Here is a 144,179-nt window from a genome sequence, read left to right on the forward strand (position 1 = left end):
AAAAAGTAAGTTACAGAAGCAGAGGACAAGGTTAGATGCTGGAGGTTACTTGTTGCTGCAGGATAATTCAACCTCTGACAAGGTGTTGGCATGTGTTTTTACTACAAGCAGAAGAGATTTCTGAAAGGAGCTAATATATCTGCCAATGGAAGGCAAGTGAGTCATTGGCGGTTGAGTCAGACAAAGTGATCACGCTGTCCTAGCTTACTTGATCATCTTTAGGAGTTAGGAAGAAATTCACCCATAACCTTGTGCCTGCTGTCCTGAAATTGAATCACGTCAGGATGGACTAGGCATGAGGGACAAACTCATCCTTATCTGAGAAAGGATGTCTTTCCTATAGAGGGAGTTCAGCAAAGGTTTATCAGGCTGACTCCTGGGATGGCAGGTCTGTCATATGAGGAGAGACTAAGTCGGTTAGGATTATATTCACTGGAGTTTAGAAGAGTGAGAGGGGATCTCATAGAAACTTATAACATTCTGACAGGGTTAGACAGCGTAGTTTCAGAAAGAATGTTCTTAATGGTGGGGGAGTCCAGAACTAGGGGGTCATAGTTTGAGGATAAGGGGTAAACCAAAGATGTGCGGGTTAGGTTGATTGGCCATGTTAAAATTGCCCCTTAGTGTCCTGGGATGCATAGATTAGAGGGATTGGTGGGTAAAATATGGAGGGATAGGGGGGTAGAGCCTGGGTGGGATTGTGGTCGGTGCAGACTCGATGGGCCGAATGGCCTCTTTCTGTACTGTAGGGTTTCTATGATAACTGAGGTGAGGAGAATTTCTTCATCCAGAGAGTCATGAATCTGTGGAATTCACTAACACAGAAAGTAGTTGAGGCTAAAACGTTGTCTATTTCAAGAAGAAATTAGATATAGGTCTTAGGGCTAAAGGGACCAAGGGATATGGGAGGAAGGGGAAATCAGGATATTGGATTCGATGATCAGCCATGACCAAGATGAATGGCAGACCAAGCTCGAAGGGCCGAATGGCCTACTCCTGCTTCTAGTTTCTATATTTCTATCTTTACAGGGGAGGCGGTGGTGTAGTGGTATTGTCACTGGACTAGTAATCCAGAGACCCAGGGTATTGCTCTGGGCACCTGGACTCGAATCCCACCCTGGCAGATGGTGAAATTTGAATTCCATAAATATCTGGAATTGAAAGTCTAATGATGACCATGAAACAATTGTCGATTGTCATTAAAAAAAAACCTACCTGGTTCACTAACATCTTTTAGGGAGGGAAATCTGTGTCTTTATCTGGTCTGGCCTACATGTGACTCCAGACCCACAGCAATGTGGTTGACTCTTAAATGCCTTCAGGGATGGGCAATAAATGGTGGCCCAGCCAACGATGCCCATGTCCCATGAATGAATAAATAAAAAAAACTTGTCTTTTTTTTATGCTCACAGACTATCAGAGAAAAGGATTATAATACTGACAGCAGATGGTGATTAAAAACCACTCAAAGATAATCCAATGTGAATGAATATGTGAATGTATTCAAGAGCACTTGGGGCGAATGGGATCAAATGTTATGGGAAAAAGCAGGATTAGGCTATTGAGTTGGATGATCAGCCATGATCGTAATGAATGGCGGAGCAGGCTCAAAGGGCCAAATGGTCTCCTCCTGCTCCTATCTTTTATGTTTCTGTGTAATACAGATTCTAGGTAAAATAATGGAAGAAACTGGGGATACACTTCACTGCAGAAAGGGTTGCCCTTGGTAAACCATTTAAATTTCAACAGAGTAATGTAGAGAAATAACCAATTAGTATTTCACAACATCACATTATTTATGGATCTTCAGGCCTTTTCTTGCTTAAACTTGTACATTTTTTATTATTATTAGTCCCAGAATTGGAGTTGTATTTCTGTTAATTTCCTTGGAGACTTTTGTCCTTTTTTTCCTGTGTGCAGTTGCTTTTTTTAAACAGAGGGAAGCCAAACACTTAACTTGCATTTCATTTTGTAGGAATCTTATTTCCTCTCCAGCAGAACTGTTTTTGTACTCTGGACACAGCGGTGAAATGACAGTGCATGTTTCTGACTTCAAAGGTAACTGCCCAAGTTTGGTGGCATAGATTTTACCTTTCTCCACATTAATTTGATTCTGACACCAGTCATAAGAATCTCTTGTGTCCAGCAACAGTAATGTTATCAAGCAGACCAAAGAGCAAGTCATACTGAAGCATTCTCACAGACAGCAAATCAGGAAATAAAAAGCATTGATTATCTTTCGCTTTTTAATCATTTTAAAGAGTGGAATGAAGGTTAGAACATTGACATGGGATTAAGGTAGAAGCTTAGAAACATCAGGCTGGAATTTCTGGCCTCTCTCGCCAGTGGGATCTTGTGGTCTTGCCAAGGTCAACTGAGATTTGAATGGCTTGCCACATCCGCCATGGGAAAACTGCGGTGGTGGGGCCAGAAAATTCCAGCCATAGTTTTTTGTTATAATGGAGATCTTTAATATTTCACAATCAATTTTTCAGAGCCAGAGAGATTGTCCATCGATTAATATGACTTTAGTACACCACTGACTGTCCGTGTGGAGCTTGTATATTCTCCCTGTGTCTGTGTGGGTTTCCTCCGGGTGCTCCGGTTTCCTCCCACAGTCCAAAGATGTGCAGATTAGGTGGATTGGCCATGCTAAATGCATGGGGTTACAGGAATAGTGTGAAGGGGAGGGCTTGGGTAGGGTGCTCTTTCGGAGAGCTGGTGCAGAATCTAAGGACAAGAATCTCAGTACAAGAATCTCTGTACAAGAATCTCAGTAACTCCCACAGCTTGCCTCCTGGACTTGCAGAATCTCACTGGCTGTCCTGCCTGGAGACAATTTGGGCGGCACGGTAGCACAGTGGTTAACACTGCTGCTTCACAGCTGCAGGGACCTGGGTTCGATTCTTGGCTTGGGTCACTGTCTGTGTGGAGTTTGCACATTCTCCTCGTGTCTGCGTGGGTTTCCTCCGGGTGCTCCGGTTTCCTCTCACAGCCCAAAGATGTGCAGGTTAGGTTGATTGGCTATGCTAAAAAATTGCCCCTTAGTGTCCTGAGATGCGTAGGTTAGAAGGATTGGTGGGTAAAATATGTAGGGATAGGGCCTGGGTGGGATTGTGGTCGATGGGATGAATGGCCTCTTTCTGTACTGTAGGATTTCTATGATAAATTTCTATGAATACACATCTCTTTAACCTGTGCTTAATGCTCCCTCCACTCACATTGTCTGTATCTTTGGGACCTGGTTGGCTGTAGAGATTCGCATTCTAATCAGTATTCTGTAACTTGATTTTGTGTCTCTGTGCCCTGTTTGAGAGCAGATTTCCACTCCATCTGACGAAGGAACAGCGCTCCGAAAGCTAATGGCATTTGCTACCAAATAAACCTGTTGGACTTTAACCTGGTGTTGTTAAAACTCTTACTGTGTTTACCCCAGTCCAACTCCGGCATCTCCACAGCAGAATCTAAGGGCCAAATGGCTTCTTTCTGCACTGTGGGCATTTTGTGGGTCTATGGTTTAAAAGTCCAATTGAGCTTCATTCATAAAGTTCTAACTTTATGAAATAGAATAGTTGTCTTTTACTTCAATCTGGCCCCCAATTTCTTTTTTGAGAAAGATCAACTTAAGATGGCATGTGTTGAGTGCAGTTGATAGCAATTGAGTGCATGATATTCATATGGCTATTATGTTGAATAACCTAGGATTTAGAGGTTTAAGTGAAAGTCCAGTCAATTAAGTCAGACTTAAAATGGTGGATTAGGGAATTAGCTAAAGTTCTGCCAATCAATGATGGATGCGCAATTGGCTGCAAACTGGCTTCAATGAAGTTTACTTCCTCTTTCATTTCCAAAGGTTGAGCTTGTGCCTCCTGGTTCTCCTGTATTCTAATTATTCCTTGCTGAATGTTGAAATTGTGCAGTCTCTGGCAAACACAATTGATTTGAGAAGCTGAGTAGAGGCTGCAGTGCACAAACCTACCTCTTTCAGTCCCTCTAAGTAACTAAATCATTGCTTCTATATGCTGACGGTGTACTCCACCGGACTTTGATTGGAAGAGGGAGTTTTACTGCATCTGTGCTCTTTCCCACCTGGGTTCTTCATAAGGTTCTAAAGGAATTTGATAGCAAGGGTTGTACTCGGCATTCGGCATGCTTGGTTTCATTGGTCAGAACACTGAACACCTGAGTTGGGACATCTTGTTGAAGTTGTACAAGACATTGGTAAGGCCACACTTGGAATACTGTGCACAGTTCTGGTCACCCTATTATAGAAAGGATATTATTAAACTAGAAAGAGTGCAGAAAAGATTTACTAGGATGCTACCGGGACTTGATGGTTTGAGTTATAAGGAGAGGCTGGATAGACTGGGACTTTTTTCTCTGGAGCGTAGGAGACTTAGGGGTGATCTTATAGAGGCCTATAAAATAATGAGGGGCATAGATCAACTAGATAGTCAATATCTTTTCCCAAAGATAGGGGAGTTTAAAACTAGAGGGCATAGGTTTAAGGTGAGAGGCAAGAGATACAAAAGGGTCCAGAGGGGCAATTTTTTCACACAGAGGGTGGTGAGTGTCTGGAACAAGCTGCCAGATGTAGTAGTAGAGGCAGATACAATTTTGTCTTTTAAAAAGCATTTAGACAGTTACATGGGTAAGAGGGGTATAGAGGGATATGGACCAAACACGGGCAATTGGGGCTAGCTTAGTGGTTTGAAGAAAAAGGCGGCATGAACAAGTTGGGCTGAAGGGCCTGTTTTCATACTGTAAACCTCTATGACTCTATGACTTCAGATGCCCCAGCCACTATTCATCTAGTTTGTCTGTTCCTTCAAATCATATTGGTGAAGTGGATGGACACAAAATTAAGACATTCAGATGCAAGATTAAGTTCTAAGAACCTGCACATTAACAGAATGAATGAAAAAAAACAGAAAATGCAGGAAAATCTCAGCAGGTCTGACTGCATCTGTGGAGAGAGAGCAGAGCCAACGTTTCGAGTCAGGATAGCTTGACTCCAAATGTTGGCTCTATTCTCTCTCAATAGATGCTGTCCGACTTGCTGAGATTTTCCAGCATGTTCTGTTTTTGTTTCAGATTCCAGCATCTGCAGTATTTTGCCTTTAACAGAATGAAAGACTTTCCTATGCATATGAACTGTGTGATCTGAAGCAATCTGTGTGCCTTTAGTGATCTCCTGATCTTTTGCTAAACCTGCCACCCGATAAAGAATACTCTCTCCTCTCAGCTGGTGCCATCTTCTCATAGACAAAGTGGTGAAAATGTTTCCTGTGACAAATAAGGCTTAATTGTGGCACTAGTGGTTGTTAAGAAAAGATTGCTTGTCAGACTTAGTGAGGTACAGTCACTAAATTGGCCATTAGGTGCTTCAGTGCCTTTTGATTGACTGAAATTCAGCAGGAACTGATTAGAGTGCCTTGTACCCTGCAGATCTATTGAAAAGCAACCATATCTTCCTTAAAGCAAAATACTGTGGATACTGGAAATCTGAATTATGGTGGAAAAACTCTGCAGGTCTGGCAGCATATGTGCAGAGGGAAAAACATAGTTAACATTTTGATTCCAATATGATTTCATCTGAAACTAAACACATTTTTTAGCGCAGTGGGCCGGGAGAATCCTGCGGCGGCCGATTCGTGGGGTTCACGCGAGTGTTCGCACTCTGCTTGCATCTCCCAGCCCTGGATTTCTGGCGACGTCTGCTCTGCACTGGAAACCAGCGGGAAGATGCACAGACCATTTAAATGGTCATTTCAATTTAATTTCAATGTGATGAGTGGGCCCGGGACGGAAGTGTCTGGGCCCGCTGGCGTCTCCCACCCCACCTGAGTATTTCACTCCAGCGGGGATTACACTAGCTCCCCACTCTGCTGGAGTGAAGGGGGGCAGTTGGGCACTCCCCCGCCCCCCGCCAGAGTGTCGGACAGGGTGGCACCCTGGCAGTGTCAGCTTGTGCCCCCTGGCACTGCCCAAGGAGCAAAGTGCCAATGCCCAGAGAGCACCTTGGCACTGCCCATCAGGCATGGAGCTGTACCAAGGGAGCAGGGCATATGAGGGCGCAGCATTGGGGGGGGCCTGATGGGGCAAGGCCTAAGGGTGGCCGGTGCGGATGGGGGGTCCTGCTGCCACTCTACAGTGGGGGAAGGAGGGAGGCCAGCGATCGAGGCGGGCTGGGGGGGACGGGGTAAGCCGGGTGGGAAGCGGTCAGTCTACTGGGGGGTCAGCACTGTGGGGGGGGGGGGGGGGTGGCACTGCTGTGGGGATAACTGTCGGGGGTGGATTGGTGAGGGGGGGCTGGAGATTGGGGCTGGTCTGGAGAGGGGGGGGGGGGGGGGGGCTTTGGGGCCGGGTCCGGGAACGTTTGGGGGGCCAGCGATCAGGCCATGGGGGGACAGAGAGCCAGCCGTGTAGGGGCCAGCAATCGGGAGGCTGGCAGTGCGGGGCCACTGCGCATGCACCAATCTCGGCGCTGACAGATTGGCACACGTGCAGTGGCCCGCTCAGTGCGCTGAATTTAGCCTCTTGAATGCAAATAGGCCCCACCCCCTGAAATTTAATGATATTCATCGTGGTGGCCTTTGCAATGCACAGAGTGGGAGATTCTAGTCTGAACAGCCGCTGAAAAAATAGTTGAGTTACTCCAGTTTTCATGTTAATTCGACACTTAGGGCCGGATTTTGCCATTGCGTTGCGCCCATTTGCGGGCACGAAAACTTGGTAAAGTCGGGCGTGAGGCGAGTAGCGCGATCCGCACCTGTTTCTGCCCCGGTTCCTCCTTTACCAAGGCCCAAAAATGGCCACAATCAGGACCGCGCCCAAAACTGGCGCGACGGCCATTTAAATGCATGTGCATTTGCATACATTTAAATTGACTTAATGGGCTGCATGCCCAACTTTACCAGCACTTCCCCCTTTATCCCTGCGTTCACCCATCCAGAATCGGCGCGAAACGGCATGCTGCATAGAAGTCTGATTCGAGCGCTTCAGTTATTGAGGAGGTAGGTGCTTAGCGTCCGATGGCCATCTGCTTGAGATCGGTGTGTCCACTGCCAGTCTGCCTGAGATCAGTGGGAGGGAAGGGGGGTCCACTGCCAGTCTGCCTGAGATCAGTGAGGGGAAGGGGAAAGAGGGGCCCGGGATTGGTCTGGGTGGCGGGGGTGGGGGGATAAGGGAGTTAGTAATGTTGTGGCGATGGGGCAATGTCTGTGGGGGCCAGGGGGAGGCATTATTCAGCCCAGGAGGGATGTGGCAGGGGAGCAACATTCTATAATATTTTTTTTCTGCACATACAGGAGCTACAGGGTTTTGGGCGCGTTAAGCCCCACCCACAGGCTTCTGTAGCGCAATTCAAAGCCACTGATATTTTTGCAGGCAGAATGTGTATGGGAGTGCCTGAGAATGGGTCTAAAAGTCAGATCTGAAACAATCCCAGATTCAAGTCCGCCCAGCACTTAGAATGAAAATAGTAACATAGGGCCCTTAGAATTTTTTTGAGAGAATTCCGCCCCATATCTACAATATATTTCTTACTCTTTTTCCCCTATAGACACCCACAACAGATAACAAATAAATGTTGCTTGGCACCAACATGTAATAATGACAATTTCACTAACTCAGGGGTTATTAAGAATAACATTGAAGAGATGAAAGTGTGTTGAACTTAATAAAATTAATAAATAACTTCTTTTTAAGACACTATGTGAAACTAGGTGCAGACATTAAATTAGAGCACACAGCTTACAGAAAATGATTAGTATCCTGGACATAGGTCAACGTTTTAATTCTGGGAACTACTGAACAATTTGATTTGACTTAATGATTAAAGTTTGGATTCCTGTTTTTGCCAATTCCAAAATTGAATTGGGGAGCGACTGATATAAAATGGGATGGGGTAGGGATGAGAACTCACGGCATAAGTTCTAAGATTTGTATTGCCTATAAAGGAGATTTATCAAAAACATTAACCTCAGCATCATGAGGCACAAAGATAAATGGCCAAAAATATTTTTATTTTTAAAAATAGTTTTTTGTGGTGTCCAGGCACTTGATTGAAGTTTTCCACAGGCCATCTGATAAGTCATTCTGTGCTCTTTGGGCCTGGAATGTGTTATTAACCCTTTTAATCACCTTATGATATTTTAAGTTTCATTTGTGCTTTGTTTTTCGTTTCAGGCAGTTCCCCTTTAAGGGCAGCCCTTCTTGCTTTGTCCCTCAGTTTATTTAATTTAGTTTAATTTGTTTAGCCAAAAAGAATGGCTCCGATAAAATTGGACTGATTGGTTCAAAATTGTTTAATTTGTAATTCCAATTAATGCGAAAAGTTTACTTGGCTCAGCAGGGTTGGTGTGACTTCCACTGGTTAAGGGTTTGATGTGAGACTGCATCACATTCTGGAGAAGTGATGGTGCCATGCGTTCCAGCCAGAAACTGTAATAAGTCAGAGCTGATTGTCAGCTTAATACTGAGAATGGAATGGAATCCGTCTCCAACGCACTTGATCATAAATCAGACTGGTTAAACTTGTAAATTATTCTTTTCTACATTACATTCTACATTCTTTACTTTTCTACAATTCAAAAGTATACCATTGGTTGTGAGTCTTTAAGACATCCTGAGGTCTTGAAAGGTACAATATAAATGGAAAATTCTCCCTTTCTTCCCTTCCATATAACTTCAATTGAGATATAAGAACAAAAGGGCCTGAATATAAATATAAGGTTTCACGTCAGGCCCAGAAATGAGAAAGTTCTTTTTCCCAGAGGATGATGGATGTGTGGAATAAATGGCCATCGAAAGCAGTTAATGTGATGCCAATTAATTCCATTAGTATTGCACTAATTAACTCCTTTAAAAAAGAATTCTGGGCACGTATGTGAATTGAGGTATGATTGAATTTTGAAGTCATTATTCAGAGAGTCAGAGAGGTTTACAGCATGGAAACAGACCCTTTGGCCCAACTTGTCCATGGCGTCCTTTTTTTTAACCACTAATCTAATCCCAATTGCCCGCGTTTGGCCCATATCTCTCTATGGCTATCTTACCCATGTAACTGTCTAAATGCTTTTTAAAAGACAAAATTGTACCCGCTTCGACTACTACATCTGGCAGCTTGTTCCAGACATTCACCACTCTCTGTGTGAAAAAATAGCCCCTCTGGACCTTTTTGTATCTCTCCTCTCTCACCTTAAACCTATGTCCTCTTGTTTTAGACTCCCCTACCATTGGGAAAAGATGTTGACTATCTAGCTGATCTATGCTCTTCATTATTTTATAGGCCTCTATAAGATCACCCTTAAACCTCCTACGCTCCAGAGAAAAAAGTCTCAATCTATCTAGCTTCTCTTTATAACTCAAACCATCAAGTCCCCGTAGCATCCTAGTAAATCTTTTCTGCACTCTTTCTAGTTTAATAATATCCTTTCTATAATAGGGTGACCAGAACTGCACACAGCTCTCTCATTGAAATCAATGGAGATTAGAATTGGATGGGCATGTAGAAGAGCGGCCAATCCAATCCTGCCTGTCACCTGCTGAGAGATAAGGTTAGACTGACCCTCTTGTTGAGGCCAGGAAACTGTAATTTGTGGACTGAAAGCAGGCTGGGCAACATTGTGCAGGTTATAATTTTAAACTGAGAGCTCAGAGGTTTTGAGTAATTACATTAGGAGGAGAAATGTCACACTTCCGTTGTTGTATCTTTTATTGTTGGGCATTCACCTTCCTGGAACAATGGCATCACCGAGGAAGAATCCATAGTGGTGTAAGGCAGGTGTTTACCAGTTTAAAATAAATAGCATCAACCTCAAATTAATACCGGTGCCAAAAACATCAGTCATTGGAAAATCTTCCACTTAATGTGCTTGGGAAGGTTTCACTTGCTTGTGCTTCTGCCAGAAATATGGACAAGAATCATAGAATCCTACAGTGCAGAAGGAAACCATTCAGCCCATCGAGCCTGCACTGACCACAATCCCACCCAGACCCTATCCCCATAACCCCATGGGTTTACCCTAGCTAGTCCCCCTGACACCAAGGGGCAATTTAGCATGGCCAATCGACCTGATCAGCACGTCTTTCGGACTATGGGAGGAAACCGGAGCACCCGGAGTAAACCCACGCAGACACGGGGAGAATGTGCAAACTTCACACAGTCACCCAAGCCGGGAATTGAATCCGGGTCCTGGGTGCTGTGAGGCAGCAGTGCCAACCACTGTGCCACCCCATGGTGGTTTCTCAAAGAAACCTTCAAGAACATGTTTACAATGTGACCACCTCTAAGAAGCAGATGAGGCATTTTTTTGCCTGGCCGGAATCCTCTGGTCTTGCACGGCCCACTACTGCTTCCAGCAAGAATGGAGAATTTGTCGCTCAGCCAAATCTCCGTTCACTGCAGGGAGACCAGAGAGTCTCAGCTGCGGGCGAGATCAGAGAATCCGGCCCAAGAAGGTAAGAGAGAGGAGCAGGAGGAAGTCATTTGACTCCCGAGTCTTGCTGCACAATTCCATAAGATTGTAAGGGGGGATTTTCCAGCACAGTTTGAGAATAAAGGGTGGTCCATTTAGGACTTGGATGAAGAGGAATTCTTTCACTCAAAAGGTTTTGTTTAAAGTTTATTTATTTATTAATCACAAGTAGGCTTACATTAACGCTGCAGTGAAGTTACTGTGAAAATCCTCTAGTTGTCACACTCCAGCACCCGTTCGGGTACACTGAGGGAGAATTTAGCATGGCCAATGCTCCTAACCAGCACGTCTTTCAGACTGTGGGAGGAAACTGGAGCACCTGAAGGAAACCCACACAGACACAGGGAGAACGTGCAAACTCCACACAGACAGTGACCCAAGCCGGGACTCGATCCCAGGTCCCAGGCGCTGTGAGGTAGCAGTGTTGACCACTGTGCAACCGTGCCGCCGTTTTGAATTCTTTACTGCAGAGAGCTGTGAATGCTCAGTAGATTAACAGTTTTTGGATATTAGGGCTCGCGGGGAATTTGGAGTATAATGTGAGCTGAGGTCAGAGATCAGCCATGACCTTGTGGCATTGTGCAGCACGATGGACCGGTCCTGTCAAAAGTTGATGAACTTACGGCTAGGCTGCCAAATCCTCTGTGGTGGGCCTCGCCATGACGGGGTTGGAAAATCCGAATCCTAGTTCTAGATTCCCCAGCCGGGGAATGCCAAACATTCAGGTACCTCACCCTCACATCCTTCCAGTGATGCTAACATTGCAACTACATCCCACTGCCTCCATATACCTCCAGATATTCAGCGGTGTCAGACACTTAAGCACAGTGCAACGCAATAACAACATTCTGCTCTCTCTCTCACAGGACAAGATTATTCACAATTGAAGTGTAGGCTGGGTTGAACTGGCAAGAGCCAAATTTTCAGCCCCTGAACCCAATGAATGATGATGTTCAGCCTCATGTAGCCAGCTGCAATGGAGTCCATAGTATCAGCATTAGTGAGAGCATTCAGGATGACGCCATGTTCCTGCCTTACGCTGCTTCCCAACGCCCACCTAATCATTACTCTGCTTCCTGACATGATGCATGATCATGGACCTCATGGCCTTACAACCTATCTTCTTCCCTCCCCTTCTGATTTTCAGCTTTTAAATCACCAACTGCCATCTGCACAGAAACAGCAGGAGGAAGAAAGAGAGCAACACCATAGCACTTATTAAGAAGTAAGAAAATAAGGGCAGTGCACAAACTTTAAGGGTTGTGTTTTGTATGTTGGGGCATGCCCCTTTAAGTGATTTTTATACTCATTCGTGGGACATGGGCTGGCTGCTCAGCACTAATTGCCCATCCCTAGTTGACTTTGGAGGGCAGTTGAGAGTCAACCATGTTGCTGTGGCTCTGGAGGCCAGACCAGGTAAGGACAGCAGATTTCCTTCCCTAAATGACATTAGTGAACCGGATAGATTTTTCTGACAATCAAATTTCACCATCTGCTGTGTCGGGATTCGAACCCAGGTCCCCAGAACATTAGCTGAGTTGCTGGATTAATAGTCTAGCGATAATACCACTAGGCCATCACTTCCCCCTAAAATGTAATTATAATATAAAAATATAAATGCAAGCATTTATTTCTTTATAAACTACAAGGTCTTTAGCACATTTAAAAAAAAAATTTTCCCATCATAAATACAATCCATGTAGCATTATTCCCTTCTCATGATGTAGTAGATGCAGTATTATTTACTTCAATTATTTTGAAACAGAAAAGCATTATTCATAATATAACGTGGAATTAAATTTGCACTCTCAAAGGGACTGCATAAATGATGATTTACTATGTTTTAATAAATTGGTCTCAAAATATTCCAAACAAATCAATTTGGAGATGATGGGCCATGAATAACAAGCATCTGACCTGACGAATTACAACATTAAGGATTGAGCTATCAATAGGTCTGCAATGCTACTTTCTTTTTTAATTGTTTTATTTTTTTCTTCATTATTGTCGAAAAAAGAAATATGCTGTCAAAGCTTTTCAATCTGTACTCATCAGGACAGACACAAGCATGTCAAATTTCAAAGGCAGCAACGGTTTATGCATGCATGAGAAAAGATGCTGATTGGTTGGCAAGTCAACTCTGATCGATTCAGATTTTACCATGGAGAATGTGCTGGGGATCTATTGCCCCGGATGGTGAAAGGATGCAAATGATATGTATATGTATTTTGGCTGGAATTTTACCACTCGTCCGCCACAGGAATTGGGGTGGGCAAGGGGCGAATAATGGGAAGGTCTGTTGTCCTTGGGCAGGATTTTACGGTTTTGGGACGAGCATGGCCATAAAATCCCACCCATTGTGTTTTTTAATGCTTCGTGAGAATGTTTTAAAGTTCAACTTTGTTCCACAGGTAGTCAGTATGTCTGGAAGGAAAACATCTCAGATGCTGGGAGGGCAGAATAATTACTCATTTCAACTTTGCAAGTAGTTATGCTAAGTAGAGTTAGTGGAATTTTATTTACTTAAGTTCCTTGGGATTTCAGATTAGAGTAGTTGACAGGGTCGTGTGATGTTGTGGTTTGTGTATAGTCCTGGATCTGTAGAAGAGAGAAATGGGATTTTTGTAGAAAGGTGTTGGAGTTTGGCTGTTCTGGTTGAAGTTAAAATTTTGCAGGCTGCTGAAAGTACTATATCTCTCTAAAAACTCCAAGGCTGTCTACACTCTTTATAGCAAGTATATTTGTGATTGCTAACTATATTTAAAATTGGTTTTAGGTCTGTAAGAAGAATGTGCTTATTTGGAATTCAAATAATGATAAACTAGAAATTAGAGTTGTTTATTTTCACATTGGGTGGCACAGTGGTTAGCACTGCTGCCTCACTGCACCAGAGACCAGCTTCGATTCCAGCCTTGGGTGACTGTCGATGTGGAGTTTGTACATTCTCCCTGTGTCTGTCTAGGTTTCCTCCGAGTGCTCCGTTTTCCTCCCACAGATATACAGGTTAGGTGGATTGGCCATGCTAAATTTCACCTGAGTGTCCAAAGATGTGTAGATTAGAGGGATTAACAGGATAAATACTTGGGGATAGGGCAAAAGGGTGGGCCTGCGTAAGATGCTCTGTCAGAGAATGGGTACAAACCCAATGGGCCGAATGGCCTCCTTATGGACTGTAGGGATTCTATGATTCTATGTTTAAAGATTCTTCAACTGTTATGAGTTAAACTACTTCATTCTGTTAGAGTTATGCTTAGATTGTGTTTTGAATAAAACTTGTTTTGATAAAAGATCCCTAATTTGTTAGTGGAATTACTCATGGAGTGAAGTATTCTATCCTCACATTTATGCCAAAATAGAAAAATTGTTGGGATTAAATCTGGTTTCATAATATATGTTGGGGTTCTTGTCCGAGAACCTAACAACCCCTCCCCCCAGACATTTTTTAAAAGCTATCTAATGCTATCCCAATTAGACCATTGCTTGCCGTGTATTGCACATATGCACAAATGGACTTAAGGCTGCCATATTTGGACCTGTAAAATGCCCAGTCCACCTCAAATTGACCTCAAAGGGTAAAGTATCTTAAAAAATTGAGCGACAGATGAAGCTAGTTGTCTCACGCTGCTACAATGTAATAGCAACACAAGTGGTATTTTCCATGAACAGGATGCTGCTGTCAAGCCTACAAGATGTTCTGCCAACCAAACAAATTATTAATGTGGTATATTACTTTCATTGTTAATGTGATGCCAGCTACATACGCTATATGTCTCAGTAACTGGTGGATCAAATCAAACAGCATGTTCCTTCAGCTGATTACAATGGGCAGAATATTGACTGTACACAATCAGCCCATGCTTGCAAAACTCAGAAGGCTGGATGTGATTCCGCAATTGAACAGCACTTGCTGAACATTCTGAAGCGTGCCAAAAATGACACTAACAACCAAATTAAGATTATCAGTCAAGCTTGCATCTGGCTCACTTCCACTTGCTAGAAGCTACATCTGTTCATATGCAGGCACCTGTCCATTTCAGGCAAAAGGAACGTGTCCAGTCTTAGCATCTCTTCTTTGAATTCAACAAAAACCCAGGGGGGTGGGGGAGGCGATTGCCAATCAATCAGCACCCTTTACCTATGCAGTATGAATTTGTGTTCCCTTTGAAATTTGACATTCTAATATTTGTCCTGATGAGTGCAAACTAAAACGTTTTGACAGCATGTCGCGTTTTTCAGCAATATTCAAGTCCGTACCACCAGGCAACTATGGCTGGTATTTTACTACTTCCCTCGGGCAAGGCTTGTAAAATCCCGCTTGTGGCCAATGGAGAATTTCATTCTGTGCGCCATGCCCACTCCGATTCCGGGACAGGCGTAGCGGTAAATTTTGAGCATATTTTTTCATGATTTGAATAATCCATTAAAAGTACATCATTTGCAATGGACCCAAGTCTTGAGAATTTCAGCAGCAACTTGCATTTAAATAACACCTTTAACACTGGAAAATATCCAAGACATTTTACCAGAGTACAATAAAGTAAACATTGACATCTAGAACAAGAACAATCTATATAGGGCAGGTGACTAAAAGCTTGGTGAATGAAGTATGTTTTGAGGAAGAGAGGTGAAAAACAGAAACTTAGAGAGGGAATTCCAGAGTTTAGGAACTAGATGGCTGAAGGAATGGCCTTCATAAGTATAGTAAAGGGAGGGATTACATAAGACTCTAATGTTCTTTGAAGGATTCTGAGGTATTCGTAGGGGGCAATAAGAGAAGCCATTTCAGGTGATTCCCTAACTAATACTGGATAACTGAGGGTAGGACTAGACAAGGGAAACCTCCCTCAGTTGGACAATGGAAGAGAAGTGTCGGAGGACATGGCCAACCATGTCAAAGACTACAGAGAGATTGAGAAGGATGAAGAGAGTTAGTGCACACTGATCACTGTCACATGACACAGGATGTAATTCATGTCTTTGATTAGGGCCATTGTCAGGCTGGAAGAGTCACCAAACCAAGGTGAGGTTCAAACAATGAGTTGCAAGAAAGATGGGTAAGAACTTTGGAGGGGACAATTCATTTAAGGACTTTGAAGAGAGAAAGGGGATTGGAAATATGGTGGGTGGAAGAACCAAGGCATCAAGTGCATGATGATGGCAGATTTTGAAGAGAGGGATATCATACTTAAGAAGAAATGGAAAAAAAACTGCATAAAGGGGACTTCATGGTACTTTGCACGAAACACTGAAAGCTAGCACACAAGTACAGCAGTAATCAGGATGGCTAATGGAATATTGGCCATTAATTCAAGGGGGTTGGAAGAGTAGGGAAGCTTTGCTGCAAATGTACGAGATACTGGTGAGACCACATCTGGAATACTTTAAGCGTTTTAGTCCCCTTATTTAATGAAAGATATTATTTCATTGGAGGCAATTCAGAGAAGGTTCATTAGGATGATTCCTGGTATGTCTTATGAGGAAAGGTTAAACAGGTTGGGACTCTACTCATTGGAATTTAGAAGAATAAGAGGTGATCTCATTGAAACATATAGAATTCTTAAGAGGGTTAACAGGGTAAATGTTGAGAGGACAATTCCCCTCATGGGAGAGTCCAGGACCAGAGGAAATAGTCTCAGAATAAAGGGGTGCCAATTTAAAACTGAGTTGAGGAGGAATTTCTTTTCTCAGAGGGTTGTGAGTCTTTGGAACTCCTTGCTACAGAGAGCTGTAAAGGCAGAGTCCTTTTATCATCTTTCACGTGGTAGGGTTCTCTGGTGCAATGAACGGAGATATGGCTGAGTGCCAAATTCTCCGCTCTTGCTTCCAGGGGCTTGAAAGGCTGGAAAATTCCAGCCCTTGTGTATATTAAAGGCTGAGATAGATGGATTTTTGATCAGTAAGGGAATCAAGGGTTATAGGAAAAGAGCAGGAAAGTGGGCATGAGGAATGTTGGATCAGCCATGATCCTATTGAATGGCAGAGCAGCCTTGAGGAGCTGAACGGCCTACTCCTGTCCCTATTCCTCATGGCCTTATGGAAACCATTGCAATATCAATTAACAAGACTTTTAAGGGTTACAAAACTATGCTGGATAGATGGGGTTTGAGATACATGTGATTATCGTTTTGATTGGTGATGCAGGCTTGTGGGGCTGAATGACCTCCTCCTGTCACTTTGGGCGGGATTTTCCCACCGCATTCGCCCCTAAACTGGAAAATCCCACCTTTTGTATGGTCTGCACCCCCGCCCTCTATGATTCCCATGTCAGGCGAGATGGGATAATTCCCTCCTTTGTTCTTTCCCACATTGCTATGGAGGCCAGTATGGGAAGGTGGATATTCAGCTGTTTAATGAGAATTGCTTGTATCATTTCTGATGATATTGAAAATATTCACTGTTGAACTTTTATTTCTCGCTCTCATTATGCCTCCATTAACAGCAGGGATGTAATCATGTATAAAAATGAAGCTGATTGAATTCAGGGAATATCCTAAAGTTAATTATGAAATTCTGAAACACAATGATCATTTGTTAGTAACTTGCAACTTCAGTTAATGATGAGAATTGAAATGACAGGAGTTGTATTCTAATCATATTTCTCAATATGCTTCTCCTGTGGCAAATATCACTTTTAGTTAGATGAACTGAAAATGATTAAAGAAAATGGTCCTTCCAATCCATATTACAATGTGTGATGCAGTAATGACAGTAGAGAAAGGCTTCAGCCACTGGTCAATTTGGCACTGAACCTAGCAGAGTAGTCCGTTCAACTAAATATTGAATGACAAGCTGGAAGTACTTGTTGCTGGGGGTGTGACTGAATGGCTGGATTGGATTCTTGTTGCTGCAGGATATACAATTCAGTGACACACAAGGATGGTCTCTGGCACATGATGGCAGAAGGCGAGCTGAGAATTTCTCAGATGTTGACCGACAAAATTCTTGCTATGATCCCAACTGATGATAATACAAGACAAGTCAAGATTCCAGAGTGAAAGCTGGCTTGATAAGTCCTAATTTTGTTTTTTTTCCCCTAGAAATTGTGGAGGTCAGTTATTGAACATATTCACAAGAGTCTGCCAGTGTACTTTTAACACAAAGAGTAAAATGCTTATTAAACAAGAAAAATTATCCATATTACACTGGACAAAAAGGTTGGAAAAATTCCAATCGAATCTCCAGAAAAAATGATTCACACTCACGCTGTTCCTATCTTACCAGTGATACCCTCACAGATACAAAATCCCAGGGAAGATTTACCTCTATTGCAACACCAAGGCTTCTTACTTGGGCTGACTCAGTTGTAAATGGTTTTCTTCCATCTGACCTCTATACATTCACTAGATGGCTTTCCCCAATTGGTATCTCTCCCTGAGACACGCAAAAGAATACAATCTGAACTCTCAATTACTTCAACTTCTAAGCAAACATAAGGTCCCCAGAATTCTTGAAGGATTTCTTATCAGAGAGTTTAGAACTTCTGCCTTCACTCTCTGACATATGCATACTGACTGAACTATCCTTCTGTCTTTCCCTGTGTGCTTGTGTATCCCTGGACCCCTGTCACTCGGCAACAGCAGTTTCTTCCTACTTTATAATTTTTCCTAAATTTACTAAACTACTAATCCCTTTGTAACCCATCTCTTCACTTCAAGTGTTATAAAACCCCACTAAAAATTCATGTTTACAAAAGTACCTCCAGACTTCCTGGCACCAAGCTCACAAAAAAAATCTCTAAATGAAACTAGAACCATGTTCCATCCTTTCCAACCCACAAATACAAATATAACTCAAAGTTAAAGATGCAGATTGGTCCTAACACTCTTAGATTAGGTATGCCAGAGTAGAGGGCACCTGCTGGGATCACGAAGATGCCAGGAAAACCAATCATTGGTGTTATATGGAGGGAGGTAGCAGTGTCTCAGAATGCTACCTGTCACTCCCATGTCAGTGGAACAATGCTGCCAAAGATTTAATGATCTCACATGAGCAGCTAAGGTAAAGTATGAGTATTGTTCCATTGTGGCGAGTCAGTGGTGGAGGATAGAACTGGAGCCAATCTTTACATACTTTTATATTTACTTACAGATTTACACATCACAAGCATACACCTCCGAACCCAAGGCTGTCTATTTATAGGGGGCTCAAATGAATGGTCACCACCTCTCTATATTTGAACACAATTAATATATAATAAGCAACCATTGGGACCCCACCCCATTCTCCCATCAAACATCCTCACCATTTAAATGGAATGACATTTTTCTTCACAATGCGCAATGTTCAGTGTCATTGCAAATCTTCCACATGAATCAAATGTTTGGAATTCACCTCACAAGCCCTTCTTTCAACCTCAGCCAGTATTGTATGCAGTTTTGATGTCCTTATTTGAGGAAGGATGTCCTTGCTCGAGAGGGAGTACAGCGAAGGTTTACCAGGCTGATTCCTGGGATGGCAAGTCTGTCATATGAGGAAAGACTAAGTCGGTTAGGATTATATTCATTGGAGTTTAGAAGAGTGAGAGGGGAATCTCATAGAAACTTATAAATTCTAACAGGGTTTGACAGGGTAGATTCAGAAAGAATGTTCCCAATGGTGGGTGGAGTCCAGAACTAGGGGTCATAGTTTGAGGATAAGGGGTAAACCTTTTAAAACTGAGATGAGGAGAAATTTCTTCACCCAGAGAGTGGTAAATGTGTGGAATTCATTATGATGGAAACTAATTGAGGCCAAAACGTTGATTGATTTCAAGAAGAAATTAGATATAGCACGAGGGGCTAAAGGGATCAGGGGATATGGGAGGAAGGGAGGAATCAGGGTATTGAATTTGATGATCAGCCATGATCAAAATGAATGGCGGAGCAGACTTAAAAGGGCCGAATGGCCTACTCCTGCTTCTAGTTTTTCTATGTTTCATTCATGGGTCCCTCTTATAGAGGTTCATAAAATAATGAGGAGCATAGATCAGCTAGATAGTCAACATCTTTTCCCAATGGTAGGGGAGTCTAAAACTAGAGAGCATAGGTTTAAGGTAAGAGGGGAGAGATACAAAAAGGTCCAGAGGGGCAATTTTTTCACACACAGGATGGTGAGTGTCTGGAACAAGCTGCCAGAGGTAGTAGTAGAGGCGGATACAATTTTGTCTTTTAAAGAGCATTTAGACAGTTACATTGGTAGGATGGGTATAGAGGGCCAAACGCAGGCAACTGGGACTAGCTTAGTCGTTAACAAAAAAGGTGGCATGGACAAGTTGGGCGAAAGGCCTGTTTCCATGCTGTAAACCTCTATGACTGTACCAATTCGCTATCTGGTTACATTAGCTGTCCACTGCCACCTGGAAAATTCCCTTCAGTTCCTTCCTTCACCTATTTCTGTCAATACTGGTGCAGCAGAAACTCAGATATAGAGAACTGACACATTATGAACAACAGACCAGTAATTTGAGAAAGCCCTGGATAACAACCGCAAAAGTAGATAATGGCGATGGCAGTAGGCCAGTGACAGCAGCAGGTGAGAGCATTTATTTCCTCCATTTCTTTATTTCCTTAACATCACTCTTCACTCTCACCACCACATTTCCATAATTTCCATATCTAGTCTGTATTCAGTATTTCACTGTAAGCAAATCCTAAATCCCTCCTGCCAGTTGGTAACAGAATGTTCTGCATGAATATCAGAGACGCTGTGCAATGTGTATGTATAACTCCACGAGGATAATTTATTTGCAGCAGTTCATACTGAAGATTTCCTTCAAGTGATTTCAATTATACATCTTGTAGTTCCCACATGGACATGAGTGATACGTTCATTTATAAAATGGAACATTATTCTTTCAGTTTAATAGAATTACCAGTTACAAAAAATGCATTTTGAAGAATGGATCAGTCTTTGGTACAATGCGCAAATTCTCACACCGTCCAAACTCTATTTTCCCCGGCCTTGTAGAGAGGGGAGTGCAGGCAGGGTACCTGGGAAATAGGGAGGAGGGCATCAGGCTGGCTCCTGGACACATTCCCATTGCTGGGGAAATCTTCCCAGGCTCAGGCAGGTAACAGGTAGTAGCCAATTAGGGTGTTAATGCTTCAATTAGGGGCAATTAGGGGCAGTTGCTAGCACCAATGCACCCCTCCCCGATGAGCTCAATGCATTCTAAGCCCATTTTGAGCCAGGGGTCAGCGAGAGCATGCCCTCCAACCCAAAGGCCTTGGACGAACCTATATCCGAGGTCACCATTGCAAATGTCAGAGCAGCCTTCTCGAAGGTCAACCCACGGAAAGCGACTGGCCCAGATAGGGGACCCAGACATGCGTCACTGGCCTACTGCCATCGCCATTATCTACTTTTGCGGTTGTTATCCAGGGCTTTCTGCACGGAGCAGCTGGCGGGGTTATTTGTGACATATTTAACCTCTCTTTATATCAGGTCTTTATCTGCTTCAAGAAGGTGATCATCATCCCGGTACCAAAGTAAAGCCAGGCAGCGTGCCTTAGTGACTATTGTCCGGTGGCTCTGACATCCATCATTATGAAGTGCTTCAAAAGATTAGTCATGGCACAAATCAATTCCGGCCTTCCAGATTGCCTAGATCCACTACAGTTCACCAACCACCGCAACAGGTCCACAGCAGATGCTATCTCCATGGCCCTGCACTCAACCCTGGAACACCTAGATTACAAAAACATCTATGTCAAACTCCTATTTATTGACTACAGTTCAGCCTTCAACAGCATTATTCTTAAGAAGCTCACCTCCAAACTCCGTGGTCTGGGGCTCGGTTCCTCCCTTTGCGACTGGATCCTGAACTTCCTAACCTGCAGACCACAATCAGTAAGGATAGGCAACAACATCTCCTCCATAATCATCCTCAGCACTGGTGCCCCACAAGGCTGTGTCCTCAGCCCCATACTATATTCCTTATACATCTATGACTGTGTGGCCAAATTCCCTTCCAACTCGATTTTTAAATTTGCTGACGACACCATCGTAGTCGGTTGGATCTCAAACAATGACAAGATGGAATACAGGAAAGAGATAGAGAATCTGGTGAACTGGTGTGGTGACAATAATCTCTCCCTCAATGTCAATAAAACAAAGGAGATAGTCATCGACTTCAGGAAGCGTAGAGGAGAACATGCCCCTGTCTACATCAATGGGGATGAAGTAGAAATGTTCAAGAGTTGCAGGCTTTTAGATGTCTAGATCACCAACAACCTGTCCTGGGCCTTCCATGTTGACGCTATAGTTAAGAAAGCCCACCAACGCCTCTACTTTCTCAGAAGACTAAGGAAATTTGGCATGTCCGCTATGACTCTCACTAATTTTTACAGATGCACCTTGGAAAGCATTCTTTCTGGTTGTATCACAGCTTGGTATGGCTCCTGCTCTGCCCCAAACCACAAGAAACGACAAAGGGATGTGGGTTCTTGTGGTTTTGGGCAGAGCAGGAGCCAGTCCATCACGCAAACCAGCCTCCCATCCATTGACTCTGTCTACACTTCCCACTGCCTCGGAAAAGCAGCCAGCATAATCAAGGACCCCATGCACCCCAGACATTCTCTATTCCAGCTTCTTTCGTCAGGAAAAAGATACAAAAGTCTGAGGACACGTACCGACCGACTCAAGAACAGCTTCTTCCCTGCTGCTGTCAGACTTTTGAACAGACCTACCTTGCATTAAATTGATCTTTCTCTACATCCTAGCTGTGACTGTAACATTATATTCTGCACTCTCTCCTTTCCTTCTCTACACATGGTATGCTTTGTGTATAGAACGCGTAAGAAACAATACTTTTCATTGTATACTAACACATGTGACAATAATAAATCAAATCAAATCAAAAATCAATTCTGCAACATCATCTGAACTTTCTCACTGGTAGACTGGTAGCCTGCAGCAGTTGTCAGCTTATTGGAGGAAGCCTCCCTCTATGGAAGGCCAAGGGAGGGAAGGAGGGGGCGGGCGATGTTCTTGTTGAGTCTAATTGGAACGACAGCGTTGGGTGCCTGCACCCTTCCCAGAAGATTGAACCACCAATCTTGCTACTTGAGACTCTTATTTGATCCTGACATTGGAGTCCTGAAACCCCGAGGGAACCCCAGTCCATGCTCTCAATAAACACATACTGAATACTAGGACCAGTTTCAATGTAGTTTTGCTGTTAGTTTTTTTCCCCAGATCAGGACAGGAAATTCATAACCATAGCGTGAATGGAGGTGGCTGATTCCCCATCCCAGCATTCTCGCTGTGCCACCAGCCACCATGGCCCACATGGTGCACCATCTTGAGAAGGACACTCACACGGAGGCATCCCCTGCAAGCACTGAAAGTGATTAAACTATACTTACCATGATGTTACTCAGTGCCAACAGCTGGTGGGATGCTCATTCTCCAAATGTTAAGCCAAGTAGGTCCATTCGACTAATTCTACATACCCCAACTAAAGGTCGAGTATTCAGCTTGTGAGAAGGGCCCAGCACTAATGGCATGTTAAGAGCTAGGCACTTAATTTGCAAGTAAAAGTTTATTTATTAGTCACAAGTAAGGCTTACATTAACACTGCAATGAAGTTACTGTGAAATTCAGCACACTTCGGCACCTGTTCGGGTCAATGCACCTAACCAGCACGTCTTTCAGACTGTGGGAGGTAACCAGAGCATCTGGAGGAAACTCACGCAGACAGGGAGAGAACATACAAACTCCACACAGACAGTGACCCAAGCTGGGAATCGAACCCGGGTCCCTGGTGCTGTGAAGCAGCAGGGCTAATCATTGTGCCACCGTGTCGCCCCACGTCCCTCCCCCCCTCATCACTGAGATCATTTTGAAGAACTTCTGCTACTGCAGGGTGTCTGAAAGTGCTCTGGAGACTTTTTTGGGAGATGTTGTGGTGAGTTGCTGAATTTCTCAGGGAATGTTGCTTCATCCTCAGAGGGAAGCTCAAGGTTTGGTGGAGTTATCCACATAAAAGCTGCAAAAACGTCTGAACTAAGGTTGCAGTACCTTGGGGCCCACAACACAGCAGGGAGATGCACCAAGAGGTCACAGAGAGGGCAAACCCTGTACCATCCAATCTCTCAAATTGGTGGTGGACTCCTCCAATTTATAAAATGATAAATTTTATAAAAATGAAAACACTCAGCAGTTCTGACAGCATCTGTAGAGAATGTAGAAATTCCCAAATCCCTGAACTGAAACCGCCCTCCGCTCGAAATCTTGCAGCGTTGGTGCAGCAGCGAAGGAAGATTCCTGGTAGGCCAGGAAAACTTCTCTAAACTGCTTCTAATGCACTTACATCCTTCCTTATATTGCAATCCCAGCTGATGTGACTGCTGAACAGGAAGGTCCCAGAGGAGATTCACTCGGTTGATTCCGGAGTTGAGAGGGTTGGCTTATGAGGAGAGACTGAGTAGACTGGGGCTTTACTCATTGGAATTCAAAAGAATGAGGGGAGATCTTATAGAAACATATAAGATTATGAAGGGAATAGATAAGATAGAAGCAGGGAAGTTGTTTCCACTGGCGGGTGAAACTAGAATTAGGGGGCACAGCCTCAAAATAAGGGGAAGCAGATTTAGGACTGAGTTGAGGAGAAACTTCTTCACACAAAGGGTTGTGAATCTGTGGAATTCCCTGCCCAGTGAAGCAGTTGAGGCTACCTCATTGAATGTTTTTAAGGCAAGGATAGATAAATTTTTGAACAGTAAAGGAATTAAGGGTTATGGTGAGCGGGCGGGTAAGTGGAGCTGAGTCCACAAAAAGATCAGCCATGATCTTATTGAATGGCGGAGCAGGCTCGAGGGGCCAGATGGCCTACTCCTGCTCCTAGTTCTTATGTTTCCTGGTGGTGAAAGTTCCATGCAATGGAAAAATCTATGGAAAACAGTGGGACCAGAAGATTCCACTGCCAGCCAATGGCAGGCCACTGCCGCCGCTGCAAAACACATTCCCCCCCTTATTTCTAGTATCCAAAAATAAAAATAAAGATTAATTAAAATTACCACTGTTACCTGACACATAACTGAGGAGACCAATACTGTACACAATACTCCAGATGGGGTCTCACCAGTGTCCAGTATAACTGAAGCATAACCTACCTTCACATACACTAGGATTAAACCATTTAAAAAATATATAATATTAATGTAATTAATATGAAATAAGCGAGAAAATACATTTTCATTCAATACTTTAATACAACACTCCAATAATTCTCTTCCTTATCAGCAATGAAATATCAAACAGGACATCAAAATGAAACATTCTTAAGTAATTTAGCAGAATAACAAACATTGTAGAATGCAAGTTTTTTTTTCCTTACAAAACAAGTTAAGTAAACAGGATAATTCATAGATACATTCTTAAAAGTTATATTTGACCTGGAAGGTTAAAAAAGACACAAAGGCAGTTCCTTGCACAGATCAATATAAACTCGTCTACAGTGTGTGTGGACGTATCAGGGGAAATTTTGAGGAGTTTCCAGCTTGGTGCTTGATCAGATAAGGAGTGTGGATCAATTGCACGATCCATTCATCTAGCAAGGCATTGGAACTCTTTCTTCACAAGATCACCCCCTGCGCTATACTGGGCACCATTCAGTGAACTATGAGGCAGAGCCCTGGTAAAAAATTCTGCTGTGTAGAACAAGTGGCATAACAGAATTCAACTGGAGGCAACTGGAAATAAAAAAAGACATCTCACAGATTTAACACCAGTGCTGTTGGCAGCACACAAAACAAAACTGGAAATCATCAAACAAGTAGCAGATTTCTCATTCCCAAGTACATATTCTGGCAATCTTGTGTTGGCCACTAAGTACTGTATCTGAAATTCTCCACTCAAGTTCCAAGTAATGGGGGAATCATAGAATCCTACAGTGCAGAAGGAGGCCAATCGACCCATCGAGTCTGCATCGACCTCAATCCCACCCAGGCCCTATCCCCATAACCTCATGCAGTCCCCCTGACACTAAGGGACAATTTAGCATGGCCAACCCACCTAACCATGGAGAAGCTTTAGCAGACAGAAGTTACATGTGAAGCTTCACCATTGTTGCTTATTTTTTATTCATCTGTGGGGCCTGGGTGTCACTGGCTGGCCGGCGTTTAATGCCCATCCTTAGTTGTCCATAGGGGGCAGTTGCGAGTCAACCACATTGCTGTGGCTCTGAAGTCACATGTAGGCCAGGCAAGGACAGCAGATTTCCTTCCCTAAACGGCATTAGTGGGTTTTTCCCACAATGGTTTCATGATCATCAGCAGATTCTTAATTCCAAATATCTTTTATTGAATTCAAATTCCACCATCAGCCATCACAGGATTCGAACCTGGGTCCCCAGAACATTAGCTGAGTTCCTGGATTAATAGTCTAGCGATAATACCACTAGGCCATCGCCTCCCCTCTTTGCATCATACAAAGAGCTGTGGTTGAGATTCAGTGGTGTAGCATTTTGACTCTTGGCATAAATACGGGGGTTTGGCTTAAACTCTTCTGCTGCTGCTTCTGTCAGTCTCGCCTAAAGTCTGAGAGTGGTTCTACCTCAAATTCACTCAGAGGTACCCAGCATTAATATGTACATAAAGTCACAATTTAAAACAGAAATCAGATTGAGTACAGTCTTGTTCAATCACCCTGGACTGTATATTGTATCACAAATGACTTCAAAGAATACTTGTTCTGTATTAAAGCCTCGTAAATATTACCAAGCTGCTGAAACTAAAGCTGTGTCATGCATATATGAATGAATAGCTGAACTAAACTGAACTGCAGTTTTACCACATAATATATATCAAATCGGGTCATTTGGCATGATTTTTTTTGAAGCGACTGACTACAATCTCAGAATGTGTAATGGAATCAATACTGTAGTGACAGTAGACAATGGTTTATGCCAAAATTTAAAAGAATAAAACTAAAATACTGATAAAAATGACCGAAAACCTATTTCTGCACAGTGGGAGAAATGTGTACTACTTCCAAAGATATTTTGTTAATTCAGAGGATCAACATGTTTAAATTATTGAAAGGCTCTGACGAAGGAAGTGATGGATGAATGTCAAACTATGGACTGCACATGAACATGCAACGTTTCTTCAGTAGTTACCTTAATATCATCCTCACCGTTTGGAAGCACCTATTGGACAAGAGTTCAAAAGCAATAGACAATAATTGGCACTGATGTCTCAGGTAAATTCACTGCCAGTGTGTGACCCATGTACAAAAATACATGATTAATAATGTAATATAAAGTCGCCCAGCCCTGCTGGGTCTCAGTAACGCTGAACCTGAGAATTACAGCGGCAGAACATTCTGTAACAGCACAGGCTAAAAAATAAAACCTTTCAGAAAGGTGACGAAGAGCTTTGCCACCTATAATTGCGAGTGCACAAACCATGTGATTTTATTTTGCATTGCACTAGTCTGCTTTATTTATGTAACTTAAATACATTTTGGAAGACCAAGCTGAAGCTTTTGTGCAAATATTCATAGAGAAAAAGGAAGAGAAAATCATATGCAAAAGTTTCAAAATGCGCAAGTTGCAATCTCACTAATTGCTTGGCTATTCACTGTTGGTGTAATGTAGCACTGACCGTGCCACGGTTGCGGTGGTGAGTAAGAGGATAATCATTTCTGTAAAATTAGCACTAACACCACAATGGCCTTTCCCATGCTGTAGGAAGTTCAATTGTCTGGCTTCCATCTAGGAGGTAGGGAGGAGGAATAATTGGGCACTTGCCTGAACTTAATTAGCAAATGGTGGCCCATAGCCTCTGGATATCCTATGTATTTAGGGGACTCAGGTTGTCTCTTGGAGCCAGTTGCCCAGTGGGTTCATCTCTGCCCCTCTGAGAGCTAGTGTGCCTCATGTAATTGGGCCACAGATATCCAGATTTGCACCAGCTTCTATCTGGGATGAGGAACTCCGGAGACAACACAACCCCATGTCTGCCCGCTCGGAAATTGCTGGGATAAGTAAAGTGCAGAGGGATGCGCCATCTTTACAAAGATGAATGGGATTTCCCGACCAAGGTTGACCTTTATCCAAACTGATCCATCAGACTCTTCCCGGAGGCACAATAAAAGCCTGGTGAAACAGCTTAGAAAATCCAGCATAGTAGCTGCTGAAATAAAGGTATGAATCAGTCATGGGAGGAAGACAAAAAGGCCAGAATCTTCCGACCATTCATGCCAGCGGGAGTTTCCCATCCCACTGCAGTGAATGGAGATTTCTGGGTGCCAAATTCTCCGACCTCGCTGCAGTAGGAACATGATGTGAACAGCTGGTAAGATTGCGCCCAAAATGTTGGATGGGATTTTCTGACCCCTGGCAGTGGCGGGCACCGTTGCCGGTGGGACTGGAAAATTTGGAGCCGTTGACTTTTAATGGCCCCCAAATTTTCCCATCTCGCCTGAGATGATGCCCATTGGTGTTGGGGCTGGAAAATCTCGTTCATCTTCTTTCAGACTGATACTAAATGATATTAATGAGTAAATAGTCAATGAGCAAGGTCGAGGTAGATTCCACAAACGTAAAATCCTGCAGTTACAATTTTAGGAATCAGAATGAGAATGCTGAATGAAATTCCTATTAATGTGTTGGTTGGATGATAGATCTCAACATTGTACATTTTGTTTGGTTAAAATAACACAAAACAAAATGTGCCGATGCTGATAACTAAAAGTAATAACAGTCTTATCTTTAATACCAGAACAAAATACATTGGGAGTTGAGTTCTGATGAAAGGTCATTGATCTGAAAGTTTAACTCGCCCCACAACTGCTGCCTGACCGATGGGGTGTTTCTAATATTTTATGCATTATTTCATTCCAATTTTTGCTCACAACCTAATATGGGTGTAAGGAACAAAGTAGAGGAACAACTCTAGCTAATAGCTCTGAAAATCCTTGTGATGGAAGAATGGGGGTGATTGTCAACTGCTTGTGATCCTTTAGTCACTCGAAAAAGAGATGGGCAACAATTGTAAATCGCTCTGCGAGGTGTGCATGGAAGATGGACGCAGAAGATCATCCTGATGGAGCTTCCAGATGAGCCTACAAATATGCAAGTATCCTGCTCACCTGAAACCGGGGCAGAATGCATAAAAATATAAGTCAGTGCTCTTGCTGGCTGTGGGAGTCAATTGCCATTTTTAGGTCCACACTGCATCCAGTTACAGAGGACATTATGCAACATAATCAACAACTCTTAAGGGACTGCTGCAGACGGCTCCCAAAAAATTCTATTTTGTTTTCCTGGGCAGAAGAAGCAGAGGTATTGTTCGGGTACACTGAGGGAGAATTTAGCATGGCCAATGCACCTAATCAGGATGTCTCTCAGACTGTAGGAGAAAACCCACACAGACACGGGGAGAATATGCAAACTCCACACAGACAGTGCCCCAAGCTGGGAATCAAACCCAGGTCCCTGGTGCTGTGAGGCAGCAGTGCTAACCACTGTGCCACTGTGTCATCTGTATTGCTTTTGTATCCTGAAAAAAGAGCCGCAGTCTGCTGCCACCCTACTCCCACCTGGGAATCGGGAACCCACCTCGTTTCACCAAATCGACCGGAGTTGCTTGGGAGCTGGCCAATCTCTTGCCCTCCTGAGCCTCACAAGCTGCAGCTCACCAACAGCCTGGAAGTGAGGTCCGGGCTTCGAGTGGCCTGTGTCTCACACTGGCAAGTGCGGGCAGGCAGCCCGGTCACTCTGGCTCCTTTCTGCCCATTGGCAGTGGATGGTGAGGGTCAATTGTGTGCAGTTTTGGTGTCTTTATCTGAGGAAGGATGTCCTTGCTATAGAGGGAGTGCAGCGAAGGTTTACTAGGCTGATTCCTGGGATGAGAGGTCTGTCATATGAGGAGAGACTAAATCAGTTAGGATTATATTCACTGGAGTTCAGAAGAGCGAGAGGAGAACTCATAGAAACTTATAAAATTCTAACAGAATTAGGCAGGGTAAATTCAGAAAAAATGTTCCCGATGGTGGGGGAGTCCGGAACTAGGGGTCATAGTTTGTGGATAAGGGGTAAACCTTTTAGAACTGAGGTGAGGAGACATTTCTTCACCCAGAGTGGAGGGGGGGTGGGGGAGGGGGGGGGGGAATGTGTGGAATTCACTACCACAGAATATAGTTGAGGCCAAAACATTGTTTGATTTCAAGAAGAAATTAGATATAGCTCTTACGGCTAAAGGGATCAAAGGAGGAGGATATTGAATTTGATGATCCACCATGATCAAAATGAATAGCGCAGCAGGCTCGAAGGGCCGAATGGCCTACTCCTGCTTCTAGTTTCTATGTTTCTATGTTTCTAATTCCGAGTAAAAAAGAAAAAAGATGTTTCCCTAAACTCCCCAGAAGGGCAGGTAATGTTGCAACAGAAAACCAAGTTTTAGATTTAATCAGCACTGCATCGCTGCAAGTGTAACATGCATACAATCTTTCAGCTGCAGAGAATGTGGGACAATGAATGCATCGATATCGGACTGTTACCTTCTTATCGAAACAAAAAGTGCACTGTGTAGGTATTAAGAACTAACTTCCTTAACCTTATCTTAAATAATCGTTTGGCACGTGCAAACTTAATTTCCTTTTAAGATAGTTAAAAAATCCTACTAAGCTGGAAATATTTTTTGAAACACTTTTCCAGTAATAATCTATAAATATTCTAGACTCTGTTGTATTTTCAGCAATAAAAGACATCTTTATCACATTCATTATCCAAGGTTACTTTTCCTCTAATTATCCACTCACATTCATTCAGTGCACATTACAACAAATTCAATTTGTGTGTATGTTTGGTTTGGAAATTAGAAAATGACTAATCACTAAACAAGTTAATGCCGGGGGATAGGGGGCAGGCGGGGAACAGGCCAAGAATAAAGCCACATGGTTGTTGCATTAAAAAGACAATCTGGCTGGATTTTCTGGCCCCAGTTGCCACCACCAAGATTGTCCTGTTCCTCCAAAAGTCAACAGACATCCTGCAGGGCTGTTAAATCTCCCCGTGGCCTGTCCCACCACGGCGGGACTGGAAACTCCCGGCCAATGTGAAACACAAAGCACAGCAAGTAGAAATGCTGTAAAACAATAGAAGCAACGTCAATAAGGCATTTTCACTGTTTCCAATGGACAGTGTCATGCAATAAAATGCTGGAACTGATCCTTTAATAGATTCCATTGAAAAATAAGTTCTCACTGGTTTAGAGTCTAAATCTGCTGCAGTTTCCCAGGATTTCCAATGATTTTAAATGAAATTCTTCTCTATATAAAGGCAAAATTCTTCGGATGCTGGAATCTGAAACAAAAACAGAAAACGCTGGAGAAACTCAGCACGTCTGACAGCATCTCCGACGAAGGGTCATCCAGATTCAAAATGTTGGCTCTATTCTCTCTCCACAGATGCTGTCAGACCTGCTGAGTTTCCCCAGCATTATCTGTTTTTGTTACTTCTCTATATAGTTTGGTTTATAGTGGTGAGCCTGCGGAATTCATTACCACAGAAAGTATGTATGTGTTTTCAACAATGAGTTGGATATAGCTCTTGGGGTGAAAGGGATCAAAGGATATGGGGGAAGGCGGGATCAGGATATTTAATCTGATGATCAGCCATGATCAAAATGAATGACGGAGCAGGCTCAAATGGGCCGAATGGCCTACTCCTGCTCCTATTTTCTATGTTTCTATGTTTTAAAATGTTGTCATTAAATATGACACACAGAATGCTATAAAGTCTATAAAGACAGTATCAATTGTATTTAGATTTTAAACATTCGCCTAAAAGTTTTAAAAGATTAAAAAAGGAGTGATTTTCTGAATATGTGCTGACAATGGGGAACTAAGCCCATCACCTGTGCATAATAGAAAGTGACAGGCAAGGCATTGGCAGTGGGTAAAGTTCCCGCCACCAACCAGTACACAGAAAGTTTAGACTATAATACAAAATTAATTTTATATTAAGGCTTGAGGAGATTTTTAGAACTGTTCCGTTCATCCTGTCAGACCTGACTGTCTGCTTTGAACAAAGCTGTGTGCTTTCTCTGTTCTTGTTGCTGGTGTCCTTCTTTGTCTCTCCCTGCTGATAGCTAAAGCACAAAAGACATTAAAAGCTACCTCTTCCCATTGCATGTTGGAGGCATGGTTTGGTTGTTGATTTGGACACTTTAGACAGAATGCATCCTGTAAGGAAGAAATTATGACAGGAAATGCTTTCTTTGGTTAAGGCACTTTAGACACTATAAATAATGTCACAGAACAGCATCTTCTTCCATAGAAATGGGAAGAAAAAATATTCTAGCCACACTGTGCACAGAATTGTACACCCCAGGCAGCCATTCTCTGCCACTATGCAATCTTGTTAGATGTATTTTTCATGTTCTCCTTGTCCATAGATGAACACCTGAAAGAAAATTGCAATGTCAATGCAAATTTGAATAGTCCCACAGACCCAAAATTGTACTGGAGTTGCATTAATAATGAAGTACGTAGTCTTAAAGATATCACCCAGGGTCCACAACAGCACCATCTTCACACTGGAAAAAGGATTTAAAAAAAACAAAAATGATTATGCTGCATTCAGGTAATGTGATTTGTCCGATGCAAATTTATTTTCACTATATTAAGCAGCAATTAGCAACTTGCATTCTATATAGCACTTTTAACATAGGAACAGATTGCAAGGCACTTCACAGAGATGTAAGGAGATACGAATTGGGTAAAAATTAGAATCATAGAATCTATAGTACAGAAGAAGGCCATTTGGCCCATCAAGCCTGCACCAACAACAATCCCACCCAGGTCCTATCCCCGCAACCCCATGTATTTACCCTCTGATGCACCATTGATTATGCAAAGACTCGTTGCGAAATAACAGGCTTTTATTAACGAAAGAACTGGAGCACACCCGAACTGATAGATAATCCGAACTGAGGCAAAAGGGGCAGAGAGCAGTCACCTTTATACCCAGAGAAGGGCGGAGCCCCGAATTGAGGCAGCAGGGGCGTGTCCAGGCATATCACACAAACAGACAATACTACAGTGGTTCACCACACCCTCCTAATCCCCCTGATATTAAGGGACAATTTAACATGGCCAATCAACCTAACCCACACATCTTTGGACTGTGGGAGGAAAACGGAGCACCCGGAGGAAACCCATGCAGACACGGGAAGAATGTGCAAACTCCACACAGACAGTGACCCAAGTCGGGAATCAAACCCGGATCCCTGGCGCTGTGAGGCAGCAGTGCTAGCCACTGTGCCACCATGCCACCTCTTAGCTTGAGACTTAAAAAAATTAACATCCCACATCACCGTAACCCACCCATCTTCTTTGGGTTAACAGTACAGAAAGAGGTCGCTCTGCCTGTGGTGTCCTTGTCTGCCCTTTGAAAGAACAATCTAATTAGCCCCGTTTTCTTTCCCCACAGTCCTGCAAACCAGGGTTCAGGAATACACCTAATTATTTCTTTCTAAATCTTACTATTGAACCTGCTCCCACCCATCCTGCATTCTGGATCACAGCAACTCGACAAATTCTCCTCACCTCTTAACTCCCCTTTTGTTCTTTCGCCAATTATCTTCAACTCCCACTGTTCATGCAATTCACATGTCGTCCCTGTATTTCTGCATCGTACCAGAGTACTGACCTACATATCACCATTTTCACAAACTTTTCTAACTCCCTGACTATTTTCATTTCCTTGCTCTTTCACCTTATTATAAAACTGCACACCTTAGTCTCCACTTGTCTCTGTCATTTTCTTTTTATCTAGAGGTGAAATCTAACTCAACATTCTGTGCAAAGGGAAATGAACATTCAAGCAAGGTGGAGAACAGTTGCTTGTTTGCTACAACTCGTTTTGCTCCGCCAACCCCCTCCTGCTGAGGGTAAGTTTGTTCCCCACATCTTTTAATTGTAAGTATTAAAATGCAAAGTATGTGATTCAAATCAAGAAACAAGTCAGCAGCAAGAGCTTAAATAAATGGAAACTGTGCGAATAACAGATTGCGCAAGTGTTCATACATTAAACTCTCGTTTTTAGTACATCATCACTTGAAGCCTTTGTTAGATTTTTACCAGATTTAAGAAAACCCTCATTTTATAGTTCGTTTTAAAGGTTAAAGTTTATTTATTAGTGTCACAAGTCGGCTTACATTAACACTGCAATGAAGTTACTGTGAAAATCCCCGAGTCGCCACACTCCGGCACCTGTTTGGGAACACTGAGGGAGAATCTAGCATGGCCAATGCACCTAACCAGCACTTCTCTCGGACTGTGGGAGGAAACCAGAGCACCCGGAGGAAACCCACGCAAACGCAGGGAGAACGTGCAGACTCCGCACAGACAGTGACCCAAGCCGGGAGTCAAACTCAGGTCCCTGGCGCTGTGAGGCAGCAGTGCTAACCACTGTGCTACCGTGCAACCTCTTAGCTTGAGACTTTAAAAAATTAACATCCCACATCACCCTAACCTGCCATCTTCTTGGGCTTAATGGTACAGAAAGAGGTCGCTCTGCCTGTGGTGCTCCTGTCTGCCCTTTGACAGAACAATTGAATTAATCCCATTCTCTTTCCTCACAGTCCTGCAAACCGGGGTTCAGGAATACAGCTAATTATTTCCTTCTCAACCTTACGATTGAACCTACTTCCACCAGTCCTGCATTCTGGATCACAGCAACTCGACGTGTAAAACAAATTCTCCTCATCTCTTAATTCCCCTCTGGTTCTTTCGACAATTATCTTCAACTCCCACTGATCATGCAATTCACATGTCGTCCCTGTATTTCTGCATCATACCTGAGTACTGACCTACTTATCACCATTTTCACAAACTTTTCTAACTCCCTGACTATTTTCACTCATTTCCTTGCTCCTTAACCTTATTATTATACTGCACACCTTAGTCTCCACTTGTCTCTGTCATTTTCTTTTTTACTCTTGCGATTCGGCCAACGTTGTCTACCTGATACGCTGCAGGAAAGGATGTCCCGAGGCATGGTACATTGGGGAGACAATGCAGACGCTACAACAACGAATGAATGAACACCGCTCGACAATCACCAGGCAGGAGTGTTCCCTTCCAGTCGGGGAACACTTCAGCAGTCACGGGCATTCAGCCTCTGATCTTCGGGTAAGCGTTCTCCAAGGCGGCCTTCACGACACATGACAACGCAGAATCGCTGAGCAGAAACTGATAGCCAAGTTCCGCACACATGAGGACGGCCTCAACCCGGGATCTTGGGTTGATGTCACACTATCTGTAACCCCCACGACTTGCCTGGGCTTGCAAAATCTCACTAACTGTCCTGGCTGGAGACAATACACATCTCTTTAACCTGTGCTTGGCCCTCTCTCCACTCACATTGTCTGTACCTTTAAGACTTGATTACCTGTAAAGACTCGCATTCCAACCATTATCTTGTAAATTGAGTTTGTGTCTTTATATGCCCTGTTTGTGAACACAATTTCTCACTCACCTGATGAAGGAGCTTGAGACTCCGAAAGCTAGTGCTGCCAAATAAACCTGTTGAACTTTAACCTAGTGTTGTGAGACTTCTTACTGAATTTTCTTTTTATCTAGAGGTGAAATCTAACTCCAACATTCTGTGCAACAGGCAGTAACAAAGAGAAATGAACATTCAAGCGAGAACAGTTGCTTATTTGCTACAACTCGTTTTGCTCCCCCAACCCCCCCCCCCCCCCCCCCCCCCCACCACTGCTGAGGGTAAGTTTGTTCCCCACATCTTTTAATTATAAGTATTAAAATGCAAAGTATGTGATTCAAGTTAAGAAACAGGTCAGCAGCAGGAGCTTAAATAAATGGAAACAGGGCAAATAGCAGATTGCACAAGTGTTCACACATTAAACTCTCCTTTTTAGTACATCATCACTTGAAGCCTTTGTCAGAGTTTTACCAGATTAAAGACAAACCTCATTTTAAAGGTTAAAGTTTAGTTATTAATGTCACAAGTGGGCTTACATTAACACTGCAATGAAGTTACTGTGAAAATCCCCGAGTCGCCACACTCCAGCACCTGTTCGGGTACACTGAGGGAGAATTTAGCATGGCCAATGCACCTAACCAGCACGTCTTTCGGACTGTGGGAGGAAACCAGAGCACCCGAAGGAAACCCACGTAGCCATGGGGAGAACGTGCAGACTCCACACAGACAGTGACCCAAGCTGGGAATTGAACCTGCATCCCTTAGCAGCAGTGCTAACCACTGTGTCACCATGCTGCCCCCATTATGGCTATAATTAAATACAACTATATAATAAAAAAAACTTCCATCTCTGCTCACTATGTCGATCTCTAGTAATCAGGAAGGTGGCAGATAGCTACATCTCATGCAGCTCTGCTTATTACTCAGTCACAATGATCAATCACTCTTGCTGCATAAGAAACATTACTGTCTCTAGATCAAATAAGTTCACTTTTCAAATTAAGCTAAAACTAAAATGGCTATCACGTATTTAATGTAATGAAAGGTCCCAGAGCATTTCACAGGACCATTGTCAAACAATATTTGACATGAGCTGCTTAAGGAAGTACTGGGGTAGATACGAAAAGCATGGTCAAAGGAGTAGGTTTTCAGCATCATCTTAAAGAGAGGTTTAAAAGTTTATTTATTATTAGTCATAAGTAGGCTTACATTAACACTGCAATGAAGTTACTGTGAAAATACCCTAGTCGCCACACTCCAGCGCCTGTTCGGGTGCACTGAGGGAGAATTCAGCATGGCCAATGCGCCTAACCAGCACATCTTTTGGATTGTTGGAGGAAACTGGAGCACCTGGAGGTGCAGACACGGGGAGAAACTCCACACAGACAGTGACCCAAGCCAGGAATTGAACCCGGGTCCCTGGCACCATGAGGCAGCAATGCTAACCACTGTGCAAGGTAGAGAGATTTAGAGAAGGAATTCTGGAGCAACTGAAGGCATGATCACCACCGATGGAGCCATTGCAATCAGAAATGCTGAAGAGACCAAAATTGGAGGAGTACAGATATTCTGGAGGGTTGTGGGGCTCAAGGGGATCACAGAGATAAGGATGGGTGAGGCCATGTAGGGATTTGAAAATAAGGATGGGAATTTTAAAATCAAGATGTTGGGAACCAAGAGTAACAACGGCAAAGAAACAAACCCAGTTTTAAATTGAAAATTGCACAGGTCACTCTTTGCTACCTGCCCAAGCAATTTAATAGCACAGGCTCCTATATAGATTTCAATTGCTATATAAAAAAGACTACTTGCTGATGGCCTTGCAATGAAATACTGTTAAACTAATTTATCTGGCTCTGGTGGTTTACTGAATTCGAATCTGCAACTTTAAAGACCTTCAGAACAAAGTTCCACATGAGTTCTTCCATCTATGCACTGTACCTGTGGTGGAAATCCCAGGAAAATAAAGTTATGGCAAATGAGTGGGAGAATCTCATGGAAATCAATGCCCCTGACAGTCAGTGCTTAACATTAACGCTTCCTTAAACTGCCCAGAGCTGTGTGTCTTTCTTGTCTGTACCTTCCACATGATCTGTTTCCTTGTAAAGAGGAGCCTTTGACCTTCATAAACATGTAACCAAGCCACGCTTTGGTAACTTTGATTAATAATATACTTAAAATCCTTGGAGTGGATGCATTTTTTAACTGGGATAAACAAAAGCCCGCTTGACAAGGATCATGGTTTATTCCCCAATTGGTATTAAATGTCAACAACATTACTCCAGTGGATAAAACATTTCAAACTATAGGTAATTACTTTTGCGAATACAGCAGCAATCTACGAGATGAAGTGGGTAATTATAAAGGTGATATAAAGCTTACTGAAGTATATCTCATTGTATGCCATCCTGAGTAACACACACCCTGGACAATTTTTCTCCACAAAGTTTCATTTCTTTTCTCTGCTCCTGAAGGCACTGACTCCTTGCTAGGGTATAATGTCTGGCCAAAACAGTCAGTGGATTTTGGAAGAATACTTTACCATGACGGACATTACTACCAAGACAAATGTTCATCCTCACACATGGACACACTTTTACAAAGGTCACTGAATGCCTAACATATTTTCCTTCTGTAAACAGGGCATGCTGAAAGTAACTGAAGTGTCCCAACACCATCTAGTTAAAGTTAAAGTTTATTTATTAGTCACAAGTAAGGCATACATGAACACTGCAATGAAGTTACTGTGAAATTCCTCCAGTCGCCACAGTCCGGTGCCTGTTCGGGTCAGTGCACCTAACCAGCACGTCTTTCAGAATGTGGGATCAAATAATTCAACTCATAGCAGGGGTAAATCCGGGACTTTCCATGTCTTTTGACTCAGCTAGTTACTAAATGAACTGATTGAGTCACCAAAGAAGCTATGTGAAGACTGGGTTTCAAATGAACTATTGAAGGGGATGATGCTTTGGCTGAAAAATGCAAAAAGGCAAAATTGATTATTTAAGTTGTCTCCCTCTTGTTCATTTGTGGCATTTCAAAGGTGCCCGCAGGCACTGAAAAGCACCGTGATAAGTTCATTCTTTCCTATTTGAGAAGTGCATTTTTATGTAAGACTAATAACTGAAAGTACTAAAATATCGATAAATTGTGAAGGGATTGTATTTCCATTCTGTAATATTGATGAGGGTGAAAAATTAACTTGCAATTTATTTCGCAGCTGGACTCCCTGACTTCGCCTGTGGTTAGGATTCTCCGGTCCCACTGCTGTGAATGGAGGTTAGGCTGAGTGTCAGTTTCTCCGTTCTCCTGGCAGCGGTATTCCGGCCATGTCTTCCATGACTTTGGGATGTTCGAAAGGCTAAACAATCAATTAAGTACTTTTGGAGTGTAGACCCTGTTATAATGCAGGTAAATCCAGCAGCCGATTTGCACCCAGCAAGGTCCTAGGTGATAATGACCAGAAAATCTGCTTTGCTGTTAAGTGGGGCACATGAAGAACTCCCTGTTCTTATTTGAAGGGCACCATTGGCATCTTTTAGATTCATTTGAGCAGATAAATTTGGTTTAATGTCTCATCCAGTCGGCAATAAATGTAGCAGTGCATTTATATGAATGACATTGTTTGACTGTAATTTATACAAAGGTGGTAACAGAATGCAACTTCATTTTACTGTATCCAGCTTAAGACTTTCATCTTGATTTACCATCAAACTCAAACAGTGAAACAAAGTCTTCAAATATATCTTTCACCCGCGGAAATACGTGAAATGAAAATGTGATAGCAACTTAGATGAGGTGTGAAAGAGTTGAGAAACACAGAAAACAAATAAAAGAAGCAAACAAAACAGGGACCCGGGTTCAATTCTCGGCTTGAGTCACTGTCTGTGCGGAGTTTGCCCGTTCCCCCCATGTCTGCGTGTGTTTCCTCCGGGTGCTCCAGTTTCTCCCACATTCTGAAAGACGTGCTGGTTCGGTGCATTGACCCGAACAGGTGCCCGACTGTGGCGACTAGGGCAATTTCACAGTAACTTCATTGCAGTGTTAATGTAAGCCTTATTTGTGACTAATAAATAAACGTTAAAAGGTCTTGTACAGTAATTACTTGCTGAAATGAGCTCATAGGACGGCATTTTCTTGCCCTACCCGCCACAGGAATCGTAGCAGGCAGGGGTGGAACATGAAAAGGTCCGTTGACCTCGGGAGGGATTTTCCCGTCTTGGAGTGTGGTCAGAAAATTCATCCCATAGTGTTAAAACCTATAGAATGTTGTTTTGGGGAAGGTGTTTTCTTGGAGTTTAGGGAAGATTTGGATGAGAAGGGTAACTTAAGAATACTGTCTGGGTAACCGTTATTGTTGTTAATTATAAATGCTGTTGCCTTTTCTGTTGTGTGTTTTAAAGTTTGAGAAACATTTTGTAATTTGAATAACTTACGAGACTGACCATTTTCCTCATCAGGTTTCATCATTTTTCTCATAGTGTTTCCAAAGCATAAAATAAATAGTTAAGAGCCGGCATTCCAAGTTTCCCCTTTGGATTTGGGTGCCCTTGCACTGAACAACAGTGGGGTTCTTAACACTTGCATGCCCATTTTGGCTGGCAAGACAATGGGAATCAGCGGAAAAAAAAAAGCATGATCAACAAAAGGGAAAACAAAAACAGTAAAACTTGGAAATGACTGGGGTACTCGCCGAACTGGTCTTGTATTTATGAACGTGGAACTGCAGTGGTACAGGTGCAAATGGTATTGGGTTTTGACATTTTTGAACTGTTTCTGAAGCAGTCAGCTGCTTACTGAGACCAAGTAGACAAAAGAAATGGCAGCATTCTTTCTGGTTGTATCACAGCTTGGTATGGCTCCTGCTCTGTCCAAGACCGCAAGAAGCTACAAAAGGTTGTGAATGTAGCCCAATCCATCACGCAAACCAGCCTCCCATCCATTGACTCTGTCTACACTTCCCGCTGCCACGGAAAAGCAGCCAGCATAATTAAGGACCCCACGCACCCCAGACATTCTCTCTTCCATCTTCTTCCGTCGGGAAAAAGATACAAAAGTCTGAGATCACGTACCAAGAACTGACTCAAGAACAGTTTCTTCCCTGCTGCTATCAGACTTTTGAATGGACCTACCTTATATTAAGTTGATCTTTCTCTACACCCTAGCTATGACTGTAACATTACATTCTGCACTCTCTCCTTTCTTTCTCTATGAATGATATGCTTTGTCTGTTTCGCACGCAAGAAAGAATACTTTTCACTGTATGCTAATACATGTGACAATAATAAATCAAATCAAATTTAAAAAAAACATTCTACAGTGTTCCTATGACCAGGGAGGTGGGGCAGGCTGGGGAGGGGTGGGGTTGAGGGGTGGGAGTGGCAGATATGTGGTGGAGGAAGCCTTGTCAGGACTGGAGGAATACCCCATGCTCCTCTGGCCCCCACACGGAAAGAAAAAGAAGAAATGCTTTAAAATATTTTGAAATACACCTTTCTTTGACTATAATCTTCCCTGCTATTTTCACCTCGCAGGTAACTCACTTTGACTTCTGACTCAAGGCAGTTACAATTGCAATTGTGTTCTGACAACATCAGTTGAGTTGCTAAAATTCAGGAAATGTCAGCTGCTGGCATCTTTCATTGCAAGCAGGTAATCCGGACAATTTGAACTGTCCACTCACCTGATTGGGGGAGAGGGTAATTGTATTGCAATATAGAATCCCGACAGTGTAAAAGGAGGCTATTCAGCCCATTGAGCCTGCACCAACAACATTCCCAACCAGGCCCTATCCCCTTTCATCCTCCGACACTCAGGGGCATGGCCAACCCATCTAACCTGCACATCTTTGGACTGTGGGAGGAAAGCCACGCCGGCGCAGGAAGAATAAGCAAACTCCACACAGTCACCCAAGGCCAGAATTGAACCGGGTCCCTGTGAGGCAGCAGTGCTAACCACTGTGCCACCGTGTTGCCCATGTACTAAAGGTGTTAAAGAATGCAGGAGTAATATTTTTAAAAAGCATTTCAATGTGCAATATATCGTGCATGGATATGAAATAAAAAACAGCTGACATCTGAAACAAAAGCAGAAAATGCTGGAAAATCTCAGCAGGTCTGACAGCATCTGTGGAGAGAGAATCGAGCCAACGTTTCAAGTCAGGATGACCCTTTGTCATCTGCTTTGATGGGCTGGCACAAAGTAGACCAATAAATTAACACACTTAAAATAAAATCAAACCAGTACACAAGGGCTGACTACAAAACTGTAATCTGAGTCTTGGAAATGATTAACTCTGAAGCCCTACTTTGATTACCATTTTGAATATCTGTCTGTCATCTAACTCTTCCTCCTTTGCTGTTTTTCATAGTTGCGTTTGCTACGCTTTACACGTTTGCCACATAAATGCATTGCTACTTCTGAGATTTCAATCTGTTAAGGAGATTTCATGCAGTCGTAATATATTTTTTATTCATTCACAGATTGCGAGGAATCACTGGCAAACCCCATTCCTGATTGCTGTTGAGACAGTGGCGAGTAAGCCACCTTATCAATTGCTAACACACTTCTACAGGCCAAGGAAACCTTGGTTTATCCTAGCGATATCTATGAAAGCCAAAGGCCACAAAAAACTGAAATAGCAATCACTAAGTGAAACAGGGTTTGCGTAATTTAGAGAAGTGTTGCTGGTTCTTCTGCCCTGTAGCATTGTTTCAGATGGGTGGCTTACAGATGCAAGTACTACTGTGGAAGAGCAAAGAAAAAAAGATTTGTAAAAATAATATTCTCTTTAAAGTGGTACTGATGGTGTATAATATTTCCCAATGATAGTTTAGCAAAGTCATAAATGCAGGACCTGACTTGTGACAGAATTAAATTGTTTTATATCATCATCAGATGTGAGCAAATCAATGGAAATTATTGATGTTTCATCTGAAGTACTTTATAAGCAACTTAATATTCCTCTCGGCTTCTTATACTTCCAAGTAGGTCATTAGTCAGGGTTAGATAACTGAAAATGTAGTACATTTGGTTTCCATGTAATGAAGAAATGTCAGGCTAGTTTAGGATTGTGTTTCCCTGGGCTGCAAAATTCTGAATAAAAAGCTGAGGGGAATTTTAACCAGGCCGGGTGCATTAGGTTTGGGTGCAGACGGGATGGGTGGAAGTGTGAGTGCATTGAGAATCCCGCTCCATAGCTGGCTCCCACAGTAACTCGAGGCCAGATTCTCTGACTTCAGCTGGGATTCTCCAGTCTCGCTGCAGTGAACGGAGATTTGGCTGAGTGCCAAATTCTCCATTCTCGCTGGTAGCGGCGGCAGGTCCTGAACAGTCGGAGAATTCTGGCCCAGAATGCATTAGGCCCTTTGTGCCCAACTCCCAGGCTTTCGGGAACATGCACTGATCGCTAAATTGAAATGGTGGCTGGAATTTTCAACCACCCACACCCTCCAATGATGGCTTTTTCCCAACGGCAAAGGAGGCTCGCCATTGACTGCTGGAAGGATCTTCCAGTCCCAATGAAGCCAATAGCAATTTGCATGGGTTGCCCGTCCCACTGCTGGGGAACCCACGGCGGGGTCAATTTCGACGGGACAGGAAGATTCCACTGACGGTAGGGGTCAGAAAATCACGCCCAATATTTCCATACACTTTCAAAATTAGTATAAAGTTTATTTATTATTATCATAAGTAGGCTTACATTAACACTTCAATGAAGTTACTGTGAAAATCCCTTAGTTGCCACACTCTGGCACCTGTTCGGGTACACTGAGGAAGCATTTAGCATGACCAATGCACCTAAACAGCATGTCTTTCGGACTGTGGGAGGAAACCAGAGCATCCGGAGGAAACCCACGCAGGCACGGGGAGAACATGCAAACTCCACACAGACAGTGACCCAAGCCGGGAATTGAACCCAGGTCCCTGGCGCTGTGAGGTAGCAGCTCTAACCATTCTACTACTGTACCGCCCATTAATTAAAGCTGTCTCCACAGATTTCTCAGGCTTCCTCAAACCTGCCAGTAAAAGAAAGATGAGAACAGAACAGCAACAGATTAAAAGTCATGCTCTCAGGAAGGGGTTCATTCACAGTATCTCTGCTGGGAGTACACTTTCTGAAGCTCATTAAAATGGGTGGTATTTTGGTTGCTTCCGACTGGAGCTTAGACAAGGAGCAATATGATTAGCACAAACAGCAGTGCTGGGTTGTAGAGAGACCTACAGCTGGACAGCAGAGAGGAGGGCAACAAGGGGACTGCAACTCACCACAAGAGCCACTACCCACAAGACAGGAGGGTACAGGCAGAGGCTGAGTGTGCTTGAGATGTCAGAACAGTGGTGCTTGAGGACGAGCACCGGGTGGTGGTAATCTCCATTCCAGGAGAATCATAGAATAGATTTGCTATCCACCACTCTGCAGTACATTCTGAAATGGCTATACAGAGTGACCATCAATGTAAGTCATCATTGGGGAGAATCTAACCAAAAAATAACAGTGTTGTTTCCAACGAGAAACCTGGTGTGTTTCTCTCCAAACAAACAGGCCGCTTTTCTCTCCAGATCTTATGACGCTCTGCCTAATAGAATCAAAGGGACATGTTTCACGCCATCATTCTGGGGGACTCAAAACGCCAGTAAAACTCAGCTGCACTGAGATCAGGGCACCACTGATCATAGCAGAAATAACCCTCTCCCCACCACAGAGGTCTCAGGGGCTCTCCTCCCCACCCCCGATCAGAGTCGGCACTTCTTTCCCCCCCTCCCCCCTCCTCCAATCATCAGCCCCTCCATCCCCCCAATCATTGATCATTGGCGCCTTCCACCCCCTTTCCCCCACCTCCGATCATCAGCCCCTTCCCTCCCAATCATAGATCATCAGCACCTTTCACTCCCTCCAGATCATTGGCCCCATCTCCCATTTGTTGCCACCCCTTACCCCAATCATTGGTCCCTTCTCCCCCTTCATCGGCTCCTCTCCCACCCCTACCCAGTCATCGCTGGCATCGTCTGCCCACAACCAAATCTGAATGAATTCCACCCCCCCAACATCCATCATGAGAGTCCAACTGGGCCCCACTCTTTGGCACAGATTGGCACTACTAGATTGGCATGGGCACAGTGCCAGCCTGGCAGTGACAACCTTGCCAAGGGGCAATGCTGGGGGCACTGTCAGACCACTGCCTGGCAATGTCCCTCTCTTCCTGGGGGCTGCACTCACCTTTACGCCCCCCCCCTCTCCCCTGGGAAGACCCCCACGACAAGTTCACTTCTGGGTGGACCTGTTGTAAACGGCGCAGGTGTGACATCACATCAGCATCCACTGAATATCGTCCGCTGAGGGGGGACGTCCTGGACGGAGTGCTCACTAATGTCATGCTAATGTTTAAACAGAGTTTCCTGGGGTTCCCCGGCATGTTTCACACTACTCCACTGGTGAGGCGGATGGAAGTTCAGAACTCGGAAACTTGCTGGCGTGAATCTCTCCGGATTTTGAACGCATACCACCATTCCCATGGGCATGGGCTCAAACTTGCCCCCAATTCTTTCAAAGCTCTCGACCTACAAAATTTAAAACCAGGTAAATGAGCACATTGGTCTGGGCTCCAATTCGGGCTCAAAGACCTGATAGGCTTCTGTTTAGACATCACTGGGCTATGTGAAGGTTGGGCAGTTTTTCACCATTTCCCAGTTATGTATAGAATCACCCATTTTGGAAAATAACCAGCTGCCTCATTCATCGACACAACATTAGTTGCTGGTGTTGGAAATAGATAACTATGTTGACAGTAATGGTGTTCAACTGTGATTAAAGCTCAGCAACGTCATTGCAGCAGAGTTGTTATTCCACATCAAATCCTTCACCAGCATTTTAAATCCTGAGTTGTGAATGCCTGGTTCCTCCAACACTGGGAGAAAAAGAAATACAGATATTCCATTTCCCAGTGCTGGTGAACAGCCAGGTCTCTGCTAACTGCAAAATTGGGGCCAGTATAGTCTGGGGCCCTAACCATTAACCTTGAAGAAAACCATCCACAAGGATCTGGTGATCTCTGTACACGGTTTACCCCTTTCTTGATGATACTCAAGCAAGGCATCTCCTGGCATGGGAACAGGCAGGTAAGCAGCTAACCACATTGAAATATTCATGGAAAGCAAACCGGGAAGTTAAAAAGCACTTAATAGTTCTAATTTTAAATTTCAGATGGCAAAGTAAGTATTTATGATTGGATTAAGTTAGAAGTTAAAATATATTTTTTGAAAAAAGGAAATATAAACTTTTCTTAATGAAAAGTATGGATTACATTTTTGATTACAGAGACATTTGACTGTATGGTGGTACAATGGTTGGCACTGCTCCCTCACAGCGCCAGGGACCCAGGTTCAATTCCAGCCTTGGGTGACTGTCAGTGTGGAGTTTGCACATTCTCCCCGTGTCTACATGGGTTTCTTTTGGGTGCTATGGTTTCCTCCCACAGTGCAAAGATGTGCGTGTTGGGTGGATTGGCCAAGCTATAATTTGTGTCCAAGGATGTGTCGGTTAGATGGATTATCCATGATGAATGAGTGGGGTTACAGGGATAGAGTGGATAGAGAGCCTGGGTAAAATACACAGTCAGAGAGTCAGGGCAACTCAATGGGCCAGAAGAATGGCCTCTTCTGCACTGTAGGGATTCTATAATTCTATGGTGAGTTTTCAGGGCCAGTGAGAGTGTTTTAGCAGTAGTTATGAAATTAGTAAGCCATTAAAAATCTAGTTATACCTCATTCAAAAAGATGCAACAGTTACACAGATTTTTACAGTGTGTCTGGCAACACGGTCGTGGAAATTTTTGTCAAATCATGCTTGCTCTAGAAATAGTCATGTGAGAACTTGTGTCCCACACCTAACAGAGCAGCAGATACAGTGCGTTTGCAGACTCCCAAAACTAGTCACTCTCAGTGGGGTGGAGACAGCGAACGCTGATCATTTCACCATCATTACCACTTCAAAAACTAGGCCCGCTATACTTGTCATCAATAAGTAACAAAAGTCAGGGATAGAATTAAAATACATTATCATAGATAATCCATAAATGTTTTAACATCTTTGAAAATCTAGAACATTACAATTACTCAGCGAGAATAAGAATATGCATGGGATGGAGAGGAAATTTCTGCAAAAATATTGGGCAGAGTACATGAAACGTTCCATAGTCTGTGTTGCTGTATTTTTATCTTCCTAAGGGGCAGCCCAAATCTGAATAAAATATTTCCTTCAGGGGACCATGTCCCCACAATGATATCTTATAATGTTGCAAGAAAGCATTTGGTAGTATCTGCTGACAGGAACAAAACAACAATCTCCCAAACCAGGAAACAGTTGTTACTGTTTTTACACAAAAGAATGTGCTTGCATATTTTGATTTTCAATGCTAGTTGATCACGGATTTGCTGTTGAATAAAGTTAATGATGCAAAAGCATTATAAGGGGGGGTGGTGGCATAGTAGCATTATCACTGGATTAGTAATTGAGAAACCCAGGGTAATGCTCTGGGGATCTGGGTTCGAATCCCACCATGGAAGATGGTGAAATTTGAATTCAATAAAATTCTGGAATTGAAAGTCGAATGATGCCCATTGACGATTGTCATAAAAACCCATCTGGCTCACAAATGTGCTTTAGGAAAGGAAATTTGCCATCCTCACCTTGTCTGATCTACATGAGACTTCAGACTCTTAACTGCCCTCTAAAACAGCTGAGAAAGCCACTCATTTCAAGGGCATTTGGGGATGGGCAATAAATACTGGACCAGGCAGTGACTCTCACATCCCCTGAACAAATGTATATATATATTCAGCTCTTTAGCATTTGACCACAATGTCTTAATGGATACTTCAAGGCTACTTGATGTGGCAATTAACAACTTGAAGATTTATTGAATACGAAGAACTATTTACAACTATAGGTTTAACAGCACAATGATAGAGGTCTACTCCCAACAACACCTCCCGATTTCCAGCCCCAGGGATGCATGCCCTTGTTCCCGATTGGTCGAGTTTTCGCGCACTCATGCTCCATTGGTTCTGGCCCAGTCACGTGGTCCTCAAAGGATTGCTTCTTAAAGGGGCCACACTACCACATGATCTGTGCCTCATAAGGGATGTATATTGTTTAAAATAAAATTAGAACAAGCTTTGTTTTGATTAAACAAAGTACAAAGTTTGTTGTTCAACAAATAAAGGAAATATAGCACATTATTTAAAATTGAAATACTCATGAACCTACCAAAAATTCAAATGTAGGTCATTAGCACAGCAAATATCTGGAGTGTATCCAGAGTGTTCAGGTTACAGCTTTAAACATAGAACTAATGTGTTGTGTGCTCACTGATATTGGTAAATAGGGTATTTTACAAATTATTAAATAAGTTGTAACTGATTTCAAGTAATCACTTGAATCTTTGGAGAAGCATTGGGGGTTTGAAGGGGAATCTATTCTAGAAATATGAAATTTTGTAAATATGTAATTTGCAAGAAGGAATCTTTATTTGTTTCAGTCTAGTTACAATTGAATCTTCTATGTTCTTTATACACAATGCCATTCATTTATAATGAGGCTAACTGATGGTAGACCAAACTCTATCACTGAACCACAATCAACACAAGGCAGCATGGTGGCACAATGGTTAGCATAGCGCCAGGGACTGATTCCCGGCTTGAGTCACTGTCTATGTGGAGTCTGCATGTTCTCCCCTTGCGTGCATTTCCTCTGGGTACTCTGATTTTCCCCCACAGTCCGAAAGACGTTCTGGTTAAATGCATTGGCCATGCTAAATTCTCCCTCAGTGTACCTGAACAGGCACTGGAGTGTGGCAACTAGGGGATTTTCACAGTAACTTCATTACAGTGTTAAGGTAAGCCTACTTGTGATTCATAAACAAACTTAAACTTTAAACATTTCCAATTATAGAGTCAGAGCAGCACAGCACAGAAAAGGCCCTTCGGCCCATTGAGTCTGCATCGACAATAACTACCACCAAAGGCGCGCTAATCCCATTTTCCTGCACTTGTCCCATATCCTTGAATGTTATGATATTTCAAGTGATCATCCAGATAGTTTTTGAAGAATGTATGGTTTCCGGCCTCCACTAACTTCCCAGGCAGTGCATTCCAGATTCCCACCACCCTAGTGGATATTCACAGTAACTTCAATGCAGTGTTAATGTAAGCCTACTTGTGACACTAATAAATAAACTTAAACTTAACTTAAACTTAAAAACTTAAATCCCCTGAACGAAAAGGTTTTTTTCACAAATCCCCTCTTGAATCTCCTGCCCCTTACCCTTAAACTATGCCCCTTCACGACTGACCCCTCTACCAAAGGGAACAGCTGCTCCCTGCTCACCCTGTCCATACCCCTCATAACCTTATACACCTCAATCATGTCCCCCTTCTCTGCTCGAAAGAAAACAATCCAATACTTTTTTTAAATCATAAAATGCCATAATGAACAAGGTATAGGCATAAACAACTATAAATTGTATCTCACACAATTGACCAAACTAAAGTTTATTATTTATTTATTAGTCACAAGTAAGGCTTACATTAACACTGCAATGAAATTACTGTGACATTCCCCTAGTCGCCACATTCTGGCGCTTTTTCAGGTCAATGCACCTAACCAGCACGTCTTTCAGACTGTGGGAAGAAACCACAGCACCCGGAGGAAACCCACGCAGACATGGGGAGAACGTGCAGACTCCACACAGAGAGTGACCCAAGCCGGGAATCGAACCTGGGACCCTGGCGTTGTGAGGCAGCAGTGCTAACCAGTGTGCCACCGTGCCGCCCCACAGCCATGTTTTCTGGAAGCTAGAAAACGTACCTGGCAATATCTCGTTCCTTCATGTGCACTTCAGTAACTTAGTTTAATAAGGAGTGTGTTAACTGTGTATTTAAGATTTTAGTGTCAACCTGTGCTGCTGCTATTTAACACAATAAGCTATAGTGCAATTGGAATGGTGTTCCTGACTTTAACATAGTTAAATGGTTTCTGCACAAGTAACTATTTCAATCTGATGGATTGTTCAACTATAAATCTGTACTTTAGTACAGAGTGAAACTTGGCACAAGTAGATAAATCCCAAAGGTCTGGGCTGTACCAAGCCCAGAATCAAAAGATTTGTCTATTGATCTTTTTATGCAGTCTACCCAAGAGAGCTACAAATATTTCATCAATAAGCAAACACAAGCTTGTTGAAACCCTAATGATGGCATCCAACCTGTTACATATTCTGCCTGTTTTTCCTTTGTATTGGTTTCAAAGAAAAAAAATGATTGAGGTGGCTGATCCAAAATGCCAAGTTTACCACCCAGCAGTAAACATTCAACCCTGCCCAACCGGCTTTTATTTATGCTTCAGTTACATCTTCCCTTCGAAGGAGCAGTGAAGATATTTTAGTCCAATGTCCATATTGGAATTATGATGTGGAGATGCCGGCGTTGGACTGGGGTGAACACAGTAAGAGTTTTAACACCAGGTTAAAGTCCAACAGGTTTATTTGGTAGCAAATACCATTAGCTTTCGGAGCGCTGCTCCTTTGTCAGATGGAGTGGAAATGTAATAAACCTGTTGGACTTTAACCTGGTGTTGTTAAAACTCTTACTGTATTGGAATTATCCAACTTTCCAATTACCTCCCATAATTTTCATAAAACAAAGCCTTGTGCAAGATTAAAAGACCGCAAAAACCCACTTATTGTCACTTGCATTTCTCAATTTTAATAAAATACACAGCTTCCTTGTCATGTATATTGTACTTATCACATGGTTATTGTTGTTGTCTTTGCATGATATCAACATTTGGGACACTCAATTATTTACCAATTTCATAAGCTTTTGGGAGCTCCCCTCCATAATAATAAATCATAAAGGGTTCTGCAATATATCACAGTTAATTCTATAGAATATAGGGCTCAGAATCAGGCCATTCAGTTTTACTAGTCTATGCTGCACTGGCGATGCTCTACGTTAGCATCCTCCCAACCTTGTTGAATTATCAGCGCCACCCTCTACTGCCTCTTTCATCCGATTATCTAGCCCTCCACCTTCTCCCACCTGCAAATGCATCTACACCATTTGCCTCAGTACTCCCTGTGGTAGCAAATCGCATGTTGTCATCAATCTCTGAATTCCCTCATTGATTTCTTGGTTATTATCTCATATTGATGGGTCTCTAATTTTGCTCCTTCCCACATGTGGAAACACTCCCCCTGTGTCTACATTACCAAAACCCTTCATAATTTCAAAGATCTCTGATTGCTCATCCCTCGGGTTTCAAGATAAAAGAGAGGCCCAGCCTGTTTATTCTTTCCTGATAGGTATAGTGACACTTTGCTAATATCATTCTTGTAAATCTTTATTTCACCCTCTCCCTCTATATTATTTTTATGATATGACAAGTAGAACTATACACGATACACGAAGTGCAGTCCAACCAAGATTTGATGCAAGTTCAGCAAGACTTTACTTTGTAGTGGAGGCAGGTAGGCAACAGACATGACACACCTCTGGATGGCATGGTCACAGTGGTTAGCACTGCTGCCTCACAGCGCAAGGGACCCGGGTTCAATTCCCGGCTTGGGTCACTGTCTGTGCGGAGTCTGCACGTTCTCCCCGTGTCTGCGTGGGTTTCCTCCAGTGCTCCAGTTTTCTCCCATAGTCCAGAAGACATGCTGGTTAGGTGCATTGGCCATGCTAAATTCTCCCTCAGTGTACCAAAACAGGCGCTGGAGTGTGGTGACTAGGGGATTTTCACAGTAATTTCATTGCAGTGTTAATGTAAGTCTACTTGTGACACTAATAAGTGAACTTAAAAACTAAACTCTCCCCCATCCCAGCATGTCACCCAATCTCACACCACCATTCTCACCCTCTCCACCAGCCTGCTCCTAGGGAGAGGGAGGTGATGCCTAAAATTCCAGCCCTAGTGTTTGGTTTGCTTCTGGTTTTATTGACTTGTGTCGTAACTTATAGTGATTTGTCTATTTTTACTTCCAGAACCCTTTACTCCTGTATTCTATTTTGATTATTATATTCCAAACAGTATGTGACCTCCTTATTTTGCATACTACAATGCAATACTTCACATATTTCTACATTGAAATTAATTTGCCAATATTATGCCCATTCTGCAGTTTTATGAATATCTTCTTGTACATTGTGGCAGTTCTCCTCAGTGTTGACCATCCCTTTCCCTTTTTTATCATTTGCAGATTCAGAAATTACATTGTTAACTCCAAAGTTTAAGTTTATTTATTAGTGCCGCAAGTAGGCTTACATTAACACTGCAATGAAGTTACTGTGAAAATCCCCTAGTCGCCACACTCCGGCGCCTGTTTGGGTACACTGAGGTAGAATTTAGCATGGCCAATGCACCTAACCAGCACGTCTTTCGGACTGTAGGAGGAAACCGGAGCACCGGAAGGAAACCCACGCAGACGTGGGGAGAATGTGCAGACTCCGCACAGACAGTGACCCAAGCCGGGAATCGAACCCGGCTCCCTGGTGCTGTGAGGTAGCAGCGCTAACCACTGTGCCACCGTGCCGCCGACTTAAAGTTTTAGGGCGTGATCTTACCGGCCGTTCACATCCCACTGCTGCTGCAGCTGGGACGGAGAATTTGGCGTCCAGCCGAATCTCCGTTCTCTGTGGTGAGACCAGAAAATCCCGCCAGCTTGATGGCTGTAAAATCCTGGCCTTAATTGTTAATATAAATTGTCAACAGGAATGTATCCTTGTGACCCTTGTGTTTTCTGTCTTGCAGTCGGCTCGCTTCTCCATTCTGTACTTTTCCCCAGTCTCTGCATGCTCTGACCTTATTCATCAGTCTATGATGTGATACTGATAAAAGGAATTTTGGTACTCTAGATAGACTACATTTACTTCATTACCGTAGTCTACGCTTTCCATAAATGTTCAAAATGAACATTACAACTGTTACCTTTTTAAAATACTCACGCATATTATTTGTAGCAATGCTTAAGGACTTCCAAAATATTTGAGCTTCTATAAACAGAGAATATTTTCTCACCTCATTCCAGCTGTTGATTTGTTCTTGAAGTTCCGGAAAAGCTGAGGAATTCCCAACATGGCTTCAATGAGGACAGCTGAGAAGCCAAGGGTTTCCACATAGAGTTGAGAGTCAATCAGGAGGTATGTAGTTACGAGGCACAACACACTGAAGGTCAAACAAAACTGGACGTAATCAAGGAAACGGCTCCAGGCCCAAAAATATCTTGGATCAAAATCTATGAGAAAAAAAAACAATTTTGATTATGCGTGCACCTATTGAACTAATTTATTGTATTAATTTATCGCAACTGCCAAGACAACAATAGTCTCTAATAAGGCACTGTATATATGCTGTTATTCCATGTTTGATATGAGGGATATAAGCCCTATAGCTCCCACTGCAAGTGTCACAGGGTCTAGAGAGATTCTGCATCCCTTCCTAACAGCACTGGAGGTGTACAGCAAATAGACTGCAGCAGTTCAGGAAGGCTGCTCACCATCACCATCTCAAGGGCAATTATGCAACAAATCTTGTCCCTGTCTGTGACCCTCACATCCCAGGACAAAGGAAAAGAGCAAGTGCCATGTAACATTTAAAAATTATACCGTCCTTTTGCCTCTGTGTTTCTAACCCTGGGGGTGGCACGGTGGCACAGTGGTTAGCACTGCTGCCTCACAGCACCAGGGACCTGGGTTCAATTCCCGCTTGGGTCTGTGGAGTTTGCACGTTCTCCCCATGTCTGCGTGGGATTCCCCCAGGAACCGGTTTCCTCCCACAGTCTAAAAGACTTGTTGGTTAGGCGCATTGACAGTGCAAAATCCTCCCTCAGTGTACCGAACAGGTGCTGCAATGTGGCGACGAGGGTTTTTTTACAGTAACTTCATTGCACTGTTAATGTAAGCCTACTTGTGACTAATAAGTAAACTTTACACGAACCAAGAGTCCTAAAAGTTAATGTGTACATATATATATACACAGAAGTAGGTCATTAGGCTCAATAAATCCGTATTGGTATTAACCATTCATATAAACAATTAGTCCACACCACATCTATGATATTCCTTCATGCCGTTTTCCTTAGTGCCCCGATGTCAGTGCAGCCGGGCTTTGTTGGCGTGTTTTGCACCCCCCCCTCCGTGTTTTGCATCCCCCCCTGTGTGTTTTACTCTCCCCCGCCAACTTTGATGATGTAAAACGGGCCCCCTGTTTATTTTTGACAGAGTGTGGCACGGTCTGGAGAAGAAAACCGAAACACGCCATTTTTCTTGCCACAACCAATACTCTACAATGCCGAATTCCAGTAAAATCGCCCCCAGTGTGTCAATGATTTTTAACACAGAAATTGCGATTCAATTTTGGACAGGAGACATCAATCACCTTTGCAGTATTAAGAAAACAAAAAATACACAAAATTGCATCCCTCAGGGTCCCTTAAAGAAAAAGAAACAAAGCAATTAGTCAAAGCTTGTCAGCACTATGCATTTTTAATGCATCTAGGGGGAGCTGACAAATTGTACAAAGGTGAGTTTTCTGTTGTTGCTCTGACGATACATGACAGGAGTACACAATCATCTGGATTTTGTGGTTGCAATGACAGCAAAAACTGTCAGTGTTCACCGACATTACAACTGTGAGGCCAATGGAATCTAATGGTGTCCACATTCACTCAGTTAGAGGTGAAAAGCCATAGTTTGGCCAACAGTCAGTCATAGACGTGTTCCCTCACAGGAGATGCCCCAGAATGGTCACAAACAGAAATCTTTAGAAATTAATGAACAGATGAGAAGCTTCCATTTTACTCTGTAATGTCTCTCTTAAAACCTCTGAAAAGATTATGGGTGGGACTTTCCAGCCCTTCTCGCCAGCAGGATCTTCTGCTCCCACTGAAGGCAAATCCCCGCCCGCCCCACCACACCCCTGTAGCAGCGGGCAAATCACGCAAAATGGTGTGCACATCGGTGGGACTGGAATATCCCCCCGGTGGCCAATGGTGAGCCACTTCCACCGCCGGAAAACATGCGGCATGGGGGTTGAGGTGGGGGGAGGGGAGGGGGCGGTGGCCAAATCCTGCCCCTTGCCTTTTTGATCAGGTGTTAGTGAGGCCTTTGGTCATCTTCCCTAATATCTGTTTATGTTGCTTGGTGTCAAATTTTGTTTGGTAACACCCCAGTGAAGCATCTTGTACTTCATATAATCTTAGAATCCCTATTGTGCAGAAAGAGGCCATTCGGCCCATCATGTCCACACCAACTCTCTGATAGAGCATCTTACCCAGGCCCACCACACCGCCGTACCCCACCATCCCATTCCCATAATCCCAACTATTTAGCCACTAATCCCCCTAACCTATATATCTTTGGACACTAAGGGGCAATTTAACATGGCCAATCCACCCAACCTGCACATCTTTGGACTGTGAGAGGAAATCAGAGCACCCGGAGGGAACCCACACAGAGAGAATATGCAAACTCCACACAGACAGTCACCTAAGGCTGGAATCGAACCCGGGTCGCTGACGCTGTGAGGCAGCAATGCTAACCACTGTGCCACCGTGCCACACATCATGTAGCACTTTGACTCAGAACTTTGTGAGTTCAAAGCCCAAACCAGTGCTTGAGTGCAAGTGGACTAGAGTACATTACCTAAAATAATACTCTAGTGCAGTACTGAGGGTATGCTGCATTGCTGGAGGTGCAATCTTTCCGATGAATCAATAAATCAAGGCCCTTGTATGTTTTGGTAATTTAAATATTGAATTAAGGTATTGTGGCCAATGTAACCTTCTGGCCCCACATGGATGGTTAAAGAAAATGTTGTCCAAATATTTAGCCCTTGGGCCCTCTTCAGCGAGGCTAACTTGGTGGAAAAGCCACAACTATTTCCCAGCTTAGGCCCACAGTTAAAATAGCAGTCAACAGGCCTCAATGATATTAACAGAAGAGCGGTTTCTAATTCAGGACTGCAGGAAAATAGTAGGATATCATGTGGCTTTTCCATCAATGCAGCCCAATTGATGTTAAACAGCTTGAGCTGTGTTGGTAACATCTTTTCAGACTGATCACTAACATGAAATAATTCAATGTGTGACCTTGGCACGAACAAATCACACCAACATAGGGCAAGAGAATAGAACATATGGCACCGTTTAATCAACTATACAGAAATAAGTTGTGTGGTGATCTGAGGCCAAGGAGACAATGTTACGTTGGGGAAAAAGGGATCATGAGTTAATCTCGAGGTTTTCTTTTACCAGGGGTCAGTCTTTGCTTCATTTTCCCTCTCAAAATTAGGGACACTGAAGGGATAATTTTGATGACATTGCGAAGGGAAGCTCTCGTTGTCATTTTATTGTGTTTATCAGCTTTCTTTTTATGCTTTAAAACATTCTCAGAAAGCAGCTGGAGAGAGAGAGAGAGAGTACAGTCGAAAGGTCTAACTTCATCTTTGCAAATGTTCACTTCCTCTGTATCTCCTGTTTCCGTTCAGTGGTTTGAGATATGATCACCTAAAACAACAACCTGCAACCTCTATTTTTCAATGTGGGTTGATATTGGATTGATTTATTTTATAAAGTGACCGTGAATTTAATTAGAAATTCTGATCAATGAACGTGTCAACTGTTTAATTATTAATCCAGTAACTTTGAGATAAACTGGGTAACACTTTGTATTATTTTGGATCAAGCTAAGCTATAAGCACATTCAATATTTGTGTTCATTAAGACGAGTTGGTACAAATCATTTCATTTTTTTTTCAGATTGAGTCCAACATGACGTTATATACTTTGATGTCTCAAATTACAGAAACAGAACAGAATAGAGAAATTATTCAAAAATGACCTATAATTAATTCAGTTCTACATAACTGAAGGGCAGCAAGTGGAAAAAATGCTTTCAAATATTATTGGGAAACCAAACTAGCTCTGGCAGTGAACCAGTTAGCTGGTAAAATTCCATTCTGCATTCGGGTAACAGAGGTTAAATTTTACCTAACTCACAACAGAATACTGACAGCATTGGAGCATGCATGGCAGGGCAGAATGAAAGCATGTGGGGCTTAAATCACAGACTGTAGATGAATTCCAAAATGGATTGAATGTTGCTGGCCTGACTTGGTCATTAAAATCACTTCTGGCACTGTATCCATGACCAGGCTACAATGCACCTGCTGCTCATCTCCTCAGCTACTTTTAACTATGCCTTCCCGGTGACGTCAGCATGTTTCTTCCCCCCGTTTCTGGCAATACTTATGTTGCTCCTCATCCTCGCTGACCCCAGCAATAATTCCAGGGATGCATTACTGAATCAGAAGGTGCTTTCACTTTAATATCAGTGCCAGGGTCTTCCAGCCCTGAGGAGAGAAGTCCCAGCCAACTGAACCATTCAGCCCAGATGCCATAAGACCATAAGATATAGGAGCAGAATGAGGCCATTCGGCCCATCAAGTCTGCTCCGCCATGGCTGATATGATTCTCATCCCCATTTTCCTGCCTTGTCCCCGTAACCCTTGATCCCCTTGTTGATCAAGAACATATCTATCTCTGTCTTAAAGACACTCAGTGACCTGGCCTTCACAGCCCTCTGTGGCAATGAGTTCCACAGATTAATTAATTCTCAATGGTATATCGATACATTTTGGAAGAGTGAATAATTTTGTGCTTATAAAAGTTAGTTGATGATTATTTTTTAATATAATTTACATATGATTGTTTCTTTTTATAGTAGCGAGCCCCTTTAACGGGTGAGGTTTCGGGGGGGCATGTGATCCGTTCGGCCAATTGGGCCAAACGGATCACATGCAGTCTAGAGACTGTTGGCATCTTTCTCACTCTGTGAATAGCGTTTTTCTGTTAATAAAAAGTTTGTTTAGTTATTCCACTTGGTGGTCGTCACTCTTTCCAAGATACAACACTTTCTTTCCCTGTCCTCCCCCACCCCCTGTTAAATTGTAACTCTGATATTGACTGTAATATCTCCCATAGTTTAATATATCCATTACTGTCTGCTGGTGACCCCCTAAGGTGAAAGCTTTCCTCCACACCGCCTGGAATAAGTGACTTCCAAAATTATGAGCGGATTGAAATAGCAAAAACCCATCATTGACCTGTACTGGCTGCATGTGAAAACTGTAACCAGTGGGGCCAAAATCTGGCCCAGCTATTTGGAATACATTTTGTTCAAACATCAGCCTCAGTGGTTCAATAGCTCATCGTCATTCTCTCAGTTTCAGAAGAGACTTATAAAATCACAACCAAAAGAGAGAATGCTGGAATATCTCAGCAAGACTGGCAGAATCTGTAAGGAGAGAAAAGAGCTGACGTTTCGAGTCCAAATGATCCTTTGTCAAAGCTTATAAAATCACAGATACACTCAGATCACACGGTAGCCGGAGAAAACGAGAGCAAAGCCCCTTGACAACAATTAACTTTGATTTTATACTCCGATCATTGGTTGCACATTTTTATTCAACTTATTTATGGGGGGATATGACTGCGTGAAATAAGTAAATATATCTCCACGGACAGTACTAATGATATGGGAATACACAACAGTTTCAGCTGACTACTGATGCAAAGTTACTTACTGACGAAGAACCTAAGGACTAACTATGGTGCAGATTTTGCAGTAAGCTTTAATGGTAAGACTGTAAATGGTCACCATTATTATGGAGTAAATAAGACAACAACTTCCAGCTGTTACGCATGTGCAATTATACATGGAAATCTGTAAGTTTCTGTTTGAGTTGCTCTGTACTGTTCTCAAACAAGTACATTATCTGAAAATAGATACAAAAATCTATTTGTAACTTGGCAATTGCCATATTTTTCCACCAGTGGCAAATATTAATGGCACTATTCTGGGCATTATTCAGAAAAGATACCCAGAGTTAATGCAAAACAGAGTAGGACATCTGAAACAAAAACGTAACGGTTGGAATTCTCCAATCTCAGACGCCCTACCACTGCTGCCAATGAGAACACGGAGAATTCTCAGCCAAATCTCCGTTCACTGCAGCGGGACTGGAGAATCCCAGCTGCGGGTGAGGTCGGAGAACCTGGTCCTATATTCTGGAAACATACAACAGGTGGGACAAGGTTAATTTAAAGTTAAAATTTATTCATTAGTCACAAGTAAGGCTTACATTAACACTGCAATGAAGTTACTGTGAAATTCCCCTAGTCGCCACAATCCAGTGCCTGTTCGAGTCAATGCACCTAACCAGCACATCTTTCAGATTGTGGGAGGAAACTGGAGCACCCGGAGGAAACCCACGCAGACACGGGGAGAACGTGCAAACTCCACACAGACATAGAACATAGAACATAGAACAGTACAGCACAGAACAGGCCCTTCGGCCCACGATGTTGTGCCGACCTTCATCTGAAACCAAGATCAAGCTATCCCACTCCCTACCATCCTGGTGTGCTCCATGTGCCTATCCAATAACCGCTTAAATGTTCCTAAAGTGTCTGACTCCACTATCACTGCAGGCAGTCCATTCCACACCCCAACCACTCTCTGCGTGAAGAACCTACCTCTGATATCCTTCCTATATCTCCCACCATGAACCCTATAGTTATGCCCCCTTGTAATAGCTCCATCCACCCGAGGAAATAGTCTTTGATAGTGTCAGACAGTCACAGACAGTGATCCAAGCCGGAAATCGAACACTATTTTAAGGTGAAAATGTTGGAGACTGACAGCAGGACTGCGTGCATCTGAGGAGAGGACATCCGAGTTTAGATGCATTCTGTTCACCAAAAGAGATGAAGAGGGGTGGCACAGTAGCACAGTGGTTAGCACTGCTGCCTCACAGTGCCAGGGACCCTGGTTCAATTCCGGCCCCGGGTCACTGTCTGTGTGGAGTTTGCACGTTCTCCCCATGTCTGCGTGAATTTCCTCCGGGTGCTCCAGTTTCCTCCCACACTCCAAAGATGTGCAGGTTAGGTTGATTGGCCATGCTAAATTGACTCGAGTGTCAGGTGGATTATCAGGGTAAATGTGTGGGGTTATGGGAATGGGGCCTGGGATTGTGGTTGGTACAGACTCAATGGGCTGAATGGCCTCTTTCTGTACTGTAGGAATTCTATGATTAAAATAATTTGCTACAATTAGGGGAATGTCCAAAAATCACCTGAAGACATTACAGAAATTCTGCTTCATGAGATTTTCATACTGCATGCATGTGAAAACTGTAACCAGTGGGGCCAAAATCTGGCCCAGCTCTTTGGAATACATTTTGTCCAAACTTCAGCCTTAGCGGCTCAGTAGCTCATCCTTGCTGGCATTCATTTCCAATCCTTAGAATTTGTTTCCTGGAAAAATTGGACATCACCATAGCACGTTTCCTTGCATGATGTTTGAAGTTATAATTCTATAGGAATGTCTTGGGTATATCAGCATGCAGCCTCACTACTCTGCACACGACGCTTTGCTACTTAAATTTAGAAAAAGGACTGATGCAAAATATCGATCTGCACAAATTAAGAGTGCACTACTAAGCAACTTTAGTGCTGAATGTTTGCAGTCAACAGTTTTATAGACTAAATGATGCGTTCATCCGTATTATGAATTTATCTTGACTGCAGAGCTGCTTGCTTTTATGATGCGGTCGCTAACGAGTTCGATGTTGACAGCTGAATTTTCAAAGATACCACCATTTTAAAAAAAAAATCACAACTACAACTGATGGTGACAGCTAACTAGTTTATTTTAACAATCACACCCAGGTCCTAACTCCGTCACCTCACTTATCTACCCTGCTAATCCCCCTGACACTAAGGGCCCTATTTTACCATTTTGATTTTAAGTGCTGAGCAGACCTGAAACTGAGAATGTTTCAGATCTGAATTTTAGACCCGTTCTCAGGCACCCCCATACGCAATCTGCCTGAAAAAATATCAGCGATTCCAAATTGCGCTGTACAAGCCTGTGGGCGGGGCTTAATGCACCCAAAATCCTGCAGCTCCGATCGGCGCTTCCAACTGCGCATGCACAGAAAAAACGATAGAACGCTGCTCCCCTGCAACATTTTTCCCAGGCTGCATAATGCCTCTCCCTGGCCCCCACAGATATTGCCCCACCCCCACAACATTACTGACCCCCTTATCCCCCCCACCCCCCTGCCACTCAGGCCAATCGCAGAGCCCTCCTCCCTTTCCCCCCACCGATCTCAGGCAGAGTGGCAGCGGACCCTCTTCCCCTCCACTGATCTCAGGCAAAGTGACAGCAGACCCCCTTCCCCTCCACTGATCTAAGGCAGAGTGGCAGCGGATCCCTCTTCCCCACCACTGATCTCAGGCAAAGTGACAGTGGACCCACCTTCCCCGCCCCCCACCGATCTCAAGCAGAAAGCCGTCGGGTGCTAGGCACCTACTTCTTCACTAATTAGTTGCCTGAATTGGACTTTTGTGGAGCATGTCTGTTTCGCGCCGATTCTGGATGGGTGAACACGGTGGTAAAGGAGGAAGTGTCGGTAAAGTTGGGCCTGCAGCCCATTAGGTCAATAAGTAGCCATCGTGCCAATTTCGGGCGCGGTCCCGATCGCGGCCATTTTCGGGTCTTGGCAAAGGGGGAACTGGCACGGAGGCAGGCGCAGATCACGCTACTCAGTTCACGTCCAACCAAGTTTTCGCCCCCGAAAACAGGCGCAACGCAATGGTAAAATCCAGCCCTAAGGGTCAGCTTAGTATGGCCAATCCATCTAATCTGCTCATCTTTGGACTGAGAGAGGAAACCCCGAAGAATCCCACACAGGCATGGGGAGAACGTGCAAACTCCACACAGACAGTGACCTGCTGCCGGATTTGAACTCAGGTCCCTGGCGCTGTGAGGCAGCAGTGCTAACTACTGTGCCACAGTGCAAAAAAAGGAACTGAAAACTGTCACATATAATATTAAGTGTGCTCCGTCGAAGCTTTTTTTTCTTAAGAATGGGCATTTTCCTCCCAGTGTGTATTTCATTTGCTGGATAGAGGGGCTCGGAAAAAGAAGCAACAAAGCTTTGTAAAAAAAAATTGTTTAATGCCAAAACATGGACAAAGAAAATGTAACTTAGCAAACCATTTGTCAATGCATGGGCCTAATATTGCCTCCTTATTTATTGGATTCAAGTTTAGAGACAATTCTTTTAATAGATCATAGGAATAGAAATAGGAGTTTGGAGGCACTGGATACTGCAAAGGCAATGGGCCCTGATAACATTCCGGCAATAGTATTGAAGACCTGTGCTCCAGAACTTGCGGCTCCCCTAACCAAGCTCTTCCAGTACAGTTACAACACTGGCACCTACCCAACAATGTGGAGAATTGCCCAGGTATGTCCTGTACACAAAAAGCAGGACAAATCCAACCCAGCCAATTACCGCCCAATCAGTCCATCCTCGATCATCAGTCGAGTGATGGAAGGGGTCATCAACAGTGCGATCAAGCAGCACCTGCTCAGCAATAACCTCAGTGATGCTCAGTTTGAGTTTCGCCAGGGTCACGCAACTCCTGACCTCATTGCAGCCTTGGTTCAAACATGGATGAAAGAGCTAAATTCCAGAGGTGAGGTGAGAGTGACAGCCCTTGACATCAAGGCTGCATCCGACCAAGTGTGGCATCAAGGAGCCCTAGCAAAACTGGAATCAATGGGTATCAGGGGGCAAAAACTCCTGGTACATAGGAATCATAGAAATCATAGAAACCCTACAGTACAGAAAGAGGCCATTCGGTCCATCGAGTCTGCACCGACCACAATCCCACCCAGGCCCCACCCCCATATCCCTACATATTTTACCCACTAATCCCTCTAACCTACACGTCTCAGGACACTAAGGGGCAATTTAAGCATGGCCAATCAACCTAACCCGCACATCTTTGCAATGTGGGAGGAAACCGGAGCACCCGGAGGAAACCCACATACACGAGGAGAATGTGCAAAGTCCACACAGACAGTGACCCAAGCTGGGAATCGAACCCAGGTCCCTGGAGCTGTGAAGCAGCAGTGCTAACCACTGTGCTACCGTACCGTGCCGGAAGATGGCTGTAGTTGTGGAGGATCAGTCGTCTCAGCTCCAGGACATCTCTGCAGGAGTCCCTCAGGGTAGTGTCCTAGGCCCAACCATCTTCAGCTGCTCCATCAATGACCTTCTCTCCGTCATAAGGTCAGAAGTGGGGATGTTCGCTGATAATTGCACAATGTTCAGCACCATTCGCGACTCCTCAGATACTGAAGCAGTCCATGTCCAAACACAACAAGATCTGGACAATATCCAGGCTTGGGCTGACAAGTGGCAAGTAACATTCGCGCCACACAAATGCCAGGCAATGACCATTACCAATAAGAGAAACTCTAACCACCCCCCTTAACATTCAATGGTATAACCATCACTGAATCCCCCACTGTCAATACCATTGACTAGAAACTCAACTGGACTCACCACATAAACACAGTGGCTACAAGAGCAGGTCAGAGGCTAGGAATACTGCGGCAAGTAACCCACCTCCTGACTCCCCAAAGCCTATCCACCTTCTACAAGGCACAAGTCAGGAGTGTGATGGAATATTCCCCACTTGCCTGGATGGGTGCAGCTCCAACAACACTCAAGAAGCTTGCCACCATCCAAGACAAAGCAGCCCGCTTGATTGACACCACACCTACAAACATCCACCACCGACGCTCAGTAGCAGCAGTGTGTACTATCTACAAGATGCACTGCAGCAATTCACCAAAGATCCTTAGACAGCACCTTCCAAACTCACAACCTCTTCCATCTAGAAGGACAAGGGCAGCAGATACATGGGAACACCACCACCTGCAAGTTCCCCTCCAAGCCACTCACCATCCTGACTTGGAAATATATCGCCGTTCCTTCGCTGTCGCTGGGTGAAAATCCTGGAATTCCCTCCCTCACAGAATTGTGGGTCAACCCACAGCACATGGACTGCAACATTTCAAGAAGGCGGCTCACCACCACCTTCTCAAGGGTAACTATGGAAGGACAATAAAGGCTGGCCAGCCAGCAATGCCCGTGTCCCACAAATGAATTTTAAAAAAGGAACAGGAGTAGGCCATTTGGCCCCTTGAGCTTGCTCCACCATTCAATAAGATCATGGCTGATCCAACATTTCTCGTGCACTTTCCTGCCCTTTCCCCGTAACCTTTGGTTCCCTTACAGATCAAGAATCTATCTATCTCAGTCCCGCTGCGCTGGTCGAGTAGCATATGAACGAGAGGCGAAAATCTCTTGCCTCTCCCAATATTGCCAGCCCCGTCCTGCTGGCATAATCAGCCTCGTATCCTTCCTGGGTGCAAGCCTGATTTAAATATTGATAAGTTTATTTTAATGTAATCAGTGAGCCTGGGACTCAGTAGACTGGGCTCACATATCTTTCAGACTTTGGCGGTGGAGGTCCTCACCAATGAGGATCACAGATGGTCCCCACCAACAGTGGTGGGATCTGATATGATGGCTTTGCCGGTGGTATGGGATGCCATTGAAGCCCCATGGATAGTCTGGGGCAGGGCAGGGCCGGCAAATGAAATAATTCCATAAACGAAATGGCTGCCCTGCTTTTTGCAATTTTGGGCATTTAAAATTCGCTGACCCACTCTTGGGCAGCGCCAGGCTGGCACTTCCTCCGTTTTCTCACCTGTTTGACAATTAGAATTTTTCTGAGAGAATTCCACCCGATATCTTTCCTTAGATAAGGAGATTAAAACTGCTCACGATACTCCACATGCGGCCCTCACCAGTATCTCGTACAGTTGCAGCAAGATTGCCCTACGTTAATACTCCAACTCTCTCAAAATATGGGCCAACATTGCATTAGCCTTCCTGATTACCTGCTATACCTGTGTGCTAGAGTTTCTGTGTTTCATGCACAAGTACCCCCAAGTTTGTGTTGCAGCTTTCTGCAGTTTTTCTCCATTTAAATAATATTCTGTTCTTTTGTTCTCCCTTCCAAAATGAACAACTTCACATTTTCTCATGCTTTACTCCATTTGTCAACTTTTTGCCCACTTACTTAACCTACCAATAAATCTTTGTAAACTGTATCCCTCGCGCAACTTGCCTTTCCACCTATTTTCGTGTTGTCTGCAAATTTGGCTCTAGTACACTTGCTTCCTTCCTCCAAGTCATGAATATATATTGTAAACAGTTGCAGTCCCAGTGTTGATCCCTGTGGAACCCCACTGGTCACAGGTCACCAACCTGAAAAAGAATCCCTTATTCCCACTCCCTGTTACCCGCTCATCAGCCAATTCTCTATCCATGACAATATACTACCTCCAACACCATGGGCTCTTGTCCTATGACTTAACATTTTGTGAGGTACCTTGCCGAACACTTTCTGGAAGTCCAAATACAACACATCTACTGGTTCCCCTCTAGCCACTCTTATTGATCCTCGAAAAACTCTAATAAATTAGTCAGATATGATTTCCCTTTCGTGGAGCCATGCTGACCCAGCTTGATTAGATTATGGTTTTCCAAATGTGTTTCTATTACTTCCTTAATAATCAATTTCTCCAAAAATAGATATTAAACTAATCGGCTTTTGGTTACTTGTTTTTTTACTTTCCTCCCTTTTTGAATAGAGATGTCACAATGGCTGTTTTCTAATTCTCCAGTGGGACTTTTGGAAAATTACAACCACTGCATCCACTATCTCTGTAGCTACTTCTTTTAGGATCCTAGTGCGCAAGCCATCAGGGCCGAGGGACTTAGCTGCCTTTAGCCCCATTAGTTTGTCTGGTATTACCTTTACATCTGAATAACATCCTTCTATTAAAAATTCTCAATTTAATGTACTACTGGAGTTCATGCTGAACTATACAATTAAGTGATTCAGTGTGATCATGCTCTTCTTGTGGAGTTTCAGTTCTGAAATTTATTTCCATGGAATTAAAATTTGGCGCCAATTACTTCTGATATTCCCACGTGGACACGCCAGGTGCACTGACCTCTTTCTGGCTCCTTCTAGCGGGTAGATGCAAAACACCAACTGAATGTTGGAAACAAACCACAGAGAATGAAATCTGAATGCTACTCCACATGAGAGTAGAAGGTGCAATTTTTTTGTGTGTATTTGTGTGCATTACTTGCAGACACTTTTAATCATTGTTCGAGCCATGGATGGCAAGCACTTGCCTGTCACAAACGCACTCTCACTGGAAGACTTAACTAGGAAAACTGATGTAATTGCCTGTCAAGCGCAGACATTCCAGAGAAGTCTGTGATAGAAAGGTATTATTAAAAATTGAGGTATCACAGCATTGGCTTCTTTCATTTAGCGCAATATGGTTAAAGTGCAGGTTAACTCACAGAAAATGGTCCCACCTTGCATTGATACATAGAGCCTCAAGCTTAGTGGGGAATGTTTTTCTCTGCTGTCCACCCCATACCTTTCCTGAAGAATGGATGGTCAGTAATGGAAAGTGGCACCTTGACCACCTCGTAGACACTGTAAATGGCTGCTTAAGTATGCAAACCGGGACACTTTGGGAAGGGGGTGGCACAATGGTACGTCACTGGACTAGTATTGCTCTGGCGACCTGGATTCAAATTCCACCGTGGTCAATGGTGAAATTTGAATTCAATAAAATCTAGAATTGAAAGTCTAATGGTGACCATGAAACTACTATCGATTGTCCTTTAAGGAAGGAAATCTGCCGTCTTTACCTGGTCTGGCCTACATGTGACTCCAGGCCCACAGCAATGTGGTTGACTCTCAAATGCCCCCAGGGATGGACAATAAATGCTGGCCAGCCAGCGACGGCCACATTCCATGAACAAAAAAAACCACTACATTAGTTACTTGGAATTTTCTGGGACAAAGTAGATTCTGTGCCATGCACATTCCGTCCAGCCTGTGGACAGCCTAACGAGTGGTCCTTAAGAACAATCAAACATATAAGCAGCAGTGGGCCAGAAGATCTCCGGATGTCAATCGAGCAACACAGACAGACTGGTTTTGGTTTTTAGGAGCAGGAAAGATCCTCCCAGATCCAGAAAAATAATTCAGTCCAGTGCTGGCCACTGGGTTCCACCCCCCCCTCCCCCCCCCCCCCCCTTCCCCCATTCCTCCACCCTCTACCCCACCCACTCCACACTATTTTACCACCAGCCTAGTCCACCCAGTGGAGCCACTGGATTTTCAGCCCCCATTATGGCAACCTGCCAGTGAACACTGACTAAATGCTCTCAGGTTGTGTCATGCTGATAAGGTTCCAGCTTTGAAATGGTACTGGTCTGCCAAGGCTCGTTTCCACAGCTCTGTCAAGTTCATGATCATTCTGGATTGAAGTTAACAATTGCTACAATATCTGTTGAGGTCAACATTGCGGAAGCCAAGCACTTTGATTCAAATGTAAACTTTATGGATTCTCAAGCACTTCCATCTCTACCTTGAGTTTTAACACTTGTTTTATGCTGTTCAAAGGAAATTAATCCATTTATAGGACCATAAAACCATAAGGCATAGGAGCAGAATTAGGCCACTCGGCCCATCGAGTGTGCTCTGTCATTCAATCATGGCTGATTTTTTTTCTCATCCTCATTCTCCTGCCTTTTACCCATAACCTCTGATCCCATTATTAATCAAAAACCTATCTATCCCTGTCTTAAAGACGCCTAATGGCCTGGCCTCCACAGCCTTCTGTGGCAAAGAGTTCCACAGATTCACCACTCTCTGGCTGAAGAAATTCCTCCTCATCTCTGTTTTAAAGGATCGTCCCTTTAACCTGAGGTTGTATCCTTTGGTTCTAGCTTTCCTACTGGTGGAAACATCCTCTCCATGTCCACTCTATCCAGGCCTCGCAGTATCCTGTAAGTTTCAATAAGATCCCCCCTCAACCTTCTAAACTTCAACGATTATAGACCCAGAGTCATCAGCCGTTCCTCATACAACAAGCTCTTCATTCCAGGGATCATTCTTGTGAACCTCCTCTGGACCCTTTCCAAGGCCAGCACATCCTTCCTCAGATCTGGGGCCCAAAACTGCTCACAATACTCCAAATGGGGTCTGACCAGAGCCTTATACAGCCTCAGAAGTACATCCCTGCTCTTGAATTCTAGCCCTCTCGGTATGAATGCTAATATTTGTCTTCCTAACTGCCGACTGAACGTGCACGTTAACCTTAAGAGAATCTTGAACAATGACTCTCAAGTCCCTTTGTGTTTCTGATTTCCTAAGCATTTTCCCATTTAGAAAATAGTCTATGCCTCCATTCTTCCTTCCAAAGTGCATAACCTCACATATTTCCACATTGTATTCCATCTGCCACTTCTTTGCCCACTCTCCTAACCTGTCCAAGTCCTTCTCCAGCCCCCTGCTTCCTCAATACTACCTCTCCCTCTACATATCTTTATATCATCTGCAAACTTAGCAACAGTGCCTTCAGTTCCTTCTTCCAAATCATTAATGTATATTGTGAAAAGTTGTGGTCCCAGAACCGACCCCTGAGGCACACCACTAGTCACTGGCTGCCATCCTGAAAAAGACCCATTTATCCCCACTCTCTGTCCTCTGCCAGTCAGCCTCTATTCATGCCAAGATCTTACCCTTAACACCATGGCCACTTAACTTATTTAACAGTCTCCTATGCGGCACCTTGTCAAAGGCCCTTTAGAAATCTAAATAAATCACGTCCATTGATTCTCCTTTATCTAACTTCCTTGTTACCTCCTCAAAGAACTCTAACAGTTTTGTCAGACATGACCTCCCCTTGACAAAGCCATGCTGACTCAGTCCTACTTTATCATGCACTTCCAAGTACTCTGCGATCTCATCTTTAATAATAGACTCTAAAATCTTGCCAATGACCGAAGTCAGGCTAACCGGCCTGATTAATTTCCCGTCTGCTGCCTCCCTCCCTTCTTAAACACCGGTGTTACATTCGCTACTTTCCAGTCCTCTGGTACCCTCCCTGTCTCCAGTGATTCCTGAAAGATCACCACCAATGCCTCCATAATTTCCTCAACTATTTCTTGGAACCCTGGGGTGTAGTCCACCCAATCCAGAAGATTTATCCCCCTTCAGACCTTTCAGTTTCCCCAGAACCTTCTCCTGAGTGATGGCCACTACTCTCACCTGTGCCCCCTGACTCTCCTGGAGCTCTGGCATCCCACTGGTGTCTTCCACCATGAAGATTGATGCAAAGTAATTATTCAGTTCCTCTGCCATTGCTTTGTTTCCTATTATTACTTCTCCAGCCTCATTTTCCAGTGGTCCAATGTCTATTTTTGCCTCTCTCTTACCTTTTATATATTGAAAAAAACTCTTCCCATCTTCTTTTATGCTGATGTAACACCGACAGGATCGATCTCCATCAAACAGAGCAGTGTTTCAAACTGATTCTCAAATAGGAGTTTTTTCAAGAAGCAAGCAGATAACAGTGTGAAACAGCTTGGGTACTCAGTCAAAGGACAGACTATACTATTCTTGTTCTAATTCTATTGGCATAACTGTGTTCCCAGTTACATCTCATTAGAAATTTGACTGAGGTTTAGATTTGGGAAAGATGAAAACCACAAAATTACTTTCCTATAAATATTCCAAAATTCTCCATTAGTTCTTTTTACTGTAACTTTTCCAACATATTAAAAATTACTAACTGTGCAAGTAGGGGACTGTTGGGCTTAATTTTAACTCTGTGTAAGTAGGTTGATTTTGAACAAAGAATGAAGAACAGTTCAGCACAGGAACAGGCCCTTTGGCCCACCTAATCTGTGCCGCCACAAATGTCTCTCTAGTCTAATATTTACTTGCCTCTATGTGGTCCATATCCCTCTATTCCCTGCCTATTCATCTATCTATCCAGATGCCTCTTGAACGTTTGTTATAGAACCTGCTTCCACCACCTCCTCCGGCAGCGCGTTCCAGGCATTCACCACCCTCTGTGTGGAAAACTTGCCTCTTACATCTCTTTTAGACTTTCCCCTTCTCACTCTCAACCTATGCCCCCGAATAATTGACCCTTCGATCCTGGGAAAAGGTTCGATGGACTAAACAGATTTTTCTTACTCCATATTTTCTTGTCTGTAGTATGAGCGGCCATCTTAAATGGTGGATGCCACTGAATTGATTACTATCTTCTGTATATTGACTTTATCTTACCAAGCTTCATTACTTTGTAACGATTACAAGAAGAAAAACAACATAATTGTAATTATTATGGATCTCATGTTTCCCATGATGCTGTGACATCTCCAGACTGGTTCACCTCAAATTCATCAACGTGCAGACATCACGGATAGGTTAATCCAGTCCACAGAAGTCAAAAGATCCGATCTTGCCCATTTTTATCAAAACACTCCAAACAGCAGCCTGAATTCTATGAATTGTTTATTATTGATTTTAACTTAATGTAGTTACACTGACGTATGACAGCAGAGTGGTTTTGGCTTCGTGAATAAATCAGCCAACCTTTGAAGTCAGCAGAGTGAACCACTGAAGTCCCAGAGCTTATTATTCCTGCTGATTCTCAGAAGTTCTACAAGGAAGGCTTGAGGTATATAAAAAAACAACTTGTATTGATATAGTGCTTCACTGTGTTCTCAAAACATCACAAAGTGCTTCACATCCAATTAGTGTCTGAAGTGGAGTTCTGCAAGTCAACCTGTGAGCTAATTTGCATACGACAATGTCAGACACCAAGCAAGATAAATAACCAGTCTGTTTTGGTGGCATTAGTCAGGGGAGGCCTGTTAGCCAGGACACCTGCAGAATTCTCTGCTCTTCGTTAATGGTGCAGCTAATTATGCAGCACTAGTCATTTTCTGATGAAGGATATACGGATAGTGCCATGAAAGATCTTTGATTAAAAGAGAAGACTTTGAAGTTCTGCTTTGAAATGTTAAAGGCTTTGCAAGTTGTTTCTGCAAAGGTAGGGGGATGCACTTCATTGTATGAAACGGAACCGTTGCTACCAAGAGGGGTTCATCTCTGTGCTGCGCTGGCTGATCCCAGCAGGATGAGAGGTCCCCAGCATTGGAAATGGTTCCTGAGCTCTGCAGCCCTCTCCCCAAGCTCCTCTATCTCTCTCCCCTCCTTCTAGGCAACCCTTAAAACCTACAGGCAGGATGTTCCGGTCAATCCCGGCAGTGGGAGCTTCGGATCTGGCCGACAGCGACCTCCATCACACTTCCATCTCCCCACTGTGGGTTCCCTGGCTGGAGAGGGTGCTGACAATGGGAAACCTCGTTGACAGTGGCTTGACTGCTGGAAGATTTCACCACCAGCCAATGGCTGGCCATCTCCACCACCACAATAAACACTGCGGGGAGATGGGGGGGGAGGGGGAGGGGGTGGAATCCCGCCCTACCTCTTTGACCAAGCCTTTGGTCACTTGGTTAAATATCTCCTTATGAGTTCAGTCCCAAGGTTTGCCTGATGTTGCTGCCATGAAGCATCTTGGAGCGTGTGACTGCATTAATGGTTCTACATAAATACACGTTGCTGTTTTTTGCTGTCCTCGATCATTAGCCACTCACTCTTACTGGAAAATATGCATGTAGAGGACATGGGTTGTGTCGGGCCAAGCTTGGCTCTGATGTCCATAACCTGTCAGTGAGTCAGGGACCAAATGCTTCCTCTTACGGGGCAACCCAGAACAAGTGATCATAGGTACAGGTTGAGAGACAGTAGATTTAAAACTGAGATGAGGAGGAACTACTTCTCGCAGAGGGTGGTGAATTTGTGGAGCTCACTGCCCCATAGCACAGTGAGGTCTGAATTGTTGAATGGTTTCATGAAGGAGATAGATATATTTCTTATAACAAAAGGATAACGGGATATGGGGAACAGGTAGGAAGGTGGATTTGAGACCAGGGAGAGATCAGCCATGATCTGAATGAATGGCGGCGCAGGCTCGAAGGGCTGAATTTGCCTCCTTCTGCTCCTAATTCCTATGTTCCTATGTTGAGCCTGCAATTACTCACACCTAATTAAAACATAAAGAATGTCCTTCAGGAAAAAAAGATGACTAAATTTATGCAGAAAAAATAGACCAAATGGCAAAAAAGTTCCAAACACTCAAAGTCAATGTTCCTCATAAAGCAATCAGGTCTCAACTCTGCATTAATCAAAATATTAATGATGATTCATTTTGCGCTGTTTCATTTTAAATGTGCCACATGAACCCCCTTAGATGGCTTATTTATCTCCCTTAAAAATAAGACAATTAAAAAAATCTATTTGACAACACATAAAACTAAAATAACGACAAGAACCAAAGATTTCTCCTTTCATAAAGATGTGAAGTAAACATAAATCCTAGCATAGTTTTTGGTGTAAGAAAAATAATTTTGTTAGCTCAGATTTCACATTGGCACATCATCTATCCTAATTATCAGTGAAGAAACAGCTCCATTTATTTATTTTCTTCATTAAACTGTTAAAGACTTTCAACAATACTCAAGTCAGAACGTCAAACATGCCTGTAAGCAGCCTCACGGGAGACAGGGAGCATACTGCATTACCAGTTAGCATTGACTAAGGTAGTATTCATGTAATATTCATGCCTGCTGATTATCATAGAATCCGTACAGTGTAGAAGGAGGCCATTTGGCCCATCAAGGCTGCACTGACAACAATCCCATCCAGACCCTACCCCTGTAACCCAACGTATTTACCCTGCTAATCCCCCGGACAATTTTTCAAGGTTAATCAACCTAACCCGCTCATCTTGGACTGTGGGAGAAAACTGGAACAACCAGAGGAAACCGATGCAGACAGGGGGAGAGCGTGCAAACTTCACACAGACAGTAGGCCCATTCGGGGGTCTGGCGGCAGCGGGGAGGAGGCTGTTCTTGAGTCGGTTGGTGCGTGGCCTCAGACTTTTGTATCTTTTTCCCGACGGAGGAGGGTGGGGGGGGAAGTGTCCGGGGTGCGTGGGTCCTTAATTGTGCTGGTTGCTTTGCTGGGGCAGTGGGGGGTGTGGACGGGGTCGGTGGATGGGAGGCTGGTTTGCGTGGTGGATTGGGCTACATTTACGACCTTTTGTAGTTCCTTGCGGTCTTGCGCAGAGCAGGAGCCATACCAAGCTGTGATACAACCAGAAAGAATGCTTTCTATGGTGCATCTGTAAAAGTTGGTGAGAGTCGCAGCTGACATGCCAAATTTCCTTAGTCTTCTGAGAAAGTAGATGAGTTGGTGGGCTTTCTTAAATATAGTGTCGGCATGGGGGGAACCAGGACAGGTTGCTGGTGATCTGGACACCCAAAAACTTGAAGATCTCGACCCTTTCTACTTTGTTCCTTGCCAGTCTTCCCTCCCCCTCTCAGAGTCAAAATCACCCCATTTGGGGCACTTTCCCAAGAAGCTGAGCCTGGGAATTTCCTGATTCGAGCTGTCCCACCTCAGGAGCAAGAATCGCTCTTGTTAGAAAATCACAACTGAAGGATGATTCAGAGTTCCACGTTGATGACTTTTCATCAGAGGATATTAGAGATATAGAAATAAACCACAGCAAGTCTCAGGAGCCACAGTGAGATATTCAAGATATATTCCAGGTTTTGAGCTGGGACACAGTTTGGAAAGAGTCGGAAAAGAGCAACCTGGAAGATAGTGATCCTGGGTCACTTTGACCAATCGCAGCTTTCTTCCAACAAAAGCAAAATTCTGCAGATGCTGAAGAAAAATCACTTAGAAAGCAGATCTGGAAGCTTCTGAAGAGAGCAAATCAGATTTCACGCTTTGAGTTCATGGCCATTCGCCAGAGCTGGAAGATATTGGAGATGTAGTTGAAAAGGTTTCAAGAAAGTATCTGGATATAGGATTGGAGAGCAAAGCAACAGGGGAAGGAAGGCAGGAGACATGAAATGATAAAGGGGATGATGGCACAAGGCAAAACCTGGTTGGTAATTGGATGTGTAAAGAAACAAAAAGGTGGTCCCAGGGAAGAGCACATTAATTTTTACCTGATTACACTCCGATACCACTGTGCTGTGCTTCAGGACATTTCACTCTTATATGAACAATGTAAACACAAGGTGTTTCCCCTTAATCCATCAGAGATCCGTACAATTCCTCAGTTTCATCCATCATTGGCAACACTGCCTTCATCTATCTGGGCCCTGAGGCCTGAGGTTCCCTCCATAATCTCTCCAACTCTCTCGCTCGCTCCTCCTTTAACTCCAGATGCCTTAGCTCTTTAACCAAGCTTTTGGTCACCTGTTGTAATATCCCATTGTGGAGTTCAGCATCAAACATCAGAATCCTGTGAACAGTTTTGGTGCCCTTATCGAAGGAAAGATATAATAATTGGAATACTGTGTGCAATTCTGGTCACCCTATTATTGAAAGGATATTATTAAACTAGAAAGAGTGCAGAAAAGATTTACTAGGATGCTACCAGGACTTGATGGATTGAGTTATAAGGAGAGGCTGGATAGACTGGGACTTTTCTCTCTGGAGCGTAGGAGGCTGAGGGGTGACCTTAGAAAGGTCTATAAAATAATGAGGGGCATAGACAAGGTAGATAGTCAATATCTTTTCCCAAAGGTAGGGGAGTCTAAAACTAGAGGGCATAGGTTTAAGGTGAGAGGGGAGAGATACAAAAGTGTCCAGAGGAGCAATTTTTTCACACAGAGGGTGGTGTCTGAAACAAGCTGCCAGAGGTAGTAGTAGAGGCGGGTACAATTTTATCTTTCAAAAAGCATTTAGATAGTAACATGGGTACAATGGGTATAGAGGGATATGGGCCAAATGCGGGCATTTAGGATTAGCTTAGGGGTTGAAAAAAAAGGGCAGCATGGACAAGTTGGGCCGAAGGGCCTGTTTCCATGCTGTAAACCTCTATGACTCTATGACTCTATGACTCTATGACAGTGACTGTATTTGAACCTGGGCCCCTGGCGCTGTGAGGCAGAGTGCTAACCACTGTGCCACCGTGCCACCCCAGTCAGGCATGCAATCAATACCCCTCATTCATCGCATACCTGTTTGATCAGTCGGAAACTGGACTTCTCATAATGGCCACTTAAAGGCATCAAGCACCCCTTGAAGTGAAGTGCATGCTAGGTGCAGGCAACAGAGGAAACCTCCTTAGAAGAAAATGGTCGTAAGATCTACAGATTGCCATCCAGGTTTCCCGATGCTGCCTTGGAGGCCCTGGCCCAGGCAGTGAACAGGATGGGCATCCTCATTCCCCTGAGGGCAGGAATCAGCCCTGGTGACAGTGGGAAGAGGTGACCAAGTCAATGGGCGCTGTTTTGCAGGTCCATTAGCCACAGGTGCAAATCCCGTCATGGCCGTAGAATCTCCTGAGAGGCCGAGAACAGGATTTGCACTGGCAAGATTTCCGATTGTGATGTTCCCGGGCCATTCCCGAGGATGCAATCAGGTTCATCATCCAGGAAGGGCTTGAACATGTGAACCTAAATTTGAAGGCACTTCTATAGCATTAGCGAGGTTTAAGTCAAATCCTCAGACCTAATTGAATCTTCCTGCCCTTGAGTGTGATGTCACGCGGGCACAAATTACTACTGCCTTTTAAAAACAGGAAGCAGGTGCCATGACCTCCGAGAGGGAGGAAGGAGGTGAGTAGTCCTCTCCACTACCAGGGTGGTCAAGAGGACAGTATCCGGTGGCCAGCTGCACAAGGGGATAGTTCATGGGTGTTAGGGTGGGGTGGTGATTGGAGGCCTCCTCCGGGATGGGGGCCACTGCTGGTGTGTGCTGTCCTGAAGCCTTTAGCCTGTCAACTTTAAACCATGTTCACAGCCCCGAATGAGTCTGCAGCCTGTGTAGTAAGGAACTGAAAATGAGTTTGAGTTACTGAGCTGTTAGTGCCATGGTGATATGGGGGATCTGTGGGTGCGGGGCTCATGGGGGAAAGGGTGTGATGAGACTGAAGGAGACCAGCCTCAGGAGCTGGGTGGATGAGACGCCAAGAGAGAAGGCAGGAGTGTGACCATCCTTGGGGGGGTGGAGCAGTGGGCAAGCATTTAGAAATTATGGAATGGCTGCCCATGAGTTTTAAGTGTATAGTCTTGACAGCATTGAGATCTCAGGAGTTCTGAGTAAGAACAGTGCCTATCGGTGTTGCCTATCTCTGATTCAGAGAGTAACTGAGTCCTCTAACATTCCTCAGACTCATGTTCATCAAACTAATTGGCCATCATGGGTTAAGCCTTAACATTCAATGTCAGTTGCCCACATTCTCAAAGTCAAGGAGAGGGGTGAAAACTTGTATCAAGGATTAGAGGTTAGATGCAGGGGATCGACATGGAATGTTTAAAAAAGTTTAAAGTTCATTTTATTAATGTCACAAGTAGGCTTACATTAACACTGCAATGAAGTTACTGTAAAAATCCCCTAGTCGCCATACTCCGGCACCTGTTCGGGTACACAGAGGGAGAATTTAACTTGGCCAATCAACCTAACCTGCACATCTTTGGACTGTGGGAGGAAACCAGAGCATCTGGAAGAAACCCACGCAGACACGGGGAGAATTTGCAGACTCCGCACAGACAGTGACCCAAGCCGGGAATCGAACCGGGTCCCTGATAGTTCTGGAAAGCAGAAATCATCTACAATAATGTAAGGAGCAAGTACTTTATTTAAGAGATAGATTTACACAAGGGCCCAGATAAATCAACGCAACATGTTTCCGAAACTAAATTATGCCATTTACATTTCACCCATGAGGCGCACAGCTCTGATAATTAAAGTGAAATGATAGAAGACACTCAAATTTTATTTTTGAAGCTCACAGATAATTAAAATCGAATGGCTTCTTCATAACTAAATTATTTAGACTGATGCTATTAATTTTTTAATTACTTTCAGATTAATTAACATCACTGACTTAACCCTGTCTTACTTAGCACTGGTATTCTAGCGCATCCAGTAACTTTATGCCGGAATTGATACCCAGCTGAGTTCAAACATATTGTCCACAAACAAAATGCATTTAACATTTTGCTTTCTGTTGCACAGAAAATTAAGATTCTTCTTCATTTGTTTCTTTTTCTCTGCCAATAACTTCTCAAAATTATTTCTCGATTGCTAGTTTATTTCAATTCAATTCATAGGGGAGGCGATGGCCTAGTAGTATTATCGCTGGACTATTATTTCAGAAACTCAGCTAATGGTGGAATTTGAATTCAATAAAACGAAAAATCTGGAGTTAAGAATCTACTGATGACCATGAAATCATTGTGAATTGTCGGAAAAACCCATCTGGTTCACTAATGTTCTTTAGGGGAGGAAATCTTTACCTGGTCTGGCCTACATGTGACTGCAGAGCCACAGCAATGTGGTTGACTCTCAACTGCCCTTGGGCAACTATGGGTGGGGACTAAATGCTGGCCAGCCAGTGACGCCCTTGTCCCATGAATGAATTCAAAAAATGGCTTAGCTTGAACCTATACAGATTGACTGGAGCAAATGCCAACTATTTTTTATCCTCACTTGTTTTTGCATTCCACTGCAAATACAACAGAAGTATAAAATGCAGTATAAAGCATCAGAAAATAAAATCAACAAACTTTTCTGCATAGAATGTACGTTTTTAATAAATAATAATGGCATTTTAAAACACTCAGTACGAGGTCTCCTGCTTCTTAGAACTATGTCCCCTGCTTTTTATGGTGTATATTAATGATTTGGATGTAAATGTAGGGGGAAATTATACAGAGATTGGCAGATGACACTAAAAATTGGTGGCAAGAGGGATTGTTGTAGACTGCAGGAAGATATCAATGGACTGCTCAGTTGGGAAGAAAAGTGACAATTGGAATTCAACTGAGGAGGTATTGTACAGTGCTGCAGCATTTGACTGCAGATCAAGAGGTCATGGGTTCAAATCCGAGTACACTCTTCAGCGTTCGAATGACACTGGGGCTGGACAGTGGCACAGTGGTTAGCACTGCTGCCTCACAGCGCCAGGGATCCGGGTTCGATTCCCGGCTTGGGTCACTGTCTGTGTGGAGTTTGCACCTTCTCCACGTGTCCGCGTGGGTTTCCTCCGGGTGTTCCAGTTTCCTTCCACAGTCCAAAGATGTGCAGGTTAGGTGGATCGGCCATGCTAAATTGTCCCTTAGTGTCAGGGCGACTAGATAGGATAAATGCATGGGGTTATGGGGATAGAGTCTGGATAGAATTGTGGTTGGTGCAGATTCAATGGGCCAAATGGCCTCCTTCTGTATTGTACAATTCCATGATTGAACCCAGAGAAATGCGCGGTAATGCATCTGGGGAGGTCAAACAAGGCAAAGGATTACACAATAAATGGGAGGATACTTAGAGAAGTAGAGGAAGGGAGAGACCATGGAGTGAATGTCCATGGATCCCTGAAGTTAGCAGGATAGGTTAATAATAGAAAGTAAACATAGGAAATAGGTGCAGGAGTAGGTCATTCGGTCCATCAAGCCTGTTCCACCATTCAATACAATCATGGCTGACCATCCACTTCAATGCCTCTTCCTCACACTATCCCCATATCCACTTATGTCATTATATTTAGAAATTTGTCAATCTCTGCTTTAAACATACTCTTTGAGAGGAACCCCAGGTCCCTTTGTGCATCTTACGATTTAAGAAATACCACGCACATTTATTCCTCCTGCCAAAGTGGATAACCTCACATTCTTCCACATTATATCACATCTGCCATGTTCTTGCCCACTCACTAAATCTGTCCCAACATCCTTGAACCACTTTGCATCTTCCAGAATAGTAACGACATGAAAATATCAGAGAAGTCCAATAAATTGGGATGTTTTCTGCTGGTTATATATATTTTAAATACAATTGGAAAACATAAGCTGCTTAAAGGCAGGGACAGTTTGGTTAGGTTAATGGAACTAGTGCTTTTGAGATATTGATGAACCTAGCAACACTGCATACAGATGTTTACCTAAGGCAAGCTGATAACAATGAGGAATGGAACATTGGTGTAGGGTGCTGGAGGTTTAAGGCAGGAGGAAAGGTGTGAACTTTGCATTTATAATTCTGAAAGGTAGGCCACGATCCTCCAGAATAAATCAAAGTGCTGCCGCTAGTGGGGAAAGTCAGAGATTCCCGCTGGCAGTGCTGATCTCATCTTATTCAGCTTATTAAAATGAGTTATCCCTCTCCACACGGGAGATAGATAGTTGAACGGCCCAGATGCATGCCCCACTGCAACCGGATATCAGCTGTTCTCCTGACAGTGAAGAGCACTTCCTGCTTTGGTGTTATCTTGTTGGCTTGTGTTGTGTCTGTGTCTCCAGCACATTCTCACTCAGTTATTTCAGGACTACATTAGTGTGGGCAGCTCTCAGACTCAGAACATTCCATCAAACTCCCATTACTGGAGTTATTAATGTATATTTTTTTAGTGCACAAGCTGTAACATTTAATGGAGCAAAAAACTTGTTTCACCAACCAGGATCTACAAATCACAGTGGAGTGCACATGGGAGTAGCTGGATGACCATGTTGGATTAAAATGAGAGAGAAAGGGAAGAATATGAAGTAACAGAAGAGTGAAGGAGGGGGAGGGAAGAAGATGAAGGGAAGAAGAATGAAGAGAGAGGGAAGAAGATGAAGGGAAGAAGAGTGAAGGAAAGGGAGGGAAGAAGAGTGAAGGAGAGGAAGGGAAGAAGATGGATGGAAGAAGATGAAGGAGAGGGATGGAAGAAGATGAAGGAGAGGGATGGAAGAAGGTGAAGGAGAGGGAGGGCAGAAGAGTGAAGGAGAATGAGGAAGGAAGATGAAAGGGAAAACTTTTGTGCTTTCTAGGAAGGCTCGGAGTTGAAGAGAAAGTGCAATGTTTTAAAAATGGGGCCAGAGTGAACAGCTGTGAGAAAACTAACGCTAACAGAGACACTGGTCGGAATTTTACCACCCTGCCGGCCACGGGAATCGGAGTGGGCGAGGGGCGGAGCATAGGAAGGTCTGTTGACCGTAGGCGTAATTTTATAGTTTCGGGATGAGCGAGCCTGTAAAATCCCACCCACTGTTGTTTCGTTTATTCTGGTTATTATCACAGTATACTGCAAAACCATTATTCAAACTAGTATTCCAATTTCTTCTTGAATGCCCTGAAAGATTATTACCATTTATAAATGATAATTTTTAAGACCCGACCACTGCAAATACTACTTATGCCATTAAAAGCTTTCATATCTTTCTAATGTAGCAGTGTGTTCCTACTGGCTTAGATAATATCCAGCTCCTTTATTCTATGGTAAATCCATTTTACCATAACTACAAGTAACTTTCTGTCTACAATAGGTTTTGCTACGCTCCTCAATGGCAAAAATGAAGTTCAAAAAATTGCATGCCTGTTGAGACTGCCTTAAATGTCAAACTACTAACTTTCTAGGTACAAGACCACAGGTCTGGGATTTTGATATTCCATTGCGTATCTTAGAGTCCAGTTTAAATTCCAGTTTGATGCAGATCTTTTGTCCCCAAACTAATACAGTGCGATTCTGAAAAGGGAAAAGTTTCAACTCCACTTGTGAACAAACTTCACAACAAAATGAACATTTGCTCTCTTTCATCAACTCCAATGTGATTTCAGTGTTGCTTATTTAGAATCTAAAATGACAATTATTTATTCCCACAAGAATATTATTGTCAACACATGAAAGTACAAACCTGTAAAAAAGTGTCTACTGGTGCTCAGTCTGGAAGATCTCTGCACAGTACAGCACAAGTGTAACAAGGCCAGCATGGTGATTATCAAGACAATACTCTGCCAGAGGAGGGTAAGTTCAAAATGTTTTCCAAACCTGCAGAGATAATGAGTGATGTCGTTAGAAGTTTCCATGAATCTTAAAATGTTTTTAAGTGTCTTAAAGTTTTTAAATGTCTTAACCTAATGGTCAATGGAATTTATCCAATGGGTGGCTAACAGATAAAAGGCAAAGATTCCAGGCTTTGCTGAATGAGCTCACTTCAACCAAGTTAGATTGCTATGATGTGGCAACCGACTGCAAGACTCCCCAGTGTAAAAAGGGAAAATTAACCAGGCTCCTGAGTGCTACTCAATAATCCCATTTGGAAGTGCATCAACTAAACACTTAGCCAGGATACTCCATGGGCGGAATTTTCCCGTCCTGCCCACCACAGGAATCATAGTGAGTGGGACATGGACCATGCTAAGGTCCGTTGACCTCGGGCGGGATTTTCTGGTCCTGGGGCAACCACGGCTGGAAAATCCCTTCCCATGTGTTCGAATAGTTTAGTGTGAATTCCTGTAAAAACTTGCACTTTATACACAATACCATAGAGTCAGAATAGCTTCATGAAGGGGAAATCATGTCTGACAATGTTATTAGAATTGTTTGAGGTGGTAACGAGCAGGATAGTTAAAGGGAAGACTTAATATACTTGGATTTCCGAAAAGCATTTGATAAGGTACCACACAAAAGGCAACTTAATAAGTTAAGAGCACATAGTGTCGGGGGAGTATATTAGCATGGACAGAGGATTGGCTAACTAATAGAAGACAAAAGGTTGGGATAGGTGGGGCATTTTCAGAATGGCAACGTGTAACTAGTGGAGTGCCACAGGGATCAGTACTTGGGCTACTATTATTTACAATATATATGAGTGACTTGGGCAAGGAAAGTGCATGTGCTATTGCCAAGTTTGTTGATTACACTAAAGTAAGGCAAGTAGTGAGGATTACACAAAGAGTCGACAGAGGGATATAGACAGGTTAAGTGAGTGGACAGAAACTTGGCAGATGGAATATAATGTAAGAAAATGTGAAGTTATACACTCTGGTAGGAAGAATAAAGGAGCTGAATATTATTTAAATGGAGAAAGACTGCAGAAAGCTGCAGAAGAGAGGGATTTGGGGGTCCTCATAAATAAATCACAAAAAACTAACATTCACGTTCAGTAGTTAAAAGGGAAAACAAATAGAATGTTGGCCTTTATTTCAAAGGGAATGGAGTATAAAAATAGGAAAGTCTTGCTAAAACTCTATAAGGCACTAGTTGGACCAGACTTGAAAACTGTGAACAATTTTGGTCCCCTAATTTAAAGAAAGTCATACTGGTGTTGGAGGCACTCCAGGGAAGGTTCACTAGGTTGATCATGGGTATGGAGGGATTTTCTTATGAGGAGAGGTTGATTAGATTGGGCCTGTACTCATTGGAGTTTAGAAGAATGAGAGGCAACCTTCTTGAGACATTTAGGATTCTCAGGGGGTTTCACAGGGTAGATGCTGAGAGGTTATTTCCCTTTGTGGGAGAGTTTAGGACCAGAGGGCATAATCTCAGAGTAAGGGATCATCCATTTAAGACAGAGATGAGGAAGATTTTCTTCTCTCAGGAGGTAGTGAATCTGTGGAATTCTTTACCATAGAGGGATGTAGAGGCTGTTCAAGGCTGAGATAGACAGATTTTTCATCAGTAGGGTATTTAAGGGTTATGGAGATAAGGCAGGAAAGTGGAGTTGAGGGTTTTCACATCATGATTTCATTGAATGGCGGAATATACTAAATAGGCCAAATAGCCTACTTTTGCTCCTATGTCTTCTGGTCTTCTGGTCATTGTTGGAGACATATTGGAGATTATCCTGCAATTTGCACATCATACTTCAACAAGGTGTTAAAACGTTTAGGAAAGAGCATTCGAAAGGGATGTCAGAAAGTTAAATGGTTTCTAAACATTGGCAACACAGCTGTCTTATGTGTTACCTGTTTCAATCAATTAACTATGTCCAAATCTTCAAGAAGCCATAGCAACAAGGGTAGTAAGACCCATGTTTCGTTTTTCTATGACAAGTTAAATAAGAGCACAAAAATCAAGGTTGACATTTCAGTGCAGTACTGAGGGAGCACTGTATTGTCAACACTGCACCTTTGGTATGCAATGTTAAGCTGAGGCCCCATCCGGCTGCTTGAGTGAAAGCTCGAGTGGCACTATTTTGAAGGAGAGGAAGGGAGTTATTTCCGGGTTAAGTGAAAGTGGAGTTGAGGGTTTTCACATCATGATTTCATTGAATGGCGGAATATACTAAATAGGCCAAATAGCCTACTTTTGCTCCTATGTCTTCTGGTCTTCTGGTCATTGTTGGAGACATATTGGAGATTATCCTGCAATTTGCACATCATACTTGCCAATGTTTAGAAACCATTTAACTTTCTGACATCCCTTTCGAATGCTCTTTCCTAAACGTTTTAACACCTTGTTGAAGTATGATGTGCAAATTGCAGGATAATCTCCAATATGTCTCCAACAATGACCAGAAGACCAGAAGACATAGGAGCAAAAGTAGGCTATTTGGCCTATTTAGTATATTCCGCCATTCAATGAAATCATGATGTGAAAACCCTCAACTCCACTTTCCTGCCTTATCTCCATAACCCTTAAATACCCTACTGATGAAAAATCTGTCTATCTCAGCCTTGAAGGGAGTTATTTCCTGGTCAATATTCATCCCTCAATCACCATCACAAAATAAATAGACAACCTCGTCATTATCACATCGATGTTTGCTGGAGTTTGCTGAAGCCATATTGGCTGCCACACTTCCTACAGTACTTCACTGGTTTTAAAATGCTTTGAGGCATCCGGTGATCACGAAAAGCACTTTGTATCAATGCCAGTCTTTCTTTATTTCTTTTACAGATCTTGGTTCCTACAGCTGACATCTCAGATTTATAATGCACTATCTTATTTTCTTAATTTCCAAGAAAAAGTGACGATTAAAGAAGCCAAGAGTCACATTGAAGAATATCAATTCTTGTCTTACAGATGAACAAAGAAGAGAATGTCATTCTGTCCCTCAACACTGCTGCTCCATTTAGTAAGATCGCGGCTGATCTGATGGTAACCTCAAATCCTCATCCCACCTACCCTTGATAACCTATCACCCCTTTACTTACCGAGAATCTATGTACCTCTTCCTTAAAACGATTCAAAGACTTTACTTCCACTGCCTGTTCAGGAAGAGAGTTCCAAAGACTCACAACTGTCTGAGTGAAAGAATTTCACCTCATCTCTATTTTAAATGGGTGACCTTTTGTTTTTAAACAATGACCCCACAAGCCACCTTGTCGCAGGATCTTATATGTTTCAATCAAGTTGCCTCTTACTCTTCTAAACTCCAGCGGATTCAAATCTAACCTGTCCAACCTTTCCTCCTACGACAATCCTCCCTCCCATTCCAGGTATTAGTCTAGTAAACCGTCTCTGAACTGCTTCCAATGTATTTACATCCTTCCTTTAATACAATACAGTCTTCTTGTTAAGTTATTATAGTATGTTATTGTATTTGTAAAGAACTGTTACGAGAATGTACATCCAGGTGCCACATTTCACTGCTACACTGCAGTCATGTGCCAGGTAACAATCCATGAGTCTACATGGAGAATGGCAAAAAGTACTGCTACAATCCCAGTTTGTGTTATAACTGGGTGGGAAGATCCCAGAAAGGAACCTTGGCTCAAAGACCATAACTTTTATTTTTTTAACCAAAAGTGGAGGAAATGTTGTCACAGGCCCACTAATTAGTATTTATCAACAAAAGAAAATATTTATTAAACATGAAAGAAATGGATTATAATACAATACTGCTTTACTCTCCTCTTAGCTTAACAAATACACACAGGTTTTAAGATTAACAAGGATGACAAAGTGCATTCGAAGCTACAATGGCCTCATTAGCACACAAATTTGTGGTTTGTAGATTCTTCCTCCGAATCGCCCCAGATAATTTTGATAGGCCAGTCTTCACTTCTCTTTTAGCAATAATTCCTGTCAGCATTTCGAAACAAACCCTTGCAGTTGCACTTGGTGACGGATAATGTCACTCGAATCGCCACTGCATATTGGCAGCATGAAATGACTTCCTCAACCTGCTACTCAATTTTTTAAGCAACATTTGCATGGTAATTTGAGGCAGACTGGGCACTTTTCAGCTTCAAAAATTGTCTTATTGGCTTTCTTGCAAATAGAGCCTAGTCATTTGCTCAACTTGCAAGCTTGGCACAGAATTAGAGAATATTAGTTATCCTGCAGAACAATGGCTATCCTGATCAGATCATTCTTTGCTGTGAATGTATCGCACAACCTCACAAATGGGTCAAAGCCCAACACTTTCAGAACTAAAAATTACCCAGTCTACCTCAAATCACCCTGGGAAAGGAAAGTATCTCAAAAATTTGAGCAACAGGTTATGCAAGCCACTTCACGCAGTTACAATGCAATGATGATGCGAGTGGTATCCCCCACTGATTGGATGCTGACTAGCCCAGAAAGATAGTCTGCCCACCATGCAGTTAAGCAACATCACGCATGAATTTCAGTGCTGGTGGGATGACGGGTACGTAGGCAGTGCATCCCAACCTCTGTCTGATCAAAGCAAATCATATATTCGTACCAGGCAGAGAGAGTATAGACTATACTCAACCAGTGTGTAACAGCCCTACCAGGAGCTCTGGGTTCAAGTCCCATCCCAGGACTGGATAGTCACTGAAGATGTCTGTGGCATGGCCAAACAGGTTTATTGTCAACTTGTAAATCCCTCCGATACACCTAAGGCAGGCGGTGAGAGTGGGAGAGTTTCCTGATCAGCCAGAGACGGGCAGTCCCCGCAGTGCAACAGCAACCCCATGTTCAAAGACTCCATGTGCAAGGCCTTGCCATGGGTTCTGTGGTATCTCCCTTGCTTCAAGGGACTTTTTAAAATTCATTTCTGGGACATGGGTGTCGCTGGCTGGTCAGCATTTATTGCCCTTCCTTAGTTGCCCTTGGAGGGCAGTTGAGAGTCAACCACATTGCTGTGGCTCTGGAGTCACATGTGGCCAGACCAGGTAAGGACAGCAGATTTCCTTCCCTAGAGGACATTAGTGAACTAGATGGGTTTTTCTGACAATCAACAATGGTTTCACGGTTATCAGTAGATTCTTCATTCCAGATATATTTTATTAAATTCAAATTCCACCATCTGCCGGGATTCGAACCCGGGTTCCCCGGAACATTAGTTGAGTTCCTGGATTTAAAGTCTAGTGATAATACCACTAGGCCATCACCTAGGACCAATAAGAATACCCAATTTACACTACCTGACTAGTCTTTTACCCAGAAACATGTGGTGTGTGCATTCATATAGCTCTAGACCAACAGTTAATGTTAAGATGTTTAGAACTTGCAGACAGCACTGCATCTAAATATTTAAATTAACTGCAAGTAGGTATAAAAGTATCAAATACATCTGAGAGCACTTAACAAAGTGCTTTGACCTTTCACTCGAGTTACACTGCAGTTTAGAAGTGAGCATGCCTCTCCCAGTCACACGCTGCATCCCTGGAGCTAAATTGGATCCTAATTCTGGATTTATAATACAACTTTAATAAGACATTTAAGTGACAGTGTGACTGGGAATCATGCTGAGCACATTAAAACCATGAAGTGTGAGACCTCTCCAGCAGCTCATTTCACACTAGTCTGCATTCCTAAAGACTGCAGTATAAATTCTGCCTCAAAGTATAACCTTCCCTGATATAAGTAACTTCTCAAAAAATGATTATAGCTCACTGAGTTTCGACCATGATTAGTCCAGAGGCAGTAGCGAAAGAAGCAGGAATCGTGAGAAAAACGCGGAGAAATTTGGGATCTTCAGTCTTGGAAGGAAGCCATTAAGAGAGGACCTCATCGCATTAAACAAATGTAAATTACATGGAACAAATAAATCTGGGACAACAAAAATAGTTTGTATTTATCTGGCACAAATGTCTGAGGATGCTTCACAGAAGCCGTATCATAGTTTGACATAGCCCATGAAGAGATATTAAGGCAGATGTGGTCAAAGAGAAAGGTTTTAAGGAGCATTTTAATTCGAGAAGAATGGCAAAGAGGCTTAGGAAGAGAATTACAGAGCCTTGTGTAATGATAGTAGTGCAATTGATCTATTTTTCTTTGTTTAAGGGGAATGTTTAAAATATCAGCTTTATTTAGCAGGCAGTTGGTATGTCTGGGAAACATTTAGCTCAAGGGCTGTAAAAGCAAATTAATTACTCATTTCAGCTGGGAATTTCTTACTTTGCTGGAGCTAATGGACATTTGTTTACCCAAAAGATTCCTTGGGAAGTTGATTGACAGGGTCATATGATAATGTGGTTCATGTACAGAGCTGGGTCAGTCGCAGACAGAAGGAAACTTTTGCAGTTAAGAGTTGCAGTTCTAGCTGGGAATTGTTTGAAGACATGGACTTCTGCAAGCTGTTCTGAAATTCATTTTTGCTCCGAAAACTTCAAGAGTGTTTATACTCATTATAGCAAGTATATTTATGGTTGCTAACTGTACTAAAGTGGCATTTAAGTCTGTAAGAGGAATGTTGCTCATTTGGAACTGAGCAGTGATAAATTAGAAATTAAAGTTGTTTCCTTTCATTTTTAAATATTGTCCAACTGTTAATAGTTAAGCTGCTTCATTTGTTACAGTTTATTTAAACTGTGTTAAAGTTTGTTTCCATTAAAGATCCCTAATTTGTCAGTAGGAATACTCCTGGAGCGAAGCTTCCTATCTTCACATTTATGCCAAAATGGAAAATTTGTTGGGGTCTAATCTGGTTTCCTAATGCAATTTGGGGTTCTGGTCCAGGACCCGAACACTTGGTAGGTGAAGGTATATCAATGGTGCAGCACGTAAAATTCAGGATGCTCAAGTGTTCAGAGTTGGAGGAGTGCAGATATCTCAGAAGATTGTGGGGATTGAGCAGATTACAGAGATAGGAAGGAGCAACGTCAGGGAGGGATTTGAAAACGGGCAAGAAAAGTTTAAAAACAATAAGTTGCTTAACTAGGAGCCAATGTAGGTCAATGGATGTACACAGGGAGTGATGGGTGAATGGAACAAGATGCAAGTTTGAATATGGGCAGCGGATAATCTCAAATTTATGGAAGAATAGGTGGAACAAGAGAGGCCAGCCAGGGTGTGTTGGGATAGACTAGAGGCAACAGAGGGAACATAACTCCCCAAGTATTTAATGGAAGTGGAATGGGTGCAAATAGTGAGATATAAACATGATACCAATTTCAGAGTAATAACCCAGGGTGACTGACATTTGGTTTTCTGGATAAAGTAAATCAATGTGCGGGGAACTGACCGAAGTATATAAAATGCTGAAGGGGATTGATAAAGTGGACATTAAACAGATGTTCCCCCTTGTGGGACAGGCTAGAACAAGAGGTCATGGATATAGAGTGAGAGGAGGTAAGTTCAATACTGAGATGTTGAGAAACTACTTCTCTCAGAGGGTAATGAAATAGCACTGCTGCCTCACAGCGCCAGGGACCAGGGTTCCATTCCTGGCTTGGGTCACTGCCTATGCGGAGTTTGTACGTTCTCTCCATGTCTGCGTGGGTTTCCTCCGGATGCTCTGGTTTCCTCCCACAATCTGAAAGGCGTGCTGGTTAGGTGGTCATGCTAAATTCTCCCTCAGTGTACCTGAATAATACCCCTGCACCTTCTGCCCAGGAAAACAAAGTAGAATTTTTGGGGGCTGTTTTGGGAGCCGCCTGCAGCAGTCTTTTAAGAATTGTTGGTTATGTTGCATAACACCCTCTATTACTGGATGCAGTGTGGACCTAAAAATGGCCGTGCTAAATGCTCCCTCGGTGTACCTGAACAGGCACCGGAGTGTGGCGACTAGGGGATTTTCACAGTAACTTCATTGCAGTGTTAATGTAAGCCTACTTGTGACACTAATAAATAAACTTTAAACTTCTATCTGTGGAACACACTGCCCTAAAGTGCAGTGAAGGCAGAATCAAGAAAGAAAGGAGAAATAAAGGGCAATGGGGAGCTGGCAGGAAAATGGAGCTGAGACTAGGATAAGGTCAGCCATGATCAGTTAAACGACAGGGTAGGCTCAAAAGGCTGAATTGCTTACTCCCGCTCCTAATTCCCATGTTCCTATGTAAATGGAGCCAAAAACCTGGAATATTTTAAGATCTAGTGCATAACGGCTACTTTTTTTGCTTTGTTAAAAGTTATTCTGCGGTCTGACTTTCTATTATAGAAAGGATAATATTAAACTAGAAAGAGTGCAGGAAAGATTTACTAGGATGCTACCGGGACTTGATGGTTTAAGTTATAAGGAGAGGCTGGATAGACTGGGACTTTTTTCCCTGGAGCGTAGGAGGCTTAGGGGTGATCTTATGGAGGTCGATAAATTGACCAGGGGCATAGTAGATATGTTAGCCATGATGTGGAGATGTTGGCGTTGGACTGGGGTGGGCACAGTAAGAAGTCTCACATCGCCAGGTTAAAGTTCAACAGGTTTATTTGGTAACATGAGCTTTCAGAGCGCTGCCCCTTCATCAGGTGAGACTCATCTGGTAAAGGAGCGGCTCTCCGAAAGCTCGTGCTACCAAATGAACCTGTTGAACTTTAACCTAGTGCTGTGAGACTTCTTACTATAAATAAAGTAGATAGTCAACATTTTTCCCCAAATGTAGGGGAATCTAAAACTACAGGGCATAGGTTTAAGGTGAGAGAGGAGAGATACAAAAGGGTCCAGAGGGGCAATTTTTTCACACAGAGGGTGGTGAGTGTCTGGATCGAGCTGCCAGTGGTAGTAGTAGAGGCGGGTACAATTTTGTCTTTTAAAAAGCATTTAGACACTTACATGGGTAAGTGGATATAGAGGGATATGGACCAAATAGGGCCAATTGGGCCTAGCTTAGTGGTAAAGACTGGACGGCATGAACAAGTTGGGCCGAAGGGCCTGTTTTAATGCTGTAAATCTCTATGACTATGACTTCCTTATCCTTTAGGACCCTGAGTCTCATCCTGCCACTTTCGAAGCCCTGCAGAAAAAGTTAAACGGGTGGTGGGGAGAGGGAGGAGGGGGGGGGGGTGGAGGGAAGAGGCGGGGTGGAGGGGGGGGGCGGGGAGAGGCGGGGTGGAGGGGGGGGGGCGGGGAGAGGCGGGGTGGAGGGGGGGGGCGGGGAGAGGCGGGGTGGAGGGGTCCATTACATCTAGTGGGAAGCAAAACTTTGTCCTGGAAATGAATGCAGTGGCGGAACACTCACCAGAAGGAGAGGCGCAGGATGCTCGCCAGCAGCAGCAAGAGGCACACCTGGGTGGAGAAGCCCTCGGCGTTGCCGCTCTCCTGGATGTCGCGGTACTGCGGGATGTAGGGGACTGCTCCCCCGAACACCATGAGGAGAGAGGAGAGCCAGGACAGGATAGCCCAGGCGGGATGTGAGCCAAGCTCAGACTCTGTATCAGCCATTGGGCTGGCGGGGGGGGGGGGGGGGGAGAGGGGAGTGAGAAAACACAATGAAACCACACACACACACAACGCACAACAAGCGTCACTATCTCAAACTGCTGAGCTCAGGAGGGGCAGAAAGTGTCAAGAGAGTCAGCAAAGCACAATGTCACTGCTGGCTGGATGAGCAGGAACTGTCATGACAAGTCAGGCGTCGGCAAATTCCTTTTAATCGGCTGGATCAGGAAGTTTCTGTGTTCCCACGCAGCTTTCGCACTTCTTCCTGTTCTGTGGGTTTAAATTGCAGTGTTAGTGTATGCCTACTTGTGGCAATAATAAATAAACTTAAACTTAAAACAGGACAGCAAAACTACAACGTTGTTTGTTTAAATGTTTCAAATCCAAGTATTTACAATCAATTTTCATTTATAATTATCTATTATTCCCCCAGGCAATGTGTGGCAGGGTAAAACCCTGCTGGATTTATTGCTGCTGATATGATGATTGGGGGCGGGGTGGGGTCAGCAAGTGCCCAGTGTTACAGACTGAAGAGGGGACAGTTTTACTGAATGTCCCGCCTTGCATTTAGCTCCGGCCCCCTCCGGCATCCAAACCCCCCCCCCCCCCGTTAACCGTCCGTCTGCAAATCAAATAAAGGCTGCTTTTAGCCCAATTTACCTTTTAGCATGCTCGGACCGATTCCGGAAATCCTCCTCAGCTACATAGCATCTAAAGACTGTACTTCCTGCAGGATAGAAATACAATCCTGCTCTCAGCCCCGTAACCAGCTCCTGTGTGGCACGGTTACTCCGTCAACCGTGTAAGTCTACACTCGGCAGGGCAGGCTGTGAAACAGCGGCTCGATATCCAGAGATTCAGAGCCTGCATTGGACACTTTCACTTTCTCATCAACTTGGTTTCAAACACACTTTCCAAACTTGCATTGAGTGGGGTCAGGTCTGCCCTGCGCGATGCTGAAACTACCCTTTCCTATTGCTGATTAGGTTGGTCCGATTGTGGTTCCACTTCCTCCGCAGATAATAACAAGTCAACGTTTATTTAGGAAGTTTAACTATTCACCACATCAAGCGTTGGTGTTAACATGCCCTGGTGTGCGTGAGTGAGAGAGAGTGTGTGTGAGAGTGTGCATGAGAGTGTGTGTGAGACAGTGTGAGAGAATGTGCGTGAGAAAGTGTGTGTGAGAGAAAGTATGTGTGAAAGTATGTGTGCGAGTGTGTGTGAGATAGTGTGTGTGAGAATGTGTGTGAGAGAAAGTATGTATGAGAGAAAGTGTGTGTGAGTGAGTGTGTGTGTGAGAGAATATGTGTGTGAGATTGTGATTGTGTGAGAGAATATGCTCTTGTGTATGTGTGAGTATGTGTGTATGAGAGAGCAAGTATGTGTGTGTGAAAGTGTATTTGTGTGTGTGAGAGAATGTGTGAGTGTGCGTGTATGAGAGAGTGTGTGTGAGGAAGTGTGTGTGAGAAAAAGTGTGAGATTGTGTGTGTGAGAGAAAGTGTGTGTGAGAGAGTGTGTGTGAGTATGTGTGTGTGCGTGTATGAGAGTGTGTGTGACAGGGTGTGTGTCTGTGTGAGAGAGAAAGTGTGTGTGAGAGAGTGTGTGTGAGTGTATTTGTGTGTGTGTGAGAGAATGTGTGTGTGCGTGTATGAGAGTGTGTGTGTGAGAGAGGGTTTGTGTGTGTCTGTGTGAGAGAGAGAGAGGAAGTGTGTGTGAGAATGAGTGTGTGTGAGAAGCAGTGTGTATGAGAGAAAGTGTGAGAGATTGTGTGTGAGAGAGAAAGTGTGTGTGTCTGTGTAAGTGAACAGAAGGAGGTGCACTAAAGCTAGATCTCTCTAATTATAGATTAGATAAAATGAGCAACCTAACCTTTCAAACAAAGTTGCGTGGACTTGGGCAAAAACAAAATAGAGCGGATTGCCGGAAATCTGAAATTTAAACAAGACATAGAAACATACTGGAAACACTCGGGAGGCCAGGAAGCATCTGTGGAGAGAGAGGAACAGGGTTAACGGTTCCTGCCGCAGACCTCCTGAGTGTCAGCAGCATTTTCTGAATTGTGTGCTGGAAGCTACTCCTCGCTATATCTGTCCTGTTTCCCTGCATGTGAAAGTTAGTTTCACTCACTGTCGGGGGAGGCGGGGGATACAATTAGGACGCACCGTGTCCCCGTGGAATTGGGGTAAACCTGTGGAATTGCTCAGAGACTCAGGATAATATTTGAGGCTCCTGTTGGCAAACCCGCCCCCTCCCGTCCATTTATAAACGTGTTAAGTTTGTGCAAATTGACAGTTTGGCTGCAAGTGAAAACTAGCAAGTGCTACACAAGCTTCCCTCCTCATGGACTCTGGCTGACCCCGCCGCCTCAAAGTGGGGTCCAAGGGGCTAAGCTTTGGGTGAATGAACCTCAAACGAACTTGGCCATCCCAACAAGACCTCTGGCTTTGTTCCTTGTCCTTCAGACCCCACATACTGTGCAGACTATGTCGAGACTATCACGTGGTGCTGAGAAAGTCTGTGTCAGCCAACCCGTGTTGTCGCTGCTCCTGAACTCCTGGCTCAGTGGAAGCGCATAACACAGCTTCTGACAGCAATAGCCACAGCTTGGGAACCAGCTGAGCATCGGAGGAACACGCTGGACTTTGCACTTCCCTGCTTTAATTTACTGCAAGAGTTGATTTCCCCAAATCATCCCATTTAAAAGCGGAAAATAAATGATGTTTTCCACTGTGCTGTTCGGTGAAACTTAAACGAAAATTTATTTTCTGATTATTGTATTGGAGTGGCGAGAGAAGGAGGTTACACATGAAAACTTCCATCTGTATTGCAGAAGTGGTGAAAATAATTTATTATCGCTGGCTACTTGAGAGATCTTGTCCTCAGCAGAAATGGTTTTGTTTTCAGGGCTATTTTAAGCAGTGCTCATTCTATACATAGAATAGAAAGATGGACGTGGGCCCAGATGTTGTTACAAAAATAGGTTTACAATTAGAATCAGTAACCATGAGTGCAGAGGGAAACTTTGACTCTATTCACTTGGGCCACTTTTGTTAAATACAGGGCAGCAAGGTGGCACAGTGGTCAGCACTGTTGCCCCACAGCGCCAGGGACCCGGGTTCAATTCTCGGGTTTGGGTCACTGTCCGTGCGGAGTCTGCACATTCTCCCCGTGTCTGCATGGGTTTCTCCTGTTGATCTGCTTTCCTCCCACAGTCCAAAGATGTGCGGATTAGGTGGATTGGCCATGATAAATTGTCCACTATTGTCAGGGGGATTAACAGGCTAAATATATGGGGTTACAGGGATAGGGCTTGGATGGGATCATTGTTGGTGCAGGATCGATGGACCGAATGGCCTCCTTCTGCACTTTAGGGATTCTATGATTCTAGGCCATTTTACACAGACAGAGCGACAGAGACCAATGATATTGTCGATTGACTTGTAATTATTTGTGATGATACATCCGCTAGTCACACACCCTAGAGAGAATACAATAAAATCTAGCACCAGTCCTTATTTACCCTCTCAGCACATACAACATTCATGAGCAATCCTTCTACTTCAATTCAGGAATGAAGAGCAGCAGTCACAGATCTCAGGACTCACAAGGGACAAAGGAAAAAGGGAATATGGAAGTGAAAGGAGCTGAGACAGAAATAGCAGGAGGTGGGAGGCTGGAAAATTCTTGTAGTGGGAGGGCAGATATTCTTTAAGATGGTCAGTCAATCAGTGACAATGGGACAAAGGGTGGGATTTTCCCCGAATTGCGGTCAGTGCAGTAGTGGGCACAAAAGAAAGTGGGGCTGGATTCTCCAGCCTTGTCCGTGGCTGGTATTCTCCAGCCTTGCCCGTGGCTGGTATTCTCCAGCCTTGCCCGTGGCTGGTATTCTCCGGTCTCGCTCACAGGGCGGCACGATGGCACAGTGGTTAGCACTGTTGCCTCTCAGCCAGGGATCCAGGTTCAATTCCTGGCTTGGGTCACTGTCTGTGTGAAGTTTGCATGTTCTCCCTGTGTCTGCGTGGGTTTCCTCCCACAGTCTGAAAGACGTGTTGGTTAGGTGCATTGACCTGAACAGGCACCGGAGTGTGGCAACTAGGGGAATTTCACAGTAACTTCATTGCAACGTTAATGTAAGCCTTACTTGTGATTAATAAATAAACTTTAACTTTACTTTATGAACGGAGATTTGGCTGAGCACCAAATTCTCCATTCTCGCTGGCAGCGGTAGCAGGGTGTGAACGGCCAGAGAATTCCGACCATGGTGTTTTTCCCGTCAGCTGCATTGGTGGGTTTTCACTCCGTATCTTCCACTCCCCGCCTCATTAATTATGCAGGGAATACGCTGCTGATGGTTGGCCCCTGATTCACTTGCCATGTTGTGAGTTCACTTCCCTACTCCTGGCACCATATTAAAATTGCACCCATAAGCACCAATCTCAATCTATGAAGCCCGGGACTGCTGCACAATGCAGAGATGGCCCCCAAAGGCAAGGAGACTGCTTCCTCCAAGTTCCCTGATGCCCCCCTGGCTGCTGGATGCTGTGAAGGCCTGTCACTCTGTCCTCTATCCCACCTCTGGCTGCTTTGCAGAGCCATGTCATGCTTATTCTTGGCTGTGTGAGATTGAGGCAGAGGTGTTCTCCTATCTCGTCTGCATTCTTGAAAGGTGAAGAGGACAGAAGGTGAAGCATGTGTCCACGCATGGAGAAGGGTCATATATCATGCTACTCCATATGCTCTCTGCATGTCGGCAGGGATTCCATGTGGTGTCAGCCACCTCAAAGTGACAAGACTCAGCCACATTATTCTCCTGCCATTCAAACTTTCAGCCTCTCTCACCTTGTAGTTGTGTCTATTGTGAGGACCAGGCTCTTGTCACAAAGTAGGGATACAGCACTGAGCATCCCCTCAGCTGAGTGATGCCAAGGTCACTAGTACAGATTCCAAATGGTGATCTCTGATGGGCAATATTGGCCTTGAGCATCCTCTGCAAACACAAATATTTGCTTTAGACAATGTGGAGGGAACCAATTGGATAGGAGTGAGATATACTGAAGCTGGGGTGTGCTCTTTATTAGTAATGACCCGTGTCCTTGACAGCTTCATGGTGTCTGAGCATTTTGGACTTGGCAAGGGCTGGCCATGAGGGCATAATGCCTGAATTAAAGAGGAGGCACTTCAATATCTGACAGGCAAATGTTTGATATTGTCATGCTCAGCTGGTCCACATCCATGTTAAGCTGAGGATAATTGCAGCCCAGGATCCCTAACTGAGAGTGCCGGATGTCAGTGATTTGGCGAAATGCACCAAAGATGACTGAGTCATCTTGAAATGGATTCACAGCAGTGGGATGTCATTGGCTGCCTTTCCCAAGTTTGGCTTATCTGATGCTGCATCAATGTTACACAGAGTGCATTGCTCTGCTGCTTAAGATGGGTCTTCTTAAGGGGCCTTGTTAGATTGAAGACATATAGCTGCAAGCCCACTGAGGATTGCACAACAGCTCCTCCATCTTGTAAGGTGCCTCTGCCACTGGGATGCTGGAGAGAGGCTTGAAGTGGCAGCACCTTCTGATGTCTAAATCTGGGACGTCCCTCTCCAATTAGCATCTCATCTCAGCAGGGACACAGGCTCCCAAGGCTTCCTCATTCTTCAAAGGATCAGGAGAATGTGAGCCTGATGTGTCACTATTCACTCTCACATTGATGTGCATGGGTGAAACGAGAGGAATATTAATGCTGCTGTTCATGCTGGCCCATGATGGAGGGCACTTGTCCAAGAGGGTACTCATCCTCCAGATGGAATCTGGTGGCAATGAGGGCCTCATATGCATTCCTGCCTCATCTGGCCCCTGCTATGGCCTCTTCCCCTGCAACCTCAGCTTCCTCAAACTCATCACCCTCATCACTTTCGATTTCCTCTTCATTGGAGGAGACGTGTAGCCCCTCCATCTCATCATCTGGCAAGCACTCTCCCACTTGTAGCACCACGTTGCATAGTGATCTGAGGATGATCTGAGACCCTCTGAGGACTGTACTGGAGTGTGCCGCCATACCTGTCCAGGCATTAAAATCACATCTTCACAATGCCTATGGTGTGCTCCACCAATGTTCAGGTAGCAGCATGAGTCTTGTTGTACTTTCTCTTTACAGGGGCCTAAGGCTGATGCATGGGCATCATCAGACTTTCAATCAGCCACGGCCTTTCCAGGTGCCCTTTCTCACCAAGGAGCCAGTCCTGGATCCTATATGGGCCTTCAAAGATGTCTGGGATCTGGGATCTGGATCTACTCAAGATGTCCGAGTCATGGACCCTTCCTGGGTATCTGGCACAAACCTGCATGATCAGTTTCTTAGTTGAAGACCATCTATACCCTGAGCAAGTGATAGCCCAACTGGTTTTTGCATTGCAATGCCTGTTGCCATGGAGCTTTTAGAGCCACATAAGTACAGTCGATGGCTCCTTCCACCTGTGGGAATCGAGCAATCACAGCAAATCCCAATGCTCTGGCATTCTGGACTGCTTGATCTCTGTTGACGTTGACCTAATTGTGGCCTTTGGCAAAAATAGCGTGTGTGACCATATGAATGCATTTGTGCATGGATGCCAGGGTGATCCCACAGACGTCCCTAGTGGAGCCCTGGAAGGATTCAATGCCATAGAAGTTCAGAGTGGCTGTTACTTTCATAGCCATTGGCAATTGATGCCCTTGCAGTGTTCATTGAGCCAATTCCTGGAGAATGTGGTAAATGTAACCAGGTCCCTGGTTATGTGCAGCAGTCAGTGACACTGACCCTCATTCAACTGCAGACATGAAATGTAATTATGTAGATGCTGAGTCTTTTGAGCTGCTTACGCGTGTCATCTCTGCAAGCCTCATCCCATGTCCGGAGGAGGCCCTGTTGGCCCGTAGACTTGAGGATATTGCTCCATCCTTTATCCAGGTGCTTCTATCACAATCTTCTCCTTCTTCCCTCCTGCCTGTAAGTGGTAATGCCGTCGGCAATAAATCCAGGCTGCATCTACCTGATGGAGCATCTCTGCCGTATCAATGAGAAATATACAAGTGTCAACAGTCTCTGAAGGTCCTCTTACTGTCAATGACTCTCCAGTGAATGGGAAGGGATTTGTTACCATGTGGGAGAATACTCACTCCTGAAATGATGGCCAGAGCAGGTGCGTATCAAAGTACCCCAGAACAACACCCCCACCCAAGACCCATCCCTAATATGAGCCACAGCTATGACATTGATATGGCCAGATGCTTAGATGTGCTGCTTTCAGGCCGGGCACTGTGATCCTCACTCGCTGCACTCTAATACTGCACTCTTTGGAATAAACATGAGCATAAATAAGAACACAAGAACTAGGAGCAGGAGTAGGCCATCTGGCCCCTCGAGCCTGCTCCGCCATTCAATAAGATCATGGCTGATCTTTACGTGGATTTAGCTCACCATAATCCTTAATTCCTTTACTGTTCAAAAATGTATCTATCCTTGCCTTAAAAACCTTTAATGAGTTGGCCTCAACTGCTTCACTGGGCAGGGAATTCCACAGATTCACAACCCTCTGGGTGAAGATGTTCCTCCTCAACTCAGTCCTAAATCCGCTTCCCCTTATTTTGAGGCCATGCCCCCTAGTTCTAGTTTCACCTGCCAGTGGAAGCAACTTCCCTGCTTCTATCTTATCTATTCCCTTCATAATCTTATATGTTTCTATAAGATCTCCCCTCATTCTTCTGAATTCCAATGAGTATAGCCCCAGTCTACTCAGTTTCTCTTCATAAGCCATGTTTAGTTAGAAAATGGACATTATTTAAGGGGGTTGCTGAGGCTTCTCTTCTGTGAACCATCACTTTCTAACAGGCTTCTGCAGCTTGTCCATTTGCCAATTGCTTCGGAGTTTGTTAAGATTCTGGGGAATGCCTATGCTGAAAACTAGGGGTCTAAACAAAGAGATTGGTCAGTGCCAGTTTGCGGGGTTAGTCTCGCAAGAATAGGCATGATGCTTCACTTTCCTGATTCCCTTCATTATCCCGGAAATGTTCCTACCATGCCTCGTCTGTGTTTCTCTCCTCATTTGGGAATGCATAGTTCAGCTCGATGACCCTTTATTCCACACCCCACCTCCCCAAACAATCCCAGTGTGTGCACCTTCCCTCCAATTTGCCCGCAGAGCCCTCACCAATGGTGCTTCACCTCATTTTAATTTTATACTGTGCCACCGCTGCAGGTTGGAAGATGGTGGTGCTGGACCTTCACTGCCAGACCAGCTAAAACCTCCCTGTATGAGTATGGAAACCCACCCATCATCCCGGAGGAGCTTAATCTTCCCTGAGCCAGGAAACACACCCTTGGACCCAATTAGCTCTGCTTCCCATACTGCCTCTTCATCGATCTGGCCCGATCATGTGGCCCTCAGGGATTGCCCCCTTAAAGGGGCCACAACACCACACTCTCCCTGTAATCCTCATTCTTTTCTTGCTTGTTGTAAATATTTATTTGTTAGCCCATGAACATTTTGAGGTGGATATGCCTATGCCTTGTGTGGACCTCACCCTTCCCATTTTGAGGGCACTTACATAATAAATAATATACCCAGCCCATAGCCTCAATACCTCCTCAAAACCTTTTCCCCATCCCACTCTACATTTCTCACTGGAAGACAAAGAGAAAATCTAAATATTATTTTCACTTAGAAGGTCAGTAGGGCATGGAAAGCTTTACCATAAATATTATAAACCCATTTAAAATAAAATTGTACAGATACCTGAAAAAGATAAGGGTTGGGAACTGAGATTGAGAGTTAATAATTGCAGTTGAATGACTTGTACCAGTGGCAATGAACATCCATGGTAGGCGGAGGGAAGAGGAAAAGAAACAAAATACTGTGTATTTGTTTGTTAATCTGTTTATGGCGAATGTTAACATAACTTTAAAGTTAAAATAAACCACTGAGTAAGGCCGCTGTACTGTTGACTATATTATACCGCAGGATTTGTCTTTAAATCTTGGATTAGTTATTTTCCCTCTATTTCTTTTTAAAGATCTCATGCTATTCAGTCTCTTCAGACAAAAGGCTGGGAATTTATTCTCTGCCCCGTGACAGTGCTGCTATGTATTTTGCTGTTAGGATGCCTGGTATTAAGTTAATGTTGATATAGCTTTATTACATGTAATTTTCTTACAAAAACACATGTCGGGGTTCTTCAATTATTGTTATTGAAGTGTGATTTAAAGTTCTGGCAGATCTGATGTCGGAGACCTTTCCTTCCCTGTCCCCTCTTCCATAGAAAGCATTCTTTCTGGTTGTAACACAGCTTAGTATGGCTCCTACTGTTCCCAAGACCACAAGGAATGACAAAAGATCATGAATGCAGCCCAATCCATCACGCAAACCAACCTCCCATCTATTGACTCTGTCTACACTTCGCGCTGCCTCGGCAAAGCAGCCAGCATAATTAAGGACCTCACGCACCCCGGACATTCTCTCTTCCACCTTCTTCCATCGGGAAAAAGATACAAAAGTCTGAGGTCACGTACCAACCGACTCAAGAACAGCTTCTTCCCTGCCGCCGTCAGACTTTTGAATGGACTTACCTTGCATTAAGTTGATCTTTCTCTACACCCTGGCTATGACTGTAACATTACATTCTGCACTCTCTCGTTTCCTTCTCTATAAACGATGTGCTTTGTCTGTGTAGCGCGCAAGAAACAATACTTTTCACTGTAAGCTAATACGTGTGACAATAATAAATCAAATCAAATCAAATCCTCCACTAACATCATCATTCTCCTTTGTGCCTTCCTCCCAGCTGTTTTCTTTTTGCCACCATTGATTTATTGGGTGGATCATTGTAAGAACAAGTTCAGTAAGGAGGGTTACTCAGTGAGAGAACAAGTTTAGTCATGTGGAGGGGAGTCATTCAATGTGAAAGAAAGTTCTTCTTTGCTTATTATGTTCAATTATTTCTTGCTTAACCTAAACGTATGCTAGATTTGAGGTTTTTGATGACAGCGCACAACCTGAAATGTTAATTCTGACTCTCTCCCCTCCACAGATGTTGTCAGATCTACTATTTCCAGAATTTTCTGTTTTGAAAACAGATCTGGGTAGCTAGGTGCGCCACACCTTCGGAGATTGACATGCATTCAAAAACTAAAACGTGATTATTCTGAAATGGGGTGAGCTGGAAGGTATGTTAAAAGAGTTAACAATCGAACCATCAGGTAGTTTTCACCCAGTGGAACATTGTTAGTTGATGGGGAGCAGACTCATCCCAATACGGTGATGGAGATGGTGGAGAGCTTCAAGTTTCTAGGTGTTCAGATCACCAACAATCTGACCTGGTCCCTCAACGCCGACACCATAGTTAAGAAAGCCCACCAACGCCTCTACTTTCCCAGAAGGCTGAGGGAATTTGGCATGTCCACAACGACTCTCACCAAATTTTACAGATGCACAATTGAAAGCATCCTATCCAGATGTATCACAACTTGATATGGCTCCTACTCTGACCAAGGCCGCAAGAAACTACAAAGGGTTGTGAACACAGCCAAGTCCATCACGAAACCAGCCTTCCATCCATTGACTCCATCTACACTTCCCATTGCCTCAGGAAAGCAGCCAGCATACTCAAGGACCCCACCACCCTAGACATACTCTCTTCCACTTTCTTACATCGGGAAAAAGATATAAAAGTCTAAAAAAGAACAGCTGCTTCCCTGCTGCCATCAGACTTTTTAATGGATCTACCATATATTACGTTGATCTTTCCTTAAACCCTAGCTATGACTGTAACACTACATTCTGCATCCTCTCATTTTCTTCTCTCCTATGCACTCTATGAACAGTATGTTTTGTCTGTATAGTGCGCAAGAAACAATACTTTTCACTGTATCCCAATACATGTGATAATAATAAATCGAATCAAACAATACTTTTCACCGTTCATGTGAGGGTGAGGTAGCTAAATGGATACAAAATTGGCTTGATGACAGAAGCCAGAGGGTGGTTGTACAGGGTTGTTTTACAAACCAGAGACCTGTGACCAGCAGTGTGCCTCAGGGATCGGTGCTGGGTCCACTGTTATTTGTCATTTATATTAATGATTTGGATGAGAATATAGGAGGCATGGTTAGTAAGTTTGCAGATGACACCAAGATTGGTGGCATAGTGGATAGTGAAGAAGGTTATCTCGGATCGCAACGGGATCTTGATTCCACCCCAGCGGGCTGACGAATGACAGATGGAGTTTAATTTAGATAAATGCGAGGTGATGCATTTTGGGAGATTGAACTAGGGCAGAGCTTACTCAGTTAATGGTAGGGGAGAGTTACGGAACAAAGAGATCTAGGGGTACAGGTTCATAGCTCCTTGAAAGTGGAGTCACAGGTGGACAGAGTGGTGAAGAAGGCATTCGGCATGCTTGGTTTCATTGATGAGAACATTGAATACAGGAGTTGGGACGTCTTGTTGAAGTTGTGCAAGACATTGGTAAGGCCACACTTGGAATATTGTGTATAGTTCTGGTCACCCTATTATAGAAAGGATATTATTAAACTAGGATGCTACTGGGACTTGATGGTTTGAGTTATGAGAGGCTGGATAGACTGGGACTTTTTTTTCTGGAGCTTAGGGTGATCTTATAGAGGTCTATAAAATAATGAGGGTCATTGATCAACTAGATAATCAATATCTTTTCCCAAAGATAGGGGAGTCTAAAACTAGAGGGCATAGGTTTAAGGTGAGAAGGGAGAGATATAAAAGGGTCCAGAGGGGAAATTTTTTCACACAGAGAGTGGCGAGTGTCTGGAACAAGCTGCCAGAGGTAGAAGTAGAGGAGGATACAATTTTGTCTTTTAAAAAGAGTTTAGACAGTTACGTGGGTAAGATAGGTATAGAGGGATTTGGGCCAAATGCGGGCAATTGGGACTAGCTTAGGGGTTTAAAAAAAAGGGCGGCATGGACAAATTGGGCTGAAGGGCCTGTTTCCATGCTGTAAACTTCTATGACTCTGTGACAATAATAAATCAAATCAAACAATACTTTTCACTGTATCCCAGTGCATGTAACAATAATAAATCAGGTTTCAATGCCCATTGACACTGGGGCAGCAGGGGAGGAATACAATTCCCAGGATGCAGCGGGAGCCGCTGTGTTCTCGCGAGATCCCGGCGCTGGCGGTGGGGCGGGTGTCGCTGAGCCGGGCTTGTTGTGGTAACCGAGCTGCCCAGCAATTAGACTGAGAACCATGTCGGAGACCGACCCCAAGACGGTGCAGGACCTGACTGCCGTGGTGAGTGTGCTGGAGGGTGTGGGAGGAGCGGAGAGGGGAGCTACTCGACTGCAGCCTCACTCAGGCTGTGCGGCTGAGAGCAGGCCTCAGCCCTCCTGACTCTGTCTCCCTGGCTGCAGTTTGACCCAGACCTCAGAGACAGGCTGGTCCTGTCCCAATGGGAGAGGAGAGACCAGCTTCACCCAAACACAGGCTGGTCCTGTCCAAATGCACTGGGAGAGGAGAAACCAGCTTCACCCAGCCCCCAAACACACGCTGTCCCTGTCCTAATGGGAGAATGAAACCAGCTTCACCCAAACCCCAAACACAGGCTTGCCCTGTCCTAATGGGAGAATGAAACCAGCTTCACCCAGCCCCCAAACACACGCTGTCCCTGTCCTAATGGGAGAATGAAACCAGCTTCACCCAAACCCCAAACACAGGCTTGCCCTGTCCTAATGAGACTGGGAGAACAGAAATCAGCTTCACCCAAACGCAGGCTGGCCCTGTCCTAATGGGAGAATGAAACCAGCTTCACCCAGATCCCAAATACAGGCTGGCCCTGTCCTAATGGGAGAATGAAACCAGCTTCACCCAGATCCCAAACACAGACTGATCCTGTCCTAATGGGAGAATGAAACCAGCTTCACCCAGATCCCAAACACAGACTGATCCTGTCCTAATGGGAGAGGAGAAATCAGCTTCACCCAAACACTGGCTGGCCCCATCCTAATGGGAGAGGAGAAACCAGCTTCACCCAGATCCCAAACACAGGCTGTCCCTGTCCTAATGGGAGAAGAGAAACCAGCTTCACCCCAAACACAAATGGCCCTGGCCTAATGGGAGAAGAGAATCCAGCTTCACCCAAACCCAAACTAACCCTATCCTAATGGGAGAGGAGAAACCAGCTTCACCCCAAACACAGGCTGGTCCTGTCCTAATGGGAGAATAAAAGCAGCCTCATCCAAACCCCAAACACAGGCTGGCCCTGTTCTGTTGCGATTGGGAGAAGGGAAACCTCTGGCAATATAAGGATGAACTGTGAAAGATATGCATGAGGAACAAAGCACTTCTGATGGGGCATTTGAACTAGGATCCTGGATTTTTTTTGCCTTTATTTAGTGTTTACATTAAATGGCTTTTCAGGTCTGCCTTCCTTTTTCACATAGCTTTTAAATATTCTATTATAAATTGTGCAATTTATTTCTCATTTAGTTGTTACACTTTTACCTAGTTGTCAGCTCCATTTGGAGGTATTCCTGGAGATTTGATCACATGAAGTGTGGACCACGTGACATCTGAGTTTACGTATCTCTGCAAATACAACTGAATGTGCCTGCTGAAAGATGCGCTGTTGAAATACTCTGTCGCATTTTTTTCTCCCCCCGCCCCCCGTTACACAAAGTTTCATATTTCCATTGTTCTTAATTTTCCTTTATTTTCTGGAATCTCTGTTGACTTCCTGTCACCCTGTGGAGAAAATTTGTCATCTTGAGCCTACCATCCCAGCTCCAAGTTCACTGTCATCTGATCCTGACCTCATGTACATCCTCTTTATTAGCGTTTAACCCTTGGTTGCAGAGTTTTCAGTTCTCTCGCTGTTGGCCTTCCGGACTACCTCTGTAAGTTACAACGCCTGGTTCCTTTATCCCCATTGTTAAAAGTCTCTTCAAGCTTTCAGCTTTTTACAATTTGTGCATTCAGTCAGTTGGTCTAATTCTTCCATCATTTGGCCGTTTTCTCTCCTTTGAACCAAAGTGTTGCATTTTGAAGTATTGTACAAATTAAAATGGATTAACTCTTGGAGAGAATCCTGTGCTGTGTTCTTTTTTTTAGAAACATTGAAGCTCACTGGTTGGTTAAAAAAATCACCTAAAAATGCCGTGTTATTGAGATGGAGACAGCTTTATTGCTGCTATTAAAATTAAACTAAACAGCCTGCCTGAAAAAAAATTTAGATTGACAATCTACTGCAAACTCTTTATTGCCTTATGAAGTTTAAAATACTGATTTCTATCATTACCTATCTGTATACTATTCAAAATGTTATTTTACAATTTTCTTTGCATATGAAAATTAAGTTTGCCCATTTACCCTGCATCTCCAGCATGCAGCTGGGACCCATGTCAAAATTGATTTTCAATCATAGAATCCCTACAGTACAGAAGGCCATTCGCCCCACCAAGCCTGCACCAACAACAGTACCCCTCTACCAGGCCCTCTCCTTGTAACTCAACAGAGACATTAAGGGGCAATTTAGCATGGCCAATCTTTGGACTGCATGCTGATGTCAAAACCCATTTCATATAATAAAAACAAAAAACTCTGGAAGTGCTTGGCAAGTATCGCGTTTATGGAAAGAGATGCATTCAGATGCATCAGGAAGCCGATCAACCTAAAGCATTAACTCTGAGTCTCTCACTGCAAATGTTGCCAGACTGGCTGAGTGCTTCTAGCATTTTCTGTTTTTGTTTCAGGTTTCCAGTGTCTGCAATATTTTATTCCCACTTTATATAGTTGTAGAATGATTGAATGTTCCAGCATAGAAAAAGGCCATTTATCCCATCAATCATAGACTTTGCATAAGGTACTTAGTCTAATAGAAGTCTCCTAGTCTCACCCTTTAAACAGTTATCTGATGCCCTTTTCAAATAATTTATGGCCACTTCTTCAACAATGACTTCTGCTATCTGTATTGACTCATGCTTGGTGCAAAATGTTTTTTTCCCCCTAACCTTCCTTTTATTTCAGTGATCTCAAATTTATGCCCATTCATAGGGAAAAGGCTGAGGCCATTCAGTCCTTCAAACTTGATTGGCTGATCTTTTTATCTTAACTCCCATGTCACCTGCCCACATTCCGCAACAACTTAGCCGAACAAAAATATATCAGTTTCAGTTTTGCAATTTTCAGTTGACCCCTTGTCCTAACAGCTTTTTCTGGGAGAGGGTTTCAGATTTCCAGTCTCCTTTTTGTGAAAAAGTATTTTCTGACTTCACCCATGAAAGCCCTGGCTCTAATATTGTTCTACACTGCCCTATTGTTGCAATTGTATAGGGTCTGGAGTATTGTGTCCAGTTTTGGTCTCCTTATTTGAGGAAGGATGTGGTGAACTTGGAGGCAGTTCAGAGGAGGTTCACCAGATTGATTCCGGGAATGAAGGGGTGATGTATGAGGAGAGATTCAGCAGTTTGGGCTTGTCCTCACTCGAGTTTAGATGGATGAGAGGGGATATGATAGAGGTACATAAAATTTTAAAAGGGTTTGATAAAGTAAATGTAAACCAAATGTTTCTTCTTATGGGGCAATCCAGAACAAGAGGTCAAAGGTATAGGTTGCAAGGCGGTAGATTTAAAACTGAGATGAGGAGGAACTACTTCTTGCAGAGGGTGGTGAATTTGTGGAACTAGCTGTCCCTAGCACAGTGGAGTCTGAATCATTGAATGTTTTCAAGAGGGAGATAGATTTATTTCTAATAAAAAAAAGGGAAAGAGGGATATGGGGCACAGGTGGGGACGTGGATTCGAGACCAAGGAGCGATCAACCATGATCTGATTGAATGGTGGAACAGGCTCGAATTCGCCTACTTCTGCTCCTAATTCCTATGTTTCTGTGTTACCAAAGGAAAGTTTCTCTCTATGTACTCTTTCGAACCCTTTAATCATAAATACCTCAATTAGAACACCACTTAATCTTTCACTGAAAGCAATACATGCCCAGTCTCTGCAACCTTTCCTCACACTTTCATCCTTTTAGCCCTACTATCATTATAGTGAATCTGCATTGAAGCCCAACTAAGGCCAATATACCTTTGGAGTTGTGGGGCCCAGAACGGAACATAGTAATCTAAAGAGGTCTAATCAAAGCTGTATATGTAAAACCTAACTTCCATCCCTTTGTAATCCAGTACTGTTGAATTAAAGGCCAAAAGTTTTAATATATTTAATTATTTTTGTACCTTTCCACTCATGCATTACTTTTCCTAATTCCACCGAAAATATAGTGCTTCCGTTTTTCTGAACTGCAAGTGCCATCTATCTGCCCATCCTGCTAGCCGATCTGTGCCCTCTGGCTGACTTTCACAATCCTCCATTATAATTTGCTTTACACCCCATTTTGAGGTACTCAGCAAATTTCAATATTGTTTTCTTAATTTCCAGATCGTAAGAGCAGCTCCAGTAAAGGCCTGCATGAAGCTTCACTTGCCAAAACTTTCCTGCCTTTTACCCTTATCATTTGCCCTACCCACATGGAAAGAAGAGAAATGTCACCACATGCTGCATCCTTGGCACATACTTTTGTGTTTTTGGAAATTGATTGAAATTAAATTCACTGCACTTTAGATCTGTTTTCCGTTAATTGTTCAAAGATTTCTATACATCTGTTCTGCATGCCAATACTTTTAGAAATAAATGCTGATAGGCCCTGTTTGACTTGTACACCAGCCTTGGTTCAGTGACTGTTGCCTGAGTCTGGCAGTTGTGGATTTGTGGATCCAAGATTTGAGCTGATACTCAAAGCTAACATTTCAATGCAGTACTCGGGGATATTGCAGTGTCCTGAGGTCTGCAGATCAGAATTATTATATAAAGATGTTGGGCTGAATTTTCCCGTCCCACCCGCCACGGGAATCGTAGTGGGCAGGACACGGAGCATGCAAAGGTCCATTGACTTCGGGCGGGATTTTCCAGCATTGGGGCGCGCGTGACCAGAAAATCCCACCTGTTATGTTCATGCTTTAGATATTTAATGATGTGTTAATGCTTTGAATAAATGTATAAAATACACAATTATAGATATTACACTCTCATTGACTGGTGCAAAAGGTTTTATTAAAGAATGTTAATATTTTCGAAGCTTCGAGCTGGTTAAGCATAGTTCATTTATATTTTTCAGGTTACCACACTGCTCCAACAGATGCAGGACAAATTCCAGACCATGTCCGACCAGATCATCGGTAGAAATATCCTTGCCTTCAAAGACAAATCAAGTTTCAAGTGTAAACACTTGGCAACATGAGTTGAAGTTGAGTGGGGTATAAAAGCAGTCTAATTGGTCTACTAATGTACACCAATTAGACTGAATGGGCTGTTTGTGAGCTGCAGATTCCAAATTCAAGCTGATTTTGCAGTGCACATAAAGTTTAAGTGACTCAATAACCTTCAATTAGAAGTTTTGTTTGGAATTTATTTTGCGTAAATTCCGTGCAAAAGTTAACATGATTTTGTATACTGATTTCAATGCCCAACCTAGGTGATAATTTTGGTCCTAGAAGACCTTACAAATCAGTTATGTTAAGGGGTTGCCTTTGAATGTAAGACCTTTATCAGCTGTAACCCTACAGCTCAATGCTCTTGCATTACTTGCCTTTTTGGACTCTTTTCTTTCTAACATTGGAGAAGGTTTGCAGCAATAGAGGCAGTTCCCTGATGTAAAAGAGACATTGGAAGGGACTCTGCAGCTAAAACAATGACATTATTGTACTGATGGTGAAAATTCCACTTTTAAGAAGACTGAATGTGGCGACATGACATTGATAGTAACTTGTTTGTTTTACAATGTTTTCCATCAAATGCAAAAGTAGAAGATAGGTCATTTTGAAACAATACAGTCGGATTTAACTTCATTGATCGCTGCATGAGGTGATTATTCAGCTGTAAAGATTGACCAACCATTGCTAAAGTCACAACCTGGTAGTATTATATATTTGCATGGTTGAATATGTTTTTTGTGATTGGTTGAATCAGCTGTGACAATCTTTCCCATCTACAGCAGTATATTGTGAATAGGAATGCAGTACTGCTATTTGTATTTGTAATTCAAGCTCACAGAGTTCCCATCCTGTCCACCAGGCATGAAGGAAGTTTGGATAAAGATACTTTGCTGTCTACTGAGTACAGATCCTGTTGTTAAAAATACAATAACTGATACAATATCTGGACTGATGCATTGCTTACTTTTAATGTGCTCCCACTTAAAATTTGAATTCTAAACATCTGACTGATTGTACTGCTGAATATAGCGTATTGTTGAATGTCACCATATGCCTGACTATGTGCTGTGCTCACTGGCAGCTTAGACATCTAGCATTCAGCCTTTTAAATAAGAGCATCTTGTTGACAAATGTACTGAAACCAGCTTGTATTATTAGATTTTACAGTGGTACCAAAATTACTTTGATGACATCAGAAGATTTTTTAAGTTGAACAATATCTGACGGTCTTGGATACAGTGATCAGTAGGTTGGAGTTATCCATGAAGGACATGACAAAGTCAGTCGTCATACTTAAAAGCTTTTGCTTTTGTTCTCTACTGAAATGATGTTAACAAAAAATGCTATTTGCACAACATTCATTCCTCTCTTGTTGCGCATTGTTTGTTTATGCTGAGGCCTGGTTTCTTTGAGCAACCAGAAAAAATTGCATTTACATAGCACCGTTAGCATTCAAAAACATTCTCGGGTGCTCCACAGAGCCTGACTAAAGAAGGAGAGATTAGAGAGGGTAACCAAAAACTTGGCCGGAGAGGGAGAATGCAAAGCAGAGGGATTTCAGGAGTAAGTTGCAGAGTGTAAATAGTTGAAGGCATGGCCATCTGGCTTAGTTTTATGTAGACAATCATTCTTGTGAAAATCAGTAGCTATGTTAGCTCTCTTTTTAAGTCCTGATTTAAGAATCTTTTGAGTTTCTTGAAATATAGAATGTGGGATTTTCTAGTTGTACAAAATAGAACATTTAATTCCTAAGATCTGGGTTTGAATCCGGTCTGGACTGATGAACAAAAAATAGCTTTACCAGTTGTAAAAGGTTGTAAGTGAAAACATTGGGCTATCTGATTTCATTTCTAATAGATATAAGCTCATAGCACAGCCTTTTCCATAAGTAAACATTAAATTAGCATTCTCATTCTGAGACTGATGGCTAAAGTGGAAATCGTCATACAAATTCTGATGTAAGGTATTGAGGCAGATTATTGGGGAAGATTTTGGTTTTGCCCATAGAATTTCAGAGCTTTTTGGCCTCCACAGTAAGTCGAGTGTTCTTTTTGTTTGCCCTAATTATACTTCTTATATTCATTCATGGGAGGTGAGCATTTCAGGCTAGGCCAGCATTTATTGCCCAATCATAATTGCCCTTGAGAAGTGTTAGTGAGCTGCCGCCTTGAACCACTGCAGTCCATGTGGTGTAGGTACACCCTCAGTGCTGTGAGGGAGGGAATCCCAGGATCTTGACCCAGCGACAGTGAAGCAATTTCACATATTTCCAAGTTAGCAAGGTGTGCAGCTTGGAGGGAACTTCCAGGTGGTGGTGTTTGTCTGCTGCCCTTGTCTTTCTAGATGGTAGTAGTCATGGGTATGGAAGGTGCTGTCTAAGGAGTCTTAATGAGTTCCTGCAGTGCATCTTGTGCACACTGCTGCTACAGTGCATCAGTTTGTGGATGGGCGCCAATCAAGCTGGATGGTATCAAGCTTCTTGATTGTTGTTGCAGCTGCACTCATCCAGGCAAATGGAGAATATTCCATTACATTCCTAACTTGTGTCTTGATGGTGGACAGGCTTTGGGAGTCAGGAAGTGAGTTGCTTGCCACAGGATCCTAGTCTCTGACCTGTTCTTGTAGTCACAGTATTTATTTGGCTCGTCCACCTTAGTTTCTAGTCAATGGTAACATCCAGGATGTTGACAGTGATTACTTTTAATGAGCAGATTTTTAACCATTGCTGAAAAATACACAATTTTCCCAAAGAAAGTTAAGAATGATATTTCTTTGACATCTTTCACTTGATGAGATGAGTGCTCGCATTGATGACCTGGAGAAAAACATTGCTGACCTCATGACACAAGCAGGAGTTGAAGAAATAGAAGGAGGAGAAAACAAGGTAAATGTTAAACATTTAAAAAGCACTCTTTTACTTGCTTCCTCTTCCCCTGTACTTACCTGATAAACCAGCCTTCGTTCAAGTTTGAAATCCTTTGAGTGACTTAATGAGCAAATAGCAATTTTATAGTTATTTGATTTTAGATATAAATACAGATTTTAGTAGTCAGAGGCGTTTGAGACACAAATGAGGACTAATGATGGATGCATTGTGTGCTCAAATGCATTGATCTCACGTAATAATTCAAAATAATCACATTTGGCCAATATATTTAGTATCATGGGTGCCAAGGCCCTCATGTCAAATGCGTTCTGCTAGAGCCTGAAAATTATAAAAGGGTTTTTATGGCTTTTATGACTTAAAATTATAAGCGGAGTAGATAACCAGAAATTCAACACCATTATAATCTGAATTTATAAAGATAATAGACATGGAAATGTCTGCTTCTCCCAGTGCCTGAGTAAATTTGATTAGTAGGTTGCTGAGCTTCAAAGGCAGGAAAATCCCACGTTCGATAACTTGTCCAAGGAGTGGGGAGGGGGGTTACAAATGCCTTAATGCGGTTGAGGTAGGGAAAGGATAAAATAACTCCTGATTGCTATCTCATGACTTTTGCTGAAAGTAGGCATGTGTAAATATTTGGTCTAAGGGTCAGTTGTGATGCCATTAAGATTAAATAACCAGGTAACATTCACTGTTTAGGTTCTCTCACATAGCCCTGCTTGTCTAAGGTGACAGGGAATGTTTAAGTTAAGTTTGTTTATTAGTGTCACAAGTAGGCTTACATTAACACTGCAATGAAGTTACTGTGAAAATCCCCTAGTCGCCACACTCTGGCGCCTGTTCGGGCACACCTGAGGGAGAATTTGATATGGCCAATGCATCTAACCAGTGCGTCTTTCAGACTGTGGGAGAAAACCGGAGCCCTCGGAGGAAACCCATGCAAACATGGGGAGGAAGTTCAGACCCCACAGTGTTAATTGACCAGTACAATATAGTATTCCAGCAAGGAATTGAACTTCTGAGAAAGGAAGCTCTGGGGATATGTGGATTCAGAATTAAATATGCCTATATTTAAAAGAAGAAATATTGATCCATTTTAATTTCTGTAGAGCAGATCTAGTTGATTCACATGCCCAATGGCAGACACATTGTCGACTAGAAGGCAGCGTCTAATATAATGCAAGAATAAGATTTTTAAAAATCAGCTAATTGACATGTGTTCATGATATAACTGTTTGTCTCTCCGTCTTAAATTCACTGTTTAGAAGCTGTCCTGTCCCAAGTTTCATGGAAATGGAGTAAGAGTGTGTTATACTAGTACAATTTCCTTATTGTCCGTCACTATTTAAATTTTCTTTTGCTCTTGCATCTCTCACAGGTGGTAGTTTAGAACAACTATGGAGTGTGTATATTTTTGGAATGATAGCATGATGAAACTTGCTCACAAAAGAAATATCCAAAGTGTGCGTTTCTCAGAAATAATTCCAGTATCCAAAATGGGTTTAAGGCTGTATTAATGGGCAGGTTTTGCACTAACAGACTGAAGACAATTGTTATAGGAATTAAAATGTCACTTTAAGTGTGGTAGAGTGGTTGAGGGTGAAGACTCCCATTGCTTCACTTGAAGTGCACTTCTTCAATGCTCCTCTTAATTTTGTTGCTTTGCATTGTTATTGGTGCCTGGAAGTAGATATGGGGGTGAATTTTCCCGTTCTGCCCTCCATGGGAATTGGAGCGGGCAAGGGGTGGACCATGGAAAGATCCGTTGACCTGGGATGGGATTTTCCGGTTTCGGGGTGAGCGTGGCCGGAAAATCCCACCCATGGTGTAAATCGACAAACAAAAAGGAAGCAGTGTTTGAAAATATTTCATTTCTATTAATATCTTCAGGAAGTAAAACCTGTTTACTGGGAGACTGCGATACAAATTGCACTGTTCCTGTAAAACCTAATTCAATTTCACTTTATCGTCGGTCTCGAAATTAACTTTGGATATATGGCTTATTCATTAAAAACATTACATAAATTAATAATGAGGTCTAACTTTAATTACAATATATTAAAAACTATTACAATGCATTGAAATAATCAGACAGTGAGTCCCATCTTAAGTACATATCCTCATCTATTCCTCAAACCTCTGTTAAAAGTTCTTATAGAGAAGGACACAAACCGGTTCAAGAGCCAATTTGACCTGTATCTGAGAGATTGTAGCCTTTTCCCTCAACACATACAACAGAAAAATTGCGACAAGACTCGATTTTCATCGTTCGTGATGCTCTTTACTTTCGTCAAAATTTTTCGAAAGCAGAATTTGTCAAACAAGATTTGCTCATCAAATAGCCTCCTGCCTGGTTCAATAATCGAGTCTGGTTTCCTAATTCAAGACCAGGAGAGACATGCAGAGCACTCTCAGCTACAGCCGTATAACAGATTTTTCTGATTGTGGTATCTACTGGAAAGGATTTTAATCTTCTGAGGCAGTTTTAACTCTGTATGCCCCTTAGTTGGGTGGCAGGGTGGCACAGTGGTTAGCACTGCTGCCTCACAGCGCCAGGGACCGGGGTTCGAATCCGGGCTTGGGTCATTGTCTGTGTGGAGTCTGCATGTTCTCCCTGTCTCTGCGTGGATTTTCTCTGGGTGCTCTGGTTTCCTCCCACAATCTGAAAGACATGCTGGTTAGGTGCATTGGCAATGCTAAATTCTCCCTCCTGCGTACCTGAACAGGTGCCAGAGTGTGGTAACTAGGGGATTTTCACAGTAACTTCATTGTAATGTTAATGTAAACTTACTGGTGACACTAATAAATAAACTTAAACGTCTGTCCACTGTTCCCTCCAATTCAACCTATCATTTGCTTTAATATCAAGATACATGTAGTTAGTAACTATTTCAGTGTCCACATCATGAAACTTCAGAACTCTCAATGCAACAGGAAAAAACCTGGAATCCTAAATAATATGAAAAGTGGCATTCGGTCATTGTAAATTAAATTTTTAAATTTGATTTATTATGTATTGGTATACAGTGAAAGGTTCTGTTTCTTGCACACTTTACAGACAAAGCATACTGCTCATAGAGTACATGGGGGGAACGAAAGGAGAGAGGCCCTTACTATGATAGTAAACACCTTGAACTCGGGTGACTGCATCATTGTCACTGTGTGCTTTTCCAGTTTAATATTGCTTTTTTTCTCCTTCCACAGGCTCCCAAGTAACCTGAAGAGGATGGTGGGAGACTTTTTCTTGACATCTATTCAGCTTATTTACTTAATTCAAGAGTTTGTGCTGTGCTAAAATGCATTTTTTTATATTGAAAATAATGGGTGTATTAACAGCTGTATTTGAATTGTCTTTTGTAAGAAAATGTATTGCTTAAAATTTAATACTCGTTAGGGAATTGTAAACTTGTTTAAAAATTGGGTACCAGGTGTTGAATTTTTTCCAAATAGAAGACAATTTTGATGTAGCTAATTAAACTCCATTCTCTGACAAACTGAGATTTAAAAAAATATTTTTCATTAAATTATTCACACAACACTGTTTTGAAATTAAGTTGATTTAAGATCCAATTTAAACTATATTTGTGCCATTGTTATGTTTTTGTCATGTGATACTTTCAGTAAAAGACCATGAAGGCCCAATTTTCCTACTTTTGATACTGTGCAGAAGCCAGTCCAGTGTTGTCTTACAGAAAATACTGTAATTGCAGGGCAACTCCTGTTGCTAAGCACTCAATGTAGCTGTTACTAACCTGGTGATGCTCAAAATGGTAATGTAATATGCCAGTGGTCGTTGTAGGTTTACTCTCAATGTTGGCTTTATTGTCTTATGACTGTTTCTCAAGCGAAATTGTTCTAAGATGTGGGTGCCTGTGCTTAAATTGTTAGTGGACACCATATGTTTTTCAATGTAATTAAAATACTAAGAGTTAGCAAATATAACCAACTTATAGGTTTTATTAGTAACAGGATATCCTAAATGGTGAAGGGGTAAAATTTTCACTACTTGTCCAAAGCTACTTGTGCAATTGTTACACATGTATGAATCGTTTTTTTAAAAAAAGGATTTCATAGCATACAATTGTTCTTTTTGAATGCGTTTAAAATCTTATCTGCGATAAAAGTTCTGGCATAATTTACCTGGTGGGACCGATCACGATTAATCTGGATTTTACAAAAAGGCCGAAGGTGTTTAATTGCAACAGATATATTGATTCGATGATCTCATCATACTTTGGTTATTAAACAATTGATCTTCTGTACATCTATGTATGTGTTAAAATAGTGTGTCAGTGTGTGTGAGCATCATAGAATCCCTACAGTGCAGAAGGAGGCCATTTGGCCCATCGAGTTTGCACCGACAGCAATTCAACCCAAGCCCTATCCCCATAATCCCACATATTTACCCCGCTAATATACGGATCCTGGGACACTCTCTAAGAGGTAATTTAGCATGGTGAAAAAACCTAACCCGTACATTTTTGGGCTGCGGGAGGAAACCAGAAAACCCGGAGGAAACCCATGCAGACACAGGAAGGATGTGCAAACTCCACACAGACAGTGACCTAAGCCGGGAATTTGAACACAGGTCCCTGGAGCTGTGAGGCAGCAGTGCTAGCCACCGTGCTGCCCTATCGGAGTGTGAGAGAGTGTGTGTGAGAGAAAGTGTTCTTTTATTTTTACTATGTTTGGTCCTGACTTCTAGTGCTTGGTACTTTACAATGTGCTTGACTTTCTGTTGACATTCCCTGTCATAGCTCCAGCCAGTGTTTAAGCAGAATGTTTGGAGATTGTAATAAAATATATAAATCATTAGTCCAAGGGTCAGCCTGATCTAAAGGTGACGGACACTCTGGTGTTGATTTATTTCAGGTTACTCTGCTGCTGGTCGTAGTCTTAAAGTTAATTGCTGTTTGCATCGTTCTAGATATCTATCCCCAGTAGACACGTACAATAAATCTCCCTGGACTGAAGTTTAGAAACACTTAGCAACATTTCAAGGCTCTTATTTAAAATTCAAAAGTTTTTTTTTTACCTTTTTATCTTTTACGTGTTATCATACAGTTTCTACCAAGCAAGTGTCTAGGTCAGTTTTATCACAAACTGAAAACTAATCCTGTACATTGGGATGCCTTGACATTTAAGAATAATCTTCAGAGAGTTTAGGTGGTGGTTGTTGATCTCTGTTCTTGAGGGGTATTGAAAATGTTCGGATTAAAGACAAAACCTCACAAACCTCATGAAATGTAAAGGGCAGTTTGCATTATCACCAACCTCATATGCAGCAGGATCACGAGACTTGCACAGTAAAATATATAATACTTGTTAGTCAAAATCCTGTTGTATAAATAATTAGATTTAGTAGATTGCACACAGCAGGCTCTTGCCTGCCTAAATAGCAGAAACGCCTCCAACACTTCACAGACAGTGAATTTGAAGTTAGTGATTCTTAGGTAAATGCAAACTTGTCAGCTATTTTCTCATAAGATCTCCCAAAACAGCAATATATTTCACACCCAGTTAATCATTTCTATGCTGTTGGCTGAGGAAAGACAGTTCAAGAAGTTACTGTGCTGAACACTATCCATCTGAATCAGCAGAATAGACACTGCTCCACCTTCAAGGATTTGTATATATGGGCACCGAGATCTCGGCTCCTTCTTGAGTGGGAAAGCAAATTGTGTGGAGGACAGAATGTCTGCAGAGAGATTTGGATAGGCTAAGTGAGTGGGCAAGGATCTGGCAGATGGAGTACGGTAGCACAGTGGTTAGCACTGCTGCTTCACAGCTCCAGGGACCTGGGTTCGATTCCCGGCTTGGGTCACTGTCTGTGTGGAGTTTGCACATTCTCCTCGTGTCTGCGTGGGTTTCCTCCGGGTGCTCCGGTTTCCTCCCACAGTCCAAAGATGTGCGGGTTAGGTTGATTGGCCATGTTAAAATTGCCCCATAGTGTCCTGGGATGCATAGATTAGAGGGATTAGTGGGTAAAATATGTAGGGATATGGGGGTAGAGCCTGGGTGGGATTGTGGTCGGTGCAGACTCGATGGGCTGAATGGCCTCTTTCTGTACTGTAGGGTTTCTATGATGATTTTCTATGATTTCTATGAGTATAACGTTGGTAAGTGTGAGGTTATCCACTTTGGAAGGAATAATAGTAAAATGGACTATCATTTAAACGGTGAAAAATTACAACATGCTACTGTGCAGAGGGACCTGGGGGTCCTTGTGCATGAATCACAAAAACTCAGTTTGCAGGTGCAGCAGGTAATCAAGGAGGCAAATGGAATGTTGGCCTTTATTGCGAGGGATGGAGTATAAAAGCAGGGAGGTCATGCTGCAATTGTACAGGGTACTGGTGAGGCCGCACCTAGAGTACTGTACAATTTTGGTCCCCTTATTTAAGAAAGGATATATTAGCTTTGGAGGGGGTACAGAGAAGGTTCACCAGGTTGATTCCGGAGATGAGGGGGTTGGCTTAGGAGAGATTGAGTATACAGGACCTGTACTCATTGGAGTTTAGAAGGTTGAGGGGAGATCTTATAGAGACATATAAGATAATGAAGGGGCTAGACAGGGTAGAAGCAGTGAGGTTATTTCCACTTACAATGGAAACAAGAACTAGGGGACATAGCCTCAAAATACGGGGGAGTCAATTTAGAACAGAGTTGAGGAGGAACTTCTCCCAGAGGGTAGTGAATCTTTGAAATTCTCTGTCCAATGAAGCAGTAGAGGCTACCTCGTTAAATGTGTTTAAGTCACGGATAGATTTTTAACCATTAAGGGAATTGAGAGTTATGGGGAGCGGGCAGATAAGTGGAACTGAACCCACTATCAGATCAGCCATGATCTTATTGAATGGCGGAGCAGGCTTGAGGGGCTAGATAGCCTACTCCTGCTCCTATTTCTTATGTTCTTAAGGTATGGCGCTTATAGTATAAAATCCATATGAATCCTCCCAAAGTGCGTGACCTCTAATTTCCCTGCATTGAATTCCATCCTGTTTGTCTCCTGAAGTCTACAACTGTCCTCATTGCTATCTGTTGCATTGTCAAGTTTAATATCAGCAATATTATAATGCTGTTCCCCACTTGAGATTGGATCATTTCTAAATATTGTCATGGGTAATAGACTCAAAGTTGATCCCTGGGAACATCACTGCAAATCGCCTTCCAATTTTTAAAATGTTGTCCCTAATTATTGGCCAAAATTCCCCAGTCAAGGATCCCTCACCCAGACCATAATGAGACATAAATAATACCCACTTCCTCCAATTTTTCTTTGCAATTTTCCAACGGAGGATCATTCCAAACTGATTCAGCGCAGGAAACTCCGGAGGTATCAGCGAAGAGAATCTGTGTAGAAGCCATGGATGCTTTTTAACATAGAACATAGAACATAGAAAGCCACAGCACAAACAGGCCCTTCGGCCCACAGGTTGCGCCGATCACATCCCCACCTCTAGGCCTATCTATAGCCCTCAATCCCATTAAATCCCATGTACTCATCCAGAAGTCTCTTAAAAGACCCCAACGAGTTTGCCTCCACCACCACCGACGTCAGCCGATTCCACTCACCCACCACCCTCTGAGTGAAAAACTTACCCCTGACATCTCCTCTGTACCTACCCCCCAGCACCTTAAACCTGTGTCCTCTCGTAGCAACCATTTCAGCCCTTGGAAATAGCCTCTGAGAGTCTACCCTATCCAGACCTCTCAACATCTTGTAAACCTCTATCAGGTCACCTCTCATCCTTCGTCTCTCCAGGGAGAAGAGACCAAGCTCCCTCAACCTATCCTCATAAGGCATGCCCCCCAATCCAGGCAACATCCTTGTAAATCTCCTCTGCACCCTTTCAATGGCTTCAACATCTTTCCTGTAATGAGGTGACCAGAACTGCGCGCAGTACTCCAAGTGGGGTCTAACCAGGGTCCTATAAAGCTGCAGCATTATCTCCCGACTCCTAAACTCAATCCCTCGATTAATGAAGGCCAGTACGCCGTACGCCTTCTTGACCGCATCCTCCACCTGCGAGGCCGATTTAAGAGTCCTATGGACCCGGACCCCAAGGTCCTTCTGATCCTCTACACTGCTAAGAATGGTACCCTTCATATTATATTGCTGCTTCATCCCATTGGATCTGCCAAAATGGATCACCACACACTTATCCGGGTTGAAGTCCATCTGCCACTTCTCCGCCCAGTCTTGCATTCTATCTATGTCTCGCTGCAACTTCTGACATCCCTCCAAACTATCCACAACACCACCTACCTTGGTGTCGTCAGCAAACTTACCAACCCATCCCTCCACTTCCTCATCCAGGTCATTTATGAAAATGACAAACAGCAAGGGTCCCAGAACAGATCCCTGGGGCACTCCACTGGTCACTGACACTAGTTGCTGTATTCTGGTATGTGAGGAATTTAAATGTCTTGAAGCTTCTTTGAAAAGCTCAAGAGAGAAGGGGTTAGTGAGGACGAAGGGATAGGGTGGGTGAGGAAGAGGGCGGGGCTGGGTAAGCTAACTGGATAAGGTAGGTAGGGGGGTAAGGTAATTGAGTGACCGAGTGGCAGCTGATAGAATGGTGAGATCATATCAGGGAGAATGGGGCATCAGTGAGATGCTGTGTGAGATTGTAGTTTGATATTAGTGACTCTCCAATCATCTGGCACTAGCATATCTAACAAAGTTTGAAAGGTTGTATTGTCGCCAATTACTTTGCTTCTCCACCATCCTTTTTTCAGTAGGCCAGGATGCATTCCATGCAAACCAGATGACTTGCAGTGTTCAGTACAAAAATAGATGGAAAGTCAAGTTGCAAGAGGAAGACAAACAGGTTAAGTCAGTGGGCAAAAAGTTGGCAAATGGAGTATAATGTGGGAAAATGTGAAGCTCATTTTGGAAGGGGGAGCAAAAGAACAGTGCTATTTAAATGGAGAAAAACTGCAGAAAGCTGCAACACAAAGAGACTTGCGGGTACTTGTATATGCAACACAGAAAACTAGCACACAGGAGCAGCAGGTAGGCTAATGGAATGTTGGCCCTTACTGGAGTATAAAAGTAGGGTAGTCTTGCTGCAACTGTACGAGGTAAGACTACATCTGGAGTACTGTGAGCAGTTTTGGTCCTCTTATTTAAGGAAAGGATTATTTCATTGGAGGCAGTTCAGAGAAAGTTCACTGGGATGATTCCCGGTATGGAGAGATTGTCTTATGAGGAAAGGTTAAACAGGATGGGACTCTCCTCATTGGAATTTAGAAGAATGAGAGTTGATCTCAATGAAACATATAGGATTCTTAAGGGGCTTGACAGGGTAAATGGTGAGAGGATATTTCCCTTCATGGGAGAGTCAAGGACCAGAGGGCATAGTCTCAGAATAAAGGGGCACCAATTTAAGACTGAGTTGAGGAATTTCTTCTCTGAGTGAGAGTCTTTGGAACTCTTTGCCACAGCGAACTGTAGGGGCAGAATCATTGTATATATTTAAGACTGAGATAGATGGATTTTTGATCGGTAAGAGAATCAAGGGCTATGGAGAAAGGGCAGGAAAGTGGGCATGAGGAATGTTGGATCAGCCATGATCTTATTGAATGGCGGGAGCAGGCTCGAGGGGCTGAATGACCTACTCCTGTTCCTATTTCTTATGGTCTTATAGTATGTCTTCTCTAACATTATTGTGTTTGCTACTTTCCTCAACTTTTTTGTAACCTTAACATCATCTGCTTTTCTTGTGAAACCAAATACAAAGTGTTCATATTTTAGCCATGTCCACTTCTTTTAGATGAAGATTTCCCTTAGGCTTCTTCATTCCTAACTAACTTCTTACATTTGATGGTTCAAATAAATGTTGCCAGTTAATCTGTAATCGTACTTTGGCTCCCATATTAACTTTTTCAATTCCCTCTTCTACTTTCATAATCTTCCTTTTATCAGGAAGATTCTAAGTTATTAAGTAATGCTCCTGGCAATTGCCAAGACTTTTTTGTTTTATTTTAACTTTCACTGCCTTAGTCACTCAGGGCAACAAAGAGATTAAGTGGAAACTTTGAATTAAAACACTTACTTTTAGGAGACTAGCGCAATTTCCACAATTGCCAATTGCTCCTGAAGCATCCCAAAAATATGACACCGTTGTTTGCTTTGATCTTCCCTGTTTAAATTCTTTGAAATCTGGGAGCCAAAAATGGAGATATTTTGTATAGTGGATGCACTCTCTTATACTGCTGGAAGACATTGAGGCATCTGTGTGAAGTGTCTAAAATCAGATTGAAAATTGTCTTGCAGACTACGTTGCACAAACTTTATCATTGCTCAATAAACGTGATCCTTCTAGCTGTGATCTGAACACATTTCCATACCATCTTGGTATCAGAAAGGCAGGAATGCGACAGTAACTGAAGACTTTTGGGCACCCATCCAAAATAAATATTTGATTTGATTTATTATTGTCACATATATTAGCATACAGTAAAAAGTATTGTTTCTTGTGCGCTATAGGGACAGAGCATATCGTTCATAGAAAAGGAAACGAGAGAGTGCAGAATGTAGTGTTACAGTCATTGTTAGGGTGCAGAGAAAGATCAACTTAATGCAAGGTAGGTCCATTCAAAAGTTGGATGGCTGCAGGGAAGAAGCTCTTCTTGAGTCATTTGGTACTTGACCTCAGACTTTTGTATCTTTTCCCCGATGGAAGAAGATGGAAGAAAAAATGTCCGGGGTGCGTGGAGTCCTTGATTTTGCTGGCTGCTTTGCCGAGGCAGCGGGAAGTGTAGACAGAGGTTTGCGTGATGGATTGGATTACATTCACGACCTTTTGTAGTTTCTTGCGGTCTTGGGCAGAGCAGGAGCCATACCAAGCTGTGAGACAATCAGAAAGAATGCACCTGTAAATGTTGGTGAGAGTTGTAGCTGACATGTCTGATTTCCTCAGTCTTCTGAGAAAGTAGAGGCGTTGGTGGGCTTTCTTTGCCATAGTGTTGGCATGGGGGGGAACAGGACAGGTTGTTGGTGATTTAGACACCTAAAAACTTGAAGCTCTCGACCCTTTCCACTTTGTCCCCATTGATGTAGACAGGGGCATGTTCTTCTCTACGTTTTCTGAAGTTGGTAACAATCTCCTTTGTTTTGTTGACATTGAGGGAGAGATTATTGTCGCTGCACCAGTTCACCAGAGTCTCTATCTCATTCCTGTATTCTGTCTCGTCACTGTTTGTGATCCGACCCACTACGATAGTGTCGTCAGCAAACTTGAAAATCGAATTGGAGGGGAATTTGGCCGTACAGTCATAGGTGTATAAGCAGTATAGCAGGGGGCTGAAAACATAGCCTTGTGGGGCACCGGTGTTGAGGATGATTGTGGAGGAGGTGTTGTTGCCAATCCTTACTGATTGTGGTCTGTGGGTTAGAAAGTTCAGGATCCCAGTCACAGAGGGAGGATCCAAGGCCCAGCCCATGGAGTTTGGAAATGAGTTTCATAGGAATAATGGCATTGAAGGCTGAGCTGTGGTCAATAAATAGGAGTCTGACATAGGTGTTTTTGTTATCTAGGTGTTCCAGGGTTGAGTGCAGGTCCAAGAAGATGGCGTCTGCTGTGAACCAGTTGCGGCGATAGGCAGACTGTAGTGGATCCAGGCAGCCTGGGAGGCTGGAATTGATTTGTGCCATGACTAACCTTTCGAAGCACTTCATAATGATGGATGTCAGAGCCACTGGACGATAGTCATTAAGGCACGGTGCTTGGCTTTTCTTTGGTACTGGGATGATGGTCGTCTTCTTGAAGCAGCTAGGGACCTCAGATTGTTGTAAAGAGAGGTTGAAGATGTCTGTGAATACCCCCGCCAGTTGATCCGTGCAAGATCTGAGTGCCCATCCGGGCCATTCGCTTTCCGTGGGTTGACCTTCGAGAAAGCTTCGAGAAATATTGGCCAAAATTTTACTGCCCTTCCTGCCACGGGAACCTGAGCGGGCGAAGGATAGACAATGGAAAGGTCCGTTAACCTCAAAGAACAAAGAGCAGAGAAAATTACAGCATAGGAACAGGACCTTCGGTCCTCCAAGCCTGCACTGACCATACTCTTCTGGGGACCATATCCCTCTATTCCCGTCCTATTCATGTATTGTCAAGATGTCCCTTAAAAGTCACTATTGTATCTGCTTCCTCTACCTTCCCCGGCAGCGAGTTCCAGGCACCCACCACCCTCTGTGTAAAAAAACCTGACTCGTACATCTCCTTTAAACCTTGCCCCTCGCACCTTAAAGCGATGCCCCCCCCTCCACCCCCCCCCCCCCCCCCCCCCCCCCCATAATTGACTCTTCCACCCTGGGAAAAAGCTTCTGACTAGCCACTCTGTCCCTGCCCCTCATAATCTTGTAGACTTCTATCACGTCGCCCCTCAACGTCCGTCATTCCACCTCGGGTGGAATTTTACGGTTTTGGGATGAGCGAGGCAGTAAAATCCCACCCACTGTGCAGTCACATCCAGGCGGATGTGTCCGAATTTGCTTTTTGGGAATTTTCAGTGCTGACACTGACAGACTTGTATTCATGGCAGGCACTGGCACTTGCCGGCTGAGGCTGATAATTTTAGCAAAAGTTTCATGGGGGAAAGGAGAATCTGTGGAGAGAGGGCGTCTTGTAATCTCTCTTCCGGTCTCCTTGTTGCGATTGTACGACTCATTGCGAGACACCCAACACACTGTAAAACTAAAACAGAAAATTAAAGAAGTCTGTGCTCTGAAATTGCATAGTGATTGATTTCACAGAATCACAGAATTGTTACGGTTCAGAAGGAGGCCATTTGGCGCAGCGTGCCTGCACTGGTTGGTGCAGTTGGTGCATTAAGAAATATTATGCTCAGTCAAATAAAGTAAAGCGTAAGCATTCAACTAAAAAAAAACAAGTTATCAGGGCTTGTCAAGTGGCAAATTCACTTCGATAAATTCAAATATGCACTTTGAACCTTTAAATGGTTTGGAACATATATTTATATTCCATTCCATGTGGACTGTGCCTAAAGGCAGGTCCTTGCCTGCTGGTGCTTCAATCCTGAGCTGTTCTCTTGGCAGTTTTTGTGGGTGATGGTTTGCCATTGCCTTCCATTCTCAGGGGCCAGGGCCAAGTCTATCTCAGCCCGAACAGGAATGAAACACAAGTTCATTTTGAACCATGTTGCTAGCTGCACAGCTAACTGGCTGATTCTCTACTCCAAGAAAAGATTATCCTTTCCTCATCCTTATTTTATGCTGTGATTGAAAAAAAGCACAGTAATTTGAAGATTTTAATGTCACTTTTACTTCATCATACCCATTGTATATTCATTCCATCATTCAAAAGATGACTCATGATTCATCTTAATATTGTAAGCTGCTCTTTTATTTATAATTTCATCTTTATAAAGAACTTCCTCATTAGTGATTAAGTGGCAGGGACTGTTAATAATTTATGTAATTCGATATAACTTCACCTCCTTAGGCTGCATCATCAAAATCAGCTTGGCGATTTCATTTTGAATAGAACAGCACTTACTAATGAATTCACACTTTTTAAGGTTCTCGTGAATGCCTTGTTTTTAAATGCAACTCACGATGAATGTCTTTGGAAGCTAGCTTGACATGTTAATTGATAGACTGATATCATTAGAGTGCATTCAAATAATGAAGTATTTTTAAAGCTTAATTTTCTCCCCTGGTGCTTCAGTGAATGACTTCTTCGCTAATTTACAGACTGTAAGGAGGAAGACTTTAACATTTCAGGGAAATGTTTGCATTGATTGATGTCATCTGAAAATTAAAACGTTGCTTTAAGGGCGTAAAATATATATATGGTTAACTAATGGACCACAAGATGAATTGGGAATGATATTTGACCCATTATAATTTATACCTGCAGCACAGTTCTGCTGTATCTAATTGTTACTTATATGCTTCCAAATTTTTCTTCTGTCACTTAGAAAGTCGTTCCAAGTGTTGTTCACTCTGAAAGTTAGTTTTTTTTGTTATTTGGAGTCAGTAGTTCCCTTGTTCTACCCCCACAACTTAATTATTGAATCTTGTGTACCTCTTTACTCAGTTGCCTTGTTTTTAGACTGACAAATATCTCGAGCCTATCCTTACACGAATTTAATTTTTAATTTTAATTAATTAATTTGTGTCACACTGCAGTGAAGTTACTGTGAAAATCCCCTAGTCGCCACTGTCCGGCGCCTGTTCGGGTGTACTGAGGGAGAATTTAGCATGGCCAGTGCACCCAACTTGCACATCTTTGGATTGGAGGAGGAAACCGGAGCACCCGGAGGAAACCCACGCAGACACGGGGAGAACGTGCAGATTGTACACAGACAGTGACCCAAGCAGGGAGTCGAACCTGGGTCCTTGGCGCTATGAGGCAGCAGTGCCACCGCGCCATCTATCTCATAGAACATAGAACATAGAACAGTACAGCACAGAACAGGCCCTTCGGCCCACGATGTTGTGCCGAGCTTTGTCTGAAACCCAGATCAAGCTATTTCCTCCCTATCATCCCGAAGTACTCCATGTGCCTATCCAATAGCTTCTTAAATGTTCCTAAAGTTTCTGACTCCACTATCCCTGCAGGCAGTCCATTCCACACCCTAATCACTCTCTGAGTAAAAAACCTACCTCGGACACCCTATATCTCCCACCATGAACCCTATAGTTATGCCCCCTAGTTACCGCTCCATTCACCCGAGGAAATAGCCTTTGAACGTTCACTCTATCTATCCCCCTCATCATCTTATAAACCTCTATCAAGTCTCCTCTCAACCTCCTCCGCTCCAAAGAGAAAAGCCCAAGTTCCCTCAACCTTTCCTCATAAGACCTACCCTCCAAACGAGGCAGCATCCTGGTAAATCTCCTTTGCACTCTTTCCAGTGTCTCCACATCTTTCTTGTAGTGAGGTGACCAGAACTGCACACAATATTCCAAATGTGGTCTCATAGAAATCATAGAAATCATAGAAACCCTACAGTGCAGAAGGAGGCCATTCGGCCCATCGAGTCCGCACCGACCACAATCCCACCCAGGCCCTACCCCCACATATTTACCCGCTAATCCCTCTAACCTACGCATCTCAGGGGCAATTTTAACCTGGCCAATCAACCTAACCCGCACATCTTTGGACTCTCACCAAGGTCCTGTACAGTTGCAGCATAACCCCACGACTCTTAAACTCAAACCCCCTGCTAATGAACGCGAACACACTATAGGCCTTCTTCACGGCTCTATCCACTTGAGTGGCAACCTTCAGAGATCTATGGATATGAACCCCAAGATCTCTCTGTTCTTCCACATTCTTCAGAACCCTACCTTTGACCCTGTAATCCACATTTAAATTAGTCCTACCAAAATGAATCACCACACATTTGTCAGGGTTAAACTCCATTTGCCATTTTTCAGCCCAGCTCTGCATCCTATCTATATCTCTTTGCAGCCTACAACAGCCCTCCACCTCATCCACTACTCCACCAATCTTGGTGTCATCAGCAAATTTACTGATCCACCCTTCAGCCCCCTCCTCCAAGTCATTTATAAAAATGACAAATAGCAGAGGACCAAGCACTGATCCCTGTGGCACTCCGCTGGTAACCGGTTTCCAGTCCGAAAATTTTCCATCCACCACCACCCTCTGTCTTCTGTTAGATAGCTAGTTACCTATCCAATCGGCCAAACTTCCCTCTATCCCACACATCCTTACTTTCTTCATAAGCCGACCGTGGGGGACTTTATCAAACGCCTTACTAAAATCCATGTATATGACATCAACTGCACTACCTTCATCTACACACTTAGTTACCTCCTCAAAAAATTCTATCAAATTTGTGAGGCAAGACTTGCCCTTCACAAATCCGTGCTGACTATCCCGGATTAAGCTGCATCTTTCTAAATGGTCGTAAATCCTATCCCTAAGGACCTTTTTCATCAACTTACCGACCACCGAAGTAAGACTAACCGGCCTATAATTACCAGGGTCATTTCTATTCCCTTTCTTAAACAGAGGAACAACATTCGCCACTCTCCAGTCCTCTGGCCCCACCCCCGTGGACAGTGAGGACGCAAAGATCAATGCCAAAGGCTCTGCTATCTCATCCCTTGCCTCCCAAAGAATCCTAGGATATATTTCATCAGGCCCAGGGGACTTATCAACTTTCAGTTTATTCAAAATTGCTAGTACATCTTCCCTCCGAACATCTACTTCCTTATTCGTCCAGTGCTTATGGATTTAGTTCTCAAGGTACGCTCTGACCAGAGCACTGCACAGTTCGATTATGACTTCCTGTCACATGTGGATTGATAGCATTTTGTAAAAAGAAAGGAATCCCCACAATGTCAACAGAAAGAAAACTGCTGCGCAAGATTTATCTTCTTAAAACTTACTGTAACAAACCAACTAACATTAACATAACTCAAACATTAACAGGTGAAGGATATTTCAAATAGAAATGTAAATTTTATTTTAAATAGTTGATGCAACAAAAATACACCTCACGTGGTGATACTTCCTAAATAACTGTGGGCCGACAATCTCACAATCTTTCGGTCTCTGTTTTGTAGGATTTCACACTTCCCATTCAATTGTTTAAGTTCTTGAGTTACATTCCATTCAAATTCCCCAGACATGATTACCACTGACATGTGTCAGTTTCGTACATCTACAAACCCTCTCTCACTCGGGTCACGAGAGTCTTGATGGCACAGAATCACCAGGGACTCCCTTTTCTTACCCTTTAAATAGACGGTTGGCCTCTGGCTTCACTTCAACAGCAACAATGATTATTGCCCAATCCCTAATCTCTCAATCTTCCTGTCTTCTGTGTTGTGTCCCTTCCAGCTGTGTAATGCTTAAAGTAACACAGTCTCTGCACTATTCGGAGAGGCCTGCTTCAACACTAGGTTCCGTTCATAGAAAACTGTTCCATTTGGAGAGAGCCTTGTTTGTATTCCCTTTGTGCAAATTCCCAGTCTTCAAACAGAAAAAACATACTGATTTATTTGATTTATTTATTTGATTTATTATTGTCACATGTATTAACATATAGTGAAAAGTATTGTTTCTTGCGTGCTATGCAGACAAAGCATACCGTTCATAAAGAAGGAAACAAGAGAGTGCAGAATGTAGTGTTACAGTCATAGCTAGGGTGTAGAGAAAGGTCAACTTAATGCAAGGTAAGTCCATTCAAAAGTCTGACAGCTGCAAGGAAGAAGCTGTTCTTGAGTCGGTTGGTACGTGACCTCAGACTTTTGTATCTTTTTCCCAAAGGAAGAAGGTAGCAGAGAGAATGTCCGCAGTGCGTGGGGTCCTGAATTATGCTGGCTGCTTTGCAGAGGCAGCGGGAAGTGTAGACAGAGTCAATGGATGGGAGGCTGGTTTGCGTGATGGATTGGGCTACATTCACAACCTTTTGTAGTTCCTTACAGTCTTAGGCAGAGCAGGAGCCATTCCAAGCGGTGATACAACCAGAAATAATGCTTTCTATGGTGCATCTGTGAAAGTTGGTGAGAGTCGTAGCTGACATGCCAAATTTACTTAGTCTTCTGAGAAATTAGAGGCGTTGGTGGGCTTTCTTAACTATAGTGTCAGCATGGGGGGACCAGGACAGGTTGTTAGTGATCTGGACACCTAAAAACTTGAAGCTCTCGACCCTTTCTACTTCATCCCCGTTGATGTAGACAGGGGCATGTTCATGACAATCTCCTTCATTTTGTTGACATTGAGGGAGAGATTATTGTTGCTGCACCAGTTCACCAGTTTCTCTATCTCATTCCTGTACTCTGTCACGTCATTCTTTGAGATAACCCTTTGCTGCGATTAGCTTTTTATTCACCCGTTTATTCCCAGCTGTTCATCTCCAACCCAACCCCTAAAGATGTCATGAGCAGGAAGCCAATAACCATCTTTTAATACTCCCCAGCACATAGGACACAACAAGCAGACAGGAAGATTGAGAGATTTTGTTCTTAAAGGCATATCTTGCAATTGAAAATATAGGCTTTTCCCAGCACATGGGTCATCACACTTACATTCACTTTTCTCAATCAATGGTTGAAATTTGCCATGTTTCCAGCATTTAAGAGAAAGCCAGACTGGCAAACAGAAATGTTGGATGCAAAGAACAAAATATGCTGGCAGTGTTGGAAGAGGTTTAATTGGCTTCCTGATTATGACATCTCTGGTTATAACAACATATAAATTTGATGCTGTGGGTGGTAAGCCAATATTAAAATAACACTTTTAATTGCTGCTGCAGTTTTCTCATTGTAGCATTTTCTGGAGGTCTTTGAAATAAAATTGCTGAGTATTAGGTCAAGAACTGGATGCATTTCACACAGAATGAGGAAGTATTTTTTATTTGGACTTAATATCACATGTATGTATCGAGCAATTAAGAATTATTTTGCGTTTGTGCTAAGCTGTGTATATATTTTTTTACTCATTCATAGGACAGGGGTGTCGCTGGCTGGCCAGCATTTATTGCCCATCCCTAGTTGCCTTTGGACGGCAGTTGAGAGTTAACCACGTTGCTGTGGCTCTGGAGTCACATGTAGGCCAGACCGGGTAAGGACGGCAGATTTCCTTTCCTAAAGGACATTAGTGAGCCAGATGGATTTTTCCGACAATCGACAATGGTTTCATATCTCCTGCCATAATGAATGCTCATTCACTACGTACATGGGAGTTGTATATATTTTTGCACCCTATTTAAAAATATGACCCTAAACTATTCAGGAACCTTTTCACTGCGGTATCTGCAAATATTCTACCACTTGCTCTCTTATGCTTCTATAGATGCAGGGAGGATGTTCCCGATGGTGGGAATGTCCAGAACCAGGGGTCACAGTCTGAGGATACAGTGTAGACAGTTCAGGACACAGATGAGGAGAAATTTCTTCGCCCAGAGAGTGGTCAACCTTTGGAATTCGCTACCGCAGAGAGTAGTTGAGGCTAAAACATTGCGGGTGCGATCTCACCAGCTGTTCATGCCACAGTCCCACTGCAGTGAAGTCGGAGAATTTGGTGCCCAACCAAATTTCCATTCACTGCATCGGGAATGGGAAACTCCCGCCAGCGTTAACAGCTGCAACATTCCGGCCTGTTTGTTTTCAAGAAGGAGTTGGATCATTTGGATCACTTGGGAAGAAACATTTGGGACGAAGGGGATCAAAAGATTTGTGGGGGGGGGGGGTTGGCGGGATCAGGCTGTTGAGTTGGATGATCAGCCATGATCATAATGAATGGCAGAGCAGGCTCGAAGGACCAAATGGCCTCCTCCTGCTCCTATTTTCTATGTTTCTTTGTTTATCCATTCAAAAGTTGTTCCAGTTGCATTCAGGCTGAGCATGTTGACATTCACACTGACGTTGAGCTGTGCCAGCCTTAGAGCAAAAGAAAACCTTCAAGAAAACTTACAGAAACTCATGAAGTATTGAAAATTATTTCACTTACTTTCGCCATTCAAAACTAGTTTTGTGTCTGACAATTCTAATGCATATATCCACACTGCTACTGCCACCTTTTGGCATAAACTGCTGCATAACAATGTGCATCAAGCTTCAAGAGGACTTTCACCCATACTTATTAACCACTACCTGTCGACGACTTTGCACATTACCAATCCCCATTGTTCATTCCACACTATTAAGAAACATTCAATACTGATGGTTCTTAAACATATCTACATTGGAGTATCTCCTACAAATATTAACATACAGAAACTGCCAGAATACTGACATATACCCAAAAGAACCGGAGGGTATCCACAGCCGGCAAATGTAACTCCATTGGATCATATATTCACTGAATTTACTTTCAAATCATAGCTGCTGAAAAGTCTTGGCAGCTACTCTGAGGGAAAGGGTACCAACACTGCGGAAAACTTGTACTATTTCAGCACAGCAAGTGTAGACAAGTGAGTGGACACATAATATTCAGAAATATGAAGATACAAGAATGTTATGATGCCATGGTTGGTGGGTCCATGCAATTATCGTGGGGCATAGCCGGGGAAACTAATTTGAATGCGCGGGGTAATGGGGATAGGGCAGAGGAGAGGTCCTGGGTGAGATGGTCTTTTGGAGGGTCAGTACAGACTCGATGGGCTGAATGGCCTCTTTCTGCACTGTAGGGATTCTAGCTTTCAGAGCGCTCGCTGCTTCGTCAGGTGAGTGGGATTTCAGTTCACAAACAGGGCATATAAACCCACAAACTAGTGAAAGCTAGTGGCTTTTTCACTAAACCTGTTGGACTTTAACCTGGTGTTGTGAGACTTCTTACTGCGCTTACCCCAGTCCAATGCCGGCATCTCCACATTAGCGACTGGAAGCCAGTGTCCAGTGGCGTACCACAGGGATCTGTGTTGGGTCCCCTATTATTCATCATTTATATAAATTACATCGATTACGTATGTGGGGGGTAGGATTAGTACATTTGCGTTTGACACAAAAATTGGAAGGGTGGTTAACAATGAGGCGGAGTGTATTGGACTACAAGGAGATATAGACAATATGGTCAAATGGGCAGATAAGTGGCAGATAGAATTTAAACCTGAAAATTGTAAGGTGATACACTTTGGGAGGAGTAATTTGACAAGAAAGTACTCAATGAATGGTAAGACACTAGGAAGTTCTGTGGAACAAAGGGACCTTGGCCTGCTTGTCCACAGATCTCTGAAAGCAGAAGGGCATGCTAGTAGGGTGGTGAAAAAGGCATATGGGTCACTTGCCTTTATCAATCGAGGCATAGATTACAAAAGCAGGGAAACCATATTGAGGCCTCAGCTAAAGTACTGTTTGCAGTTCTGGTTGCCACATTATAGGAAGGATATAATTGCACTGTAGGGGGTGCAGAGGAGGTTCACCAGGATGCTGCCTGGGATGGAACATTTAAGTTATGAAGGGAGGTTGGGTCGGCTTGGGTTGTTTTCCTTGGTGTGGAGATGCCAGTGTTCCTTGGAGCAGAGAAGACTAAGGGGCAAACTGATCAAGGTGTACCAGATTATGAGAGACATGGACAGAGTGGATAAAGAGCAGCTGTTCCCCTTAGTTGAAGAATCAGTCACGAGGGGGTCATAGGTTCAAGGTGAGGGGCAGGAGGTTTAGGGGGAATGTGAGGAAAATGTTCTTTACCCAGAGGGTAGTGATGGTCTGGAATGCGCTGCCTGGGAGTGTGGTAGAGGCGGGTTGCCTCACATCCTTTAAAAAGTATCTGGATGAGCACTTGGCACATCATAACATTCAGAGCAATGGGCCAAGTGCTGGCAGATGGGATTAGGTGGGAGTTCAGATGTTTCTAATGTGTCGGTGTGGGCTCGATGGGCTGAAGGACCTCTTCTGTGCTGTATGATTCTGATTTTATGATTGCATGGAAAACCCACACAACACACCATAATAGACTGTGGCACGGCCAAAAATATTCAATTCAAATCAGTCTCCCCCAAATAGAATTTTCAACTGAGCAATGTGTCTCCAAACGCTTCAGTTGAAAAGTTTCCTGAATTTTCCCTTGCTTTGTTTAAATTCCTTGGACTACTTGTCCACTGCCCTCTGCTGGTGAGTCCTGATTTTACACTGGACAAAAGCAAAATACCACACGTGCTTTTTTAAATCATTTGTGAGACATGGGCGTCGCTGGCTGGCCAGCATTTATTGCCCATCCTTAGTTGCCCTTGTTCAGAGGGCAGTTGAGCGTCAATCACACTACTGTGGCTCTGGAGTCACATGTAGACCAGACCAGGTAAGGATGGCAGATTTCCTTCCCTAAAGGACATTAGTGAACCAGATGGGTTTTTCCGACAATGGTTTCGTGGTCATCAGTAGAACCTTAATTCCAGATTTTTAAAAATTGAATTCAAATTCCACCATCGGCCGTGGCTGGATTCGAACCCGGGTCCCCGTGACATTGGCTGAGTTTCTGGATTAATAGTCTCGCGATAATGCCATTAGGCCATCACCTCCGCTGCATATCTGAAATGAAAACAGACAATTTGAGTAATACTCAGCTGGTAGTAGTAGAGATGGGTACAATTTTGTCTTTTAAAAAGCATTTTGAAAGTTACATGGGTAAGATGGATATGGAGGGATGTGGGCCAAACGCAGGCAATTGGGATTCGCTTAGTGGTAAAAAAAAGGGCGGCATGGACAAGTTGAGTTGAAGGGCCTGTTTCCATGCTTGTATACCTCTATGACTCTATGGTCAAGGAGTAACTGTGGAGAGAAAAACAGAGTTAATGTTTCAAGTCAATGAACTCCCATTAGATGTGGGAAAAGTTAGAAATGCAACAGAGTATGAATAATGAATAGATAATAAATGCCTAGATACAAGAGCAAGGAGCAAGAAGATAGTTAGACCTCAGCTGGAATATTTTGCACAGTTCTGGGTACCACACTGTAGGAAGGATCCGAATGCATTGGAGAGAGTGCAGAAGAGGTTTACAAAAATAGTTCTTGGGATGAGAAATTCTAGTTATGAGGATAGATTGGAGAGGTTGGGACTGTTCCCCTTGGAGAGAAGAAAGTTAAAAGGAGATTTGATAGAGATGTTTAAAATCATGAGGGGGTGGGACAGAGTAGACAGGGAGAAACTGTTCCTGCTCATAAAAGGAACAAGAACGAGAGGGCACAGATCTTAAGTAATTTACAAAGGACCCAAAAGATATGTGCAAAAATGAATATAAGGGAAAGGCAGAGGAATGGCACTCAGTCACAAGGCTCATTTGGAGAGCTGATGCAGACACAATGGGCTGAATGGCCTCCTTCTGCACCATAATGATTCTGTGATTCTGTGATAGGTTTTAAGCAAATGAAATGGGGGGACAATGGAAAAAGAACAAAAGGGAAGGTCGGTGATAGGATGGAGGATTCGGGGTAGACCATTTAGGATGGAGATGAGGAGACATTTCTTCACCCAAAGAGTGGTGAACTTGTGGAATTCATTATTACACGAATTAGTTGATGCCAAAACATTTGTATTCAAGAGGCGGCTGGATATAACACTTGGGGCAAAGGAGATCAAAGGTTATGGGGAGAAAGCTGGATTAGACTATTGAGTTGGATGATCAGCCATGACCGTGATGAATGGCGGATCAGGCTTGAAGGGCCGAATGGCCTCCTCCTGCTCCTATTTTCTATGTTTCTATGGAAGGCTGGAGAGAGGATTACATGACCAAAGAGTCGGGGCTGAAACGCCAAAGGGAATGGCCATGTAACGAGTGAATAATTTTGTTGGAGGAAATCTGAATTACACAATGATGAACAGCTGCCATTTGAAAGCAGGAACAAGAGAAAAACCACAGTAAACCCGAAACCTGCAAAGAAACAGGCAGCAAAACGGGGACAGAGGTTACAGTCGGAAATTGTTCAACTCAGTGTTGAGTCGAGAAGCCTGTTAAGTGTCTAGTCGACAGATGAGTTGCTATTCCTCAAGCTTGCTTTGAGCTTCACTGGGACAATACGAAAGATCAAGGCCAGAAGAGGTTAATGCGAAAGCAAGGTGGAGAATTAAAATGACATGCCATTGGAAGCTTAGGGTCAGGCTTATAGAATCATAGAATCCCTGCAGTGCAGAAGAGGCCATTTGGCCCATCGAGTCCGCACCAACTCTCTGACAAAGTGTCTTACCCAGGCCGTCTCCCCCACCCTATCACCGTAACCCCACACATTATTCATGGCTAATCCATCTAACCTACACATCTTGGGACACTAACGGAGAGTTTAGCATGGTCAATCCACCTAACTTGTGGACAGAATGGAGTTGTTTAGCAAAGCCCTTGGTTTCCCCAGTGCAGAGAAGACCACATTGTGAGCAGCAAATACAGTATACGAAACTGAGAGAAGCGCACATAAATTCCTGTTTCATTCAGAAGGAATGTTTGAAACTTTGGAGGGTGAGGAAAAGAAGTTGAAGTATCATTTATGTGCAAGTATTTATTTTCGACATTTCAACAATGGCCACATTTCAAAAGTTTTTAAAATTAATTCATGGGACATGGGCATCGTTGACTGGTCAGCATTTATGTATCCCTAGTTTCCCTTGAGAAGGTGGTGGTGAGCTGCCTTCTAGAATTGCTGCAGTCCATGTTCTGTGGGTTGATCCACAATGCCATTAGGGAGCGAATTCCAGGATTTTGACCCAGTGACTGCGAAGGAACGACGATATATTTCCAAGTCAGAATGGTGAGTGGCTTGGAGGGGGACTTGCAGGTGGTGGTGTTCCCATACACCTGCTGCCCTTGTCCTTCTTGTAGGAAGTGGTTGTAGGTTTGGAAGGTGCTGTCTAAGGATCTTCGGTGAATTGCTGCAGTGCATCTTGTAGATAGCACACTCTGCTGCTACTGAGTGTCAGTGATGGAGGGAGTGGATGTTTACAGATGTGATGCCAATCAACTAGGTTGCTTTGTCCTGAATGGTGTCAAACTTCTTGAGTGTTGTTGGAGCTGCATCCATCCAAACAACTGGGGAGTATTCCATCACGCTCTTGACTTGTGCCTTGTCGGTGGTGGATAGGCTTTGGGGAGACAGGAGGTGAGTTACTCGCCGCAGTATTCCCAGACTCTGACCTGCTCCTGTAGCCACTGTGTTTATGTGGCGAGTCCAGTTGAGAGTCTGGTCAATGGTAACCCCAAGCCATCCAGTGGTTATGAAAGGTTCCTTTTATCATAAGGTTTGAAATTCTGATGTAAGTTTGTTTGGTAAAGCACAACATGATTTCTTTTGTCCTAACCTGTGTTTGAAATAGAGAAAGGAATTTGACAGATTAATATACGTGGCAACCTTAATTACTGAGCTTAAGTCATTGTACCAACAGGAAATAGATTGTTATTAAAGTCATGAACTGTAACATGAAGTTTACGTCCTGTGCCCCAGGGAGTTAATTTGTCAGGATGCGACAGTTATCTGATTTCTCATTGAACCAAGTAATGCAGTACATACATCTCTGAGATGGTATTACAATGGAGAAAATCTCCTATTTTAATCACTTATAGTTGTTACATTATAGGCTCCCAGATAATAACACTCCTCTGCGGATGTGAGTGGTGTCTTTTATTTTTGCAGAATGCAACTCTTCTCCGAAGAAAGCAGTCGATTTGAACACTTTTTAAATGTTACAAAGTAGATGATCTCATGGAAATGCTTTGTTTTGTATTATCTTGTGTGGACTTCCATTTCACAAAGTTATCCTCACAGAATCGAGAGCTTTTAAAACAAAGAGAAAGCCTGGTGGATGCTGAAAAGAATCTAACGACCCCAAATAAGTCATATTGCCAGCAAGGATACAGAGAAGGCAAGCTTCTCTTGGCTGATGTAATCCCAGTCCTTCTGTTGTATTGCCATTGCACAAGGTGACTGAATGGAGAATTCCACCAAAGTCCCTTGTAAATACAGATACTCTCAAAAGAAAACATTAAAAACCCATGAATCCTATCCATGGTTACATATTTATCATTAACATTTATGACCAAAGAATGAACGCATGAATTAGGAGCAATAGCAGGCCAATCTGCCCCTTGAAACTGCTTCCCCTCTTCGATAGGATCATGGCTGATCTGGTTGTGGCTTCAACCCTACTTTCCTGTCCATCCCCGTAACCTTTGACTCCGGTCCTGTTCAGAAATCTCAGTCAACCTTGAACAAATTCAATGGCCCAGCCTCCACTGCTTTCTGAGGGGATGAATTCCACAGATCAACCAAAGAGAACAATTCTCTTTATCTCAGTCTTAAAGGGTCAGTCCCCTAATTTTTAAACAGCGTCCCCTGGTTCTAGACTTCCTCACAAGGGGAAACATCTTCACAGCATTCACTCTCTCAAGTCTGCTCGAGATCTTATGGGCGGGATTTTACGGGCCTCACTCATCCCAAAACCGTAATATCCCGCCTGAGGTCAGTGGACCGTCCCATTGTCTGCCCCTCGCCCGCTCTGATGCCCGTGGCGGGTGGGTTGGTAAAATTCCAGCCTATATGTTTGAACCAGGTCACCTCTCATTCTTCTAAACCTCACTGGACACTGGCTCAACCTGTTCAACTTTTATAAGATAACCCCTGCTGCATAAGATAAACCTGTATAAGATAACCCCTTTATTCAAGGAATCAGTCGAGTGACCTTCTGAAATGCTTCTCATAAAATTTCTTCATAAAGAGACCAAAACTGTACACAGTACACCAGATGTGGTCTGACCTATGCCATATACAACTATAGCCTAACTCCTGCTTCCCCAATTTTATTCTCAATTCCTCTTGAAATAAATGCCAACATCCTAAATGCCTTTCTCATCGCTTGCTGTACCTGCATACCAACGTCTTGTGATTCACGTACTAGGATACCTAGATCGCTCTGTACTGTAGAGTTCTGCAGTCTCGCTCCATTCAAATAATAGATTGCTTTCCTAGTCTTCCTGCCAAAGTGGACACATTCATATTTTCCCACATTATACTCACTCTGCCCACTCATTCAACTGCCTAAAACCTTCTGCAAACACCTGGCATCCTCCTGACAACTTACTTTCTTACCGATCTTTAAGTCATCAGCAAATTTAGCTACGGTACTTTTGCACCCATCATCCCAATCATTGATATAGATTATGTTTCTATATTAGATACAGCTCTTGGGGCTAAAGGGATCAAGGATATGGGGTGGGTGAGGGATAAGGGGGGAAGCAGGATATTGAATTTGATGATTAGCCACGGTCATAATGAATGGTGGAGCAAGCTTTAAGGGCCGAATGGCCCACTCCTGTCTCTAGTTTCTATGTTTCTATATTATAAATAGTTGAGGCCCCAGCATTGATCCCTGTGGCTCTCTACTGGCAACAGTTTGCCAGCCCAAAAATGACCCATTTAACCTTACTCTCTGTTTCTTATTCGCTAACTAATCCTCTATCCCTGCTAATAAGTTACCCCTGACATAATGGGCTCTTATTTTGTGTGGTAACCTTTGATGTAACACCTTGCCAAATGCTTTTTCTTCGAATCCAAGCACAGCACATCTACAGGTTCCCCCGTATCCACCTTGTGCTTTAATTCCTCAAAGGATTCTGGTCATTTGGTCAAACATGATTTCTCCTTCACAAAACTATGTTGAGCCTGCCTGATAATATTATACTTTTCTAAATGACCTGCTAATACCATCTTAACAATGAACTCTAGCATTTTCCCAATGAGAGACATTAAGCAAACTAGCCTATAATTTTCTGTTTCCCTCCTTTCTTGAATAGAGAATATACATTAGTGATTTTCCAATTTGTTGTGATCGTTTCAGAATTTTGGAAGATCATAACTGGTGCGTCTTCTATCTCAGCAGCCAATTCTTTTAGAACCCTAAGATAAAAGCCATCTGGTCCAGGGGACTTGCCAATCATTAGTTTTAATAGTTTTCCCAGTACCTTTTTCCTAGTGATTATGATTATTTTAAGTCCCTTTCTCCCTTTCATTCTTAATTTTCAACCATTCTTGATTAAATTTGTATCTTCTGTAGTGAAGACATACTTCCATCATTTCCCTATTTCCCATTATTAATTCTCCAACCTCACCCTCTGAGGGACCAACACTCATTTTAGCTACTCTTTTCCTTTTTGAAATACATGCAGAAACTCTTAATATCTGTTACATTGCGAGCTAACTTTCTCTCATACTCTAATTGCTCCCTCCTTTTTAAAAAATAATTCTTCGCTGATTTCTAAAATCCGTCGAATCTTCTGACCTCCCATTAACCTTCACAGTATTTTATAGCTTTCCTTTCAATGAGTTATCCGCAGATGGTGCATTCTTTTCACAGTCTTTTTTTAATTAGTGGAATATGTCTTTACTGAGAATTATACACTTATTATGTACTGTTCTACCTTTTAACTATTTTCCCAGTTCACTTCAGCCAACTCTGTCCTCATACCTTTGCTATTGCCTTTATTTAAGATTTTAGTCTCAGACTCACACCTCTCATCCTCAATCTGAATATGAAATTCTATCATGTTATGATCACTGTTGCCTAGAGGTCATAAATTAATGTTTCATTGCATATCACCAGTTCCAGAATAGCCTGCTCCCTGATTGCCACTAGAATGTACCGCTCTAAGAAATTGTTCTGGATACACTCGATGAACTCATTCCTAGATTACCTTTGCTAATCTGATTCATCCACAAGGTAAGAACGCATGGTGTAGTGGGTAATATTTTAGTGTAGATAAAGGATTGATAATCTAACAGGAAGCAGGGAATAGGGATAAACAGACATTTTTTCAGGTTGGCAAGCTGAAATAGTGGAGTACCACAGGGATCAGTGCTATATATAGTGTACAGAGGACGCTGAAAGTCTTCAAAGGGATATAGATAGTCTAAGTGAGTGGGTGAGGGTCTGGTAGATGGAGTACAATGTTGGTAAATGTGAGGTCGTCCATTTTGGTAGGAATTACAGCAAAATGGACTATTATTTGAATGTAAAAAAATGCAGCATGCTGCTGTGCCGAGGGACCTGGGTGTCCTTGTGCGAGAATCACAAGGAGTTGGTTTGCAGGTGCAACAGGTAATTATGAAGGCAAATGGAATTTTGTCCTTCATTGCTAGATGGGATAGAGGGATGCATTTGGAATACTGCGTCCAGTTCTGGTCGCCACACTACCAGAAGGACGTGGAGGCTTTGGAGAGAGTACAGAGGAGGTTTACCAGGATGTTGCCTGGTATGGAGGGGCTTGGTTATGAGGAGAGATTGGGGAAACTGGGGTTGTTCTCCTTGGAAAGACGGAGGATGAGGGGAGACTTAATAGAGGTGTATAAAATTATGAAAGGCATAGATAGGGTGAACGGTGGGAAGCTTTTCCCCGGGTCGGTGGTGACGTTCACGAGGGGTCATAGGTTCAAGGTGAAGGGGGGGAGGTTTAGCACAGATATCAGAAGGACATATTTTACACAGAGGGTCGTGGGGGCCTGGAATGTGTTGCCGGGCAAGGTGGTGGAGGCGGACACACTGGGAACGTTTAAGACTTATCTAGACAGCTATATGAACGGAGTGGGAATGGAGGGATACAAAAGAGTGGTCTAGTTTGGACCAGGGAGCGGCGCGGGCTAATTGTTCTTTGTTTCTCGTTTCAAGGCTTCATTCTATGATCATCTTGCTGGTGCCAGTACAGAGCGAGACTGCGGATAGTTGGGAACCTGTCTCGGGGGCAGGGAATTCAGATGGTGTTCGTAAAGCAGAAGTGGAAATGAATAGGGTTGGGAAGCATTTTCTGATCAGGGCCAGTGTGATCTCCTGGACTCGTTTCGATCGCCACAGGGGGTCGGAGAGGAATTTCCCAGATTTTTTTTCCCCCATATTGGCCCTGGGGTTTTCACTCTGGGTTTTCGCCTCTCCCTGGAGATCACATGGTCTGGAATGGGAGGGTGGGGGTGAGTTAATAGGTTGTGATGAACAAAACATCGTAGCTGTGAGGGACAGCTCGGTGGATAGGATATTAGGATGGAGATAGGCTGGAAAATTGGGCGGGGATCCTGGATTCAGGATTCAATCCTGGACCGGGGAGCGGCGCGGGCTTGGAGGGCCGAAGGGCCTGTTCCTGTGCTGTATTGTTCTTTGTTCTTTGTTCTTTGTTTGTTCTTTGTTCTAAAAACAGCGAGGTTATGTTGCAGCTGTATAAGGTGCTGGTGAGGCCACACCTGGAGGACTGTGTACAGTTTTGGTCTCCTTACTTGAGAAAGGATATGTTGGCACTGGAGGGGGTGCAGAGAAGATTCACTCGATTGATTCCGGAGTTGAGAGGGTTGGCTTATGAGGAGAGACTGAGTAGACTGGGGCTATAATCATTGGAATTCAGAAGAATGAGGGGAGATCTTACAGAAACATATAAGATTATGAAGGGAAAAGATAAGATAGAAGCAGGGAAGTTGTTTCCACTGGCAGGTGAAACTAGAACAAGGGGCATGGCCTCAAAATAAGGGGAAGCAGATTTAGGACTGAGTTGAGGAGGAACTTCTTCACACAAAGGGTTGTGAACCTGTGGAATTCCCTGTCCAGTGAAGCAGTTGAGGCTACCTGATTGAATGTTTTTAAGGCAAGGATAGATACATTTTTGAACAGTAAAGGAATTAAGGGTTATGGTGAGCGGGCGGGTAAGTGAGCTGAGTCCACGAAAAGATCAGCCAGAATCTTACTGAATGGCGGAGCAGGCTCGAGGGGCCTGATGGCCTACTCCTGCTCCTAGTTCTTATATTCTTATGTTCTTATATCAAGACATGGATAATGGGACCAAATGTATGGTAGCTAAATTTGCAGATGATACAAACATTGGTAGGAAACTAAGTTGTCAAGAGAAGGTAAATGGGCTGCAAAGGGATATAGACAGATTAAGTGAATGGGCAAGATTTGGCAGATGGAGAATAATGTTGGAAAATGTGAATTTTAGAACTGAGGCCGGAAGACTAGATGCAGTATACTATTTAAATGGAGAGGGATTGCAGAACTTAGTGGTGCAGAGGGATCTGGGTGTTCTGGTACATAAACGGTTAGCATGCAGGTACAGAAAATGATTGGAAAGGCAAATGGGATTTGGGGCTTATTGCAAGGGAATAGAAATAGAAATAGAGAAGTTTTACTGCAGCTGTACAGGGCCTTGGTGAGAGGAACCTGGACTACTTCGTGCGGTTGTGTTTGAAAAAGGATATGAATGCTTTTGAAGCAAATTAGAGATGGTTCACTCAACTTATTCCAAGGATAAGGTCTTTTTCTTTTTCACATCTACATTCTCCTCCCCCTTGGCATCATTATCCAAAGGCCATGGGCCACGATCATCTCTTATACTGGCAGAAAAATGAATTAAAAATTAAATAAACATGAGTGGCCTGCCAATCCAGGACTGGGAATAACGCCTCTGAAAACATTTTCCTCAAGTCACTGCTCCTAATTAGGCATCTAAATTGTGGCCAGTAACACAGTTTGGAAGTCATCCAAATTAGAAGCTGGATAAAAATTTAGCTCAGGTAAGCAACAAATCAAGATATACAGGGATTGTTAAACACCTATAGTAACTTAATAGCCCTGGAAATGATGATAAATTGTAACCACTGAAACAGCTGCAGAGAATGGAAGATTCATTCTGAGCAGGAAAGCATGTTTTCGTTACTGTGCTGCATCTGAACATGTGGATGAAATGTTAGCTTTCCAGGAGCAACTATCTGAGTGGGTGAGTTTCACAACTTTTTATTTGGCAGGAGTGCAATGGTGTCAAGTGGAAGGAATGGGGATTATCAGGAAAGTATATATGGTTGCATGATTACTTCGCACTGCACTGAGGGGGAACGGTGTAAAATTCCAGCCCCAGAGTCCACACACAATAATATGGAAATCCAGTGGTTACCCTCAGTGATTCTCCACTCCTCCAGAGGGTGCGCTGTTGAGCTTCTACCACCCCACACATAGGGCCCGATTTTACCATTTGGAGTCTAAGGGCCGGATCCGGGCGTAATGCAGATCCGAACCCGGAATCCTCTTCCGGGTTCGGAATCCTCAAAAAGCCCATACGCTTTTTGCCGGCTCCACTCCAATCCACGCAGTGGGTGGGGCTTAGCGCTGCTGGAACGATCGGAGCTCTGAACTGCGCATGCGCAGTTTGAAAAAAAATCTGAAGCAGCGTGCCCAGGCGCGAAAGAAAAAGACAGCAGAGAGAGCAGAGAGAGGGGGAGGATGGACTTGGGAGAATCTTGCAAATTGAAAATAACGTAGCATCTTCTTTGTGCTGCCTAATTATCTATGGGAAAGGTAATTAAACTACAGTGTCCTAGTGAGCAATTAGTGACCTGTATAATACATTTGTGATTTGTAACTGGATTGTTGATGTCCCTATAGCCATGAGCCAGGTGCTCAAATGTTCAGAGTCATGTGGTGAACTTGGAAGAATTGTCCCCGTGGTGGAACCTGGTTGAAAATAAGATTCAAGGAGATTACTAAATCTGGGAAATCAACCATAGTGAAAAGAAGTTTGTATTGGCAACTCTTCTCTCACATTCCATGGCAGATGTGCCCCTACTTATGAATGTGATTTGCATGGGCAACGTTGGGTGCAGCTCATCTGCCTCTGGAGAAGCCTTGGATCCTTTCTTTCATCTTGTTTTCATCTGAACATTGCATAGAATTAGAGGAATTCCCTTTGGAAGATAATGTCAAAATTATAATCGCAGGAACTAAAAACCTGACAGTCAAAAATTTGGGAAAATATTTCAAAATATGGATGGGGGGATATATATTTTGAAATATTTTCCCAAATTTCCCAAATCACATTCATAAGTAGGGGCACATCTGCCATGGCATTTAAATAGTCGGGCCGCCCGATTCGGGCGCGGACCGGGTGTCGGTAAAGCCGTGATCTGCTCGGATTCTGGTGCAGATCGCGTTAAAGGCCTGACACCCGACTCTACTGTGATTTCGCGCTAATCACCTCATGGGCGCTGAAAAGCTAATTTGACATTTATGGAAAAGTTAAATTTTTCCATTATGATAAAAATTCCACGCAATTTTAAGCATTTTTTAAAAGTTGGTTTATCTTTACCTTAGCTTCAATCCTAAATCATTCAGAAGCATTTCATCTGCTATTTAAAAGCTATTTCAAAATGTGAAATACAAGTGGAAGGTATCAAGTGCTTTTAACTTGCTGATTTGCTGTCTGTGTGAATACGCCCATGTGATTGGCCACTGCTTTCCTCCTTGCTGATGTCACTGCTGCTGCTCTTGACTTGACACCAGATTTAAGCTGCCATCGGGAAAGGGGAAAACCACAGCACAGGGAGAACTAGACCTTTGTTGGCAACATTTACCCAGGTCAGCAACAAACACCGTTGCTTTGCTGCAGACCACAAAATATAACCCTTTTTATTGGACGTTCTAATGTGACTATACCTTGCTGAAAAGTTACAACAGGAAACATTGGGTTGGATTTTGCTTTCAGCAGTGTAAGGATAGCAGCAACCATTCACCAATTTTATCGTCCCATATCTTCCCCCAAACGCACCAAGAGTTCTGCTCTGGCTCTCATGCTTTTTGGCTCAGTCATTCATATATAAAGTAAAGTAAAGTTTATTCATTAGTCACAAGTAAGGCTTACATTAACAATGCAATGAAGTTACTGTGAAATTCCCCCAGTCGCCACAGTCTGCTGCCTGTTCGGGTCAATGTGCCTAACCAGCACGTCTTTCAGAATGTGGGAGGAAACCGGAGCACATGGAGGAAACCCACGCAGACACGGGGAGAACGTGCAAACTCCACACGGACAGTGATCCAAGCCGGGAATTGAACCCGGGTCCCTGGCGTTATTTATATATCTCAAACCTAGTTATTTACATGATGTGTTTGCAGATAACAGCTCATTTAACTTTCTCCATCTTAGCACTGGGGATGCGGGTTTGATTCCCGGCTTGGGTCACTGTCTGTGCGGAATCTGCACGTTCTCCCCGTGTCTGCATGGGTTTCCTCCGGGTGCTCCGGTTTCCTCCCACAGTCCAAAAGACGTGCTGGTTAGGCGCATTGGCCATGCTAAATTCTCCCTCAGTGTACCCGAACAGGCGCCGGAGTGTGGCGACTAGGGTATTTTCACAGTAACTTCATTGCAGTGTTAATGTAAGCTGACTTGTGACTAGTAAATAAACTTTAAACTTTGAGATCTGCTCTGGTTCTCTCATGCTTTTTGGTTCAATCATTCATATATCTAAAACGTGTTTATTTTACGCAGTGTGTTTGTAGATGATAGTTTATTTAACTTTCTCCACCTTAGACACCAGGGCCCAGAAATTAATCTGGGCCTGAAGCAGGGTATTAACGGACACTGGATCCTGAGTCTCATCAGTTTTATTTTAGTTTTTTTATTAGTGTCACAAACGGGCTTACATTAACACTGCAATGAAGTTACTGTGAAAATCCCACAGTCGCCACACTCCGGCGCCTGTTCGGGTACACTGAGGGAGAATTTAGCATGGCCAATGCACCTAACCAGCACGTCTTTTGGACTGTGGGAGGAAACCAGAGCACCCGGAGGAAACCCGCACAGACACGGGGAGATTGTGCTGACTCCTCACAATCAGTGACCCAAGCCGGGAATCGAACCCGGGTCCCTGGCGCTGTGAGGCAGCAGTGCTAACCACTGTGCCACCGTCCCACCCACGACCACTGTGCCACCATGCCACCCATAAGCAGTGTGCCACTGTGCCACCCATCAATGGGTTGCCAGGGCCTGTCGCACCACCATGACTCACCAAATTGGATAAGCCAGCCACTCATTAGACTTGCATTTATCCAGAAACTAGTCCAGGCATTTGTTTGGAGCTGATTGTAAATGGGAATGGTGGAACCGCCCGCAGCCTCGAGAGGGGCTCCTGAGGTCTGAGTGAAGTGGGGCAAACAACTGTGATTCTCCTGGACCAATCAAAACTGACGGGTAGTTAATGAGCAGCGCAGAGACTGAACAAAGAAATGTCACTTCAATTAGCCAATTAAATGTTGAATGAAGTATAGAAAATGAAATAATGAGAGGGAAAGAAAAATGGGATTAAGAGAGGTAAAGGAGACAGACATTGTTATTTTTAACCTCCAAAAATAAGTAAAATTTGAAAGAATGGGAGTCCACTAATGCTGGAGAATTTAGTTGCCTGAATTTTGCTGTGGACATTGGGACTTCAATGTTGCAGCGAAAAGCAGATCCCAAGACTGCATTTGCCGACAGCAGGACTTGCCTAACAATTTCACCAGAGGCAACTTTCTAGTTGGCCAGACATCTTGCAACATAATTAAGGAAAGTGGGCAGGATCCTGATACTGCTGGCCAAATCAGAGGGTCGAGAGCTCTGAAACCTCAGGAGCATCCATGGGGAGATGTGGTCACAGCTGAGGAATACAATAGA

The 144,179-nt window shown here is 43.4% G+C and overlaps 2 protein-coding genes across 2 annotated transcripts; one reads left to right on the forward strand and one right to left on the reverse strand.

Annotated features, from left to right (window-relative positions):
• Positions 1-24,657: 24,657 nt before the first annotated feature.
• On the reverse strand, positions 24,658-90,051 carry LOC144492516 (solute carrier family 66 member 2). The gene is made up of 5 exons (XM_078210617.1): positions 89,810-90,051; positions 88,950-89,419; positions 79,553-79,686; positions 51,992-52,208; positions 24,658-32,005 (listed from the first exon to the last, which is right to left on the reverse strand). The coding sequence occupies exons 2-5, from the start codon at positions 89,150-89,152 to the stop codon at positions 31,831-31,833; spliced, it is 729 nt and encodes a 242-aa protein (XP_078066743.1). The 5' UTR covers positions 89,153-89,419; positions 89,810-90,051; the 3' UTR covers positions 24,658-31,830.
• Positions 90,052-101,292: 11,241 nt separating this feature from the next.
• hsbp1b (heat shock factor binding protein 1b) lies at positions 101,293-113,569 on the forward strand. The gene is made up of 4 exons (XM_078210618.1): positions 101,293-101,448; positions 106,324-106,390; positions 109,207-109,304; positions 112,512-113,569. Exons 1-4 carry the CDS (start codon positions 101,404-101,406, stop codon positions 112,521-112,523), a joined length of 222 nt encoding a protein of 73 aa, XP_078066744.1. The 5' UTR covers positions 101,293-101,403; the 3' UTR covers positions 112,524-113,569.
• Positions 113,570-144,179: the final 30,610 nt, after the last annotated feature.

Source organism: Mustelus asterias, chromosome 4, assembly GCF_964213995.1.
Source record: "Mustelus asterias chromosome 4, sMusAst1.hap1.1, whole genome shotgun sequence".
Lineage (NCBI taxonomy): Eukaryota > Metazoa > Chordata > Chondrichthyes > Carcharhiniformes > Triakidae > Mustelus > Mustelus asterias.

Excerpts from the sequence above, each read along its gene's own strand:
- LOC144492516 (XM_078210617.1), bottom strand. The coding sequence starts at position 89,152 with ATGGCTGATACAGAGTCTGAGCTTGGCTCACATCCCGCCTGGGCTATC. Across the intron at positions 52,209-79,552 it reads CAGTAGACACTTTTTTACAG|ATTTTGATCCAAGATATTTT; the intron begins GTTTGTACTTTC and ends TTTTTCTCATAG. Across the intron at positions 32,006-51,991 it reads AAATCAACAGCTGGAATGAG|TGTGAAGATGGTGCTGTTGT; the intron begins GTGAGAAAATAT and ends TCCTTTTTCCAG.
- hsbp1b (XM_078210618.1), top strand. The coding sequence starts at position 101,404 with ATGTCGGAGACCGACCCCAAGACGGTGCAGGACCTGACTGCCGTG. Across the intron at positions 101,449-106,323 it reads TGCAGGACCTGACTGCCGTG|GTTACCACACTGCTCCAACA; the intron begins GTGAGTGTGCTG and ends TATATTTTTCAG. Across the intron at positions 106,391-109,206 it reads CGACCAGATCATCGGTAGAA|TTGATGAGATGAGTGCTCGC; the intron begins ATATCCTTGCCT and ends GACATCTTTCAC.